This window comes from Fringilla coelebs (genome assembly GCF_963513975.1).
Source record: "Fringilla coelebs genome assembly, chromosome: 1".
In the NCBI taxonomy this organism is placed as follows: domain Eukaryota; kingdom Metazoa; phylum Chordata; class Aves; order Passeriformes; family Fringillidae; genus Fringilla; species Fringilla coelebs.
This window is the reverse complement of record NC_140028.1, coordinates 54,083,519-54,227,697: the sequence shown is the minus strand read 5'-3', so window position 1 is coordinate 54,227,697 and position 144,179 is coordinate 54,083,519. Positions and strand designations below refer to the sequence as shown.

General features: G+C 38.9%; 2 protein-coding genes across 3 annotated transcripts; both read right to left on the bottom strand.

The window, feature by feature from the left end:
• Positions 1-72,312: 72,312 nt before the first annotated feature.
• Positions 72,313-128,390, bottom strand: CEP192 (centrosomal protein 192; the record flags this gene model as incomplete). The annotated part of the gene is made up of 43 exons (XM_084204697.1): positions 72,313-72,653; positions 77,134-77,192; positions 77,670-77,793; positions 78,690-78,811; positions 82,519-82,638; positions 84,096-84,191; positions 85,031-85,110; positions 86,529-86,733; positions 88,086-88,191; positions 89,957-90,080; positions 90,389-90,561; positions 91,147-91,288; positions 92,498-92,607; positions 94,657-94,766; positions 94,978-95,238; positions 95,788-95,964; positions 96,675-96,765; positions 98,530-98,706; positions 100,247-100,362; positions 101,182-101,274; positions 101,394-101,533; positions 102,195-102,258; positions 102,443-102,577; positions 103,557-103,682; positions 105,086-105,316; positions 106,959-107,107; positions 108,242-109,139; positions 110,457-110,628; positions 111,562-111,685; positions 111,805-112,822; positions 114,425-114,555; positions 114,681-114,804; positions 116,332-116,523; positions 116,605-116,669; positions 119,132-119,272; positions 119,580-119,916; positions 120,172-120,312; positions 121,412-121,560; positions 122,609-122,741; positions 124,107-124,153; positions 125,609-125,763; positions 127,309-127,431; positions 128,221-128,390. 43 exons carry the CDS (start codon positions 128,388-128,390, stop codon positions 72,515-72,517), a joined length of 7,590 nt encoding a protein of 2,529 aa, XP_084060823.1. The 3' UTR covers positions 72,313-72,514.
• A 3,640-nt stretch (positions 128,391-132,030) lies between these two features.
• Positions 132,031-143,165, bottom strand: SEH1L (SEH1 like nucleoporin). 2 transcript variants are annotated; one of them, XM_084211356.1, is made up of 9 exons: positions 142,999-143,165; positions 141,270-141,320; positions 140,116-140,262; positions 139,525-139,736; positions 138,727-138,825; positions 137,538-137,678; positions 137,108-137,265; positions 136,226-136,376; positions 132,031-132,704 (listed from the first exon to the last, which is right to left on the bottom strand). In XM_084211356.1, exons 1-9 carry the CDS (start codon positions 143,107-143,109, stop codon positions 132,515-132,517), a joined length of 1,260 nt encoding a protein of 419 aa, XP_084067482.1. In that variant the 5' UTR covers positions 143,110-143,165; the 3' UTR covers positions 132,031-132,514. The 2 variants fall into 2 exon arrangements, with proteins under 2 accessions (XP_084067482.1, XP_084067483.1); XM_084211357.1 differs by lacking the exon at positions 132,031-132,704 and adding an exon at positions 132,711-134,337.
• Positions 143,166-144,179: the final 1,014 nt, after the last annotated feature.

The window sequence follows — 144,179 nt, the reverse complement described above, 5'->3', positions numbered from 1 at the left end:
GAGAACTCCCTTTAAAACTAGTTGGAAGTGTATGAACAAATCCCTTAACAAGCTTTCAGATCTCTACCCCTGAGTTAAAAGAAAAATTAGGTTGAAAATCTTTCAAGATTTCAAGGAATCCAGAATGTCACTTGTCCAAACCTCCCCCCATAACATCTACCCTCAATTTGTGCAGCAATGCATTTCTGTTATCACCCAGAATCCAGGAGGTGAGAATGTGAGAAATAGTGAAGTTCTAATGAATTTTTAAAAATCAGTTAGGAGCTCAGCGTGGAGATTTAAATGGGTTCAGGGGTTCGTGAAGATTCCTTCCATCTCAATTGTCAACTGCCTGCTCATGCTCAATGTACTGATGAGGAAATCCTCGGAGCATGCAGCAGCAGCTCACTGCAGGGACCTACGTCATTGGAAATGTTCCAAAAAAAACTTTGGTGCCTGAAGAGTACTTTCCTTTACACAAGTTCCTTAAGATAGAAGGAAATTAATGTGGCAGGTTCTGGTAAGCACAGACAATGCCACTTTTTTGGGTGGGTATTACCTTACCCAAGAACACCCCCTTGCTAATTTTTCAGCTGACTGAAGGAATACCAGCTTCTTCTAGTACAGCTATTTCCTCCTACAGGGAACACTCATTCCCACTGTTGCTCTAACAATTAGAAGACAACACTAATCACTGCAAGTACTACAGGCCTATATACTCCATCACAAACACACAAAACACTGCTCATTTCTACCATGAATTTCCAGCTTAAAGTGGAGCAGACAGATCAGTCTTCACAAAGTCTTGAACACAGCTCTCAAAGCATATTCTTCCATAAGAGCTGGGCCAATACAAATATTATTAAAAGCAAAGGGAAGGGGCTGGATTACCCATGGAATTACATAAATGATGAAAACCATACAAGCAAATGTCAGTCTTGAAACAAAACACTAATTTAACTGTCCTCCATGTACGCAAAAAAGCAACAAGTAACACATTCCTTGAAGAAAAACACTGCTTCTAAGGCTGAAAGCAAGGCTAAACTGAAAATACACGATTAAGCACTTCACCTTGTTCTGTGGGAAGTTTCACTGAGCACAACAAGAATATTCCTGTGTGGTTTATGCAAGGGTGTTTACAGGACAAGACTGAATTGCTGAGCCATTATTTTACTTGTCGCTCAGGAATCATTCCAAAGCAAACATGAGAGAGAATGTAGCAACATATATTTCCAAAATTAATCAAATGCGTAATAAACTTTAAGCTATGAAATTTTGAATTTCGTCGAGGTTGCCAAAGTTCAGCCCTAGCCCTTCAGTTGATCATCAAGATTTGTTTACTGTCTTGCTACTAGTCAGTACTGACAGACAAGTAACCCCAAAGTCACTATCACAGAGCTCAGGAGATACATACTTCTTCCAAAAGCAAATATTTCCAGAAGGAAAACAAAATCCTGTATATTGCTGATAGTACAAATAAGCAAACAATACAGGAAGTACATGCTTCTCTGTTCTAAATACAACATTTTTCCATAAAGTGGTAGCTAACGCAGTGTATACAACAAAATGGGATCCAACAAATCTTATCTACTAAAGTGAATGTTCTGGAATCTCACACTCATTCCTCTATCTCAGGAGTCAAAATTATTTTTATCTTCTAAACAAAAAATTATTCTGTGCTTATGAGTGTGCACAACATTTAAGACTGTCTCCTCATCTTTTAAATTCTTGCTTTAAAACTACCTCTAAAAATTTTCCGTAGTATTTCTTGCTATGTAGATAAACAATTTGCCTTGTGTCAATGTCAATAGGTCAGTATTTGATACAACTTTACCCAAAAGCAAGCCAATCACAAAAAAAAAAAGGGTAATATTTAGAAGATGCATGTGTTCATGATGCTTTATCTTCTCTTCGGTTATGAGAAATTCTGAAATTTGAGCCATCCACTATAAGAAAAGAAACAACCTCTAAAAACAAGAATTTAATCTACTTAAAATCCTCCTCAAGGGTCTCCAGAGAACGAGGACAACCCAGTGTTTCATGGCACAGACTCCAAACCACTGAAGCAAGCACAGGCCAGATCGGAAGAGTTAAATAAAGCAGCTAAAATTCAGCAGCATTGTGAGCCATTCCAGACTACGGTTACTGTAACCTACACTGGGTGTCCTCTGCATAAGCACCAGTGTGACTTTGTGGACTGCTGAGACTCAGTCTGTTGCAACTGGCATAAGTTGCCACAGGCGAGTAATCACAAGAAACTGACCTTGGCAAAAGCACATTTTACACTTCACTGCTGTTCAACTGTGTTATACTAAAGAGAGAGCAAGTGAGCACAAGCAGAAGGGGGAGGGAGAGAGAACAAAGGGGATAGGCAGCATAAAAGTCAATGTAGCCATCTGCAGCTTTACCTGCTTTTAAGATTTTAAGAGAGGTACATCACACCTCCAATGCACATCACAACCTACACATAGTTACATCAATTCTGCGTGGTACCTCAAACCATCGGGGTCTGAGCAGATTTTTGGAGGGGAAGGAAAAGGAAGGAGACTAAGTAGTAAATTAGAAATTAAGATCTAAAAAAATTCTCCTAACAAGGAGAAGCGAAGTGTAGAAGACAATTACAACTTCACATTTTCTTACCACTGGATTAATGCATAAATGAAGATTTTTAAATTGTTCCTTCTGTTTGGCTACACCTGTTGAGAGTCCATTTTTAAATCAGCTGCAGCTAATAAAGCCTAAATGCAGCAAGACGTCTTCATTCTAATTTTTAATGTTTCAGCTCAATCCTAACTTCAGCTCTCAACAGCTGGGGAGCAGGATCTAGTATGGTAGAATCCCACTGCTGCACATACAGTTGTGTCTGGCTCTTCTCAACCATCTTCGGTCTCTGATGGTTTGAATCAGTTATTTCCTGCTAAATAATTTTCTTAGCTTCTGCATTACTTTTCTTTGGTATTGATTACTGCATCTCCAAAGAAACAGGACCTGGCAGAGCAAGATGGCACAGGAGCCCATCATTAGTGCTAACCCACATCCTGCCCAAATTTTACAGCAAGTTTAACACAAGGATCTAACCTTGAGGGTATGCTGGGTTTCCAGGACATTCGCTGGATGAAGCAAAACATGCAGAAGCTTTGTACGAGTTCCAAAATACCGAATCACTCTCTGCTTGGGAAGTGTACAAGGTATGCAAGTCTAGACAAAATAAAATGAGACCACGTGCATTTTGTATCTGCTTCCTTAACGCTCTTAGGTCAGTGGCCTAAGAACTTGAGGCAGCTTCTCTTCCAGATCTTCAAGTCTGCTTTTTTCCTGTGCAGACAGTTTCTCTATTCCTCATCTGGTTCCATAAATAACTCAAAACCCTGCTACAAAAGCCAGCCTTTGTTCCTCTCAAACATGCAAACCCTTCACATCTCTGTCTTCACAGTCTCCATTCCTCTATTAAAACTCCTCGTCCTCTGTCTCAGTCCTCTAAATGTCATTACTACCAGTGAGCAGAAGTGACTTGTTTTGGACACAGCCATGTTGTTACCTTAAACCATTCCCATCTGACAAGGTATAATGACCTCCCCTGTCACTGGCCAGGGAGATACAAGACTGAGCCCTGACAGCAGATGGCTGCTTCGCACACACTGACGCTCAGCGCCTCAACAATGATACCATCACGCTTAGCCTATAAATTATGAAAATGGCAATTCTATGAAGCATGACCTAAAATTCCAAGGGACTGAAGTATTTCCAAGTCTGAACTTCAGATCTGGGTCAAAAAGGTGTCAGCTGCGGATCTGCAGAATTTTAATCATCTCATCAGACTGTAGCTCTGTCTCTCACAAATACATGATGTTTGTAAGGCCCACAGGCATGCTTCCTGACACTGAGGCAGGACTGTCACAGAGGGCTGGATGGGCCACAAAAATACTCACTGCTTCTGTGAATTGTGTGAGAAAATCTTGCAGGGTCTAGACAGAGAGTAAACTGATGTCTGTCACATTTTTCTGACTGCACTTGGGCACAAAATAGAATTATTAAAATTTTTATTTACTAAATCCTATAGTAATTAGTTATAGTAGGTAGAAGAAGATAAAGTAAAAAGGGCACAGTAGTTCTGCAACAATTTCTGTGATCCCTCAGGCTGGGCTGCCTAAGGTCAGCATTTCTCACAATGACACACAGCAAAAGACAGAAAAGGGTAATGAAAAAAAATACCTGATGGGTACCCATATCCACAGAAAGAACAAATCTTTGCTTATACTAGGCCAAAAATTAGCAGATATTTGTATTACACAAGAGCACCCTCAGCTGAATGTAAGGATTTGACATTTCTTACTTCTTCCATGCATATCCTAAACAACAGGTTATTGAATTAGTCTCTCTCTTTGCAGCTCCCTCTGGGTGTCCCAAACCACACCATATTTTAAATGTATGTGTCAATCAGTACTGCTTGAGTCATTTGACTTTATAGTTCACTAGCTAGGATCTCATTTTCAAGTAATTTTACTCATTAGGCAGAACAGAAACATTAACTGGGTCTTCCCCATCCATACAAGTAACTACCAATAGGCTGGCTACTGCAGGCATCTCCCTTCTCTTTCCTCTTCCTTCACCGCCTCTTTCATACTAGAGAATTGCTTGAAACTCATACATTTCCTCAAAATATACAAGGGCTGACAAATCAAAATCTTTTAACATCTAAAAATTACGAGGAAGGTTTAGCTATAGAAAATATATATACAGGTATGTATCTACACAAAGTATCCAAAAGATGATGATTCTGTGGTGTAGTATGGTTGAAATGTTTCTGGAATGAGATTAATTTTACCTAACTATTCCTTTACTGGAAAAAGATTACGTTTGTTTGAATTACATTTACCTTTCTTGAAGTGTTTGAGAAAGAAGTCTTGTCTAGTTTAAACTCATCCAATATAACATAATGATATCCTTGAAGTCCAGAGAGTCAGGAGAGTCTTGCTTTTTCTTCTAGTTGTGAATACTGAGTGTGATCTACAAGAAAAAGAAAGTGGGGGGGGAAAAAGTTTGGCAGGCAATCCTTTATCTTTTCAATGGGTCAGTATTTTCAAAATCCTTACAGAAAATGGCCCTGACTCCAGAAGTTCAATCAATCAATCAATCAATCAAACAAACAAACAAACAAACAATCACTGCTTGGTTTCCAGAAAGAATTCAAAGCAGATTTATTTTTCCATGTCAAATATTCTCTCTCTCTTCACTGTCTTCATTATGAAGATATTAGAATGCAAGGTGTGATTTCCTCTCCTTATTTAAAAAAAAAAAAAAAAAAAAAAGGTAGAACTTGGAATTCTTTGCATATTCTGCTGTAAAATTAAAATTACTATCAGGTAATTTATAACTTTTGTAGGAACCTACAGAAGAGAAAGGCTACAGTTTCTCTGATGTGAAATGCTAATACACTTCACAAAGCCAGTAGCAACTCTTGAAACAGAACTAAAACTATGAAAAACATAAACCACCCTTTTCTCCTACTAGACAATTCAATTAATCAACAGCTATTGGTGAATAAATTAAGTACTCAGCAGCTTTGTTGAATAAGCATGTTTTAGTCTGCAAACAGCTGTGAGAAGTTCACCAAATTTTATTCTCTGAATTGTCCTGCTGCTTCTGGAGTTTCCACTTTTCTAAGGAACATCACTTTTTCTGGAGAGCACACTGAGTCCATAATTTTGCAGATACTCTTGGGGTATAGTATCAGCTCAGTCTTTCTAGTTCTTTCAGTGACAGCAAGCAAACTCAAAAAAGCTTTGCCTCAGATTTCACAGGCATGTGTGTGCCTCTCTCTCAGTACCCAGGCCGATGTGCCAATATGTAGGATTAAACTTTTTCCAAGGTTGAATAAGCCACCATCTGTCTATCTTGTGTGGTGCTGTGCGCCATCCGGGAGACTTGTCCCTTAGAGCATGTTTCTACCATATGTCACTCCTGAGTGATCAGTTATGCCAAGACATTTGGGAAAAAATGACTAAGTCGAGCTGGAAAACCCTTTCCGAATTCCAGAGGAGGTTTGCCAAGCCTGTATTTGCAAATAACTTCACATCCACTGGTTTTTGCATATATTGTGCATAACAATAAATAATAACCTTTACTCAAACAGACATGAGGGATGTGCCCTCCACTGTCCAGAACTCAGGGACTTTTTAATAAGCCAAGGGATTTAAGTATGACACATCTCCATGAAAAATACAAGAAACTTTTACAGCGACTTTTATGATCGTTAACTTAATAAAGGAAAAAAAAAGGCAGATGATAAGAATATATTTCAAGAAAGATTCCGTTTGTTCCTTTAAAGCCACAACAAATCAGTAATTTCTTTCAGAATACTCAACTAAAAATATGTAAGGCAACTGAATAGAAGAACTTTTCCTAATAGTAACCATCCAACGATGACCACCTAAAGTGCTCACCCGCACGAAAAATTGATCGCCGAAACTAAACGTTAAAACTGCTGATACAGTCCATGCAATTAGAATTTGTCTAATAAAGGATATGACTCCAGCCTATTTTAGATTTAAAGAACCATTTTATGTTCCAATTCCTCAATTATTAAATTAAAACTCAAACCAACATCATTCTTATGGCCAGCTCAAGGCTGCTCATTTACATAACTGACTTTCAAGGGCACTTCCTTACACAGCAATTAATACCAGCAAAAAGCCCACCGGATCTGCTACCTAATGTTAAGGAAGACATTCTAGAGAATATTAAAAGAAGAAAGAAATTAGTAAGTCGTGATTACAGCCTCCCTGAGTAAGATTAACATTGAAAGGAAATCTACTCCTAAGGGCAACAGGAGAAATATTATATATGAGAAGACAAATTATAGGAATTATTACATTTAGTGACAACAGTGAGATAAGGAGCAGTACTAAAGTCCAAGAGAGAACATCGATGTTTCTGTTTTGCCTTTAGAATTTGGACAATCATTGAAAAAGAGGGAAGACATGAAATAAGGATTCACTATAGCCCACTGAGATTTGTAGAAAAAAACACATCAAAAAGCCAAAAAAAATCATGTTAAACAAAGAAAACAAAAACCACTACTGAAAAAAGGTTATTATTAAAGGAAAATGAGGTAAATTATCACCTTCAAATGGATTATGATTTTTTTTTGGTAATGTATCTAATTTAAGCTGTCTCCTTATGCACAAAGAGTGAAACTTGCAAAGGCAAGGATGTTGGTAACAAATTAGACTACCAAGGAAAGACAGCCCCTTACTGCAACATGGACTTGCTAAATGGAAAGAAGAGAGGAAAATAAATATAGACCAGCTAGGCAAATCTGGACTACTTGCCTACATAACACACCTAATGATACTGAAGCCAGCACATTTTTTGAAAGGCTCAGCTCCTTCCTGGCCCACTGCGACAGCCTGAGGCATTCACACTGTTGAGCCAAGAGAGACTGGAGAGGCTGGTTCCACAGCACCAACTTTCTGCTAACTCTTCTTATTCTGACAAGAAACCTTTAGGGTAACATGCACCTGCCCTAATGTCCTCCTTGCTTCTTGCATCCACCTACAGGTCTAAATAATCTTCCCTTCTAGATGAAACATGACTTGCACATAAGACTGACCAACTCAGAAAGTTGCAAATGGGGACAAGAGGGGAGGAGGGAAATTCATCGAAGCTGCCAATTAAGAAAATTCTTATTCTGGAAAAAATTTGTGCTATGAAGCCGGTCAACAGCTTCCTCACAGAAGGAGCAGCCATGCAGCTTCTGCACTGTCATCTCTTGCAAGAACTACAGCAGAAACAAGAGTTTCTCTTGAGCTTCTCAACAAGCATTGTGGAGATCCAGGTATGTCAGTAAGGAAATCTATGGAGCAATATAAAGGGAGAAAACATTGAAACATAGACAAATATTAAAATTTTTCTTTCCCTTTATTTTTGGCCAGGGGAGGCTCAGGATGCATCGCCCATTTGTGCTACGCCAATGCAGAGATCTGAACAGGAATCTTATCACTCTTTGGAAATATGATGCTTTTTAATTTGGTCCTTGGAAGTTCTTCACATACACAGGCTGTTTTCTTTTGTGTTCCATGTGTACTAAGCCTCAACTCTGTTGTTCTCACAAACTTTTTAGGGAACTCTCAAGTCTCCTGGAATTCAAAAGTTCAGGATTCCAATAATCACAAGCAAACCCATTCTTCTAGAAATAAATTCACTCTTGTGGCACAACTAAATGTTTCTGTTACATAAATGCAAAACTTAACTGAAACATCTGCTGATAAATACAAGACTGCGACACCTCAAAGGCAGCAAGAGTGAAATTTATTTCCACAGGAAACCTCATTCAGCGGGTGTGACTTCAGAGACAGTGCTTAAAGAGAAGAAGGGCTCTTCAAGCCCGAGGCCAAACCCAAAGAGTAGTTATGTCCTCTGAGCCACCCATCTGCAAGGTATTTCATATATTCCCACAATCATTCATCACAACTTGCTCCCCAGTGGAGATTCTGGCCCCAACTTGGCAAGACTATTTTATTTCACTGACCATGAAGTAATGGAGAAAATGCAGGCTGATGGGAAGCTATGAAATGTCTCTAAAAACTGCCAAGCAGCCAGTCCTCTAACATAAGGTCCATTCTGCAAGGGCTATGGTACTGCAACATAAAAAGAGTTTTTCAAAAATGTCAATGTAATATTAAAACAATACACATTCTCTTTTCTTATGAATAATCAATACTCATAAAGTAACTCGAAGAAAGACAATCTCCATGTGCCATGTGAAAGTAGCTTGGAGTCACCTTTGCTAGGGGTACAAAAAGAGGGAGAGGCAGAGATAAGGCTTGCTTTTTCCAATCACAGAGATAAAGCAGTTTTCCTCACATAGCTTTCCCCTTCCTCACTGCCCCCCTCCTCCACACAAAACCCAAGAAAAGCTGCCATTGCTTTAGGTCAAAGGAAAAACAGGCCCAGCTGCCGTGAGCCAAACAACGTACAGGTTTGCTATCTCCCCTGCTGTTTTGGCTCGAGCTCTTCAGACTGGAAAATTCAGAAGCACGATCTCCCAAGCTCTATAAATGCCAGAACCATCTAAGAGGAAAATAGGACAAGGCCACCCCCAGGCAAGTTTGTACTAAAATCTGCTGGCTGCAAGGCAAAAATACAGTAAACATCGTATAGGGACAGACTGCTCCTCAGAAAATATTCCACAAGAACAATATAGCTTCCAAAGAAAGGCTGCGCTAAGGGGACTTCTAGAGGGAAAAAAATGCAATGTTTTAAAATCCTTGTGAGGAGTTAGCAAGCTAATGGCACACTCAACGACAAATTGTTTGACAGGCAATATGCTTTTGACATTAATCCAAAGAAGAAATGTAAAAGAGACATTGAATGTTCTCTACGAAGTGGTAACAAATTTGGTATCCTAGAATAGTTCTGCAGTTCACTAAGGAAATTTTGCTATTGTCTGAACAATTGATTACATGGAATAAAACAAGTAATAAAAGCAATTAATCATCAATATCACCACCCTGTCTTTTCAGGAAGGAGAATTTTAGTTAAGTTTTCGCAGTCCTTGAGAGATGAACTTTGCAACTGATTACAGTATGTTTTAACGTGCTCTATACTGACTCAACCTTGAAAAACAAGCCAAAAACAGAAGTTGAAACATCCTTTTTCCTGTGTAGCTCCAATTTGCAGTAGCAAGAAGCTAAACAACATGCTCTCCACCAGATGGCTGAAATAAAAAGAACACTCCTTCTGATTAATTAGGAAACAAATGAATCTGCTGTTAGCACAACAAGTTACCATCAGGAAACCTGGGTTCCCATTAAACTTTGATATTTGTGCTTTCTCTGCAACTGTGTTCAAGACCAACCTCAGATTTGTCTCTTATTTCAGAAGCAAAGTGTTACACACCAGTCCATCACACACAAGTATCACACCAGCCACTGCACAACCAAAAGGGGTACTGGCCCTTTTCACAGACAACTAACACCATAGTTTTTCTAAAAGAGAATGCATCCATCACAGTAGAAACTAATTAAGGCCTCCTAGTGCTGGAGGAGAACTGATGGGTAAAACCACACATCCCTTGTCAGGGTTCAGCGAGCAGGGGAGGCTCATGCATGCACACTCAAGCTCTCCAGCCGGTCCTGGAAACGGAAATCCCCGGAGCAGATATAGTACAAGGAGCAAGGATGTGACAGCCCAAGCAGCAGAGGCCAGCCCATGGTTCCCTGCCAAGGGAGGCTGCCAAGGATGAGTGTGAACATCTCAAGTGAAGGTTCAGGATCCAGTGCAGGCACTGGGAGGAGAGGGGTGATGGCATAAAGCACATGGGACTTGCACAAAAGATGTGCGAGTGCATGCACTTAGAACGTGAATATAATGTTTGCTGCTACTGAGCTGAGTGACTCTGGGAAGAAGGAAACTGAGCTTACCTGACTCAGGAAGGCACTGATAAAAGCTCTTGGTGTTGTCATTATTCCTCTGGCTTCTTTGCATGAACAACTGCTTTATTACAACAAATCTTAAAGAAGGACCATTTCAGAAGCTGGCTATGGGGAAGAACCCACCATGTTTCAGGTATAAAGGACAAGTTTGCCTTCTTTACTGATAACATGTGTGCCTAAAGAGGCACAATGCCTTAGTGAGAATCCAGAACTGCCAACTAACCCACACCTCTATAATTTAGAGTATTTGTCCTATGTGCACAACTGAAGTTCTCAAACATGTCGAGTGTGTTATTTTCTAAGGCCAAAGGGAATGGTGGAGATATTTATTACAAACTAAATCTAAGTCTCCTTTTTAAAATCCAAGTAAAGGTACTATATCTTATTAAGGAACTGAGAAAGCTCAGAGACTTGAATAGGAAAACCCAAAAACACTTCCTCACACATTAAAGAAGGGTTTCAATAATTTTAGATATCTAGGAAAGCCATTGAATTGTGCTAAATGACTGTATCTCATTTTTCCTTATAGGCTGGTGATAGTTAGCTACTCTAGGGAATATAAGGATACACAAAAATGCAAAAGAGCATAGAAGACACTAATATTTCAAAGTGCACCTCTCCATTACATCACACATACAATTACAGGGGGGAAAATTACTATTTTTTGAACGTTTACAGTCATAAAATGGAAAACTTCAATAAATGCAATATTCTTTGGCACAGTGTTTTTAGAAGACCCACTTCTCTCCTGTTTGCTTACAATTTACTTGATGCCTACTCTAAGACTTGTGTTGGCAGAGACAGTGAACAATTAAACCTGTGTACCCTCTCCCCACCACTCACAACACTGAAGATCTCAAAAATATCTTCCAGTGTCTCTTCTTCTCAGGATAAAAAATCCCTGTTTCCTGTGGACATACGCTGTTCCATACCTCTTAAAAATGCTGCTTTTCCCAAAATTTTCTCATCCTGTTATATTGTTTCTGAGCTGAGGGACCTGAACTGCAAATGATACAAGATGCTGGTGAGCCATGAACATACAAAGTGGCAAAAAGGATGCCATCTCTTTAATTCTCTATTCCTTTATTAATATTTCCTAGTATTTGGTTTGCTTTTCTGATCAGTGTAGAGTAGTGAGCTGCAGTTTTACATTGCTGTTTATCACAACCTGGTAACTGACTCACACATGGCAACAGCTCAAAACTCACCATTATTTTTTCCCTATGCAGACCACTTTATCCACACTGAATTTCACCTGCCTTTCCACTACTCAGCCACCCAGCCATGTCAGTCAGTCCTCCAGTTCTTCATGGTCCATTCAACCTTACTACTATGAGCAAGTTACTATCATCAGCCCACTTTCTCACTTCATCAACAAGGTCCTTTCTAGTGTACAATTTATGAGCTGAATGCACCAACCAGTCCAGCTACTCTGGTGACTGAGAACCACGTATTTATTCCTACCTTATTCCTCCCATCTTCTACTGACTCTTCCCACAGAGCTTGTATTCATCTTGGTAACACGTCTGTAAATACTCCATTATGAAGCAGATAGTATCCTTGTTATTGACAAATTCTACATCTTTGCAGAGGAGATGTAGGGGAACAAAGTAATGTCATTTTCTGTCTTTTGATTAAAAAAAAAATCCCTAAGTGTTTACATATTTTGAACCCAAATATCCAGGGAATATAAAGTAACACCTCTCTCCTTTATATATGGCCATAACTAAGAAGTGGCACAAGCAAAACAATAGCAATTTCTCCTCTTGCAACTCTTCCATGAAGACAAGACTTTATTAAATCTTCTAACAATTTTTAACCTGAAAAGAAAGCAATTTTTTTTTAAATTAAATATTTTTCTGCTGTCTGCCAGCTGTGTGGGAGTGCCAGCAACTGCATAGCAACAGAAAATTTTTTGAGTCAGCAAATTACAGCTTCCCTCAAGTTTTCTCCTTGATCTTAAGCAAATAGCTACTATTCTTTACTAGATTAATTTATTAATATTCATCCCCCTAGTGGCCCATTTTTGCTGACCATTAAGTTAATGGTGCAGGGAATGATGTCTTTCCAGCCTCCTAACCTGGCTGTTTCCAACCAGCCTACCACAAAGGGCACCTGAATTCTGAAAAGAGATGACTATGATTTGTAGGAGTTAGCTGTGGGAAACTGATTCCACTTGCTCCCATGTGTTCCTGCATTAACAGTAGCCACAGCCCAACCCTTAAATTATTGTCTGAAACCTGCAATGACTCCTCTCATCAAAGTTCTCTCCTAACATTTATCCTAGCACTATTTGTAGCACTCTCAGCCTCTTTGATATCACCAATTCCAGACTCTTTGTACCTGGCTCATTAGTGTGAAGACTGGCCAGAAGCTCTGAAGAGCACAAGACACAAGATGGGTGCTGGCACCCTCACACCTAACAACTGTGTAGTCATCAAGCTAAAAAGACGAAGAAAACAGCACAATGGAAAATTTCAACAAAGTGTGACTTCATCATTAAAATCTCTGTTTGAGTTTTTTTGTTGGTTTCATTATATAGAGAGGCAGAGAGCTCTCTAAATAGATTTGCTTAGTTTCCGTGTCTGTTGCCAAATTTCCATCCTGTGGAACCAATTTTAAACAGAAAAAAGGGTCGCTTCCCATTCTCTGCTCCTCAGTGTAATTCTTATTAGGGATACAGAGTAAAAAATGAATGGAAATGAACTAGTCACCGTGGGGTTCAAATCCAAATGTTAACTTTTTTAATTGCCAAAAAAAATTCAGATCACTTTGATCCATAAGTCTGTCTTTCTTGCAGCTATGGAAAGTTTTTAAACGGAAGGCTGCCAACAATGACTTTGTTATAAACTAGAGTTCACAGTTGTTTTTATGGAATTTTGTCTCGGTAACTTTTAGCTCAGCAGTTCTCATGAAAATATTTCCAAACCACCAACTTGGCTAAATATTTCCAGTAAAGCAAAATAATCCCTAGCTCCTAAATACAACTCTACTTCTTTTTTTAACTTCACTTTATCCTTCAGAAAACTAGTACAGCTTTAAACATGGGAATGACAGAGAGGGGGAAAAGGAGACAAAAAAAATCTAAGAACTTCAAGCAGCCTCTCATATCTCTGGGGTCATAGCAGATGCAGGTCTGGAAATGGAGATGAGATTTGGGAAATAATCTCCCACATATACACAGGTATTAATAGCAATAGCGAATAAAACCAGAATGAACACTTCAATTTGAAATTGAAGTACGTGCCTAACAGAAAGCTCTCAAATAGATTTAGCCATTGTTAGCCCATGCTCACTGACAGAATTTCCACACCAACATAAAAAACATTATAAATGGGAAAGAAAATCTGATGGGCTTTGTATTGCCACTCTGTTTAGCTCTTTCAAAGAGGGAGTGTAAAGGAATCATTTATTATAACCCTTTTTGTATCCGTCAGATGTTGCATGTTTTATGTAACTATAACACATTTGGCAAACTCTTCCTACCTACCCATATGGTAAGGAAAAGCTCAAACTGTGCAAGAGAAACCTTTCTTCACAAAGTAAATTTCCTCGTAGAGAGGAACTGCGAGTTGGACCTAGGGCTCCAAGATCTCCAGGCCCTCCTCTCTCCACGAGAACTGATAATTCCACAACCTAGAACGCATGCATCTCCCTCCCTAGGAAGCAGAACTATCCATCCTGTGCTCTACACATGCCAGAACAGCAGTTGCACTGGGTCATTTCACACACCAGACCACAACACAGACGCAGTACAACCAAGGCAAGCCCTCATCTGTGCCCCTACAATGGCTCTTTCAGAATGCAAGTGCCAGATGTGCTGGCCAGTGCCCTCCTTCACCAGGGTCCAGGCCCATTCCCCAAAGCACAATAAAAGGACCCTGACATCCACGACTCCACCACAGACTCCAGAGCAGCTGGGCATGAGAGTTGACCCCAGGGGCCAGTCTACATGGGATGCACAGCTCTTCATGCAACAACACTTGGTCTTTCACCTGAAGCACAAGAGGCCTCTGATGTTGAACTCAAACCTCATTCATCGTATGTATGAGACCAGAATTTGCAAGTTCCACGGGTAGTCCTGAAACTTCTATCTTCCAGCTTTTCCCTATGGTACATAGGGAAAATGGCAGCAGCTGTGATGAGTGGGAGCTGCCACCAGAATACCCCAGCAGAGAAAGGAGAGGAGTGTATGGAGAACACGTAGGAAGCTATGGAGAAACAGAAGAGGGTATGCCACAAAGCACTTACAGCCCTTGAGAAAAAAACTTGAGAGAAAAACAAACCACCCTCAAACAATGGGGCTAAAAAAGAAATGGCAGTGAGGAAGATGATGAGAAGAGTCCAGGTGCAGAAGAATGGGGGAGGCTGTTCCAGGCAACCAATAAGGATATTCCTTCTTGGTTCATCCTTAAAACACATTTAAAATTTAGAATTTTAGAAACAGATTTGCAGAGCAAACTGATAATGCATTTCATTCACCAGAGCTTTCACCTGCAACCTATTTATGTATGCAATTTTAAAATGCTTTCAACTAAAAAATTTGCTAATTAAATACTTCGCATAAATGTCAAACAGTTATGTTATCTTGGCAAATATGTGACAAAAAAAGCAACCTCACTATAAGATTCATATTTTTACTAGGAGACTAAGCAGGAAATACCCTTTGCCTTCAAACTTGTGTGGGACTTTTGAAACTGCAGATAGACCAATTGCTTTATCTAGCAGGATCATCCAGTCAAGTTTTGTTGCTGGCTTTGCTTGGAAAGCTGTTTCACTACCCTATAGAGACTCTTGAGTTGCAGACAAAAATGTCTGTACCTCAAGTATATGGGCACAATTTAAAACTGTGATGCACTTGTGTTAACAAGACCTCAGGCAGCCTTTGATTGCAGCAATTGTGGCAGGGTTTCTGCAGGAGAAGATCAGAGGTCACTGTTTTGAATGCAGAAAGTGAGCGGCCAAGTGACCAAAGGGGGAGGCTGAAACAGGGCTCATTGCATCTGTAGAAAATAGTGCTAAGCTCGTCCATGAAACAAGAACAGAAAAGAGATTTAAGAGATTAAAAGACACAGCACTTGTTTTTTAATCTAGGAAACAACCCTGCAAGGAAGTATGATGGAATCAGGACGGAACAGGACAGAAGTTGTCCTGACTGAAGAGATTTTGACCAGTCCTACCAGTGCTTTACATTGTCTCTACAAAGAAAATGGGAAGCAAATCCTTGTACCACCCTTCTGGCCCATCTGAATGTTGCTGCAGCATTAGATCTGAACCTGATGGGTAAAAGCCATCTTCTGTGGACAGGACAGGGAGAAATGCATTCATTTGTTAGCTCAAAGGGACTGTAACTGCCTATTACCTTGAAGTCTCATCTGTTATTTCTAAAAGGTTACCACGGCACTGGATATTTACATTTAGAAACCAAACCAGGTAGACAAGTTCACAGGAAGGAAGATTAGGTTTTCTGAGTGCTAAGAGATGTCGTACTGAAAAAGCATGGCTTTTATTTTACAAAATGTAAATTTATATATCAAATTGTTTCAAACAGCTAATAAATGCCTCCAGAATTGCAGAGTGATTTATACACCCGAAAATTTTGGAAATTAATAGACACTTCTGTATATCAATTTTCTGAGATTCCTTTTTTTTTGGCCCACTACTCTACAAACAAAATGCACATTGATAGAAATGCACAGATGGCCAAAAATACTCCTGCTTCGCAAATATACCAGTACACTAGATGGATTACATAAAATTCTTAAACTTTCTAGATCTCTCAAGTACACTGTGTGAATTATGCTTGCTTAGAATAGTGATAATGCAACAAGTAACTCCAGTGTTGTCTTATACAAGCACAGAAAACAAATGTATCAACTCACCACTGATTTTCAAACAGGCACCTATTTAATCCCTGCTAAAGTAAGCATGAAGAATATCAATTAAGGTATCCTTACACACACACTGAATCTCTTCTCCAATCAGTTTATGATCCTGTTCCCAATTAGGCTTAAAGCTACTGATGTTTTTTAAGGTGTTTTGGGTTTCTGTGGCAAGGTTTTGGTAGCAGAGAGCTACAGGGGAGGTTCCTCTGAGAAGCTGCCAGAAGCTTCCCCTGTGTCTGACAGAGCCAATGCCAGCTGGCTCCAGGTCAGACCCACCACTGGCCAAGGCTGAGCTCAGCAGTGACGGTGCAGCACCTTTGCAGTGGTGTATTCAAGAAGGGGGGAAACTGTGCAATTTCAGCCAGAGTGAGGAGTGAGAAGATGTGAGAGAAGCATCCCTGCAGACTCCAAGGTCAGTGAAGAAGGAGGGAGAGGTGCTCCAGCACAGGAGCTGAGACAAGCCAGCAGCCTGTGGTGCAGACCACGGTGAGGGAGCTGTGTCCCTGCAGCCCATGGAGGACCACGGTGGAGCAAGAGCCACCTGCAGCCCATGCTGGAACCTCAGCTCAGAGCAAGTGGGTGCCCAAAAGAATAAGGGAAGTTGTGGGAAGCCCACCCTGGAGTAGGCTCCTGGCAGGATCTGTCGATCCATGGACAGAGGAGCCTACAGTGGAGGAGCAGAAGAGTGTGAGGAGTCCTCCCAGAGGAGGAAGAAGGAGCAGAGTCAACATGCCCTAAATGGACCACAACCCCCATTCCATCTTCTGTGCCACTGAGGAGGAGGAGGTAGAGAATACAGGAGTGAAGTTGAGCCTAGAAGAAGGGAGGGGTAAGGGTGAAAGATTCCCTTTTGATTTCTCATTACCTTTCTCTGATTTGATTGGTAATGAAACACTTCCCCCAAGTCAGGTCTGTTTTGCCCATGAGGGTAGATGCTGAATCATCTCACTCCACTTTTATCTCAACCCATGAGCCTTTCACCATATTTTCTCTCCCCTCTCCAGCCAAGGAAGGGAGTTGTACAGCAGCTTTGTGAGCACCTGGCATCCAGCCAGGGACAATCCACCAAAAAAGTCCCAAATTATTTCAGAAACAAAGGTCTCAACTCTATAAACAGGTCAGCCCTGATGAGAATCACTTTCTCCTGTGTCTTGACCAGGCTGGATGATGGGATTTTGAGCAACCTGGTCTAGCAACAGGCATCCCTGCCCATAGCAGGGGGGTTGGAACTAGATGATCTTCAAGGCCCTTTCCAACCCAAACCATTCTATGATTCTATGACTTAACAAGTTTTTCTTTTAAGAGTCCTCACTGAAGATGTGTAGGAGTCTGTGCTTTGAACGCCTTCTAAAAGCAACCAACTTTACGAAAAAGAACTCAGAATACATCCAAGAGCTATGCAATGTACTCGGGGATAGAAACGCTGACAACAAATCATTTCACATGTGTATTGTACACTTCTAACTAAATACTGCTAAACAAAAAGGCAAAAGCAAAGAAAGCAAAATGCTCAATCAAAAATATTTTTAAAGAAAATTGGGGGAAAAAGAATATAGATACTTGTCAAACTGTCTGCACTAACTCTAGATTTTTCCCACATGCACCCATTATGAAAAATTTTAACACAACTGTATCTCAACACATAAAAAATACTCCCATTACACTTGACACACAATATTCGTTATTTGATGTGCAATATTCTGCATAGTACATCACATATATTGTACGCTTCCTCCTACTCTGTTCCCAAAGACCTTCTCCAATAAGGCTGTCACAGGACCATCTCATGACTTGCACATTTTATTAACCTATAGTGAAACAAGCAGAATGCAAACACAATCATTTTAACCGTCCACATTTCTACAATTTTGGCAGTGTGTATCCAAATTTGACTCCATGCATCCCTTTAAAACATCAAAAGTGTATTCATACTTCCTTATGTGTCAAATCATTTTGGTTATGGCATTCAGTATATAGGTAATGCTACACATGCATGCAGAATGTCACATATGACTTAGCAGCGACTGCCTTGTGTCACACGTTGCAACTTCCACCCTCCAAGGAAGAAAGGAACATATATTTACAGTTGCATCCAGAGCTGAACTCTTCTTTGAGACAAAGAAGAAAAATTACACAGTCTACTAAAAAAAGTAAAATAAAAGGAATTTACTAATTCTGTGCCTAATCTTCCCCTTTGTAGCTGCATTAAGGCAGTTTCAGGCACAGGGAGCACAGTGTGCTGTGAAAACCCTATCCACGATGTCACGATACTTCACCACGTTTCTAAGTTCTGCAGCTTATGCAAGCTCCCAAATCTTCCGCATAATACTTACTCATCCAGCTGGAGAAAACACAAATAATCTAAAGAACCAATAATATACATGATTTACATAACACACCCTGCAAAACAGAACTGTGGGACCAGCCTAATGAATTACAGCAAGACTGAGGCTGCGGGGGGCTCAGAGTCCCCAGCTGGCTGTGCCGGGCACTTTGCACTGCTCCTGGATCAATAGCTGCTCCAAGACACGGACAGAGCATCTGCACAGGCGGTACCTGCTCTACTTGTTAGGGCTCAGATTCAGCTAATGGCACACCATTTACACTGTTTTCTAGTATTTGCCTCACAGCAGATGCTATCAAAGGAAAAACCTACCACCCATTGCCACCGACTGCTGGGGGAATGGTAACTGCATTTGACTGAGACAGTGAGTGAACTAACTCAACAGAGTCACCTGTGCCAATGAGGGTGTCACAATCACTAGGAATAGAGGGAATCAACCACATGGGTGAAAAGAAGTAGTTTTATGTACATAGAGTGTCTTCTCGTAACCAGCTTCATCTCAAAGAGCTCCACTTTTAAAACCACCTAAACACGAAAAGTGATTCACTGGTAACCGCAACTGAGTTTTTCAGTATCTTATAAAAACCTAAACCATACATCTTCAAAGGATACCAGCTTCTAGAAGATTTGAGTTCCATTTATTTTCTCTTATCACATCATTTTCACATTTGCTTTTTCTGATGTTCATTTAACAACTTGCATTATTTTGATGTTCATTTAACAAACAGGTCCAGACAGCTACTTTCCTTTTCCTGTCACCAGGCTTCTGCTAAGCAGCAGGGGTAAAATCATTACAATACAATAAGGAAACAGAAGTTACTAGACAGATTTCAGCAGCTTTAGTATACAGAACTGCTTGCAATTTAGTCAGTAGTTAGGACTGATTATGATAATTTAACTGTTGATGTTATACAACACAACTCCCAGTGATAGAAACATCTATGACATGGAGAATCAAGTGAGGGAGAAGGGGCAAGAACAGAAGAAATGTGAAAATCCCAAGAAAAAGGGAAAATAGCAGATTCAAAAAGCTTTGGAAACTGCAAATGAAGGCAGTGAACTGAAAACGTATTTTATAAAAACACAGACTGTTTTTCCAGACAGCTAAATATTTCTGCTAATGGATAACACTTCTTTAATATGTAATTTCTACATGGTAACACTGAAAGAAGGAAATGGGGAAAAAAAAAAAGAAGCAAGCATCATATACAAAAATTGCCACTTTCTGTCCCTAGCCATCTTTTCCTTCTCTGGTCTGTTTTGGAGCAACCACAGCATTAAACAGAAAGAAGGCTGTAACTAGAAGCTTAAATATGACAGGATACAGACACTTGCCTTCCATGCACACTGTCACTGCGAATTAGGCATGAGTTGACAAGCTAAAGACCTGGCTCGCAGTCTCATCATTCAATCATACATCCAATCTCATCAATTGAGCAAGGCAGTAACACATGTCCCCTCCAGCTTAAATGACAGCAAAACTGTGGGTTGTAATCACAGGTCATCTTCAAACGACACTTAGCATTAAGGATGGCTTTGTTCCGAATCAATTTTTATTGAGAATTACTGTAATACAATACTTCTCTTTGCTTCTTCTAACTCCTGGATTTAACACTGTTTAGAAGAACATGTCAAAATGATAATTTCATCATTTTCTAGGACTAAGGTAACAGCAAATGGCATTAAGTGGAAGTAAAAATTAGGCATTTGCAATCCAAAAACGCTGACAAAAATGAGGTCACCTAGATGAACATCCACAACTGAATCTTTAGCTAGTACTAATCCATGGTGTCTTAGCTACAGTCTAGACTATTTTAACCATGTAAAAACTGTCTCAAATTACCTGGATATAAAAATTCATAAAATAAATCAAAATGTAAATGACAACATTAAGTATCCTTAAAAAAAGGTTCCACATTTACATGTAGCGTCTAATGTTTTCCCAACCCTTAAAATGAATCCTTTTTCTAAATTTGTCAGATCAATATTTTGTTCTTTATTTCTCTTCTACTGAGGAGTGTTCCTCTCTTTTTTTGGACCTTGAGCAGCAATTCTGGACTAAGTCAGCTGAGTGTGACCTGAAAGGATGCTGATGGAGCCAGTGGGAAAGCCAATGGGAAAAACAATGGGAAGAAAAGTTTTATTTCTGTATGGAGTACAGAAAGGGTAGAAGTAAAGTGAGAACCATTAATTCAGAGAGAGGATAGCCTCATCTGGAACTCATTTACCAGTTTTTAAACACCAAGAATTCCTTAATAAAAAAGGGTCAAATCCAACAGAAACCACAGCAACATTGCTGATTTTCAACTAGTCAGAGAAATATAATCAAATCTCTGTTAACCTAATTTGGCTTTGTGATAGTTTACAACAGCTGAGGATCTGCCTTGCAAATAACTGGAAATGCATTTGTTTGTTCTCTCACATCACTAGACAGGATGTGCACATTTCCCAAATTTTACCAAGCTTAAATGAAATTCTAACCACTCTCCACAGATACTTCATCACAAGTTTATTTTTCTCTATGGCACCCTCACCACCTTTCCCAGCATATCAATCTCAAACATTTGATAACAGCTACAGAAAATACAGGAATTCTGCGACAGCATATAAACACTACCAAAAATACACTTTATTATCAGAAATGTATTTTAAAATTTGCACCTAGTGAACAGTTAAACATGTAATTTTCCCATCACTCTCACAGAAATGTGTTTATCCAAGCCAAAAGTAAGGAACAGCTTTTATGATACAAGGATATATCATAGGCTCACAGAATAGCTTGTCTTGGAGGGGACCTTTAGAGGTCATCTGGTCCCATCCCCCTGCCATGGGCAGGGACATCTTCAGCCTGATAAGGTCGCTCAGAATCCCATCAAGCCTGACCTGAGATGTTTTAAGGGCTGGAGCATCCACCACCTCTTTTAGCAACCTCTGACAGTGTTTTACCACCCTCAGAAGTACAAAACTTCTTTCTTATATCTGATCTAAACTGTCCCTCCTTCCATTGAACCCTGTCCTGTCACTACAGACCCTTGTAAAATGTCCCTCTCCAACTCTCTTGCAGGCCCCCTTCAAGTACTGGAAGGCTGCTCTAAGGCCTTCCTGGAGTCTCCTCTTCCCCAGGTGGAACAGCCCCAGCCCTATCAGCCTGGCCCCATAGGAGCTCCAGCCCCCTGAGCATCATCCTGGCCTCCTCTGCACTCACTCCAACAGGTCCATGTTCCTATGTTGGGGACCCCAAAGCTGAACCCACTACTGCAGGTGGGCTCTCACAAGAGCAGAGTAGAGTACATCTATCTATGTGTATAAACACACACAGAGTTTTCCAAATAACTGCAATTTCACAAAGATTGCTATTATATTTTAAACAATTCATATTTTCACTTCAGTGATGTTATAAATGATTCTATGTTCCAAATTTCCAATTTCCCAAAAATTAGAGGACCAGAACTGATGGAGATCCTGAACTGACCATGCAATCTGGCCCCTCTGCTAGCTCTCCCATCCTGCCTGGATGCATCCTTTGCAGCAAAAAGCCTAAATTTCAAAGGATTTTCAACAAAATGTTTCTGTTGTTTCCAGAACTGAGTGTTGGGAGATGCAACATACAGGTAATTATTTACTCTCTCTAGGTTTATATCAAGTACAATTAGCTTCAGTTTGTGCAGAAAGATCAGTGGGACAAATTGTTCAGTCAAGGAAGAGTTCTTATATCAAAAATCACACTAAAAATTGTTTTAAATAATAAAAGTTAGAAGACAAGGAACAGTTTAAAGCTCAACTTCCTTTGTATTAGAAGAGTTTTAGGCTGCAACTTGATTATTCCAAAAGCTTTAAATAAAAAAAAAAGGAAAAGAGAAGAGGCTAAGTGTATACAGACCAAATCAAGTATTTTGGGATAAGCACAACAGATTTGATCATTTGTATTTATTTTTCTTCAAGCTCTATCTCATACCACATATCCTCAAAGTTACCAATTTTTTTTATCTTTGGCCAAATATACTTACTTTCCTCAAAGAGATAAAATATTTTCATTACAGTTTTCAAGTTGGGGAAAAAGAGTACTTTAACTTATTACTGATACTATCAAAAAAGGAAACTTCTAAACCAAGATTTACAAAATAACTTGGAAAATTAATCCAGATGTCTGACAAGAGCAGTAAATCTAACAAAGGGAGTGTCCATGAAAAATGAGCTATCAGAAGAATACTAGCTTTGACATATTCTTGATGACAACAAATTTCACGAAAGCCCTGAGGAATGGCAGATATTCTGTAATTTCTTTCCAGTCACTTCTTCATAATTAACTTTAAATGTAAATGGGAGGCTTCCACTGTCAGAGCTGCACTGCTTCTGTGCAAATGGCATGTATCCAACCAGGGATACCAGAAATAGTTGTGCTCCCCAAAGTTAATATAATCACCACCTCGCTACACTGGTATGGAAGCCCTCACACTGGTGGTTCTTGTGGTGTTAACACTTCTTTTAAGCAGCAAAAGATCTGCTGAGAGCCAGGTAAAAAGAAGAATGTTACCCATAACAGCTCCAGCTGTTGGGTAACACATGAGACACGGTCTCCCCATATAACAAAGCAAATCCAAAAGTCAGAAGGCACTCAAGGTATGTCAGAGGCAGGTCTTTGTATGAGCTGCCAACAAGTGAGGATCCTGTAGCGATATTAACAAAAAATGGAACTCAACTTTTGCAACTGACTAAAGAAAGAGTAACCTTGAATCTACATACCACACCTAATAACTTTTTTTTTCCGAGATAGTGCTTAGTTAGAAGGATTTCACGTTCAAGGTGACAGACTGGCAGTAATGAAATGTGAACTTTTCCACTTCTCTTCAAAATCGCAAGCAACAACACAGGGAACCTCTCACACTGTCCAGTTCAATTTCCTTCTCACTTAATTATAGATCAGGAGTAATTCCACTACAATTAATTAAGTTACATCAGAGGCTGACAAGAGAAGCAGCAGTCTGTCTACAGCATGACACAGGGGAAAGACGGCTGTTCTCCCACTACAGCCATTCATTTTTAGCCTCAAAGAACATTAGCCCTTTACAATTGCACTAATGACCAAAGCCATTCAATCAAAGAGCAATTAAAGTTCTGCAAAATGAAAGTCCTGAAGTCCAGTCTCACTTTTTAGGAAAGTACCTTAATGAACAATGTAAAGACAAGCTTCAGAGCAGAGCTCTCCAGCCTTCCTGTTGAAACTGACACAAAAGCCACAAGCAGAGGAAAGAAGGGACAGTCTGCAAGGACACTGCTGCTGGAGAAGTGTCCATCAGTATGATCCTTCTCACCAGGGCTCCTGCTTTTAGCATTCTGTTTGGCAAATACCCAACATTTGCTGAACAAAGTAAAAATACCCCTTCCCCTTTTTTTTTTAATTTGCTCCTCCACAGCCATAGTACTGACTTCATATTTAATTCCCCATTTTCATTGCGGAAGGAACAAAATGCTCTGGTGAATGCTCTTGCACACCCAGTGTACAACATCCACTCCAGAACCAAGCAAGACACCAACACAAGCGAGAGTTTTCAGGCCTGGACTGAGTGTGAATAACTACAAGTGAAAGTCACCTATAACCAAGGTTTCTTCATTTCTGAATATTTTTAATAGTATCTACACTTTTCCAGTCATTCTCCACTCCTGTCTTCAGGATTTGGTTTATCCATCAGTTTCTCCACATCCACCTCAAACCTTCAGCATTCTCTTACCTAATCATTTCCCTGCCCTGCTCATTTTCCTGTCACTGCTTCTCTTTAGTTTTTCACTAAACAGAGCAGCTCCATGGTCTCTCTCTCCACAGAGTCACCACCTTGCTCCCGTTTTACCAAGAGCAGAACAAACCTAACTCTCACCCAGCCATGGACCAGTCAGTGCAGAGTATCTCAGAGGCTGAGCCCAGTTTTACAAGCAGAGTGCAGACTGACACTAGGACAACAGACCTGGAGCACGGGAGGGGAAGAGAAGCAAGCCAAGACAAGCAGGGAGGCAGACACAACTCATATTCTTTTGGGGGCTTTCTCTGTACTGCACAGATGTTGCCTTATGCAGCTCATCATGGGAAGCAGAGTGTGAACAAGAATCCTGGTGCTACAGAGACTTCCAGGAAAAGGCTACCCAACTATAGGAATGCAGCTGAATAAAAAACCAGAATGCACAGGAAAAAACTTTCAATGGAAATATTGATTACATGTCAGAGGGCTAAGAAAATGGCATGGGCTGCATTACAGCAGACATAGTTTTAATACTTAAAAATTAGTTTACTCTCATTTGGAAAAATAAATTTGAGGCAACCAGCACATGACTGAGTATTATTAAGGACAAAAAGTTGAGCTGCACAAATCTGAACAGGCTACCTTTACAGAGTGGTGGCTGCTGCAAACCTGAGCTGCAGGGTGGGTTGGCACTTTCCAAGGAAACTCATGGACAGTCAGATCCTCCCTGCACTGCATTCACATCAAAAAGTGACAAGCTCAACACGAGACTGTATTTTAAGTCAGTACCCAAAAGACACTGTGGAACCTTCTGCTTGTACTTCAGTATTCCTTCTCCCTTTGTTACAATCACAGAAGATGGAGACACACCCCTGGATCTGATCCATCCAAAACCTCATGGATCCTCTACATTCCTAACAATGTTTATTGACATTTTGATGGGGCCACCCTTAATAAACACATGAATAAAGACAAATTATTTATTACCCCATGTGAAAAATGCACAGAAGTCTGTTTTAACCAGCCACTCCAGATCAATGTCCACTTTTTGTATGACAGCATGTGTTCTTGTTATTTACTGGGAGCAATCACACAGGTTACTGGATGATTTTACAGCAATATGTTTGCATTTTTTCTTTCTTGTTCTAACTCTCAGGGAATGTTTCTTTCTGCATTTATCCTGATGACTTGAAGTGAAATTCTACTAGCCAAACCATTTCTTTGTTAAACAGCAGAAATCCAAGTGTTTCTGGATTCAGCAAGTCTGAAAACCACAGGCACTGGCAAATCACAGTTCCCTGCAGCATAAAGTTGACAAATAGCATGGGAACAAGAGTCAGAAGCTATGTGTCGTTTCAGCTGCATCCCAAGTACCTTACATGGAAGACTGGCCTCACTGAACTCCCTGACCAGCATTTTATAGAACAACTCAAACAAAAGGGTAAGTATTTACATCTATTTTAAGCCAGTAATAAAAAAATGCCATCCATTGCTGTCAGGCAATATGGCAGGGAAAAATATTTTTCCATAGTTATTCTTCACATCACTCTTACCTCAACTTACTCCCAAACCCAGGTACTTGCAATTGTTGACACAATTAAACAACCATTTTTATAGAACTGGTCCCATAGTGAGTAATCTATAAAGGCTACTTGTTTCTAAATAGGGGTTTTTATTGTTATTTTTCTTATAAATTCCTCCTGCTACCTCCTGCAGGTTTTTTACATGCAGACAGGACCTAGGACCGTTGGAGGGACATTTTCCCCAAACAAATGCGAGCTCTGTGCTTGCATACATCTGGGGCAGATTGAGATCACAGAACACACACATAGGTGCTCCTCGAGAAACCATCCTTTAAGTACAGTTCATTCTCTTAAACAAGAGGCTTCCAAGTGAAACATACTGTGATAAGCCAGCTGGAACAAAGACTGGCTTCAGCAGCAGAGCTTGTCTGAGAGATTCCCACCCCAGCTGGCCCCTCCATTCCCAGCCCAGAGATGCTGACCATTCCTCCTCCTCCCAGTCGTGCCTCCACAACCGCTTGCAGGGCTGCAGTCAGACTGCATGGCTGGAACCATCTGCATCAGCAGTAACTCCCTTCCTATTCCCACTGGGAGGTCTCATCTAAATCCAGACCCTTTCAGTAACCCACTTTGAAGTGCAGCACTGCAACATCTGTCCTGGCACAGCCCCAGCAATGGTCAACCACCACATGTCAACCCTTCCCTCCAAGACAGTCATGAATGGGTGAGACCTCATCACTGAGACAACAGTGATCATCTTCTTTCCTAAATTCCTGCTCAGAAATACTTCCAGCTGGTTCACTATGTCTGAAAAGCCTTCCAGACCAAATAACCAGTCCAAAGCAGAAAACCAGCACAGAAAATTTCCAGTCCAATTTCCAGCTCCTACTTGAGAAAGCTACAAACAACTGAAATAGTCTTAATTAACTGAAAATCACTGAAAACCTCAGCTATGGATACTTAGTCTTTTATAATTTGAGCATATTATACTAGTTTTTATTCAACAGCATTTTACTTTTTGCACTTTTTTCCTCCTGAAGTTCACTAGAAAGTGTTTTGTGCAGGTTAATATTATAGATACCTTTTATCTAGAAAGTATTCTCTCAAACTAATTGATACCAGTCTTAAGGGCACAGAAAGTAAAGTACTAAGCATAACCAGAAGACTCAAATTCTTTTTCCACACAACCTAGTTATTTTTATTAAAGCACAAAGGTCTTATGCATCGTGACAGCCCAAAGAGTGACCTACAAAAATGAAAGATGAGAAATTCCATTTGAGAGACTAACTTGTTCTCTTGTTGAATGCATACTTTTACATCTGCTCAAACAAAAGGGAAAGCAACAGTTCAAATCTTCTTTCCTGGTTCATTTCAAATCTTTTACAGGGGATAAATAAATGAAATTATGGTTATCCTCCAGAAATATAAGAATGGAAACGCAAAACCTCCACCTCTTGCCATCAGCTTCATGGTCTTGACTACTGCCTTCCTCTCCATTACATCTCTGGATTTAAGACAGATATTTCAAGAAAACACAAGAAAATCTGTTACCTTTCATCATTAATCATCATTTAATTCATCATTACCTGATGAATTAAACATCCCCAAAGCAACCCCCGCCTCTGCAAATTTATGCAAAATAATTTCCAGGGATTACTCATGTTGCTGCACTAATATGCTTTTGGACTACTTCTCTGGACAATAGTAGTTTTGCAGAAGATTCTTCCATTGCAGGTTCAAAAGAACACACACACGAGAAGAGGGTTTATCACATTACATCCAAGCTTTCAATCAGCTCTTCAGCAAACACGGACACACGGCAAGTGGGGGTTGCCAGTTTGAGACAAATAGCAGCAGTGTCACACCACACCCCGATCACCTCCAGTGTTACATGGCAGATGAATTATGTCTTTCTGAACAAAGGCATTTTGCAATAAAAGGGACTCTCAGAGCTCATCTTTCACAGTTCCAGCAGAATAGTGATGTTTCCAGCATATATGATTTTAAATACAATGTCCATTCTTTCACAAATAGTTAAAAAAAATAGATCTCACTGTTAAATCTTCCTTTAAAACCACAGATGGAACCAGAAAAAGTGAGCTTGTCCAAACTCATTTACACTAACTCCCACTCTGCTCCAAAATGCAGCCCACAGACGATGTCTTTAATGCTGTGTAACAGCATTCTTTCTCTCCATTCCAGAAAAATTCTGCAGGTAACCAAAGAGTCTTCCTGGGTTTTTGTGTCATAACTGAATGTGACATTTACACATGATTTCTGCTACAAATTCTTCATGCCACCTCCTCTAAAGCACCCTATATGCAGAGGAACAACTTAATGCTCAGCCAGAACTGCTGTTCCTCTTCAGAATGAGGATCAGAACTTGAGTTCCACATTTCGAGACCCTGCTCTGGTAGGAAGCATTATTAGCACAGCAGAAATGCTGAGGAGTGATATGGCTCTTCTGGGAAAAAAATAGAGATAAAAACCTAATATTCTGTAAATTAAAAGTTTGTGCACTGTTCATATTGTTGTCACAATATGTCACATGTTACAGTACAAATCAAGAGTCATCTTTGCAGCAAACTAGCACAAAAAACCATGTTTTATCACAGAAAAAAGTAGCATCTAAAACAGATACAGATGAAGCCTACTATAAAACTGTTGTGCCATGGTGAAGTCTGAGCTTCTCATGCTACAGATCTACAACAAACATATTTGTGTTTGAGGTCAGCTCTCAAACTCAGAAATAAGTTTGAATTTTGTGAGAATTATTATATATTTGGACTTTTGGATTCTTTAGTTATCTATTATTAGGTGGAGCTTAGTTGTCAAGACAACAGTTTCCACTCCTACAAAATGCTTGAACTGTCAGCAAAATGTAACAGTCAATAGGTCACCAGATTGGTCATGTCTACAGCCAGGAAATAAGAATATCTCCTGAGGGTAAGGCCAGGCAGCCTCCAGAACAATGGCAATCGAACACAAGGAGACTGGATGTTTCTGAAAGATCCAACCAGCAAAAACTGAAGGATTCAAGGAGCAATCTACCCCACACAAGATCTACTGCCCTGCTGGGCTTTTGCGCAGTGCATTACTACAATGGCCACTCCAAAGCAGAGCATGGTGTGTGAAACATAACTGATGAAAGTATATGTTTCAATAGAGAAAAACTGGATTTTACATATCAGAGATATCTTAGGATACAGCAAAAAACACCCAAAAAACATCATAATGCAATGAAATCCTGTTATCCAAGAATCGACAGTCAAAGGAACACAGCAGTTAGGTACTGAACATATTCCATTGCAGAAATGTGGGGGAGAAAGGAACATGCTCCCAAAATTAGGTCAAGCCTGATATCAAGAAAGAATGGGATCAGACACTTTTTTTTTTTTACTATGATAGGTAAGCATGATAGCAATAAACATATTTCAACATGAGCCACACCCCAAAATCTATAATTCACAATGTTCCTGTATGCCCACAAATCACCACTGGTAAACCCTACCAATACGCAGTTTAGTTTTTGTAAAAACAAGTACCTTAGGATCACCTCTTTTTTCCTTTAACTTTTCCCCTCATAATAAGTATTTTGCATCAAGAGAAAAAAAAAAAAAAAAAAAACAGATACAGCAGACCAACATGATGAAACAATGTGACATCCTCCTAAAAGTCCCAGACTGGACTCTTCAGTGTGTGACTGTGTGCACACAGACTAAACAACACACGACCCCTTGGCAGGCAGGTGCAATGTGCTCCCTCTTACTACTCACCTTCAGCTTTACATGAGCCATAGGCTGAGACAACAGCAGAATTATCTTCCCAAAGCATTTTTTCCAGCCAAAAATTTTATTTTCATTCAGCACAGGGGAAAAGGACAGAGGGAAGGGTACTCAAGGGCAACTGTGCACAGAATACTCAAAAGGACTGAGAGTCAGCTAGCATTAGTCTCTTCACTTTAAAGATGCACGTGACTAATTTTTTTCTTTATATATAATGTATGTCTCCATGCACACACAGCTCCCCTACGCAGTCATCTCCTGCCTTTTATCTCCTTGTCTCTCTAAATAGACACTTGCTTTAACTTAAGAGAAAGCAACTGTACCCTCGCCCCAAACTCAGAAGCAATCCTTGCCCTCTGATGGGATGCTTCATAAATACTTGCAGTACTGAGTCAGAACATTTATTTTGTTGCAAGAACAGCTGGGAATAAACTACCTGAAAGTATATATTAGTATATATACCTGAAATTATATATTAGCTCTTGTTAACTCAGTTTGCAAGGACCCAGAATAGCTCACGGGCAGGACGCCTCAGTGGAGAGGGAAAGGCAAGGAGAGAAAGGAAGAGCAGAACATCACTATACAAATTACCTCTTCAATGTGTCATCCTGAAGGATATGTGGGGAAGTTGTCTGGCAAATTAGAAAACAGTCCTCTTGGACAACAGGCATTTTTGTCAAATTAGCATTTCCTGGGATGTGAGAGTGTTGTTGCCGCCATACCTAAGTTGGAACAGCTCCTCAGCTCAGTGAAGGCATCAGACACTCCTTTGCCAGATTTAAATCTTCTGGCCTTTCTTTTTTAGGCACTATGCATTTATTTTTATTGCACAGGTTATTTTCAACATATGGAAAAGTGACCTCTCTAATTTCTGAACCAATCATGTCTTTGCATTAAGCTGGGCTAGTGATAATCTATTCAGAAATGTTTCTTTTCCTTTAGGTTTTTATATTTTCTTCCAATCACAGGTTGAAAACTACACATCATAAGGAAGGTTACAGTCGCCTGGGTTGTTGTTGTTCTTAGTTATCATTTCATACTAAGACTTACAGGATATATTTTTCTTTTTTATTGTTGTTAATGCCATCGCTTCTTTCAATATCTTTGATAATACACTGTAAACATCATAAAAAAACTCAGCATTTCAACTTTTGACATTGGATTGTTTTTGATATCCAACAACAGAACAAGGTTCTCAGATTTCTCAGTGTATACCAATTCCTAAGTCTGAGCAATAAACAATATTGTCATGTGACACATCCCTGTGGTCCTGGTTTTAGAAGCGAAGATATTTTTTCCTTCTGAAAAGTTAATCATCTTGTTTTGTATCTGGCATAACATATAAGAAAATCAACAAGGTCTGTGAACACTGCTAAAATTACACTGCTAACATTTCCCTTTCAAATAGCCACATTCAAAAGATTACTTATATGCTAGAATCCTTCTACTAACCTTACGGTAAAGCAGATTTTTTTTTTCTTACACACACCCCAAATCCTAAAGTACCGAGATGAGCATTCCTAAAGCTTTGTACAGCACAAATCTCGATGTGTTCAATAGCTCTCCTCACATCAAGAGGACCTATATTTGCACAGACACAATATGCAGTCACTTAAAACATAAGGACATTTTCCCCCTCACAGACACGAACAGAAGTTCAAATTTGAATATATCCCACACTTTCAGTTACAAACACAGACTTGGGTATAAAAGGAGAATCCGTACTGAGAGTAGTCAACACGTTTTCTTGGTTATAATCTCACTTGAGAGCCGTTCTCTTGCCAATGAACACAGCCAGCCATCAATATCAGCACAGGGCTCCTGCAGAGTTAGTACCAGTAAATTTGCTTTCCTGAAAAATCATATCTGGGAAGTACTTAATTTAACCTCAGTCATCTGGTAAGCTAGAAAGAACTGGGAAGGGAGGAAAATCATGTTTTATAAAAAACTAAAATAAAATACATATAAAATACTGATCAGGGAAAACACTTTTCTGTGCATTTGTTAATAATCACATTTCCATCTCTCTTCTACTCTCCCTGTTTTCTTGACAACTCTTAACCTGGAGTTAGGAATAGGAAGAGGCCACTGGAGAGGTTTTTGTTCTTTTTTTAGTGCAGAATTCAAACCACAGAACTAAACCCTTCTCTTACAATGAAATAGGCACTGCCTGTTAACAATTCACGTCTGACCCCTTCTGCAGTTTTTAATGAAAACAAGTGCAAAGTTGGGGGCAAACAAATGGCAAAGTTTGCCACTTTTCTGCCGTCATGGCAAAATTTCTTGCAGTAGGAGGATGACATAAAACCTCCATCCCATACAAAGCCTAAAAATTACCTACTCAAGAAGGCTATTTAAATATTCACAAAGTCAAATTCAGATCTGTGCCCAAGCAATTCTTACTAAACTAAGATTGCCAAAGTTTGTAGAAATGGATTGAGAAATAGTCTGAATAACAATGGCAAGAAGATCTAGAAGTCATCTTAGTGATTCTGGACGACAGATGATAGTCAAGACCAGTGTGCTTGTTTGGCCTGAAGTAGAGTTAATTTTCTTCACAGTGGCTGATACGGGGCTGTGGTTTTGATTTGTGTTGAACACAGGGTTGATAATATAGAAATGTTTTTGTTATTGCTGAGCAGGGCATACACAGAGCCAAGGCCTTTTCTGCTTTTTGAACTGCCAGGCTGCTGAGAAAACTGGGGTGCTCGGGAGGTTGGGAGGAGACACAGCTGGGACTGGTGACCCAAACTGACCAAAGGGATATTCCAGCCCGTATCCCATGCTCAATATAGAAAGTGGGGGGAAAGGGGGAAGGAGAAGACATTTGCAGTGATGGTGTTTGTCTACCCCAGTCAACAGTGCTCAGGAGGGGGTCCTGCTGAGCTGGAGGTGGCTGAGCACCTGCCTGCCCATGGGAAGCAGTGAAATCATCCTGGGTTTTGCTTTGCTTGTGTGGACAGCTTTCATTTTCCCTATTAAACTGTCTTGATCTCAACCCACAAGTTCTTCAGCTTTTACTCTTCTGATTTTCTCCACAATCCCACTGGTGGGGGACTGAGTGAGGGGCTTTTTGGGGTTAAACCATGACCACCAGCCAGTTTAATTAAAAAATAAGGGAGAGGAAATTGAGTCTTATTCCTTCCTAAACTTTTGAGGTAGCATGAATCTAACAGCCGCTCATGCAAAAAGAAGAACATCAAGTAATTATTTTTTTGTAAAATTATTAGAAGCCTCTGCAATATATACTTCAGGTTAGGTTGCTTGTTGAGGTTTTTTTAAGTCCTTGCTACAGTTCATAGTGGATTTTAAATATTCATGAACTCTCACTTCAACTTTTTTGTATGCTAATTAACATAATTATATGTATCATAAGCATATTTGAGTACTGCATTATCCATATTTCTCTACCCCATTTTATCAGTAATTTTCAATTATATGGGATATTGCATTTGTACCATTTACCTTTGACAGTCTCTCTAAAAAGATGGAAAACACGAATAAAATGTTTAACTTATTTATTTGATATTAACAGACAAAATTATGTTTTCAGGCAGGTATCATCATGAATAATTGCTCAACAATTATTCTTAATTACAAAAAATGCAAAAAAATATTTAATAGCCAGCTCTTTGCAGGACTGTTTGACACTACAAAGGGAATACAGAGTTCACAGCATAGCTACAAAACCAGTACAGAGGAGACTGCACAAGGGTACTCGTTCTCCTTTAATCAAACTCTAATCTGATGGTTTTACATTCTGACATAGTTTTGGTGAACACAGACATACCTAATTAAAACATGACTTGTTTATCCAACAGCACATAAGGTTTTGACTGTAAAAGTGATGTTCACAAAACAAATGCACCCTGTAGCATGTAATTTGCTTTGATATGAAAAGCCTTGAACAAAAAAATTATACTGTGCCAGCAATCAGACAGCTAAACCGAAATGCAAAAGGTGGCTAATTGCTTCAGCAATAAATAGCAAGTACTTGAAAATAAAGTCAGTGTTTTGGTATCATCTGGCATGTCTAGTAGGCCAGACATTGATGTGATAACTCACTCCTGAAGTTAGACATTGTGTCCATCCTTAATTGTGTGTTCGAGGTTTAGCCCCTGCTGATCCCAGTTGAAACGAGCAGGGGCTCATTTCAACTTGCATTTGACAGCATTCAGGCCTGTCACATGCTCAAGCTCACCAAAGAAACTTTCCAGGCAAAAGTCAAAGTCAGTCTTTCCCATTTATTTTCTGAGTGGTTTTTTTAATGTTTTTTATTTAAGTAGCATAAAGGCTATACCACAAAACAGTGCCAAACAGAAACCACCTGGCATAAGGACTTTTAGATATCTATGTAGATCCTGGTTTTTTCTCCCTTATTCTCAATATCCAAATAAAAAGACAGGACTTAAAATTCTACCACTGTGAGATCCAAGCAACAGGCATTCCAAAAATTATTCCAGAAAGATGTACCACCATTCTACATTCCCTTTTTTATCATTATGTGTTAAAACACTGCCTTAGTATACATAAACTAAATTGGATAAGACAGTCCAATTTTATGTTAATTACTTCCATAGCTGCCAAGCACATAATCTTCTTTTGCAACACAGCACTTCTGTGTCACTGGACAAGAATATTTAACAATAAGGAAAACATACTCATCCATGTATATGAAGTGCTGGAAGAAGGAAAACACTTGGCTAATGGGACAAAGATCTGACACAGCCAGTACTATGCCCTTCAGAAGCAAAACCTCATTTGGTTTTCTGTCAGTCTCAATTCTAAGTGAAAGGAAACACAGAGCGGGTTCAAAATGATTTTGTACAAATCTCCTTCCATTAAGCTACACAGGATTAGCAGCAGGTAAATAGAACTGGGAAATCAGCAGCAGGAGATAGAAAAAAAAAATAGTCAAGGTCTTGCACATGTAAATATCTCCACATGTAAGAAATTAAGAAAAGAAGATTAATATTTCTGGCTATAGAGTCAGACAAAACATATTCAACACACAAGATAAATCAGGAAGATGCCCCGTCATTTCTATACATTAATATATTCTCTTACATGGTAAAACAAATACAAAGAGAAGTGAAGCAATGAAACAAAATGAAGCTTCAAATCAACTGAGTTTTAGTAACATCCCTAATCAAGTTCCAGATTTGCAGTGGAAATGCAAAGAAAGTTAAAGCACTTTAAAAAATTCACACCCAAAACAAATAAATGTAGTTAAGATAAAGTAAAGAATTTCTTCCCAAACAAGAAGTTATCAGTTCTTGTCAGAAATACTCCTGCAGATCTGTTTTCCTTCAGAAAATCCAATGCATCAAAACAGAAATACTTCCCTTTGATGACAACAATAATAAAATAAAAACTGAAGCAGGCACTTTTAAAGGCAGAAATTTATAACACTTCATAGCTTTATGACTTTTAATTATTTTTTAAATTTTATTATGCATGGTACCATACCAATCCAATGCAAATGTAATTTTTGTGTAACACTACAAAAATGCTTTTTTCATTTTGTTTTAATCAAGTTTTGATCCCGTAAGCTTTACAGCAAGATGTAAATTCCCCTTCTCTCCAGAAGTTTAATCAAAGTTACTCTAACCAATCAGAGCTGCCTCTGAGAGGACTTCTACATTTTCATAAGGTGATATGGAAAAGACATTTTTATCTCATCTTATTTAACAACAGATAGTAGCCCTGTGACAAAAGGAATACAAATAAGTATATGTAAGTTCATATCAGGGAAGAGTTGTCAGCTGTTTCCCTTCTCAGAAGGGAAACTACAACATTCTTTAATTATTCAGAACATCTCAAGGAAATAAAAGTGTTGCTTACTTTAAACACATGCAACAGTTTTCAGATACTCTTAACATGGTCATTCCCTCCCATCTACAGCTAGAGTTGTGTCAACTTTGCTGGTTTTGGCACTTACTTAGCATCTTTTGAAGTAAGATACTCTTTTCTCACACTTTTTTTTCTTCCACTTGACCTTTTTAGCACTTCTGCCTAAACAGAAGCAGTTCAAAACATATGAAAAAACACTGAGTTTTGAAAATTAAGATCTAAATAACAATTTCTAGATTCAAAAGCATTTCTTCAGAAAAGCCTTAGTCCTGTTACTGCATATTGGACTAGAACTCTAGAAGGTTCCTTCTGACCCTAATTATTCTACAATTCTCTTTGTAGCATTAGAGGATGAAGCAAAAGTGAGTACAGTTCACCCCTTCCATCTCAACACTCCTCCATGGAATTGTCCTGATTTCACTTTCACCTACTTTTTCAGCTTAGAACTGCTAATATGCTCACACACACACACCAAAAAAAAAGAGAGGCCTCTAGTGTGCAAGGAAGCACAGATTTTTCTGTGCCTTACTTATGATCTGTTTCTCACCTGTATTATGGACTGGCATTGACTACTGATTATTTTTTCCTTTAAGTTCACTAAGTACTTGTACCCATGTCTGCTACTTTAAACAAATCTGTCAGGTAAAATTTACCAATCTCAGTAGACAGCCCCATGTTGGCTTCAATCCATTGAATCCACTGAAATCCATGTGAAGCTGCATGAAAATTCCCTTGCAAGAAATGGATGAAGATTTGCTGGATCCAATTGTACAGTGGTCTGAATATTCATCTGTACTTTTCCATATTAAATTCACTAGATTGCCTCAACATAGATTAATATAATTGCCATTAACACAAAACATTCTTTTCATCTAAATGTGCATTTCCTCTGTTGTTTTGTCCCCTTCTCAACTTAAGTCTGACTCACAGACAGATAAGAAATTAGATCAAGCTAGAATTTGCAATGAGAGTGACTTGGCCTCTTTGGACTACAAAAAAGACCAAAACAGTGGGATAGAGTGACTGGAAAGTTAAGAAGTCAACGACAGTCAGTCCCAATTTTACCTCAGTATGAATGTGGAGTTTCTGAAGTTTAGAGAGCTGGTCTTCCCAGCACAATTCCTGGAGCTCTGACTTTTTGCAGGGCCATCTGAGATGACAAATATCTAGAACATGTATGTTGAAGACTATGAACCCCTTAGTCCCAAACAACCATTTCCACGCAAGTCACCAAGTGCAACAATACCCTGATTTATTCCGTGTAGCCGGGTAAAATGTTCACTGTTACAATTCCAGCTCTACCCACAGCAGGAGGAAATCCTCCCACAGCCCTGTGTGCTAAAATAACACCCTAAAGCAGCAGCAGCATGATTGGATTTCCCTGTGCAGCTCAGGTCAGCCGGGCCCCGTGTCTGGTCCAGGATTCCCCCGGTCCCCAGCCCTGCCCGCTCAGGGAGGCTGGAGCCGCCTCCCACCCACTCGGTACTCAGGACTGCAGCATCCCCAGGCAGATAAACAGATCAAACCCACCGAGCCACAGGCTTCCTGACGTTCTCCAGGGCGGGCAGGCTTTTCTCTTCCACAGCAGGGAGGTTTTGGTATTAATTTGAGCGGGGAGGAAAGCTGGATTCTGCAGAAACATCGAGTCAAATAAATACGTCATTAAGCTAACTAGCTACAGGATTGTCTAGCAGATGGATGACATCTTGGTTGCTAGTGGAACACTTTTCTATAGCCTTGTTTGAGGCAGACACATATGGCTCTCCCAAGCATTGATGCAAGCTCCCAGATGGACTAGATCATTGCTGACACCTTATTATAAATCCTAGAGATGAAAGAAGGGAGCACAATTTTTGAATCACAACACAGGACTCTAAAATATTCAGCCTTCCTAAAAATCAAATTTACAACAGAATATCTTAAGTTCTTTATGTTGAAAGAAGCTATTTCTAACCAGGAACAGAAAATAGGGCAAAATGCTGCATCAAGAAAGACTAGAAGAGCCTTGAGGGAGCTTAAAAGACCAGAAGATACTTAATGTAAATGTATATCATAGCTACATATATGGAGTCACAAATATTACAGTTCTAAGGATGTGAAAAATTATCTGCTGTGCAGCTGTTACTGGCACCAAAGAGCTTCCATCTGGAATTTCTTGATTGGGGTGGAAGGGGAAAGAAAGAAGAGGAAGTCACTTAGACATTACAGATGCATCTCTGAAATGTCTGTACCCTAAAGGACTACCAAGGGGAAAAAAGAGTGAGAGAGAGATGTCTAGATGGCCACAGGAGCAACAGCAGAACTACCAGAACTATGTGGGAGACTGGGAGATAACAGAACCAGCTGCACACAGCATTTGGCTTTTTGCAGGTGTCAGGGATACCTGAGAACATCTCAAGTACACAAGGGTACTACAATACATTTTACACATCAAGGTCAGAAGCAGGAAAAAATATTCTTTTGACACTTTTACACTGTGAAAAGAGACAATCCTTAGCATCCATAAGAATTTGACTATTCCACTTACCCAAACAGGAGACTCAAAGTGTGGGGAAGATGTCTTGCTACAGATTTTCCCTCTAAAGTCTGCTATACCATGTACACTAAGAAAGTTACATCTAGAGAATGTTATAACTCTGTGATGAAACTTTTTCATTTCAAAAGCAAATCAACTTTTTGACTCTGGGAATAGGTCAAGAACTCTGTACAATCATGAGAGATTCTTAAGGTGCTAAAATTTATCTGCCTCTACTGCAGTGGCCACAATCTTAATAAGCATGCAAACGTCTTGGAAAAATGAGCTAAATGTGGGACAGCTAATATAGCACAAGAGTGCCTCTTATTTTTTCAGACACACAACTGTACTTTCAGTATCTTCAACCATTAAAGAATTCCAATGTATTGAATTCAAAGTGGCTCCCAAGTTTTCCTTCCCAGCTTTTAGTGTGGCTGTTTTCTTCTTGACCAACTGAAAGTTCAGAAGATTTTTTTTTTTAAAGGGAGAATACAACAATGCTTGAATTACTTCATAAAATATAATATTTAATTTAAAAAAAAAAAGAGAGAGAGAGAGAGAGACTCAAGAGAAATGTCCAGGAAAAGTCTTGATTTTGTAAGGGTCACTTACAAAAGAATGTCCAGCTATGCACACTGTATCTGCAACTACTTCAACTGGACAGTTCCTCTTCTCTGTAGCACAGATCCTTCTGAGAGGCAAGTTCAGCTCCCTTCTTTCTCAGATCCCTGAAGAATATATGCTTCACTGTTCATTTTAATATTTTGGAATATAGAAGCTTCAGGATATTCTTTCCTGCATGTAAGTCTTCCTATGCAAAACACAGGAAACTTCAACTTCCAAACCTCTGTGGTAAAGGCTGACATGAAAAGGGGGAAATTAAAGACTTTAGGCAGCAGAGGTTTGGGTTCTCCTGAGGTGCTCTATCAGATGAACTTCAGATTGAAAAGAAAGGGGAAGAGAGATATTAATTGGCATCCACAGAAGCATGATAAAACACAGCTCCAACGAGAACCAGACAGTTTCTGGGCTCTCAAAGCAGACAAACCCCATAAAACTCCAAATTTCCCACCAGCTGAAGGCTTCAGTTTTAAAACTGTCAAATAGAACTTTTTTTTTCTTAGTTTTAACATTTAAAAGACTGACAGCTTCAAAAGACAGATACAGAGGATTACTGCAGGTCCCCAAATATGAGGCAAGTCCATGAGAGATTTCTTCAGCCCCTGACTTTGCAGCAGACTTCTCTTCCAGGCTCTCCAATGAAACCACATGTTCCTAGAAACACAGCACCCCTGGTGACAAGGTGGGACCCTTGGCAGTTTATCTCTGTGACAAGGACCATGAAAACACCAGGCCTCTGTCCAAAACAAGTTCACCAGGAATGAGAGAGAGGTTGTGTCGTTGTGTCTTATTTTGATTCGGGTCAAAGTCTGTCAGGTCTAAAATATTTGCACTGAAACTTAGCAATTTCAGTGAACTGCCATTTTCTGTGTAAATTACATCCACTTAAAAGTTTGTATCTAGGCCCATTTAAGATATCTCTAAATGGTAGCAGCATCATGAAAATTGATCAATAACAAGCAACATGGAGGAAATTTGAGATAAATGAAGCATAGCATAAAACTGAAGTTACAGCAGGGTAAATATCTATGTCAAGAGTCTCTCAGTCACACACAGATAAATCAGAGTAATTTAGCTTATGTTCTGAATTATGATCTCCATCAGATGAGAATATTAAATGACCTTTGATTGATTCAAGTTAGATATATAAGGCTGTTATGCATTCAACAGAGCATTCACACACAAGTTTAACATACTCTAACATACACATCCTGACTTGACACTTCCAGTGATTTGTTCTGGTGTCTCCATGTAGACATGATTAAGGGCTTTCATCTCCAATTGCTAACAATACAGGGAATGGGAACAGGCAAAGTCTGTTACTGGTTGCATATTCAACTGAAGAGAGAACTCAACATTTCAAAAGACACTTCCAGAATACCTTGCACACCTAACTTCCACTCTGCAATCTGAAGAGGTCCTCTTATTCCTCTCCATACTTCTTTTAATTCCTTTTGCTTTGCTCTGCTTTTAGGTAATTTCAAACAAAATTATGAGTCATTAATCAAATGCTTTTTTAACTCATTACTGTGCATTACCAGCACTAATACTTTAGCTCTGTGATATTTCTTTCTTGAACTTTACCTATCTGCCCAGCCACTCCCTATGAGAAAAAGGAGACCAGGCTACATAGGTTGTTGGAGCTTTCTGCTGTAGAAACTTTACATTATTCCAGCTGTTTTCTTCAAAAGGCTGTAAAGATCATTAGAACAGAACACTGATTTTCACCTACAGCCACAAGTTCAAATCATTATCTCTGTAGCCACTGCAGGTGACTACTTCTTGCAACTAACTGAAGAAAAATCTTTCTCCCTAATCCTTGCTAAATGAATCCCCACACTAAAAAGTTACACTACTGCTGTTACCAATCTAATAAGGCAGTGTAAGAATAAAAATATTTGTAAAATGCTCTGATGAGAAAGTTTTGCCATAAGGTGCTAAGTAGAACAGGTCAGATAAAGCACACATTTGACAAACACTGGCAGTATTTCTGTTCATCAACAGATGGTTGTTTTAAAAAAAAAATATTATTATAAGCTATGTGAAAGTAGCCACCGAACAGTACCTGTATTCAACATTATCCAAGCTGCTTTAATTGGACAGATGGATCACATGCTAGAGGCTTCCCAATTAAATAAGGATAACTCATACTTTAAGATATTCTAAGTGAAAATAGGTTACTTGCAACAAGCTAATCTCAAATGTGCTGTTTCTAAAAGCCTGCTAGAAAGGTTATTACAACAGCAAGAGGAATGTGAAAGGGTGACAAAACCCAAAAACATCTGTGTTGGAAATATCCACAGAGCTCTCTTCTACCTCACTCACTTCTAATACTTATATAAGTTTGATGAGGAATTATAGTCAACACAAACCTTTTGTAAAACAAATCATCTGCGCATTAACTGCACTGGTCAACAGATGTCATTAGTCAGCCCGAGTCTAACTTTCATATGATCAGGTGCAATATCTAATATAGGAGTACTGAACCTTATCTGCGTGCATTTCTACAAACATTCAATTTAATTTTGCTTAGCACTAGTTAAGAAAAACCTACAAAACCAGTCATCCATTGAGGTGAAACTGTAAGGGAAGAACACACAGCAACAAGGTATCTCACCAAAGGCACCAGTTCCACAGCTACGGAGATTAAGGTGGGTTATTTATAAGAGTTCCTTACATTTTCTCTCCCATATCTTCTGCTGTGTTCCTCAACTCTGACCCATGGGGCAGAAGCCAGAGAACTCACTTTTGTCTTTTGAAAATCCCAAGAAAGAAAGCAGAGATCCAGCTGACATTCTGTATAGTACAGGCCCAAATAGGCTCTATGGATTAGCATCACTCAGTCACTCACCAAGGGTTGAGCAGAAACAGAAAGTGAAGTAACACCATTTACACCCAACAGTTTAATAAATACTGTTACATCTAAGCAATTACATACACTAAGTACATCCCAACTAGATACAGGACTGCTATTAATTCTTGCTTCATGTGTCATTAACACCTAATGGAATGTTCAGAGGTGTTTACAAGTCCAAAGTAATAATGGATCACTTTTAATTATTGCACAGGAAAAATTTCATGAAAGTCTCAGTGGAAGAAGGCAGCTGTTAAAGAGATTGCTTCATATCTCAGTCACAGACTGCCCCCTCCTTTCCCTCTATAAAATGGAGAACAAGCAGGTTACAGGTGCGAGAAACCAAAATAATAGGCTCAGCCACACAACACGAAGAGGTAATTAAGAAAGTGTCACACATTTTCTCTCCTATAATTCTTTGAAAAGTTGAAGAGTGGAACTTGTGTTTAAAAAGCAGAGTACTGTACTGTTTGAAGATGCTTCAAGCACTGGTGCTGAAAATTGAAGACAAAACACAGTACTCTTATAATGGCATATGCTAGATAATATGAGTCAACGCTCAACACTTATTTTAGAACTCTAAGTACATTTTAGAGTTTATCCAGAAGAAAACAGTATTTTCCAGTCTCTTCTCAATATGAGAGAGATTCTAGATCTTGTTTTATTAAGCATTAACATTTGTTTTAACAGAAACCCTAAGAGAATTCTGTACTGTCCTCTAAAATCACAACTTAAATACACTCAATGGGTACAAGGTTATGACAGAATCATTCAGACCTCAAGGTATTTCTCATACAAACACACAAAAAAAGCACATCTTCCCCAAAGGTCAGTACATCTTTTACAATTTCAGAACATAGAAACTAAATGAAATACTGAGTTTAAAAATAATTGAAATCTCCAAACTCATCTTTTACAGACCATACAAATTCACTGTCATGACTACATTTTTTCAGAAGCAGATTTATTACCAGTTTTTAACAAAAAGGGTACCAGGGTGGTTAGCATGGAAGAACTCAAGAATACCAGCAGATGGAAAGACAAGGACATTCCAACAGACACTTCATTGACCTGCTCCATTCTCATGTGCAGCATTTCAGCTCTGTATTTTTCTAGGAAGTACTGTCCTGCCTTTTAGAAGGGCAATCCTAATCCTAAACACATGCTAGATTAAAAACGTGGGTACAATGTCCAACACTTTTTGTTTTCCCTGTCCTACAGACAGCCAGGTTAGGGTCAGGGTTAGCCAGTAATGCCTACCAACCAAATGTCTACTTATAAATTTGTCTATAGAGGACAAATGCTTTTTTGGGTAGGTAAGGGAGAGACTAAAGCCTGAGAAAAAATGCTGAAAATCTTCACACTTTAAATGTCTGAAATAATGTTCAGTTCAGATTATAACTAAGTTTGCTCAGCCAGACTTTAAGACTAAACATCTGATTCCACACAAACCAGTATTTTCAGGTTTTAATGGCACTCTTATGGAAAAATACCTCATCTTGGTGAATGACTGATTGTTTTAACAGTTATCTAGCCACCAGAGAATCTATTACACCTGCAGTTCCACCTAACGTGCAGTAAATCAGGCAGAGCCCCCACCACAGGTTTACACGGAGCAGAGGTGTCCCAGCAGCAGTAATTTATCTATCCCTGCCATGTAACTTTAAGAGCTTTTCTGTGTGGATGCTGGCAATCTCTGACTTCCATTGTCCCCCCAATTGTCTAACATTTTCAAATGCTTTTCAGTTTTAGCAGATAATAAAACATAAAATCACTATCATATCCATCCCCTTTTGGTGCTCTCCTCAAAAAACTAACCCTCCTGACTCTTAAACTGCTCTCCTAACAAAACTGTACTTCTATGAGCTCTCCCAGTCCAAAGGATCCAGACTTCTGTTCCCAGCAAGTTTTCAAAATCCTGTGGTAAGGACTTCTGATCAGTTTCTCTGCAAAACGCAGACATTAAAAATAAATTATGGGTGTGTATGTGTCGCCTTTCCAGCCCTCTCCCCACTGCATGCACTTCCACCCCCAGCTCCTTTGCTGGTTTTCATGCAGATTTGTGCCAGACATTCTGCATCCTCATTAAGTGGTGTCTGGCAACCTGCCTAAGCTTTAGAGGGTTCTGGGAATGCCAATATATTAACCAGAGGACTTTTTGCATACCCTGGAGGGATTTTTTTTCTAGAAAAGTCAACCACTTGGCATAAGAAAACTTACTTCAAATCTAGGAAAGCTCTCCATTGGCAATAAGAAGAAAAAATGCATTTACATCCCTCTTAATTTCTGTCTCCTACCTGAAAGAAAAGTTTGATGTAGAGCAAGATCATTCAAACACAGTTTAAAAGGTCGATGTGTTCTCTGAAGTAGGATTTTAGAGAAAAGAACAGCAGATACGAGCAACACAGACAGAGCACAACATCATGAAAATTACTCATTTTCAGTCCCTTGTCTCTTGAGAGCAAAATAATCTTAATCAGGAAGATTAAATTTACCAATTATTATGCTGCGTGATAATGAATGGTGATATTGGTGCTTGAAAATTTCAACTGCTTAACTAAACAATAAGAAAAAGCATTTAGTAAAATGCTTCTACATTTAGCATATTGCAAATATGCTAAATCAAAGCACACACTACAGAAATGCATATATTAAATAAATATAGATGATGAATACCAACGCATTCTGCCAGCACGAAATACAGGACACACTGTAATGTCATGCTCCTATTCACCTGCAAGCGTTCTTTCTACTGCTGTCCCCTTAGAGTTACGATTATTCAACTGACAGTCTCAGAACTGAGCAAATAAAACTCTCTAAGAGAAAAAAAAAATCACATTTCTTTTTCAAATATGAGGTTCAAAAGAACACAATGGAATAAAAGAAAGGCCCATGGCTTTCCTTCCCTTGAATATTCTGCCCATGCAGAACACAGAGAAATTTAGAGTACACTGGACAAATGCGTTATTTCAAGATCATTGCTTCAGGCTTGTGTACCCAGAGAATACAATTCATTTCAATAAGTCAAGTAATCTGCTACCAGATAGATATCACTACCCATTATTACTGTAAATTTCTTCAAACTGACATCTACTTCAAACTCATCATCTTTCTTTGTGCAAAAAACTGCCAACTGACATCAGCTCCAAAACACCACGGTCCCTTTATAATGGCCAATTAGAACCAGAGATTCAGCAAGAATCAATTAAAATCAATTCCATTTAAGTGTTTTAGTGTACTAAGATTATGTTTGGTGTGAAAGAAATTTTTAGCTATCTAGGCTGCTTTTGCTTAGATATCAACCTTCTAGGCAAGACAGCTATTCTTAAAAATAGCTGTCAACTGAGAAAAGAAAATGTATATGCATGAATCATTTCACTACAGGGTTGGATTCCCAGCAACTGATGCACCACTGTTCTGGCACCAGTGCCTTTAACGAGCAGCTGATACTAGATTGGTGCCATTGAAGAATTTCACGGTTACCACAGAACCAATCTGCAGAAAAATTCATCTCCAAACTCCTAGAAGTATTTGCATTCCGTAACTGGCAATGCACTTGCAGGGAGCAGTTTTGAACCATGAAAAACCAGACAGAAAAAAAAAAAAAATAAAAAAAAAACACTTTTCCAAGACCACTCGCAAGTTAAATGCAATAACCTTGACTCCTGATGCAAGAGTTGTTGGACAGGCAGGCACTTTTTAACACTTCATTTCTCTTAGAGACTGTGCTAAGTTAAAATACTTTTAAGGTATTTCTCTATTATTTCAATAATGATTTACTTTTTTCTGGTCCATCACATCCACATTTGGAAATTATTCCAAATTATTTCAGATAGTGTCATTGACATAAAACTAGTTTTTAGTGGAAGGGCAGCACTAGACAGGGTACCGCAGGGCAGCTGAAATAGAACTAAATTTTGGTCAAGATAATCAGAGAGAAAACTTTCAATCCTCTCTTCCCCACAATTCCCTCTTGCAAAAATGCTCCTTCAGTGCAGGTAAAAGCAACAATTCCTCATTTCAAGTCTCAGTTTAATGTTCTGTGCTAAGAAAACAGCATTTGATCTACTTAAAAATAACAAAAGGTGAGGTTAGTTCTAAATTCCCAGGTTAAGCTACTGCCCAATGGCTGTAATCTTACCACACTTACTACAACTGTGCCTCAATCTTGAATCTCAACTTCCTTCTACTTCCATAAGTTTTCTTGTAACAAGTCTAAGGTCCTGAAACTGCATCAGCCAAACGCTGCCTAGTGCCTGAAATGTTTTAGTTAACAAAAACCAATGATCTGAAATATTGTGTCTCACACTGTTAACTCATTCTGTGTTACACATTGATTGCCATTTAGGCCCACTCTGGCATCTGAATTTACTGGAGAATATTAATATGCCTTACGTGTATGCAACAGCGATCTTCACATACCTGAGCTGGAACTAACTGTGCTGGTATAAACACTAATTGTACAAAAAGATGTGCTTCTACTTCTGTACGTAACTGTAGAGTTGACACATTCCAATTGGAGTTCTCCTCATGCTGGTCACTTTGTGTGTCACAGTAACTTAACACCTGGTGCTAAAACTCCAGTACAGATATAGATGTTCAGATTATCATCTCTATCTCAGCTAATATGGACAAGGGGATGATAATTAAGGTGCTTCCCACCAGTGCACTGGTTTTCCAGTAAAACTTCCCCTTCTCTTTACAGCCACTAAGCCATAATATTTATACATTCATTAGTGGAATCAAATACGTGTGCACCATGCACAGTAATTTAATTCTGTTTAAGAATGCGTCGTATGTTAGAGAGCTCTGGATCATTGCAAAGAATAGGTTTCCCAAAACATTTTCCTAGCAATGAAACTGAAGTTCTGTAACAACATACCCAGGTGTTGAAGGACCAGTAAGAACACTGCCCCTGCTTAGGCAGCATTTATGTTCTTACCTCATCCATGACTACTGGTAATTGTCTCTTGGGCATTCTTACTGGCGAAAACTCTCTCCCCCTTTTGGCCAGCTTCAGATTTATGATGCTGGAGACACTTCACTCCTCATGCTACGTGATGCACCTTTCCAGTCCACAAATATTTTAATGCAGGATGTTTTCGGTTTGGAAGCAAAGACAAATCTCTTAAAGGAGCCTTCCATCCTGACCAGAAGATGTCTGTGGTTTTAGATGAACAAACTTTTATAACACCAAACAGTATTTTTAACACCACATTAAATTATTCACCTGATTTTTATTCTCCTGCACAACCACCATTTGCTATTCAGAAAAGGTTCTGAATCCCTCTAAAATCTGTACTAGTCTGGGCATTAAGATCGCCCAAGAAAACAGAAGTTACTTTTCATTTTTGTTTCCTGCTTGTTCTTTCCTGAACTTAAACCTACACACAACGGTGTGTATGCCTCTTCAGCAAGCATCGAACCGTAGCCTACGCATAACTACCTACCCACCTACATGATAGGAAACCTGGCACACCATTCAGAAATTTGGGATGCACATATTCACTGCAAACAACGCAGAAAGGCATCTGACACAGGCAGGCAAAGCTAGACTTCTGCTAATAAACTTTTCTCTAAGAAAAAAAAGGCACTTCATCAAATATAGGTCACTGGTGCGTGAGCCCGGCAGCCGCACTGCCGCTTTGCCTCCCTGCGAAAGTTGCCCGCCCGGCGCTGGGCACGCACCGCGGCCGGGCATCCCCGGGAGGGTCTCCCCGCGGGGCCGGGCATGTCCCCGGCAGCCGGGCTGTGACACCAGCCCTGACCGAGAGGCGGACGGAGCCGCGGTACTCACTCCGGAGCAGCCGGGGAGGACGTGCCGCGCACTCCGTGCTCCCCAGCGCCCTGCCCGCCGCCGCGGCTCCGCAGCCCCGCTCGCCTCCGCCTCCTGCGGAGCCCCGGGGCTCTCCCGTCCGGGCTGCCGCTCCGGCTGCTTCCCGGGCCAGCCGGGGCAGGACGGCGGCGGGCGGCAGCGGGGTTCCCCGGAGCCCCAGCCGGCCCCCGCTACCAGCGGTACCTGTCACGCTGCCCTAGCCGCGGCCGGCACCCCCACCTGCCCCCAGGTGCCGCGGAGGGACGCGCTCAGCGCGGTCCCGGCGGGGGCCAGGCAGTGCCCCCGCTAAGGCAGGGAGGGTGGGCGAGAGCCGCCGGAGCCCCGCGGCAGCCGCCGCCTCGTCCCCCGCACGCTCTCAGACCTTCAGCTCGGGCCTCCCGCACTTTCTCCGGCACTTCCTGACGCGGCGCCCCCCGGCCGCCCCCGGCCCCGCCGCCGCGGGCAGCACTCACCTCCCGCCGGCCCCCGCCGCTCGCCCCCGCGCCGCGCCGGCCTCCTCCGGAGCGCCTCGCCTCCTCCCCCTGCCTGTCTCCGGCAGCCGCTCTCCCTGCGCTGAGGCTATGCCTGCCTCCAACTCATCCCCAGCCTCTCCTCCTCCTCCCCCCCGCCCTGCCCGCCCCGCTGGCTGCCGCCTGTCTGCAGTGAGTCTGGCTCCGGCGGGCGGGCGGGCGCGGGGGCCGCCGGCGGGGGGGGCGGGCGGAGCGGGGGAGGGGAGGCGGCGCTCCCGCCCGGCCCCGCAGCCCACACTGACACCTGCCGGGTGGATGTGCGCGGCTCCGGCTCCGCGGGACCGGCCCCCGACAGCCCCCGAAATGCCGCCCGTGACTCGCCTTCGAGGAGAGAAACCTAATGAGGTTCAACAAGGGCAAGTGTAGGGTCCTTCGCCTGGGGAGGAACGGCCCCAGGGGCCAGCGCAGGTTGGGGCTTACCTTCCAGAGGGCAGCACTGTGGAGAAGGACCTGAGAGTCGTGGTGGATGACAAGTTGACCATGAGCCGGCAGTGCCCTTGCAGCTAGGAGAGCCAACGGGATCCTGGGGTGCATCGGGAAAAGCGTGGCCTGCAGGCTGAGGGAGGTGATCCTCCCCCACTGCTTGGCCCTAGTGAGGCCACCAGGGCAGTGCTGTGTCCAGTTCTGGGCTCCTCAGTACGAGACAGACAAGGAGCTACTGCAGAGGATCCAGCCGAGGCCACAAAGACCGAGCATCTCTGTTATGAGGAGAGGCTGAGGGAGCTGGGCCTGCTCAGTCTAGAGCAGAGAAGACTGAGAGGGGATCTCATTCATGGAGGTAAATATCTCAAAAGCAGGTACCAAGAACATGGTGCCAGCCTCTTTTCACTGGTGCCCAGCACCAGGACAAGCAGCTGAAGCCATAACCTAAAAAATAAGTTTCACTTCAACATGAGGAAGAACTTCTTGACCTTGGGGGTGGCAGAGCGCTAGAACAGGCTGCCCAGGGAAGTCATAGAGTCTCCCTCTGGAGACATTCAAACCCCACCTGGATGTGTTCCTGTGTCACCTGCTCTAGGTGACCCTGCTTGGCAGGGGGGTTGGACTAGGTGATCTCCAGAGCTCGCTTCCAACCCTAACAATTCTGTGAGCTGCTCCATTAGTGTGGGAATAGCCCTGCTCAGAAACTCATGGCAGCCCCATTTTCCACAGGGCAGCCCCGCCACACACCCACCAGCCCTCAGGCAGCACCTCTGTAAAGGTCAGGACAGGCACAGGGTGCGGGAAACAAAAAAGAGTACATTTTGTCCCATGCAGAATGAGAAATTTTTTAACTTTTCCAAAAATGTTGCAAGACAGGAAAACCCAGTTCACGTCACAGCCCAGCAGGCACGAACCCAAGGCAGCTTCTGCCTTGCCTGTGTTCACTTGCAGGTACTGTCCATTCCAGGCTCAGTAATGCAGTCCCAGAAAGAATATTCACTAGCCCTTGGCCTCCCCCTATCCCTGTTAATATCCTTTGGGATGCAGGCCTGTGGTATGGATTTTCTAGTAAAAATGCCATCTTAATCTCAGCTATGCCCAAACAACTTGGGTACAAGTATGCAACCAAAGTTGCTATTACATGTTTAAATGCAGGAATATTTATGCATGCCATTCTCACAGAAATAAAGAAATCCCTGTTTCTGGGAGCACCAGAACAGGTTACCTAGAGAGGTTGTGAAGTCTCTCTCACTGGAGATATTCACAAACCATCTGGACACAATCCTGTGCCGTGTGCTCTGGGATGACCCTGCTTAAGCAGGGAGGCTGGAACAGATGACCCACTGTGATCGCTTCCAAACTTGCCCATTCTGTGATTTCTGTTAATTTAGAGAATCAACCTCCACTCACATTCCCATCCACAATGTACTCTGAAGACTTCTCCCTTCCCAGTTATACCTGTGAGCCTAAGAACGAAGAGGATAAATAGCAGGGATGAGGTGACATAAAGAATTGTAAACGTTGCTGACCTTAAGCATGTGCACATTTGATTCAAATGTGCTTGTTTCACTTTTTGCCTCACCTCTTCCAAGTTGCAGGTTGGAAGGAAGATGTAAATCTGCTTGAAGGAGCCAGGAATCTGCCAACCCAGAACCCGGAGCACCAAGCTATGAAGATTGTGGAGGTGACGGCCTCAAGTTCTTGCCGTGGGTCACCATATGAGTGGAAAAGGGGTAATTACCAGATTACTTCCAAGACAGGGAAATAGAACAGCAGTGAAAGATTATTTTAGTAAACATAGTTTGGATTAAGCCACAAGGAGCCAAAGAAACATCAAACACTACGGAAAGGAAGAGCTTTCAGTTATAGGGATAATTATTGGGGCTACTTGTCCTGAAAGTTGTAAAAATCATCAAGAGGTCACAGGGTTAATCCATAACTGGGTAGTTATAATTCATTTATTTATAATCTAACAAATTGGAAGAAATTTGATTTTAAGTTTGCTCTGTAGTTAGCCACCAAAACTCAAGTGCTCCATTTCCAAAAGTGCCCTGTTAATCTGAATGTACTTCAAAACAAATTCGTCTGACACAGTTCAGCTGTATTCCCTTCAATGACTTCTCCAGGAATACCAGTCATTCACTTCCATCAAGAGAGTCTTCCCATGTGCAGAGGAGTATCCTAACCCATAGAAAACCTTGTAAAGCACAACAAAATCACCTACCAAGTAACAAATTATTCCTGTACAATACCTTTTGAGTGAAAAGATTTGCCTGGCAGCAATTTGGGATATTTCGGGCATGTAGGAGGAGGAGGACAGCAAAATCTGATGAAAATGCATAGACATGCTCAGAAAGCATTGTGATGGATGCTCGTCTGGAAAGTGAAATGCCAAGAACACTCTATGCTGCTGATACTCTTGTTGCTATCCAAGATGTCTCTGGAAGAGAGAACCTGCAGCCTAACATACTGGCACCTGCCAGGGGACAACACTTCCTCAGGTATATAAATTCCTTTACCTTTTCATCACCAAAATTTCCATTTGAACCTCTGTTCAGTGTCTTGCTCCACTTAAACGTGTCTGAAGAATGTCAATATTTCTAAAGTTTAGAGAGACAGTTAAAGAGGAGTGTTAACATTTTTTCCCTGACAAAGTTATAAATCATAGGAGAACTTGGAGTTGTGTAGAGGTTTCACTATAAAGAGAATACCAGGGAAAGTTTGGTTATATGAAGAAACTTATCTTTAAAAAAAAAAATTTTAAAAACTGCAACATCTCTTAAGTGAAAGCCATATTGACAGTATCATGATATTGGGTTCTCATATCCATAAGGCTGCACAGACATCCTGACTGTTTGTTTCCTGGATAAAAAAAGTGAAAATTCTTATAACTGATTTAAGGTGTAGGCAAATGTGTACGTGATTTTTTTTTTTCCCCTTTATCTTCCTCTCTAAATATAGCAATGGTACAGTTAATATTTGGACCATTGGAGGTTTTGTTGGGGTTTTTTACTACTTTATTGTTCATCTGATAGAAAAAGAGACTTCGATGTTACTGGCAGACAGCAAGGTGCTGTGTTCCTAAGGGTATGGCTTAACAACAGAAGCACCACTTACCCCTGCTGTGTCCAGAACCCCAGTGCAAGAACCAAGGAAACCTGGCAGACAGAATCTCTGCTATCCTATAATAAATACTTGGCCCAATGATGCTATTAGATATGGTAGGAGATACACAGTCTGGTGAAGCACTTAGATCTGAGTGTCCACATCCATCCCTGGTGGGCCCCTTTTCTGGGCTTGTTACACGTGCTGCAACTGCTATCACTTCTTCCTTCCCAGTCTGGCAGTCTGCTGCACTGCTAGGGAGAAGTCAGTGGGGAAAGCAAGTATTTGAACAATTATACTGAGAAGAACAAATCTGAATCCAGGGACATAAAGGCTGTTGGTTTTAGTTACTGGTGACTCATCTCGTTTCCCACCAGGAAGCCACAGATCAGTGTATTTCAAGTATTGCTGATTCCTATTATCTGTTATGCTGAGAGAACAAGAAGGAAGAAATTAAAAACACTCAAACCACAGTAAGGACACAGATAAATAACATATGGGCACGTCATAAACCAGCCTTGACAAACTACACATAAAAAGCATACTACAAATAAAATTCCTGAAACTATGTCAGATGAGTATTTGGTAGGGTTTGTTGCAGGTCATCCAGATTCCTCTCCCAGTGTCCACCATGAGCAGATAAGCACTGCTCATCATTCTAAACTTGGAGCTGTTTTTCCAAAAAAAAAAAAAAGACTGCAGCCTTATGGGAACCCTGCAGTACAGGACAGAAACACCTTCAATGTGCCGTCCTCCAAAAATCCCCACTCAATCTAGCCTCTGCAGTGGGGGGCAGGGCTTGATTTTGGTGCTTTGGTGGTTTTTTGGTGGCTCGTTATCATGGCAGAGTCTAGTGAGGGAAGCATTACAACAGAGAAAAACATGACAATTCTCTCTTACTGAAGCCAGGAAGTTATTGGATGATTCCCAAAAAGGTCATTCATTCCAAGGGCTTCCACTCTCCTTCCTGATTAGACTAACCATAGCACACCAGGGAAGAAAATTTCTATATTAGGCAATTTATGGAACTAATGGCAAGCAATCAAATCTCTTCAGAATTTTAAAAATCAGTAACATGCCAAAAAACGTCACACACTTGCCATTATGGTTTTGGCCATTTTGAAGGAAAAAGGTCTGTTAAATATTTTAGGAAAATACTTTGAAATTTTCCAAAATGGTTCAAGATCTTAAGTCAAATTTTAATGTTTCAGTTCTAGAGGGATGGAGGCCTCAGTCTGCACTGGGCTTCAGTGAGGTGCAAGGCCTTGACAGGTGCCCCAGCAGATGTGTGCAGATGGGCTTAGAGTAGAGCCCCTTGACCAGACACAGGACCCAGACTGTATGTCCAACATGTCACTGTGCTGTGAAATTGTGTCACCCCAGTGAGTGCACCTGTATGCCTTGTTAAGTAGGTGCTAGGTAGGAAAGCAGTGACAGGGGGAAAATGGATGTAAGGATGGCAGCACAAGAAATTTTACAGTTTTATTACTTATAATATTTTTGTGTTGTAGAAAATTCTCTGTTCTAGTCATTCACTGAAGTTAGATTCCAGCTCGTTTGCTGTTCCTGGGTGCGCACACACACACACAGCTCGTTCTGCAATGTGTTGTTCATATGCCAATTCCACCCACACAACTGCAGACCCCATCACTAGATGCCAATCTCAGTTTTAGATAATCCCACATATCTTAAGAGATGTTTTGGTTTTCTTATCATGATGGACATAACTAAAAAAGGTTTTCATGCTAAATAAAATGTAATGTCAGACTGTAAACTTAGTGAGCACTATCAATATCAGAAGCACCCCAGGACTCTCCAAACTGTAACAGCAGCAACGCCACCCTCTTTTTCCTAAAAGGAGGCCTAAAATTAAAAAGTTCACAATGACTGAGCACAGATCAGGTTGCCAGGTCTACCTTCAGATTGCGATAAATCAGCCAAGAAAGCTATGATGCCAAAACTCTCTGCAAGGGACCAAGAAAAAAGGGCTGGAATCAAATTGTGTCTCATAAGATAAGACCATGTACAATACCATAATAAACAGAGAAATGACACACCCTGTGTAAGAGGGGCTGGGCTACATCCTATTATACAGAGTCAATAATGTATGTAGTGATTAGACAATATTTGATCATCAAATAAGAAACTAATTCTTGTCTTAACCTGGATGTTCTACAGGATGGGCTCTGCTGCCACGAATTTACAAACAATTTACAAATAGGTATGTTTTCAGTTTTGGAAAATAAAGTCTTTGCCACATGAAAGGTACAAATTTTTTGTTTGCAATACCATTTCCCAAATATATTTTTAATATTCTTCCCAAGTCTCAGACTGATTTGTGTTGGAGGATAAGTCTCGATTTTCAGTTATATAGACACAGAATTTAAATTATAAAAGAAATATGATTTGCTTTAAGAATGTACTGTGAGAACAGGCATAATTGGGAACTGATCCAAATTCTCCTGGTTTATTCTATGGCATTCTGTCTACTGGATCACAAAGCAGCTATTCACTGCTTGTTATTCTACACTTTTTGATTTAATGTATTACCAAAACCCCCTTTTTCTCCAAAAACATTTCCAGAATTACTTTCTTAGCTACCAGTCCTACTGTATGCAACGTAAGTAATTAGTTGGCAAAGGACTTGTAAATGAGAGAATTGACAAATATAGTTGGAAAAGATCCTCTTTTCAGGTTCCTATCAGAAATCCTACTGACTTCAGTAGAATAGAAATTATCAGACTCATTTGTTACACGCACACACACACACAGAAAACTGACAGAAAAAGCATTCAATAAACAATGTGTTGTCCACCTACTACATCAAATGAAGCCATGAGTCAAAAACTCCAAAACCTTGGAAAGTCTTGCATGAAGAAAGGGATATTGTATGACAGGAATGTATTATAGACCTGATAACCAAGAACAGCATCATCATCTTATGTTTACTGTACTACAGTTTATAACCTTCTGGTTTTATGTTCACTAACATCATAACCCCTCTTCAGCTGCCCATCTTCCTACCCTTCATAACCTTCCCAATAACTGGACACATCCACATGTGTTTAACAGCTGCTCAATTCTTCTTCTTCATGTCTTTTTAGAATATTTCTATCTTTCTTTTTAAGCACTCAAAAACAAAATCCCTCATTTTTGGAAATAAGGACCATTTTTACTGTTTCCCTGGTACAGTACAGAGGCATCTGTTCAATGCTTAAACTTTAAAATACAACTACCTCCATTTTAAGAACCCTTCCCTTCCAGTAAAGTACTTTTGGTTCTGCCCTTTAACTCTACCAAAAGATAAAGCTGCAGACCTCTGAGAACTTCCCAGTGTCCACTTACTACAACTTCTCCTTTTCTTTTTCTTGGGTTTGGGGTTTTTTTTGCCTCTGCTTTTAGATTTCTTTTCAATTAAAGCCTTGGCAGCATTGAAAAATCTGAAGGTTTTACCATCAGAGAAGACAACTAAATTAAAGCAAATTATTTGGACAGAAGACACTAATTGAATTGCATATATTGTCATATAGTATAGTAGATGAGTGTTTTTCATGCCTAATAGAAACAAAACCTTCAGGGACCCCTGGCTAACACTGACCACTGAATCAGATATCCATATTGTCCATAACAAGCACAAGTGGAACCTGCTGCTGACCACGTGCCTGCTTTGCTTCATCTGCTGCTCTAAACAAATGCATTTTTTCATGTCTGGAAAAAGGTTTTCACAACAGATTACAGAAATACTGCAAATTAGAAATTCCCTTCTAGGGAACTTCTCCCAAAGGGACTTTAGGAACTGTTCTCTATGCTCTTTCTTGTTAAATGAACCTCAGTGACTTTTTTTTATCCTCCCCACTGTTTTTGCATATCACCTATAATATATTTTTAATATTGAAAACCTGCATAATATACAGTTGTTTAATGCCTTCCATTAAAAGCTCTCAAAGCATTTTGTTGTCACTAATCAGTTCAATCTCACCAAGCCAGGCATACACAAGCATTATCCCTATTCTGTAGACAAAAAAACAACTACAGAGAGGGCTGAGTGGCAGAATTCATCCCTGCATTCAAACTCCAACCACTACATCACAAACTGCTTGCAAAAAGACAAACTGTTCTCTAATGCTCAGATCTGTAAGACTTTATTAACAGGAATTCCTCCAATAACTTGCTGTGTCTTCTCTCAGATACTTCCTTAGCAACTCATTTATTGGCAGGTTACCTACAGATGCTAACATACCATACAGACACCAAGAACAGAGGCCAATACAAAATAAGCTATTAAAAGGCACTTTCACAGTTATTTTAGCATCAGTTTAACAAGTTGAAAAAGCGCAAAATACATAAAAGATTTTTACAGATTTTTACATGTTTTTCCTTTAACATACTGTTTACTCCTTGGGCCACCATCTTCAGCATTCTTCACTGTCAGCTGAATTACTTTAAACTAGACACTACTGGGAAAAAAATATTCAGAACATGTGAAAGGAAAAAAGAGTTTCTACATCTCAAAATCTTAACTTCAAAGCTCTATTTTATCTTTATATAACAGGTCATACATATATATCTCTCAAGTGAGTGTTAGAAGAACTGAGATGTCCCCTGTCATGTTGTGAAAATAATACCTCAATTCAGATGTTTAACATAATGAGATGCATGAAATCCCCGTTTTTCTCTCTCAGATCCATGGAGTGGGAAACTACCATGTTCCAGGTTAGTCTTCTGCAACTGATTAGAAATGGTATGGATTATACACTATGTAACACAGACTTTCACAAGTGAACCAGTTTTCCTAGGTTAGGAATTTATGCAATAGGCAGTGATGCCATATACTAGAGGTTTGGAGTTTTTTTTAAATGTTAAGTGACATGATGGATTGTGATCCTAACAGTGAAAAATAAAAATCCTGTTCCAGAGTAATGCAACTTTGAAAATTATTCTGATATAATAGTAACATTTGCACAAATATAAGTCAAATTACACTCTACTTTTGTTTATTTTCTGTGATTATATTACCATTTCTAGAGTAGTTTGACCTTCATTGCATAGAATGGAAGCTGCTTAAAGGATGAATCAGCAATACATTTACCAAGGTTTCCCTTGGTAAAACTTTGCCTCATTTGTGCAGATTAACATCTTGCTCTTGTTCAGTATTGTATTGACTACACCACATTCTAACAGTAGGAATTCACGAAGGAATTGACACGAGTTAATATAGGATGTCAAATGTACTATAAATCAGTTCATCTTCAGTTGTTTTCTATAAAATGTATACTATGCCCCAGCAGCGCATGCAAAAGAATTGGTCCTTAACCAAGAAAATAAACGGCTTGGAATTGGCTCATACTGACCTGACAATAACAATTTGCATGCAGGCAGTTAATGCAAAACAGCTGACTTGAAGTCATTTCCTTCGAATGAGGCGTTAGAGACCGAGCAGGTTATTGGTGTATGTGTCCTCTCGATATACATGCACTGACATTATGTCAGACAGTCTGGCAACATTTTGATAAAATACAGCTACACCTGGAGCTTATGCCAAGCTAAGTTACCTTGTTTCCAGAAAATTTCACTTCCTCCAGCCACGTGAAAATGTGTGAAATAATGTCCTCGTTCCTCAAACTTGAGACTTTTCACCATTGTGCAAACAAGAGCACATAAATACCTGCTTAAGTTTATTTGTGGCTACGCCATTCACAGTCTTGCAGCACAACTATCCTAAACTTCAAAACTCAACAACTCTAAGACAATAAAGCCTGTTCCTGCTCTCAGGTTTTAGAACTAATGTCTTAAGGTTTATTTGTTTATTCTTTATTGCTTTTACAGTGCTATTTATTTATTTCTCTGCTGTACTCCGTTTGTTACACTGAAAGCATGAAAGGTGAGCAACAACACAACTTGAATTACACCCCATGCAGCGAGGCCACGCAGAGACCTCAGAGCCTCCCCAGGCAAACAGGCACAATGTTATCTCCAAGCCCTTTCTCCCTCCAAATATCTGCCCTTCTGCTGGGGGCAAGGCAGCAGAGCAAAGAAGACATTGTTCTGTTCCACCCCATTCCTGGCACCGCAGCCCAACAGCAGCATGGAAATCTTGGCAGGAAACACTGATGCCAGGGCCACTTGAGCAGTTGCATGGGGCACACAGCCAGAGGCTGCCCAGCTGCTGCTGAAAGGGGCTCTGAGTCACCCTCTCACCTACTGGGCCTCTCTGGCTCCACACACCACTCACCCAAACGCTGAAAACTGGAGTGATATCAAGAAGACTTCTCCCCATCCACAAGCCCTTCTATTAACTGGTATAGGCTCTGCTTGGTGGGTAACTGCAGTGATCCAGGCACAGGCGAGATGCTGAACTCATTTAAAGAGGCCTCAGAATCACGTCTGCTACCAGAAATAAAACCAAAACCGCTTCAGAGTCGGTATAGCTGTGATTTGTCTGTTCCTAAAGAGAATTACATGAGCACAGGAATTTATTTGTCAGTGGGCAGTCTCAGCTTTGTACTAGACATATGATTTTATATGAAATCCAGATGTCATTTAGAACAGTGTCAAAAGTCAGACTAAAATTAGTATTCACTGAATGAGTTTTTAAAAGAAAAAATATGCCTTGCAGCTTAAAGAAGGAACTGTAAAAATATTTCAGACTCATGTATTTCTCTTAGCAATGTCAATGGAGTACAAATATATAAGTCTAAAGAAAAAAGAATGAAAATACTTTCCCTGTTTCTGTTCAGATAGATGTGGCTCATAACTTGGGATCAAATTAGGAGTCACAGTAGTTCCCCCAGAGTACAGATCTGTCTGCTGCCACTCTTTGATTTACATGCACAAAATCTACCTACCTGAAAGTCTTCAAAGGACCAAGATGGGTTCTCTACATTTATTTAGCAAACAAATGAAATTACTTTCAACGGTCTTAGGTTTACCTAGGCAATACCAGAACTCTCTGCACACTAGTCTACTAGATAGTGTAAGTAGAGAAAAAATCCCAAAACACTGCTTATTTTGTTTTGAGACAGCCACACCAAAGCTCTACCTACCACTCTACAGAGTGAGTTCACCTTCATGCCATGCTGTGCCTACCCAAATTGTAGCAGTCACCCACTTTCACTGAATAAAGTGGTGCTTTATTTGTAAAGATGTAAATAAAGCTCTCTTTGTTCATGAAAGATCCCTATTCTTTTCAGCAAAAGGCATGATCTCATCATTCTGATATAATTGTCCCATTAGTTGCATGAAAAGAAACTTTGCATTGCCACAGCATAGACAGATCACTCTAGCAGGTGAATTTGAGAGTCTAGAGGGATGTTTACAATTTACCTCATCAGCAGGAAGAAGAATATGTGTCATTTAGCTGTTCCCTAAGAGTTAGAAAGAAAGCGAAATCAGCATGGGGCTAGGCTGACATCGAGATGCCATTCAAAGAGTATCCAGACCCAACAATGTCTCAGCCTCATAATAAGCCTTTTACGATCAGTTGGCCCTCAGCTGCATTGCAAACTTCCATTTCAGAAAGGGATTAAAGATATCTTTTAGTCAGGAACATTCCATTGCACCTTCAGGAACACCCATTTACATTAATAGTTGGCTTTGATATTTTCTTCTGCATGGTCGTCTTTAAGTTCTGCAAAGACATACTTCATGTAGCTTTTTTATTAATTGCAGATTTCTGGTTAAAAAATATTTAGATTTGTGAGTCACAGCAAGGACAATTTCAGAAAAGAAATATTATTATAGTTTGGGGTTTGTTTTTTTTTAAGAAGAAAAATATTATGGTCATACAATAAATAAATTTCTCTGTTGTAATAGAGAGTACCATTCAATACAAACTTTGAGCTACACACTTTTTTCACATGACTCTTCCTTCCAAAGTTTTAAACAAAGTGAACAAAAGGTGATCAGACACAATAGCTGTATGAAAGAAAAATCCTTTCTTTCAGATACAACTCAGTAAGTAGTCTCAGCAACTTAACACTCACTCTTGAACTGACACAGTACTTGAGTAGTTTCTAAAACAAACATTAGGAGAGTCAGCTGCAATAGACACGGTGTTAGCCTTCAGTGCTTTGAGAGTTTCAATTTATTGAGACTGACAATTACAGAAGCTTGATGCTGAACTAGCAGTACTGATCCCGGGAGGTGGGGGAGTCACCATCCCTGGATGTGTTTTAAGACTGGATGTGGCACTCGATGCCATGGTTTAGTTGAGGTGTTAGGACATGGGTTGGACTCAATGATCTTGAAGGTCTCTTCCAACCTAGTAATTTGTGATTCTGTGATCTGGATGCAAGAATGCTGCATTAAGCAGCCAGCATATTCCCAAAGTCCCTCTAGGAAGACCGAAAGTCCTCATTAGAATATGCTGTTCTTGGTGATTGAAGCCAGAAATTCAGGAATGTGGAGTTACAAATTAGACCTAAGCACTACAGAAGGCAAGACCAAGTCAAACTATCTCCACAACAGGTCCTTCTACTTCTGCCAGTTGGATATAGTGGTGCACATTGACACCATGCCAGAACAGGTCAACAGACTTCACCCTTCCTCCAGCTCATCCTCTCATGGCCCTAGGATTGCAGTTCCACCCTTGCACTCACATCACTGCTACTTGGATTTCACTTCAAATATCCCGTTTGCCTTTTTTGTTTCAAAGTTTGTGTCTGACTTCACAGGTATGGCTGTTTTATTTGCTTAAGAGCATGACCTCTTGGATTTTGGGACTGAGGACAAACACATCATCATCTTCAACAGGAAGCTCCATTTGAGAGATCATATATGTCTGACCTGCTAGCGATTAGGCCTATCATATTAACATAGAAAATGGACCTCATCCTATCCCCAGAAATACAAGTAAGGGAAATTCTTGGTAAGAGGAACCATAAATTGCCTCCTTAGATATCATTATTTAGATATCATTTATTTATAAAGCTTCATATCCTGAGATATATAAACTAGGCTGAGCACTGTGGAATTCTTCCTCTGCAGAGAGGAAGTTTGGCCTCCCACACTAATAAGTCCTCAACTCATGCATCTCCATGAACAAATGCTTTAGCAACTCCCACATTACCACATTAACTCAAAAGCATCTTAGGACAACCTTCATGTTAGCATTTCAGCATATATGGATGGGATTCCTGAGAAAGCAGGTTTTCAAGAACTGCAGTATGCTCCAGGGCATTGACAGACCCCCATAGTTTCTGCTGTTGCTCCTGCAGCATTTGTTCCCCATTTTGCTGCAGTTACAGGATGAGAGCATCTGGATTTCAACCCAATTTCATCAAAGAATGGCACTACCCCTGTAGGTGGGCTGATCCTTAGTCAAGCTGACAAAGGCATTCTCATACTCAGCATCACTGTTCCAAGCTGGCCTGCTTTCCCTCCAGCATGTCTTTTTGACTTGAACAGGCTCTAAATACTGACACCCTGCTCTAAGTCACATGCCTGTAGAAGGGAGCAGATCAGCAGCATGGGTGGCTCCTGGCTGTGGAAGTGTCAGAAGCAGCTTTTGCAGGGTGAGGGGTGTCTACAAGACCCCCGCCCCTACAGCAGATATGCTTGCTTCCACCCAAGTTTTGGAATAACTAATTTATCTCAAGCAACTCCTCCAGCTCAGAAGAGGTTACAACCTCCAGCCGCCTGTCATCACCCTTCTGCTTGAGATTATCTGCTGGAGGGGCTCTTATTACAAATGTTCCACAATCTGTTGCCTTCAAAGAGAACCAAGTTAACTTAAAAAAAAAGAGTAGTATTTTCAACCTAACTCATTTTGACAGACAAGTTAGAAAATGACAATATGCACAACGAACGGATCTGAGATGATGATAATCACCAGCTGAAAAGATGGTGACAAGCAGCTGAAGGGCAGTTACCTCTTTTGAAAACATAGCAAGATCCAGGCAGTAACTTCTGCCCAAGACTTCATTAAACTACAGGTTTGTCTTCTAAAACACAGCTTATTTTCTATACATTGCTAGAATAAAGAAAAATTAGTTCTCACCTGTGTAGCTAAAGCTAAAATCTTCTACTTAATCTACCAACAACACTCCTTTTGCACAGCCAAGTGTTAAAGTATACAAGGTCTCTTCCTAAAATCTTTTTTTAATGGCCTGTCAACTTTCTTACCTTCAATGAATCAACATTTTTCTGTTTGTCTCATTCTATATTCCACCAAAAAAATAAAAGCTGTTTCATTTTTCATTTTACAAAAGCAAGTTCCATGTTAGTAATACAAATTTCTCTTTGATTCTACAGACATATATGCTTTTGCAATGACACAAAATAAATTTCATCTTTCTACAAAGGGTGGATAAGGAACTTCATGCCGTTAAAAAAACCCCACAATAACCTCCTTGCTGAAGCAGTGCAGGAGAATCTCACCTAGACCCTTCCTAAGAGGGCAACATCTTACTGCAGCATAGCTGCTTTCATGTCTGGTGATGCTAGTGATTATTCTTCTTGTGAGTAATCCTGCAGTGCTGCTGTAGTTCCAGGAAGCCTCAGCTCTTCTGGGGGAGGGTCCTGTTTGTTTGGAGTTTGGAGGGGATTTTTTTTATTCAAACATCTTTTCATGTTGGCAGCAGTACTGACAAGCCTAACAGACTAGTTCCATACAGGCCACACAGGGATGCCTGGAGCTTTGGCAGTAATTCCTCTGGAGACTCCAGGGGCGATCACAGTGGACAGAGGTACACAGAAACTATAGAGCCTATGCAAGAAATAGGTAGCATATGCAAGAGGCTTTGAAATAACTTCCTAACATACACCAGCTGCCTAACATGGATTTACTGACCCCAGAAAAAGCTATGCAGTTGTGAAGGAGCAGCAAATGAGTTTTGGGGAATCAAAAATTTGCCTGCATTAAACGGTTTATACAAACTAATGGTGAGATTAAGCACCAACTGCAACTCCAGGTACGCAAGTGCTTTCAAAATTTCATTCCATCATTTAATTTACTTGATTTCTAAAAATGCCAAACCCCTTCAATTAGTACTCAACTACACAATGGGTTGCTAGTCTGTAAGTCAGCGTTATTTCCAGATGTAAGTTTTAGGTTCATGGTTGTGTTTTCACAGTTAAAACCAGGTAAGAATCTTTATCTCATGATCTCAGGTTATGATCACATCCTGTTCACACACATCTTGCTTTCTGTTTTGTCAGAAGAAAAATTCAGCTCAGACACTTTTTACTACCGCTTCTGTTCTTTCATTTAATTCTTTTAGTTTTTTAATTCTTGTAATATTTATTCAATTTTCAGCTATTGTCAACAACCAAGGGCATCAAAATTTTCCTTTCTTCTTTTTGACTCCCTAGAGAAAAAGCTAAGGGGCTGGTGAATACATAGTTTTAAAATTTAAAACTAAAACCATTAAAAGTTAATGCTGTTAGTCCTTTTTCTGTATGGTTATTCATACCAAATATGCCACATTTACAAGGCCATGAAGTATGTAAGGCAGGCCTTCAAAAGGCAGGATTTTGTGAGTGCTTCTTAGAGGTAACATCTGTTTAAACCATTAGAAAATGAACTTAAACATGTAATTAAAGTTTGTTTGTCAAGTAATCTCTAGATTTCATTAAATGAATCTTTCCTAACAATTTCTTTCCCTAACACTCAGCAATACAATTTAGAAAGGAAAGCATATTTGTTCAAGAGCAGCTTGGAACAGAACACAAAGTCCAAATATTTTTGAATTTTGGGAGGTCTACTCCACATTATTGTCTTTATTTACACTGGAAGAGAAAGAAAACTGTGAGAAGCCATAGCAATATCAAAATGAGGAGGACATTTTAATACTTTGCCTTTGTGCCGAGTGTTTCCTGTAGAGCGAATAAATCAAGAAACCACTCCAATACTGCAATGAAAATGGAAAACCCACAATGCAATACTAAAATTTCCTACCATACAGACTGTAAACAATCCACAGAGTGACACATCATGATTTACCAGAAAGGTGGGTTAAATTACAAGCCTTCATTGTTTTGGCATTGCCCTCCCTTGCTGTGGAGGTCCTGGTCTCCAAACATTGATAGATAGCATCCACAGGAGCAAACTGAAGCTCTGAGCTGATTTTCACACAACTGCTGAAAACCTGTAAGACAAAGGTGAAGAACCACTGAAGAACAGATTACTGAGACAGAAGAAAAAAAAATGCAATATGAGGACACAAGATATTTCTTCTGAATACAGAAATTCCACTTGCCTATCTATCATCCTTTACTATGAACCACCTTTCAAAGACTTTCTCTCTCCAGTACTCATGAGTCATTTTCTAGCATCACATCTTTGGCAGCTTGAAGCATTTTGAAAGTGAAAGCAAATAAAATTGCTTTTAATGCACTCATAAGAGGGTACTTCAGGTTTTTTAAAAGCCATTTTTTCTCTATCTTTTAGCTGCTAGGAGGCTTTAAATGGGACCCCTGTAGGTTTTTGTCTGTAAACCATACGAGAGCATAAAAGCTTGGAAAACTTGCAGAGATTCTGAAGCAGGTTCACACAGCTTCATTGAAACTGTGTGTGGTTTTGAAGCTCACCAGGATTCTACTCACCAGGAGCCATTTAAAATTGCCAACTTATGAAGTAGATTTAAAACTCAAAAGATTATGATGAAAACCTAAGACTTATTTTGTAGGCTTCCAGCTTGAAAGAAAAAAAACTTTCTGTAAATAGGGAGGAATGGGTTTTCATTCTCTAAAGGTTTTGGGGTATTGTTTCTTTGAAAACACATACAGGAGCCTGAAAAGGGGATCAGAATAACCTCTGTAAACACAGCCTGAATTAACCTGCATCAAAGTAATTTACCTGTATCAAAAGAATCAAACTGATCCATCCATTATAGCCACACATGGTGGCTCAACTATCCTAAAAGCACTTGCAGGATGGTTACAAATGAAATGCTTCAAATCTTTCCGTCTTTGGAGATGACTCTGCTCAACCCACTTTACTATCAATCAGAACAGCCAGCAAGAAAAGAAGGCTTGGAAAACCACCATAAATACCATGAGAAATGAGAAGCTACTTTCATTTATATGAAGAATCAGTCAAAGAAAATTTCATGACTCATACCATTCTCTCTCGATTTTGTATTGTAAGGTTTATTAGGACTTGGTGCTGCAAAAGCAAATGGAAAAATGTTGGTTTGAATGGCAAGGAAGACATGAAAATTTACCACAATAGAGTCTAATATAGTATTTTCTTCTTTCTGTACATATACAGTCATCTTTGAAGGCTCTCTAAGTTCTGTGGGCAAAGATTGGGTTTTTACTTCAGTCAACCCAGAAACTCTAGCAAGATCCCAAAAAGTTAACGGACAGAAATTAAACTGCTTTTCATGATTTCTGATGGCAAGCAGTACAGTGGAGGATGTTTGCTACTATTTAAATTTGTTGTGTGATTTTTCCACTGGTGGTTGCTTTTGGCTTTTATATTCATTACTTATAAATTTTATATTCATTGATAATAAAGAATATTCAACAGTCCTGTTGATTTCAGATTCAACATTCAACAAAACAGCAGCTGTGCTGTGCCAAGAAATCAATGTCACTTTTCACTAGGGTCATAAAGAACATGGGGTTGGTCATAGAAGCTTATTTTTCCACAGTCACAACCAGCCATGGAATTAATTCCTAACTTGGGAAGGTCTATGTAACAACTCTACTGCTAATATATAATACACCAGAAGCTGGTATTTTCTTCCTATTTGGTTTGGAATCCATTGGCCCACACCAAATGACCAAAATCTGTAATATATGAGCCATTGCACAAGAGCAGGAAGAAGTAAGATCAGCAGTTTGTGAAGTCCTAACACTAGCTGAGGTTTTTAAGAGCTTCCAGAGGTACAAAGGCAAATGTTCAAACCTTGAAGAGGATGCCAAAACATTTATCCTTGCCTATTTGGAGGGGACAGAGGTCCTGACCTCAAATTAGGGACAGGAAGCAAAATACACTGACTAGGTGCTTAAAAGATTGGTGCCAAAGGAAGTTCCAGTGCACACCTTATGTGTACGCTTGTAGCAACCTTCAGTGCTTCAAAAGAAGGTAGAGGGGGAAACAAGGAGGGAAGGGAAGGGAAGGGAAGGGAAGGGAAGGGAAGGGAAGGGAAGGGAAGGGAAGGGAAGGGAAGGGAAGGGAAGGGAAGGGAAGGGAAGGGAAGGGAAGGGAAGGGAAGGGAAGGGAAGGGAAGGGAAGGGAAGGGAAGGGAAGGGAAGGGAAGGGAAGGGAAGGGAAGGGAAGGGAAGGGAAGGGAAGGGAAGGGAAGGGAAGGGAAGGGAAGGGAAGGGAAGGGAAGGGAAGGGAAGGGAAGGGAAGGGAAGGGAAGGGAAGGGAAGGGAAGGGAAGGGAAGGGAAGGGAAGGGAAGGGAAGGGAAGGGAAGGGAAGGGAAGGGAAGGGAAGGGAAGGGAAGGGAAGGGAAGGGAAGGGAAGGGAAATTTCTTTCTGAAGCTTAAGAGTAAGTAGCAATTCTGAAGCATGGCATCAATACAGCAAAAGTGTAATGTAAACAGATACTCAAGTAGTCTGTTTAAAAAAAAAAAAAAAACTGAGAGAGAGGAGGGGGAGAGGTACTATTCAAGTACTACTCAAAGAGAGCAAAGTCTGGAAGAGCACAGCCCATGGCTGGCATCTCGGCATTTCTTTTCCACTAGACCAATTTGAAGAAAATCCCTGCAAAGAAGCTTTCATAAGATGGCATTTTTGTGATTCAGTATAGTACCAATATTCCTTTTGAGTTTTATAACTGTTCCTAGAACATTCTTGGCAATGAATTTAAACTTTTTGAAAGAGGTCGCATTTCACTGTAAATGGTTATCTGGTATTCACAACACAAAATAAGCATTTGAATATTTATTGTGAGCACATTGCATTTTAGGGAGAACACACAAAGATTCTTACCACAATTATCTTGTTCCAGCTTTAATATATTAGCTGTCACCTCTTTAATGGATCTTGTGAGAAAGGAAAGTTTCTTTCTTTAACTCTCTTTTCCCCCTGAACGCAATTACCACCTCATTCAGAGCTCTTTGTGTCCACCTAATCTCTCTGATTATGTGTCTGACACCACCACAATACTCCATGACTGACATACCTGACAGCTGTGACTGGTGACAGAGCACTCACAATGCGAACCAGCTCTATGCAGGATGAGTATTACCTACCGCCAGCCTCCCAGAACAAACATGGAAGGAAGGTAAAAGGGGTGGGGGCATTTCACCACCAGCCTAACCCCTACCGAATTTGCCTCCTTTTAGAGCCAAACAGCATTGACAAGCAGAGCCTCTTTGTAAATACCTACCTAATGAACCAATTGTTGGATGAATACAAAAGCACACCCATTAGTATTTTAATTTTTAATTTATAGAGTGGAAAATGCATGTTTGGAGACCTGACTTACAAGCAGGACTTGATGGATCATTTTGTCTCGCTCCAGCCCTTTCATGCTTCTCCGGGTCATAACTCCCAGCTGGTGCTCAACTGTCAGAGTTGGGCAGGTGGCTATAGAGGAGAGCCTGTGAGGAAAGACATACCTGAAAATGTCATTCCCAGACAACAAACTGCCCCTGGAATCAAGGACAAACTGTCTCAGAATTCAGCATTTTGAGACATAAAGACATGAATTTGTGTTACAAATAGTTGCCAAGTACAATGGCAGTAATGAATACACTAATCAGGAAAAATATTAGAGCGCTTTATAAAGAGTCTTATACTTTAAAATTCCATGGTTTTCAGTAGTATTTATATTTTAAAAGCTTCAGCTTGTCAGCACTACCTTTTTTCCCCCATGGGAAAAAAAACCCCCAAAACTATGAGAATTTTGAGAATAGGGATAAAGCTGATTATTCAGAAAAAACCAATTTTGTTGCATCTTTCTAAGCTTTTGAGCAGCTCTAGAAATTACATAATCTTAGAATGAGAGAAAAGGTGCAAAAATTAAAAAAAAAACCAAAACATTTTCATGTAGGAAATGTCTAGAGCCAAAAAGTACCATACAAGCATTCAGTTTTCAAAGATGATCAGATAATATTTACAGAAAATTAATCCCCGTGCATTATATCAATCTAATTTTACATCTAAAAATTGCTCATGTAAGACTGTCCTCCAACAATCATACTGCAAAACTAAAACATCCAGAACTGAAGGATATGCTTAGGAAAGCTTTGTGGTCAAACAGTATGTTATTGAAAGCAGAATTTTCATTTTCTATCTTAACCTTCTTATGCTTCAAGTTAGGTGTTTATGCTATTAGTATAGATTTAGCACATTGCATTAAGGTTGAAAATATTTCAGGAGCAGTTTTAGCAAATTAATAAAATGTCTAAAGAAAATCCTCTTTTAATCCACCACGGTCCAGCCTGCAATACTTCTTTACTCTGTATTTGAAGTTACCAGTCCATAGGAACCTGTAAGGCAGATTCCACATTACTTGGTGTATCAGTGAACCAATGCAGTGCTCTAAAGGCAAAAAATCATTACTGTTATAAGAACGTTGAGGAAAATCTTTTCTACTGGTAATACCAACTCAAATTTTCCAATGGGAAGCTAGAAACAACATTCTACTTAACTAGCAAATTTGGGGAGAAAATTGGTATGATGCAAATGCTACCACTTAAAAAATGATTAACAGTCACCTTTCTTACTGAATATGAGGCATCATGGCAGGCAGGTGGATCCTTCACCCAAATACTTGATGTTTGTCATTCTGATAAAAAGATGCATATTCTTCAGTTATGCTATACAAGGAAAGCAGTAAGGCATGAACTTCTGTTACCTGGAGGTTTTTTTGAAACAAGGTAGAACAAGTTAGCTGTGACTAAAAGTCAGGATACTCAATTACAGTACCAGGGACAACTGATCTTACATCACCTGCCTACTCTCTCAGTGACTTCCAAGGACTTTTGTTCTCAGAATGCCTCTTCTCATTTCCAAAGATGCTGCAATATAGGAAGCTAACATGCATAAGATACATAACCTCAGATACAAAAGATCACGTACATAAGATACATAACCTACAAACGTCACAGTGAACTTTGTTACCCCTTAACTCCTCCACCAACCACAGAAGCAAGAATATACCAGCATCTGACCTACAGGCGTTCTGACAACAGAAATGCCCAGAGTATTTAGGATTCTATATCAGAAGGGCAGCACTGCCCTCAGTAATTTACTTTATGTACCAAAAAACACTCACAAAATTCTCTTTACCGTTTTAAGCTTTTATATAATCAAAATAATCTTCTAGACAGCCAGGCCTTGATACGCACCTATACAAGGTTTTCTGAACACTAATTAGTTTCAGATGCCAGGGCAACCATCTCCAGAACACACTGAAGCACGTGTACGGAATGTATTACAGCCCCATTTGCAGCCAATGATGTGAAAACTTTACAAAGCTCTTGAATAATGATGATTACTAATATCCCAATTAGGTTGAACAGGTACACAGACATCCTCAGTGCTAGACACTTAATGAATTTTTAAAAATAATTTATTTCTGAATTTCCTCTCTGACTGGTCTTAAAATCAACAGGTAAGATGACTGTAATTAAAAAGACATCGTTTCAGGTTTGTTTGGGACTTTTTTAAGTTAACTGCTGAGTCAATCTTGCCAATTGGAGACAAAAGATTGCAGCCAACAACATGAGAAAAATTGAAAAATGTTTCAAAGCTGTCAAAGATCAAAATGAGAAAAGAATTATATGTAAAGTTAATTCTGCTTACTTTATTTAAAGTATTACAGTTTACTTTATTAAAAGTATTACAGTTTGATTTAATCAAACCAAATTCTGGACAGAATTGTCCTATTTTTCTGCATCTCTAAAAGAAGTAGACAAAAATCAGGACTTCTTCACTGTAAGCACTGGACAAATCAAAGCAAGATCATCTTGACTACAAAAGTTTATTATATAAATAAAGCAACCATGGGGAAAGGAAGCAATCTCATTTTATGGAGTAGGAATGGAACCAGTTTGAAGTGACTGCAAAGAAAGTGAAAGACATTATTAGGAGTGAAACAAGCCCAGTGGTACCAAAACAATACACATCACCTGCAAATCAGGATTCCCCTGGATTATGAGGACAGGTCATTTGCTCATACTTCGATGTATTTCACCTGTATATATTTACATATTTATGACCACAAGCATAGTTCACCAGAGTATTCACAGCAGCACATTCTGCATCTTTTCCTCCCTTACATCCACACCAGGAGAAAACATAGGAAAAAATGCATAACCATTTTTCCCAATTCTTCTCATCTCAAGAACTGAAGAAAAGCCCATAGCAGAAACATGAACAGAGTCACAGACAGCAGGCCAGGCACAGGAAGAGAACACAAAGACAATTCTGAATTTACACCAAATACTTAATTATCCAAACTCAGGGCTTCTTATTGTAATTAAAAGGCAGCTTAGTCTTTTTTCTAGCTCTGGAAGATACTTCCAGTTGTGCTTCTAAAACTGATCAGACATAGGCTTTTGTTCACTAAGGTTTTCCCAAATGAAGCAGCCAAGCCTGTTGAGCTAAGGCAGCAGGCAGAAGATTCCCTCTATTCCAATTCTGTACTCAGAAGTACACAGGCATCACATCAATTAAGGAAACATGAAACATCTGGCAGAAAGAGGGCAAAAGGAAAATGGTCACAGTATCTCACAGACATGAACTTACATGTTGGGAGAATAAGGAGGTGACAAGACTTCTCCTCTCAAGTTTAATTTCTTTTAATAAATCTGCCCTTCCTGGTTCTGCTGAGAAACAGCAGCTTTAGTATACTTTTACTCAACTCTGACGGTGTGTACCAAAGGCAATGCAGAGGGTACTTCAAGTTTTTCCACCCTGCTTTTTCACATTTCAGTTGTTTTAAAATGCTGCTAAACCAACAACCTCCTACTGAAACAAATTTCACTCACACTCCTACCAACCTGAAGAAGGGAATAACATACATATGCTATGACAAAACAACACATAAACCTGCACTTTGATCTTAAAGCAACTTTGGCCATACATGCTACAAAAATAAAATAGAAGACAGAGCCAAAGGTTACAAACAATATGGTATTTGAAAAGTCATGATGGTGAGGTCCCAGGTGACTGAAAAAAGGCAAACATTACACCCATTTTTAAAGGTTAGAAAGGAGGAGCCCAGGAACTACTGACCCATCAGCATCACATATGTGCCTGGGAAAATCACGGAACAGCTCCTCCTAGAAGCTATGCTAAAACACATGGAGGACAGGGAGGCAACTTGAGACAGGCAGCACCCTTCACCAAAAGGAAATCCTGTCTAACCAACCTGATGGCCTTCTGCATGGAGTGACTACATCAGCGAAAACAGGAAGGGTTACAAATGTTATCTCCACTCTTTAAAGCCTCTGACATGGTCCCACACAACATCCTTCTCTCTAAACTGGAGAGAGATTGGTTTGATGGGTGGCCTGTTAACCGGCTAAGAAATCGGCTAGATGGTCACATCCAGAGGGTAGTGATCAATGGCTCAGAGTCCCAGTGGGCACCAGTGACAAGTGCTGCCCCTCAAAGGTCCATACTGGGACTAGTGTTATTGAATATCTTCATTAATGATACAGAAGAAGGGATGGAGCGCACCCTCAGCAAGTTTGCAGACACCAAGCTGAGCAGGGAAGGACACACATGAAGGATGGGATACCATCCAGAGGAACCTGGACAAGCTCAAGAAGGTGGCACTTGGGAGTCTCTTGAGGTTTAACAAGACCCAGTGCAAGGGGCTGCATCTGGGTTGGATGGGGCAAGCCCCAGCACCATTCACGGGAATGAACAGACCAAGAGCAGCCCTGCCTAGGCCAGCCTGGGGTGCCGGTGAGCGAGAGGCTGCACATGAGCTGGCAATGTGCACCTGGAGCCCAGAAGGCCAATTATACCCTGGGAACAGGTTGCCCAGAGCAGTGGAAGACATCCTATCCATGGAAGCAAAATTTCAGGTCATATTGAGTTGGGCTCTAAACAACCTGGTCTAGTTGAAGTTGCTCCTGTCCATGGCAGGGGTGGTGGACAAGAAGACCTTTAAAGTTCCCTTCCAACCCAAACTACTCTATGATTCTACAACATGGCAACAATGGATGGTGGAAATGTTGTTCAATGACTCCTACAGTATAAGAACTGGACACTACTCAATTAAATCAGAAATAATCCATTTATCACAGAAAAAAACAAATTTTATAAAAGAATAGACAGTGAACTTTTAGAGTTTGCTAACACATGGATATGTGGAAACTGTGTCAAAAGGGTTAAAAAATGTGAACAGGTGAATTCACAAACAGGCCAATAAATGCAAAGAAAAGGCATAGGTGGGATTCTACCTCCCATCCTTATTCATCTGGTGGCAGATACTGAGGAAATGGAATTGAACCACTAAGCAGCCAGGCTTACATCATTTCTCCAAGTAACATCATTTCTGTGTGACTTTCAGAGGCAGAAATACTGGGTAAGATGCATCAGTCTGGAGGGCTGAAGGCACTATTGTCGTGTCAAAATTTACATTGTTTTCCCACTGTTAAAAACAATGCTTATGCCTGCCACTGAACTGTGTAAAAAGGTGGGGGCTGATTGTCAGATGCCAGCATTACCTCATGGAAATGTGATATTAACAGGTCAGCTTCTGGACTGCAATGCCTACCCCTGTTCCCTCACAGCTCCCCCAAAAATTTAGCATTGTCTAAGAGAAGGCAGCTTGACCCCTTACCTACAGCAAAGAATCCTCTAAAACAGACAGAAATCAGGTAGAATCAACTGTTTACAAATATTTTATTTGTATTTTTGTTTCTGAATTTACAATGTTTAAAATAAAATATATCAGTATCTAGCTATTTCTAATAAATGTAAAAATACAAAACTTCCATTTCCTTTAAAAGTGCAGAAACATAAATTATAAAATGGCAACTTTACAACATACAATGTTATTTGTCAATGTTTATACTATAAAAACAGATTTGTGAAACAAGCACCATAATTTATCTTACAGAAGACTTTTCATCAAAGCAGCATCACAGGGCAAAACAAGTAGGACATTAGTATGGAAATGTAGTAGCAAATCTTTTAATATTTTAAATTATATTAACTGTTATAAATTCTTATAAACAGATAAAAAACTGTTCTATTTTTTTGCAATAGCTTTACCATATAGCCGAATATTAATTGGGCCATATTTGCTTGTCAGCACGACGAAGACATCTTCAAACATTCCTTCCACCTTTGGCTTGAACTGGACTGGCACAGCAATGTAATGACAGGATCTAAAAAGGCAATTGTGGGCATAAAAACTGTTAATAAACAAGTAAATACTACCTGACAGGCAAATTCTCGTCTAGTTTGGATTTTCACCACAATGGTAAACTGGATGTGCACCAGATCATCACGTTTAGTTTTACAGATTTGAGTATCTATTTTTCTTCTGAAGGACTTTGATCTTCAAGGTCATTTTTTCCTTCTGATTATACAAAGTAATACAGTACTTTATTGCTCCTAGTTTACCTTGGTAAGCTTGGTCTGCCTCTTGGCAGTATTGACAGTGCATAAACTTTACTTAGAGCAAAATTACTACATTTCTCCCCTTCAAACATCACACAAGTACACTAAAATTTCCAACTCTTTTCTGAAATCCATGCATCTGAAGCTACTAAATTCTATTACTTCTAATTGCCTCCACATTAAGAAATATTTTGCTGAATTATTGTAAATCAGTACGTCCGTCCTCAAACAGCATTTTAGAAATTTTACACCGTTTTTACATAATTCTTCTTCTATTTGGATTACATAAAGACATACCAAATGTAATGGTTAATTGCCAAAAGCCTAGACTGAAGTGCTTGAAAATATAAAGCTGTAAAAGCAATAGCTGAAAATTCTGAGTGGCAGTCCATTGGATTCCATGGCATCCAATAGAAACATCCAGCACTGAAACAGGTGGCAGTAACAGGCACAAACTGAAATAAGGAATTATGAACATTGCCACTTAATAGAAACAGAAAAGACAGTTTTGTTTGCTTTTACTATTCCTTCAATTTCCTTTCCTTAAGAGTGTATATTATCGTCCTAAGTCCTCTGGAATGTGCTTCTTTCTCCTACTTCTTCTCTTCTCGTACTCCTTTTCTCTACACTAATTCAAGTTATCATAATCAGTCTGTGATTTTACCCTTCTACTCTATCCTTTACCCACATCTGAAATCATAATACCTGCCTTACACACAATTCTCATTTGCTAGTATCATCCTTAGTGCTGAAGTAACCACAGCAGATTTTTTTTTCTACCAATGTCCTGGTCAGTCAAATAAGAGTACACACATTTAGAATAAAGACTGGGATGGTACTGTATTTTTTCCATCAGGTGAATACAATAATAAAGTACTAACTGTACATCCAACAGTGCACCAAAGGAATATAACTGAATCAGTTTCATGTCTCATACTCGACTGCCAAGTGTTGTATAACAAATCTGGCAGTGTCTTTTTAACCATCTATGATTTACAGGCTGAAGATATTTATTCAGCTCATTTTAAAAAAAATCAATTTTTTTAAAGTAAAGGACATCAGTATGACTATTTAATCTGTAACTTGCATTATGTTAGAAAACATAAACTATAGTAGGAATAGAGTGTGAAGCTGCATTTAACTAGGCCACCTGAGAATTTACAGAAGTAACAGTAAATTCAGTAGAAAGCCTGAAGAGATGCAGAAGTCTGTATCATCTCCAAAATAATATATGTATACTCCCTGATACATTACGTAACACTTACTCAAAAAGAACAACATTACCATACCCACACTTTATCAAAAACTTAACAATAAGTTAGGTATTGCTCTTTCAAAAAGATGGCCACATCTGGCTGTCAAATTTTAATTTCCAGAATATGTACCATATAGCCTCAATGGTACTGAGGCAGAGCAGTTTTTTAGCAAATGACAGCCATATTAAATTCCTCTTGAACTCTAAATTCAGGTGTCCATTGGGTGGCTGCTAAACACATTACTGTTCTTCCCTAAAAGCAGAGTAAGTCAGACATTATGTAGTCTGTTTTATAATTCTCACAACTGAGATAAGACTGATCACACTTGCTTCCATTTCATTTTCTCAGCTACAAGACTGGAAAGTTTAGACTCCAGATGTAACAGCTCTTTGGGCTACCCCATAACATAAATGTTCTCAGAAATTAAGCAACCTGGAAGACTTTTCTCAAGTACAGTAATCAAAAACTATAGATTCAGGACAAGTAGAATTCTGCTGCAGTTAACTCTTTTTCTCTTAAAATACCCCTTTTATTTCAAACTTTCCATTATGCCTGCACCTCAGTTAGTCTCTGAATAGTGGACGGCCTTTACAGGTTGTTGCACCAGTGTCAAGTGGTATTTCTTAAAAATCAGGCATGTCTGAAGCCTGATTCACAGACAAACTAATCCTCTAATCCTCAAAACACAACACTGCAACAAGTTGAAAAAGAAGAGTACGGGCAGTTAGCCCAGTTTAAGCCATAGTAACCAGATGGTTCATCAATGAACAGTGACCACTGACACCCAGAAGGGTGGCTACTGGAAACAACAATAATTAGTGAAGGGAACAACTCAACAAACAGCTTTACCTTTTAGCAGTATCTGGAAAATATACTATTCTGTAATCAGATGGCTTCTGAAAACAATAAAATTGGGACACTTTTGTTTTCAAGCTTTAAGTAGGCAAAAACCTACTTAAAGCTGGTAGTCCTTCCAGAAACAGAAATTTGCCACTTTTTTAATGCTTAATTCATATTTTTCTATCATTTAAGAGTCATATTGTTAAAAATATTCTCCTTGCAGTAAAAAAAATTCTAGTCTGTCAATAAATAGAACTCTTTTGGGTGTAAATTGCAGACAGAACTCCACAGCAGTGCTGTGTACTGGTACTTGGGATTCCATAACCAATTGAAGAACTGGCAAAACCACTACACCAAATTCTGAAGAGTCTTGATATTAGATACAAAGTTTCACTTTCTTTAGCTAGATTTAAAACTTGATTTCACAGGATTACTTTTAAATTTGGCCCTCAAAATTAAGAGCATCCAATAGACCATGTTTAGTACATTACAATTTTTTGGCAAAAACATCAAGGTAGATGATACTTTCTACTCTTATGCTCTTATTTACAGACTAATATTCCACATTCCTGCAAAGAATCTTCTCATCCAATTAGTTTTGAACATTACTTCCTAAAATGCCCAAGTTTAGAAGGAAACAGTTACCAGTGGCTTTATTGATATTCTCGAATAAAAGCCATTTAAAACACTTTTAACACTTTTTTAAAAAACATCTATCCAAGTCAAGCAAATCTTCTGTGCTTTATGCTCATAAATAGGAGAGCACTATGTTGACTTCAGAGAAATTTTTTTTTTTTTAAATAGGAAAAGCTGGTATTTACAACCAAAGAAAAAACTAACAAAGTAACTAGGGGGAAAAAAGCAGACTGACTTTTAAACTTGTTAAGTCTACTTTAGATAAATGCAGTAGGAGTTCATAATCTCATGCAGAAAATATACAAAATAGTTTTTACATCATTCCTCAAAAATACTTTTGAAATATCAAAGAGTCTTGCAGTGAAGTTACTATTTTTTTGTCAAGGAAGATTTTGTCTAAATCAAGTCATCCTGTCTTTTCTGTGCTGCTGTACAGCCTCAAACAGACCCAGCTAGTTGTCTTTACTTGAATAGATGTTATCCTGGTCACCACCCCAAAAAAAAAAAACCCTTCTGTGCCTTCTTATGTGAAATTTTTAATAAAAAAATGACATTTAAATTGAAGCACAAACACAAGCCTACAAGGAATTACAACACTTGGCACTGAAAAGTGGCCTTAACAATACCTTGAATACCTCTGGCTAACACCACCACAGCCCTGTCTCTGTGATAAATGTGGAGCAGATTAGGAGGCAGAATATCTAACTCCATTTACGATTTGCTCACAATTTCTGCTCTCTATAGCCTTAGCTTCCCTGTGTTTAACATGGGAACCTGTTTCAACACTGAGAATGTATGCTGTACCACTTCTAATGAAACAGTTGCATTTCTGCTTCCTGACAATCCCACTGCTGCAGATGAGCATGTGAGATGCTGCACTTCTTGAAGAGATGACTAATACTACTGGCACATACTTGTAATGAACTCCACAGATGACTGGGTTTATTTTCAGGGATTGCTATCACTAACTCAAAAAATTCTTTTATGCAGGTAAAATGCTGAAATAGTTGGTATGACCGGACAATTCCAGTGGCTGCTGAAACCTTGTGTTTGCAGAGAATCTTTGATGCAGCTCTGCAGGTTTGTCAAATTAGAAGCATGATGAAGGCAATTTGCTTGGTCTGTTGTGCAGAAAGTATAAATGGAAGGAATGACTTGATTGTGCACAGCATGCCAAATGGTTACATGAAGCATTAGGGTTAACATTAAAAGCAGCAGCACTGTTAGAAACAATTTGCAGGGAAGAAATTGGCAGATGCAGAAATAACTGTGTGGGTTCATTCTGTTTCGAACAGAGATTAGAGAGTACAGTTTAACAAGGGAAAAAAAACCCAACAACAACCAAAAAAGCCTCACAACCCAACTCTCCCCCCAACCAGTAACCATAAACAAAAGCATCCAGAATATTTATATGTATATTTTAGCACTGTACATATATAGAAGATATTTATCTTACTGAATTACTTGGTTAATTTTTTTGTTAGAAGAAAATGTTAGCATATGCATTACTCACCTTAGAGAGTATTTCAAGTGCCTGATGTAGAAAGGCTCCCTGGGACTTACAAATTTCAGCTGTAATTTAATACAAAATGCTTAAAAGTGCACTATATTTAAGCCCATCATATTCAATTTATGACATGTGTAAGATAAATCAGGTCATTTACAAATACATCTTTACACAGACCCAGGGTTTAAAAATACAGAATGCCCACATTTGTGAACAGTAAAGAAAAAAAACTTACTTCAATATTTTGAATTAATTAAAAAAATTAAAATCAGCAAATCAGAATAATAACAAACCTATACAAACAAACTATAATCTACCATACTTTACTATTAATATATTACACTCAGATACACTCAGTTATTCAGTGAGTCAAAATTTAAAAATTACACATCAAAATTCTTCAAATACTGCTTTTTGGTACTAGCAAACTAAGACATGTACTATTGCAATCTTTGTCAAGAGTAAAAGAGAAAAAACCAGTGCAGATGAGCAACCGAAAGGACTCACAAGGATCTATTTCAGATGAAGTCTGTCAGACTTACCATGTGTGTTGCACGGGAGTTATTCCGCAAGTGGACCTTTAACATGCATGTTTCCCCAACTCTGGTTAGAGGAAAAACGTAGACATCTTCTGGTGCATATACCCCTTGAATGACCTCTTTTTGTCTGATTTGAAAAAGGGATTTAAGATATTAACATTTCTGACCTGTATGATCAGTGTATATTGATTGCATACTTGAAGTAACAAGTGTATTTTCTGAGAATAAATGAGAAAAAATTGAAAGATCCAGAAAACATTGACTCTCTCACCTTAAGTTTTGTAGGCAAGATATTTTAGCCAAAAAAAATAACAAAAGCATCACTCTGGCATAAATATATAGGAATTTACTTATATGCAATTTCACAGTCTGAATTTTTCCCTCACAGGCTTTACCAGAGACCTAGAGTCTTATCAAAGATTGCAGGTTTGACCAAATGTTTTACTCTCCTGCCATATTCACATCATCCCGTAGCAAAATAACTGACAATTAACTTAAGACTGAACAGCAAGGTTAAGACATGCAGTACTGTGGTTTTCTCAGAAATTACTTCATAGTAAATTGGGGTGTCCAAAAGGCAAATATGCAAAAAGCATACACAAAATTCTACTGCCAATACCAGTTCATTCACCACAGCATATCATAGTTAGACAACTTAGAAACTCAGCTGAAAGCAAAAAGCATGGAAGATTGAACAGTACAAAGCCACTAAGAGGTTTTGGCAAGTCTGTTTTTTACAGCTGCTTACTCTAACATAGAATCATAGGATCATTCAGGTCAGAAGATACTCAGATGGTCTGTAGCTCAACCTCTTGCTCCAGTCAGGGTGAGATGTGAAGTCAGAGCAAACCGACCAGTTAAATCCCAAAACCATTTGAAGACAGAGACTGCACAGACTCTCTGTGAAGCCTGTTCCACCCCACAGATGTCCCAATGGTAAAAAAGGTTTTGGTTGTGGAATTGGGTTCTACTCCCTTTTGCCCAGCTGCATACACACTCTTGTCAGGTTTTGGCAACACATACCTTATTCTTTTTGGCAGTTCTTCAAAGTAAGCTTTCCTTTCTGGTGTAACTGCGAGCTCAGGTTTTTTAAGGGCACTTGGAGAAGATTTCACAACTGGTGTTTCATTTTCTGCTTTAGTACTCTATTGGCAAAACCAGAGAGGACTGTAAACTTCAAGTTCAAAAGTATTTAAGTATTCAGGAATGGAAGTCGTCCCCCTTACCCAATCCAAGACTTTTTACTTAAAGAATAATCTTTCAGGAGCATGAGAGTCTGGATCATTGAGATGGAAGCAATTAGTTAGGAGGACTACGTCAACAGGCTTCTGTGCTTTATGAATACTTATTTATTACAAGACAGCTCACAACAAACTAGGAGTGCAGGTGGAATCTCAAAAAGGCTGCAAGCAATCAAGACTTTACTAAAAGCCAAAAAAACCCCTCACTTCCTCAGCAGATACTATGCCCACATGCCTCAAGAACAATCAAGCTGGCTAAACAACTGCTCAGAAAGAAGGAAGACATAAATCATCATTATAATCTGAATTCTCAAAACTGCAAAAAGCTTGGTAATAATTTTGTACTATGAACAATACATCCTTCTCAAAGAAAGGCCTCTCCAGAGAGGCAGAAGCAGATAATGCACTATTTGGTATTTTCTGCATTCAGAAATTAGGCCGAAATATTCACCATCACCAAGACCCCCATTTAGGGTATTCTAACACAAGACCAGATCACCCAATGGGAATAACTGGACAAATAACCAATTTCAAATTCTGTGTTGCTTAGTGAATCTTGCCAGATATTCTTTGGAGTCCCCTTGGGTCACAACATCTTAAACAAAGTTAAAGAACCAAAAGAACCTCCTACACTTATGGTTGTACAACATTATGTCAATTTTTGAAATGGTGCTGACGTTTTAGACAAGCAGTTGATTCCCTGATGCAGGGAAGATGGAAAAATTAGATTCATCTTCAATAGAGCTGCTATGACAAACTTGTCTTTTAGACATTCATTTCTTCTATTGAAAGAGCTGCTAATCAGTCTGTCAGAAATAGCAGCAGCCATAAAAAAAAATCTTAATCTTATTTTAAAGAATATATTTTTCAGTTGCAAATAACCCATGAACCCCAGTAGAACCTAATAAAGACAAGAAGGGATTTGCACATGTGTCTTGTTTCAAGAGCTTTTATTTTTCCACATAGTGAAAAACAGTGGGCATCATGCCTCTGTTATCATTCAAATTCTAATTTATCAAAAGGCCATTTGACTGCATGAGAATAAGGTACATTTATAGAAAATGGCCAGAAGCTACCCCAGTCTTTATAAGGGCATCTTGAAATACTGCTTGCTTTACCACAGCCAGTACTGACTTCTGCTGTTTCAAATGAGAGCAGTACATTAACACTCCAAATGGTTACAATTGAGTGCTGCAGTTCCAAAGAGACCTCAGGAACACAGAAATTTCTATAGCTTGAAAATTGGAATTATTTTGCTCACAGAGTTTAAAAAGGTTTTCCCTCTTCTCACTTCTGAGATACACAAAGATGATGAAGCTCTGTGCTGCTGATACTTTCAAACTTATTTAATGTTACTTATGCACATTACTTAACTTTTTGAAGTACATAAACCATGTAAATTAAGAAATGGCATGCATTCAACATTTGTAGTATCTTCGAAAAATAGCAGGGGTTCTTTATAAAGCCCTCAACTATCTACACACTAAAGGAGCAGTCAGGACTTGGATGCTGTCTCAGCCTTGTGCCAGGTGCTTGCTAGCTCACCCAGAAGGGACCAATAGTTAGACCCAAATACCAGTCCAAAACTCCTGTGCACAATACTCATTTTCAGCTCAATGATCTTCAAAAAGCCTTCAGTAGCAACTCCCAGCAGCAGGAACAAATATTCCTCAGGAAAAGAGAAAACTAAGTTTGAATGACCAGCACTGAGAGGCTGGGGCTGCAGAGCACACAGAGAATCCCTCCTTCCTTCTGTCTCTCTGACTGGTTTTGGGGACATGATGATCTGAACTCCTGACTAGAGTTTCCAATGGTGAGGACTGCAGACACATATAGAGCATAATCAAAATTACTTTGTCAAATAATTTGTTAGGAAAAAGACTAAAGTGGTAGGTGCCACTGATTTTCCTAACTTAATGTTGCTCTTTTAGTTCCTTCCTGAGCTCTTTCAAATGTTTCATTTCTTCTGAAGTGGTGCTGTAAATAAACATCACTCAGTCACTCTGAACGACAGTCAGTTACTCTTCCCACTTCACTCTATCAAAAGTCACATTAACCACAGCTGTAGCCCCCTGCCTCAGCAAAGCCACCAGATTCCAAGTCCTTTTCAAAGTTTTAGTAACACTGCCTAACTCTTGATCCTGAGAAGGTAACAGATTATGATTCACTTGTCTTGCCTTCTCAACTACAAGCTGCAACACCCTAAATGTTCCGTGTTGATCCCTCTTCTGAACAGATGTATGGTTCCCTACCTAGTTGATAAATACAGTACTTCCTTTTCAAATCTTTCTGAAAATGATCGTGATATGCATTTCAAGTATTTTCTACAAACTTTTTTCCCATGTGCAGAAATGCTATCAAGATCTAATTGTTAACAGCTCTGAAAAAAATCAAGAACAAATCTGACACAGTAGTTCAAACACATTAATATCAAGTCATGCTGCTCAAAGATCTACACAACTCTGACAACTAGTCACGTTTTAAGAACAGACTTCCTTAAAACTCTAGAGTTCTGTTGAAGAATTAATCTTCTCCACATTTCAACTAGCTTTAAAAAGACAAATGATTTAGATGTTTTCCTCATTTTCAGGAAAATCAGACCAAAGAATTTGATGTAAACTTAATAAAAAACCCTCTAAATCCAAACATTATACAGAACAAAAATCAGAAGTTATTTAATATAAACCTTTTTACAAGTACTCTTTCAACACAATTAATTTGGAAAAAACAAGGAACCTACAAAATAAATGTAAGTACCTCAGCAAGAAGGATAAGTAAAGTTTCTACTACTGAAGCATGCTTAATACTCCAAAGAAAGTTCCCAAATCTTTGAGTGGACTTCTTAGAAGAATAAGTCAAACCTTCCGAAGGGAACAGCAAAGCATAGATAGCAATCATGCCATACTGAATGTGCAAAGCTCTTCACATTCAGCTTATTTAACTGATCATTACAATTAATTCTTGCTTATAATAATAAATCCTCTGTCCTAGGTAAATTCCTCTTGTCCAGATGGGATAAAAAGCAAGGTAAGGAGAGAGAGCACAGAAAACCAGTTGCAACTCCCAACCCACTTCTTCCAAGCCTTACCATAAAGTTTGAGCTGAGGAACAACACAAAGTTAGCAAAGGGAAGCTCAAACCAGTTGCTCCCATGTATAAATTTCACAATTATCCCCACCTACATTGTTACTCTGATAAAATACTGAAGCAGGTTTTATTAGAGACACAAACATCCATTTCCAAGATGGATATTTGAAAATTCCAAAACTGCATTGACTTATGTATTATAGCAAAGGTCAATTACTTCACTACTTATTTATAAAAATAAAGCTGGCAAGCAAAAAAACAACAAAAAAACCTGATAGAAATATCTTTGTCTACAGAAACAATTCCCCTAGAATGTAAATTTGTCTCTACTCTCTTTGAGCTAAATGAAGTTTTATATCATAAATGGCAAAAAATAATGCATTATCACATAAGGAAGAGGAACATAAAGAAAAAAATACAATTTAACCCAGCAAAAATACTAGCAGGGTAGTAGTGTATAGTAAAATCAAAATGTTATCAAAAATTTGTGCTCAAGACAGTGTTTATAGCTTTTATATACTCACATTTCCAGAAAGCTGAAATTTTAATTTGTGTTTTCTACTGGGATTTCCAACTGAGTAATACTCAAGGTCCCAGAACTGGGAGTAATCTCCTTTATCTCTAGGTGAAAAAATTACAGCAACCTGCAAAAAAATAAAAAAAAAAAAAGGAAAATTTTGCAGAATACTAATAATCTTCAGAATCTTCACAATTTTACCTGTACACAGTTATGGTTCAGCCAGCACAAAATTTACACACGACAGAACACACATGGCACACACAGGTGATCTTGCAGAAAACTATACAACTAGCTAGTCCTCCTCTGCCATAATAATGGAGATAACAGAAAAAATGGATGAAATATGTTGTGCAAGCAGTTTTGAACAAAACTTGAGTTCAGATAATCTGCTTTAAGATGGCACAATTATTTCTGTTAGTAAAATGGAGAGAAAGGGGATGAGGAAGAGAAGTATGTGCACCTGAAAAAACTTCCTTCATCTGGTAAATAAGCTGTGAACAACTCAACTCCTCCAGCTCCAAATCTGTATGTATACTGCACTACAATTATTAGAAGGCCTAAAATTTAAACCAACTTGCAACCTATGAATTTGATCATCCTTAAAGATCGCCTATGTAACAAAGGCTTATCTCCATATAGTGTTGTACCAGGTAAATTCAGGAATAAACTTTCAGAACTGAGGTTGAGGGAAGAAGAGAAAGAGAGCAGCAGATTAGAATAGACCACTACAACTATATCTAATTAGCCAATCATGATATCTACTGCAGAAAAACAGCCAGCCATGATAGCACTGTACCTTATCAGCTCTAGCCTACAGCCTGGCATGCCAGTGATGTAAATGTTATTCAAATAGGCCTGAACTAAGATTGCTAAGGTAAATACAATTGTTTAAATCGAAATAATGGCTTGCAATATTATGAAATTACTATGAAACTTGACAGGAATAGGTTTTTTATTCTTGTAAATAGATTACAAATTGCATCTCTATGGAAACAATAATTATCCATAACAATGAAAAGATAGGTGTTAATGAAGATGAAAAGATAAAACTGAAGTAGCATTGTGAGAGAACATGAGGGAGGAAAGACCCTTACTAATCCATTCAGTCTATCCTTGGATGTGCTTTATAATTGTGGTTATGAAACCCTCTACTGGCCAGGAGATAAAATTGCAAGTCCAATGAAACCAACTTTACAGCTGTCCCTGAACAAGTATATCAAGAATGCTTCAAGGAAGGGAATCAGGTGCTTACACCAGTTTTGTAACAACCCAGGATTATTTGCCATTTTCTTCTGGAATTTTACAAAACATTTAAAATAATTTTCTCTTCTAAAATAATTTGTCCTTAAAAGCCCCCAAAGAGGAACACAAACACACCACCACTTTGAAATCAAACTACTTTGATTGCATGAATTCTTAGAATCAACTCTGCTGAATTAAGCTGATGCAGAATATCTGACACACTCCAGGGCCCAGTACTGAAAACATTTTATCATTATCAAATAACATTTATTTCTCATTTAAGATCTTATTTTGCAATTGAGATACACTAATATGCCTGGAATATTTATAAATGTTTACCTTTTCTTGTCCGTGAACGTCGAGGGTACCAGAAACGTGGGAAAATCCGAAAGCAGAGTAAGGAACCCTATAAACAGAGCCACTTCCATCCACACCCTGCAAATCAACTGATGAGTCAGATTTGAAGGGAAAGGAAAAAAATAGCCTGAAACCACACAATACACCCACACACACACCCCCCCTGCAGAAGACTGAGGAAAACACACCCAATTAAGGTACTTTTAAGTAAAGAATTGAAACTGACTCCCTAAAAGCAAATTAATAAAGACTGAAACTACCAAATCCAATCACCACTACTAATGACTTACAGTTCAGAGGTGGTGCACTGGCTGGAACATGACATACTCAGTCCCACAGGTACTGGCAAGGGGGCTACACAATCATTTTTCATCATTTCACAACAACAGAGCATAATAATAATTCTAGCATAAAATCCAAAATCATCACAGCATTTCAGACTATCAAGCATTTACAAATATCAACATCTAGACACAGGCAACAGCACTGTAATTAAAATAACCTTGACCTAACTCAAATTTCTACACAGATACCACATACAGTGCAATTTCAGCAGCATAAGTCTGGAACAAGACAGGTCTGGCATTCTGCAGCCAAAAAGAGACACCTATCTTTCATTTATGCTTGATTACTTAATAGAATCTAGATGATGACACTGTATGAGCACAAGCAAACTCTGTAAAGCAGTAAGTGAAGCACAAACTGTACCACAGAGCACTGATTGATTCATAGTCAGGGAGCATATTAGGGATGAAAAAAAGGAGCAAAACATTTCCCTGATATGGACAGAGGAAAAAAACCTTTGTAACTGAGGTCATGCTCAAATATACATTCTTCCTTGAGAGGCAGCAGGGAGAGAGAAGTTAAAATAAAATCCAGGGATTTGCATAAAACTCCCAATGCAAGCATTCACTCACTTTAATATAGGGTGGTGCAAAAGATGATAATTTCCACTTCAGATTTTCATTCCCTTTATTCTCAATTTCCAGGTAATTTTCTAAAAGAGAAATAACAGACCAGCATACTAAACATCTTTGTTCAAGCATCCCTGGTGTAAAGAGTTAGCAGAAACTGTGTCTCTAGATGAACACAAGTTTAGTGGAAACAGTTTTCATTGTAACAAATCTCAAGAGCAGACCTAAACAAAGCACACTGTCATAAAATTTGTAGAAGCTTATACACAAGAAATTAGACTCCATCAGTAAATCCCCAAAAGATATCCAACTCCTTCCCAAGATAATATATGATTATTCAGAGACAAAACACAGTATTCCAGTCTGGGACCAAATAAACTTGTATCAAATAATGTGTTTTGTCACTCAGCATGCACATAATATGTGTCTCTTGGCAAGAAATTAATAGGACAAGATCATCTCAGTCTAGAATAGCACTTAAAAAAGTTTAAGTTGCAGACATAAATTATATAGGAAATATATAAACACCAAAGTATTATATTTCAATCCTTTAATAATTTAAGCAAAAAACCCCAAGATATAATTGATAAATTAATTCTTGAAAGTCCTCAAGTCTGCTGGAAAAAAAATTAGTGGCAATGGATCATTAAGAAAAACCTTCATTACCTAAAAAAATAAGTACTACCAAAAAAACCTGGTATGAAGATAACAGAATGAGAGTTCCATTGAGTTACTTTGAGAATTTTAAGCATTACTGGAACTAAAAGTACAGTCCAAGCATTTCAGACTCCATTATCTACCCTGTCCTCCTCAATCACTATGTACCAAGACAAGGACAGCCAACCTCATAGCTGACACTCCTATTGTCTTTAGGAAGAGCTTTTATTTCCCTGCTAAACACAGACAGATTGGCCTCATCTCTTATGGGTATAAATGCAGATGAGAAGGGATCTACTGCAAAGGTGCCTGAGCCAGAAGAGCTTCAAGTAGACACAGTAACCTTTTAACAGTCTCTTTTCCCAGGCACAGCGTAGCTGCATTCATCACAGAGGCAACTGATTTGCCTGTACACAAACCTATCTGTGGAAAAAAAGGTGTGACTATACTGTCTAAAGAGAACTGGGGGAAAAAAAAAAAACAGAAAAAAACATCCTAAAAAAAAAACAACAACACAACAACACAACTACAAAAACAAACAATCAAAAATCCCAAAACAATCAAAACAAAACAAAAACAAGAAACCCCAAACCCAACCCAACAATAACAAAAAACCTCCAAAACCCCCAAAAAACCAAAACACAGCCCAAAAAAACCCAAAAACCCGAAGACCATTTCAAACTAAAGGTAGAAGTGAGGAATTGGTCATTCACACTTATTAGTGTGAATTAAGAGAACAAAACCAAAGTCAAGGCACTAAAATTCCCAAACATGCAATATAGTACACAAAGCCTCTGATCACAAGATACTACAGACACTCTATTTAATAAATAATTCCTCTTACCTGAGCTTTGACCAGGTATTGTTTTAGGAAAAACAATGTTTCTGTTCTTTATGTCCATTTCTATTAGAGGGAACCTGGGGAGAGGCTTTGGCCTATCAACAGTGGGATTTTCAGACTGTGGAGCAATTATGTCATGTCTTCTACATGGAAAGTCTGATCCAGACATGCTCTGTGTGACAGCCTCTTGAATAAGCACTTTAATAAACTATTACACAATTGGAAGAAAAACAAAGTTTGAAACAGTGAATACTGATATATCAGTAAGTCAAACTATTTAGCTTACACATGAGAGCTTATGTTCAGCTTTACATTTCAACAAAGGAAAGCTCTCATACATTACATCACCAGATCTTCTCCAACCTCAAAAGCTTAAAGGTTCTAGAACAAGTCTAATTTAGGAGAAAAGGAACATTCACTGAAAATTTGCTATCTAAGCATTTTAGTTCAACAGGAATAATAATTTCAACAAGTTTAACTGACAATTCCTACAACATTCTCTGTTGCAGATAATGGAAACAGAGCTGCCTCATTCAGAAGGAGCTTTGTGTTCCTTCCCTTTTGCTACATAATTAGAAATTTTAAAAGTTTCAATTAATGCTAGTAAAACCTTAGCATGCTTTTTGCTGATTTGGAGAGGTAGCAAATAAATGACAAAAGCATTATTAACTACCAGATTTCCTATAATTTGATGGGTTTTGCTACATTCTCTACACTTGTCCTTACAGATTTCTTAAATCCTTTTCTCATATTGTAGAACATAACATAGTTAATGCCTTCTCAACAGCTTTCCTGTTTATTTGGGTTTTTTGAAGGCAATTTCCAATTCTGTATCATACCTCACACTCCCCTCCATGCAAAAGCAAAGTAGATACAGTTTTACCCTTTCAGTGTCTATTTCTCTCTCCATGCATTGTTACAAGTAACTCAAAACATACATTGACTGTAAAAATAAGAAAAAAAGTCTCTTTCTTTAGTAGAAATTACCAAGGAGTCCTTCTGCTCTTACATGGAAAAAAGAAAAACTGTTGGCTTCATAAATGTTATTTCTATGCCTCAATTTTATCAGGGAAATGTCTTGGATTAAAACCCATGAAGAGGCAGAACCTGTTCTAGACATTCTTTATCACAGACCTGTCATCCAGAAGGTCAAGTTTACCTTAAGGGAGCTCAAAAGGAGCTATGGTGACTTGTCCAATACCCTCTTGTAACTTCTTTTATTTTACAATATGATACAAACTACTTTTGTGTGTGCACATCTATATATATATATATTTTTTAAGTGTTTTAGAAAATTATGCATAAGGCAGTGGTGGGTGCAAATTTGTTGGAAATTTAGTTAGTGTTCACATCATATATTTCTTCAGAGATGAATGAACCAAAAATCAGTTTAAAAAATGGCATCTTAACTAATTTTCTTTATGAGAACTTTACAAATTTTTAAGAATAATGGAAGTTGACAGAGCTGCTGACTCAAATCTACAAGCTCTTAGCAACTTTATTAGAAGTGACAAAGTAAAATAAAAAGTTGTAATCTGAAGTCTCAAGTAAACCACATACCTTTAGTCCATTATCACAATGGATATAGATTAGGCCACTCCAAGGAATTAATATGGGCCTTGTGGCAAGTGATGGATTAGGACTCACTAGAATTAGTGTACTGCCCCTGAAAAAAATTTTAAAAAAAATCAACATACATGAGTCTCATAGTAGAATCAGCATCTATAACATCTGTCACTAGCCCACCCCAAAAAATTATGCACTTTTAAGATAGCAAGTGAAGATGCTCTCCAGATAAATCTAAGGTAGTCAGATATGCCATATATTCAGCTTTAATAGTCATGATCCCAGGATCTACTTTTACCATCACTGACAAATCAGATCACCTCTTTTCATGGCCTAACTCAGTTCAAGGATTCTGCAGGCTCCAGCCCTCGCAGTGCAGAGTATAAAATATTCTGGCTGGCTCCTATTGGGACAGGTTGACTGCCCTTGGCATTGTGAGGAGATGGTCATGACAAATAGAAAGCTGGGCAAGTGTAGCGTGCTGTGCTTAAGTCAGCTGTTCCCACGGGTCTGCTTCCTACTTGCAGACCTCTGTTCTTGATCCAAACTACTTACTTGGACCCAAAACGTGAGGATTCTGCTCATTCTTTTCCAGTGAACACATTTTAGAATTCTACACTGCAAGAAAATTGCTTGCAGAAGGCCTTCAATACCCTCTTTGTAAGAAATCATACAGACCATCTTGAATTTGGTGTATGAGACACTCAGTATGCCCTTACTTTCACAGCTACTGCAAAGTCATTCATTGTTACTGCTTTTTGAGACTATTTTTCTTGGCACTGACTGAATCTGCAATGAGTGGCAGATATCCTAGCCCTTCCATGGAACTCTATTTTGTTCTCACTAGTGATGAAAGTTTCCCAGAAATTTACATCTACATGAATATGAAATTAAGTGTTTAAAATGCAATCAGCGAGGCAGGACTGAAGAGAAAGTATTTTGGGTGAATATCTTCAGAGTTAACGCAACTACTGACATATAATTGTGAAAGCAAAACCTATTTTTTGGTGGGAGACTTTTTTTTTTTGGAAGATGAGAATAGTTTAATAACAGGGTCTTGAAGCTGTTCTGAAGTGAACCTTAAATAACACCAGAAATTTAGAAGGGAGAGGTGAGCAGACCTTTCAGGCATAAATTGTGGAAGTCTTTGCTGCCATATGTGAAAAGTCTTATATACAAATACAATGATATTATGACTACTTTAATACCCTAATTAAGGCAAGGGCACCTCCCACTGGCTTGCCATTATTTTCAGACCTACAGATACTGAGAAGCCAAAAGTTAAATGGCAAAACCCAGTTTCCTCAAAATAAAAAGAATCCCAAAATCAAGTTGTGAGGAATATCAGCACATTTGCTAAAGAAAATTCCTAAGTCCCCAGAAGAGAAGCCTTCTATAAGAATTGTTATTTTCAGGGTTGCTTCTTGGTTGTGTAAGGGAAGGAAGAGTTTTTTTTGTTTTTAAATGCACAGCTAAATTTTAAACAAAAAACTACAGTGAAAACAGATTTTTAAATCTTCAGCTTCACTGGCTATTCAATTAAAAAACTATGCAATAATAATAGTACTTCCAGGCACAGAAAAATACTGGCCTCGAGGTAATTTTACTCATGACAGAAGAACATTCACATAACACACAACTGTAAAAGGATAAGGTCACAAAAAGAGCTGGATTTGCATGTTAGTTGACAAAAAGTCTATACCCTGGAACTAAAATAGTTTCAGGGTACAGTCTAAGCAAACTGAAGTAAATCCCTAAAAACCAACTAAAATTCCTAAACTAGTTGCACACTTCAACTAAAAATAAATTCCTCCAAAACCCCACCACACTTTCACCCATAAAGGAACTTATGGAAATATACTTACCCTGGTTCAACATCTCCATGTTGTGGTGTTACAGTAAGGAAGTGAGCTGGCCATGAAAGTTCAAATGCCAACATACTATTGGAATTGTTGAGAATTTGTACACGTCTAGTATCTGCTGCTTCACCTGTAACACAAAAAAAAAGTTATCACATAGAAAAATACACAAAAATGCCCAAGATACAGAGATGCAGCAATGAAAATAAAGCATTTTTGGCCCTAATGTTACCTTCACATTACTTTAAAACCTTCGTGGGTATGCAGTGCATTCTGTATCTATACACAGAGCACATAATCTCTGATGATTTATCCAAAACTGTGCTCAAATCAAGTCTGCATAAAGATTACTGGCCAATCCACACTTACAAACATCTTATGCAGTACAGTTATCTTAATACTCAAGTGGCTATTTCATTAACTTCAAAAAATACTGACCAAGAGAAGGAGATGTCAAAGTCAAATACTCAGGTGTAACAGCCCAAGTCTGTTGAGCATCTGATTTATTCTGAGTTAGATCCTTAGTTTTTGCAGATAAAGAAGTACCCTGAGGTCCTTTAACAGGAAGAACATCCAAAGTTGCAGCAGTATGTGTGCCAAAGTTCTCCAACCTGAAAATAAGACTGCATTAGGCAAAACCAGTAAAAAAAACCTCATGATGAATTATAACAGCCTACTCTTAGTACTTCTCAAAATTTTATTATTGAAGTACAAAACTTTTTACATGGACCCTCAATTTAATTCAATTCTCCATTAAGTATAAAACAATCTGGCAGCTACACCAGGACACAGCTTTTTCACAGAATGTTTGGAAATGGCAGGTACCATTTAGAATGAGAAGAACTAAAACAATTCTCTTCAGAAGATAATAATATAAAATAATTTTAAAACATATATAGAGAAAACAAGGACTGCAAAGAGAAATAAGGCAATTCAAGTTGAGTTTCACAGCATGCTATGCAACACATTGTGGGGATCAGGAGGGACCTGTGGAGACCACCCAGTCCAACATCCCTGCACAAAGGAGGGGCAGCTATACCAGGCAGTTCACAACATTGCTCAGCCAGATTTCTGATTTCTTCAGAGATGAAAACTTCACAGCCACCCTGAGCAACCTGCTCCAATGCCTAACCACCCTCACAAGAAAAAAAAAAACACAATTACATACATATAATTATTAATTATGGTTCCAATACCTGCCCAATTCCAATTGGGGTCCAGTAGACTGCTGAAAGCCATCCTGATCACAAGTGGAATATCCAACCACAGAAAGGAGAACCTTTTGCATATTTGCATAGAAAAGATGGATATCATTTGTCTCTCGTGGGACATCACATACTAAAAATGAGAGTAATAGAGAAATTCTAGTAAGAAAAATTCTATAATATTCAGAAATTACACCACAGAGATTTAAGACATAGACCTAGTTAATAATCCATCAGCTAAGAAATCCTAGATCATTCCAAAACTACTTCTTACAAGTTTAGTTATCAGGTGTAGCTCAACACTAACATCAAATACAATATATAAATCTGAATACTTTAAAACTTTTTATTATAAGATATAATAAATATGACATACAAAACAATAAATATAAAAAGGATATTATATAATTTCTACCTTTACACAAATGCTATATACTAATTTGATTCTATGCCAAATTAGAGTTGGCTTTTACTTTTTTCTCCAACACTGGCGTAACAACTTCAAAGGATACTCCAGAATCCAAATATCTAATGTTCACCAGGATTTCACCTCAACTAAAATGAATGACTAAAAAAATCTTTACTTTTCCAAGTAAAGACAATATACAATTCATAGGGAAAGAAACAGACCACATTTATTCAGGTGTAGTAGCCTTAGGACAGTAAGTAATTCCATATGTGAATATAACTAGCTCAAGAATAGGGTTTCACAGTAAATTTCTTCATGACAATTATGGGACAGAACACTTGGGGGGTGCTTTAAGGAACCCTTTACAATATACCGTATTCTTATTAATGCATTTCTTACTAACAAGCAGAAGAAAAATCTACTAAATTTAGGAAGGAAAAGAAATATATATTTTGGTATCAGCCAAGTTGCCTGCCTCTCAATCTTCAAATATATCTGTCTAAAACAAACTAAATCTTTCCCAATACTTAATAAGGCAAATACTTTCCAAATAAACAAATACTTTCCAAATAGCATTTTTAATGCTATTATATTTACAGACTGGGGTTTCATGTTCCTAGGAGAAAATTGCAAAAAATCATTTAAATAAATAGATACTGAATGAAAAAAGGCACATTCTGTTGTGATGGGTTGATCCTGGCTGGATGCCAGGTGCCCACCAAAGCCATTCTATCACACTCCTCCTCAGCTGGACTGGAGAAAGAAAATGCAACAAAGCTTTGCCCAGTACAACTGTCCAAATTCAGAATTTTTCTTCTACATTTATTTAAAAAAAAAAAAAAGTGAAAAAGTAACTAGGATTCAAGCCAAAAGCACATTTGCCACACAGAAACAAGTATTATATATTTTTTTTTTAAGCAGTCATAGTCTTACCTTCTGTCACAAGCTGCTCCCCTTGAAATTCCTCATCAAACACAGCTTTTCTCACTAAGTTGTTTTCTGGGATGATGCGTTTTTCTACCTCAGCTTTATACATCACAGCTCTGTTAGAGGTAAACAGAACTCATTAAATTAAACAAAGTACTAGAAACAACAAATTGAAAAGATTGATACGAATCCTAAGAATCCAGCATAATTTTCACTTCATCATTTCTTGACTACACCAAGCTCAAATCTGGGAGCATCCATTTAAAACTGAAGTCTTTTCACAGTCTTAAAATGGTTAAAGAAATACCTGCTCTATTGCTGCAGAGTAAAAGGAAACACTGAAATAATGGTTGCCATATGTTTGTCTTTCCATACTTGTTCCCTGCTGTCAGTCACACCTACCTAGATTTTTGATAAGTACATCAGACATCTGAGTGATGTTTCAATCACCACAGGAAGCAGGAGAATGCTATTTTGGTTACAAGTGAAAGTCTTTTGAGAGGAAAAATTGACTAGTCAATGTCAGAGTGGCAGCAGGTGCCAGCCAACAACAGGAACACAGAGCCAAGGAGCATGACTGTCAACAGAAGAGAAAAGACTGGGAGGCACAGGGATATAAATAGTCCTGGGAAAAATGGGAAGCTACAGGTCAGCAAGAGGAAATCTGGCACTCAGATAAGGTCAGGGCCATGGAGGAGGAAAGAATACCTGAGCACTACTAACTCTCAAGTCTAAGTTACTTACTGGTCTGCTGACTATATATAATTTTGGAGTAAGGAACTTGGGGAGCAAACTGGCAGATGAGGCAGAGTATTCATTTCACATTCCTGCCCCTAAGTCCCAAATCATGCTCTCATCTAGTGCATAATTACAGAACGGGGTTGGACCGGCTTGGAGAACTCAGTCATTGCAAGAAGTACACATCTCTTTCAAGTTATCAAGGGAGATTTCAGAAAAACTCCCACCAAGAACCAACCAGCTAGACCACTACTTTCAAGAACAATATGCCAGCCTACTGACTAATAAAATCAACAAGTAATTTTGCATACATAACAACATCCAGAATCTGCATTTAAAAAACAAGAAGTTTCCAATAATACCTATATAGTTGTATTCAGCTTCTAGATGGGTTTTCTGTTGATCTGTAGACCAAAACTGTTCCCTAAGTACTTCATCCCTTTAAGGAGGATTCCAAGATAAAGAGCATTGCCTCACACAAAACAATTCATATGAAAAACCAGGAACAAGCATCTTCTAAGATATCTGTCAAGGTCAGGAACTCCGCTATTCCACGAGCTTTTTATTCAAAGCCATGCAGTAAAATCCAGCCATGTTTAACACTTCATTTGGATAAGAATATACACAATGACTATCATACAGTGTCAGGCAATGGCATTTAAAAGCAATAATGAAATAACGCTGTTTTGAAGTTTTGCACTGAATTATGATTATCAGCACCTTACTGCTCTACCTAGTCTGAACATTGTGCATTACACTGAACCCCATGGACAGCACAAGTCACAAGTGCCACTTATGTCACTGAAAGCAGAATATGCCATTTCTATGTGTTTGAGTTACACAAACTAAAATGCAGAATAACATGGCCACTATTTAAGATCAGCAAGGTACTCTCAACAAGTTTCCTTTGTGTGTCATGAGCATATATGAATGTTATTTTTCTCATATACACATCTACTCAAACACATTCTTTGTCAACAGAATTCAGCAAACCAAGGCATGAACTTTGTTCGAAACTTAATACTCCTGGATTTTAGTACTATTCTCTTCATGAGCCTTTTCTTTAAAAATTAAAGTTACATACACATTAGAAAGAGAGATACCAAGATGGAACACAGATCTCTTTCAATACAAAAAAGAAAACATTTCCCCAAAACCCAACACACTTGAATTTAAGTAAGTTAAAACAGAATCAAATCCTTAACTAGGATTCTAGGTACAGTATGTAAGCAAAGCCATAAATGAACAAACCCCCATCAATAACTTACATGTGCAAGGCTTAATAGATCTCTGCATATCATCATCATCTTTGAGCTTGTTCTTGCTCTTTTTGGAAACATATTAAAACCCTACTTGTGGCAGCACATACCCCTAGCTTTAACTTCTTATTAAACATCTGTCTGTTACAACAGGAAAGCACATCTTACCTGCGATACTGCTGCCTAGAGACTTCATCTCCCCAAAAGAGACACAGTGTGGATACCACCACCCTTGGATGGAATTTCATTTCCACTGGATTCCATGTTACAGTAATCACCTGATAAAATAAATAGACAACATACTGAGGAAAAAAAATCTTATTGTTTGCATTAATGTTTGGACTATGAGTCAACAGATTACTACAATAAAAGTGAAACAGGAATAACAAAAAATAGGTGAGATTTTAATAAAGAACTAGTCAGACATTTTCACTAATGACATTTAATTTAAATTCATAACATTTGCTCAGAACAAAGCACTGTACTTACTTCATGTGCTCCTTCTCTTAGTACAAACTGCTCTGGAGACACTGTCATAACCTGAGGATCCATCACTGTTTTTGTCTGCAGGCTTCCCAAGCACAGCGCTTTAACATAGGCAGCCCGGGAACCTGTGTTTCTCACGTGGAAGGAAGCTTTCTGGGATCTTGCAGACAATGAGCCTTCCAGTGTAACCATGAAGCTACCTGACAATTTTTTAACATTTTCTAAAATTATATTGCTTGTTCCTCCATATCCAGATAACGGTATCTGGGAGAGAAAAAAAACCCACCACCAAAACAAAAAGTACTTCAAATGAAAAAAGCTTCTTAGTAAAACACATTTATGTACAACTATGGTAAACCACATAGAGTTACAGAAAAACAAATGAAAATGTTAAAAATGTGAACTGAAAAGCCCTTGCAAGAAATAGAAAAGCTAAAATTTACTCTATCATTCTCAAGTTCTACTTCCAAGTTTGTTTAAAACCTACCTATAGAACAAGACAAGGTCAGATTTTTTAACACTTCTAGAGTTAAAATCTTAGGCTACTTTTAATATAGTACATAACAGTATTATAGTACTTTTAATATAGTATATATTTCATCATTCTCAAAGGAAAGAATGGCATGTAAAATTGATATTCATGTTCAAAGCAAAAAATTTAGTGCCCATATGACTTTAACAAGTATACTGATATCCATAATACGTATCTTCAATTTTCAGGTTTTTGACAGAAACACCTATTCGATGCTAGATTTTCAATAATTATGAAAAAAGTACATTTAAAATTTTTAGAAGTTATGTTGGGATTCTTACAGTAAACTTAATTCCTGGCTTTGATTGAATCCCCAGCTGTTTGATTTCCAGCTTTGCAAAGCAGCAAGTTACTCGAGTGGGAGTAAACATCAGGTATATGTTAGTATCTTCTCTGGGACGCATTCTGAGTTCCCAGCTACTGGTCAAGCGTTGTTCTGATCCAAATATACTTTGCAGCTATAAAAACAAAGACATCAGAACTGAGTGACTATAATAGAAAAAAAAAACCATAGCAGTAAAACTTATTACACTAGGAAGGAAGAATTAACTTCTTTGAACTCTTTGACAATGGCATATTTAAAGTTGCAATGCTTCGTATGCAATGAAAAAGACAAAGTCCAAGATACTTTATATTCCTATAATGAACACTTCAATGCCTCTCAGCTTAGACAGACTTCTTTGTCCTCAATCCCCAACCTGTCAAGGCTGAACTTTACCAGCAGTACATTAATTCTCTATCACTATAAGATCTTAGATTAAAAAAATCTGAACATCTGAGGGAAAAGGGGGATATAAGTCAATGCAGGTTACATAACAAAAAGACCCATTAGCCATGGTAATTCCTAAAGACTAATTCCAGTTTTTCTATCCTTGTCTAGACTCCCTCCTTCAAGAAGGGCCACTGATGGATCACTCCACCAAGTACTGACTCTGTTGTGGAACAGCAGCTTAGAGAGCTATAAACTGAGCTCAAGTTTGCTGTAGCACTCCTATTTCAGCAGCTCCCAAGGACACCAGTGCAGCTTAAGCTCTGCTACCACACTCATCTTGGCAGTCTCAAAACAAATACAGAGCCTGCTAACACTCCAGGGCAAAAAACCATTTTCATTATAAACATAGTCTGGTAACTGTCATAAACACTACAGAGAAATTTTAATGGCAGGCACCTGAAAGGAGTCTTGATCCTGGCCTCTTATCAACAATCTTAAATGCTGGGTCACAGATGCAGAGTCATTTCTTAGAATTAACTTCTTCTGTCTGAAAAATACATTTGGTTAGATTTTACAGCAAATACAAATTAACTGCATATATTAATTCATGGAACCAATGGAACTGGGACAGTCAATTTTGAAATAATTTAATGGGAAAAAAACCTCACCTCTTGGAACAGAATATGTTAAATAAAAAGTTATTTCTGTATTATCAAACTTACACACTCTACACTGTTATACACCACAGCACACAAATACTCATAGCAAAACAATCCCCAAATATATATATCTATATAAAACTTTTCTGTAGTTCAAGTACTGTACTTAACAGACTGAACCTTCAAAGAAACCAGCAAATCAATACAAAAACCCCTAAAAATCCCCACTTCAGGACACAGTTATGATGAGATTATCCAGAGAGACTTAAGTTATGCAGAAACAAAGTCTCATGAGTAGTCCTGGCCCAGATTCACAGGAACAGTAGTAAAGAACTAAATTCAGGATAACTTTTCCTTCTCATGTACTTCTCAATGTAATAGCAACACAGAAAGTTACGGTAACGTAACAGAATCAGGGTGACTGAAATTTTTTTTTTTTCTCTCTGTGATACATCCTAGCATTGACCAGGCTTCTGGTAGGAAACATCTCTAGCAAGTGCAAGTGCCTTTGTCATTTTAACAAGTCAAAAAGCATTGACACATGAATTTGACAAGCCCTAAAACTGCTACAACATAAGAGAATATATCATGCAGTTGGAATTAAAGTGGAGGACAGAGAGAGCAAAACCTCTCTCTATCAACACTGGTAGACACTCTTTTGTACTCTGTTGAAAAAAAATTACAGAACTAATTTCAGCTTTCTAAAACCAAGGGTTCTTCAACACTGTTTTACAGGAGGAACAGAAAATAAGAAGATAGCAGCATACAGGAAAGGAGCAATAATTCCCAAACACCAAATAACCAAAACTACTGTTGGAAGCACAGTGCACCCTAACAAACCAGAAAAACAGAAATGCAGCTATCAGAAACTGTTCTTGGATACAAACATGGATTGATTTTAAACTACCACGAACATCATTAGAGTCTTCAAAAGGTTCAGTATCAACCAACAGTGGACTAGTCCTTCAAGTAATAATTTGCTAGAAGTTCAGAGATCTGCAAAACTTGCAGACTTTACATATAAAAGAAGCAAAGAATATCAAAACAATTATGAGCAGTTTCACTAAAGCATAGAATACTGAACCTGTAAACTTGAAACTAAAAAAGTGTGGAAAAGAAGTAGTCTGAAGGATAAAATAATGCATAATTAGGGCCAAAACAGATTCTTCATCACTACAAGTTTTAACCCTGAAATACATTCAAATCAATTATGGGATGTTCAACTGTTTATGCTAGTCAGATGGTCAAATTACATTACACAGACTGGATTCTGTTCATTATAAAGGATGAGAGAAGCATAATTAATCTCTAGCAAGAATAGGTATCAAAAGAACCAACAGAATTTTTCTATCAACTTAATTGAAACATACTTTTCTCATTTCTACTTACATGACACACTAAACTTATAGAACCAAATATTCTAATCGTAACTAAAGAGTCCTCCAAAATAGACAAAGTTCAAACAAGATCAGTTTGTTTTCAAAACCTTCTTCCACAAGAAAAATAATTGCAATACACTGCTTCTTTCACTTGAGGCACAGAACAAATTACTGCCAATTATCAATGTCAATGGGAAATTTTATTTCAAATAAGTGCAGTATAAAATACTTAACATGATATTCTATATGAACAGCTGCCCAACTTATACTTACACTGATGATCCAAGTGATACTGCTCCCCAGGCAATGAACTGCTTGTTGGAGAGGATGGGTGGAATGTCTGGGCACCCAGCAGGTGTAGGTACAGGTCTGTTTTTCTCAGACTCTACCTCACCTTCCATCATCACTTCAAACTGAGGCCCAGATGGCAGCACAAGGATTTTCAAGGTACTTTAAAAATAAACGCATAAATTTAAATCCCACAATAGAACAAGATTAGCTGATGAAATCAAAACATAACTGAAAAAATATTACAGATAGGCATTTTTAAAACTACCTTCTTAAGGCAAAGATACAAATACTTGTTTTTATTTTATGATAAAGGCCAGCTTTAGGTATAGCCCTACATTTACATCCTTTGTGCTGTAAGTATATGTGCCCCATGTACCTCACACAGTCTTCTGAAGTATTTCATCTGGAAATGATTCAGATAAATATTTCAGAGACTACAGCTCAAAAGTATTTTTCATCCATACTAATTTCTAATTATTTTGACAGACTAATTTTAGAAAGAAACAAAGTTCCCTGTAGATTAAAGAGATGTCTTTTGAATGCCATGAGAAACTTCATTGAATTTTTACAGCCGTGAGATATCCAGGAGGACCAAGAAAGGAAATTTAGCTTTTAAATAATAGCCTGAATCATTTGTTATAGCAGAGAGAGACTTCAAGTCAAGAAAAAAATCTCAAGAATCTCCATTCTAGCTGTCAGTGAATCCCTGCTGACAAAGCCCTGAATCCCATCAGCAGGGAACATGGATCCTGGTTACTGCCTCAGTTAGTTTGTTAGTCTTTAGGCAGCACTTGGATGTAGATTATCAAGTTTCCAATCCTCCTGAGTACTTCAAGCCTGTAAAAATCTGACCTATCCAACAGGATCATACTGTCACTAGCACAGAACTTCACTGTTTAATTTAAATGCACTGGGGAGACCTGGTTAAGCTAGCCAGTGAAGTTGAACATATTTTGAAGCTACTCCTTTGTGTATTCTTGCAGAAACTGGAAATCATGTAGCAAGAGAGGGAAAGCTGCTCTGGAGAAACTAGTCAGACCCCTGTCATTGCCAAAAACTCTCACATGACATCTTAACTGTTACTTGAACCAATGAAACCAATTTGCTTTCAGAATGAAATTCAACAGGTGCTAATGAGCAAAACTATGAATGCTTCATCAATCGGCAAAAGGAACTTGTACATTAGTGCTGTACAGAACAAACTTTTATCTGATTATAGCAGACAAATGAATACTTAGGATCCTGATCTGTTCTTGAGTTTTTTTCTAGGATCCTGATCTGTTCTTGAGTTTTTTCACATGTAAAACAGAAATAACATTTCCTTTGCCTCAGCAGGGAGAGAAAGAGGGAAACAACTGAAGAGGCTGCTGAAGGTAAGTATTTTGAAGCTTTGCTGTACTTTAGAAATAACTACCACATAAAGGGCCTCACAGATTCACTCCATTTATTTACACTAAACAAGTCTTAGAATATTTCTTGATGGGAAATATTATCTATTCATTCTGCTATACACACCTGAAGGGGCAGATATTCTATAGAGAAGGTAAACCTTAACAAAAATCCTTTTGTAATGGATGAGACTCTCATGAAAACAACTGAAGTCAAAAACTCTCACACAGATGAAACTTCCAATTTGTTCATTACCTTAAGGTCAAAAGCAGTTCAGTTTAACACATGCACACAGAATCAGTTATATTACCTTTCTGTAGTTATTGTGCTTTTTGGAAAAAACTGGACTGTCACTACTTGTTCTTCTCCAGGAGAAAGGAAAAGGTCCTCAGGTTCAACAGCAAAGCAGCTGTCCTGATCTGATGTCTGAAAGCAGGCAAGGGAAAAAGGGAGGGTTAGTTACCTATTTTAAGGGATTAAACACTTTTACAAAATGTAATACAATTTGGTTGTGCACCTGTTTTACATGCAATTCAGACAATTTGAATACACCTGGAGTCTTCAACACTTTATCAATCAGCACCCAGTATCATCACTTAATGTGGCATTTGTGATAGGGGTCATAGATCCTATTTCCATGGCCTCTGATCTTAGAAATGATGGGCTAACACATCTTTTTTCAGAAAATGGAGCCAACTGCTCCTTCTGTTGAATTTGAAATGCAAGTTTCAAATGTGGTTAGTTACCTTTCAGTCTGGAACCATACATTCCATGGATTCTCAAAAAGGTCAAGTAAAGAAACTGCATATCTGAAAAGAACTCACTTTGAGTTGGCAAGATGTACACTAAAAACTACCGCAGTTTTGTTAGAAAATACAGATGTTTCCCAATGCTAACATTCATCTTTGCCTTAAGCAGGCTTTACTCTACCAGCTAACTTAACACCTGCTGTGCATCACAGGCTTCACTACTTTTACATATAACAAATATTTTAGTTAAAATTTAGTAAAAATCATAAAGGTATGTTTGTTTTAACGAATAAAACTGAAGTTGAGCAAAAGAACACCCATATGCTTTTTCTAAAGAAGTAAGCAAATCTCTTTGCCATTTTTCATTCCCTATATGTAAACTTGTAAAGCTTTTATTAAACCACAGAGCTGAGCCAAAATCCCAAGGCTCACCTCTAGCTTCAGTACAATAAGACAGCATAAAAATCATGATTTCAAGAGGGAAAAGCCAACCTACCTTAACTTTCAAATGTACACTAATGTTTCCAGAATTTACCAATGGCAACTGCTGCTGGACTGTTGAACCCACACTAGCAGACAGACGTATTTTCTGTAAAAATAAAGTAAGTGTATGTTTGTATATATACATAATAAAACCAAACATTACAAAAGTAAGAGGCTAGGAGAGGCAAACTGTTCTTGAAACACAGTTTGTAAATACACACAAACCTCTAAGTCCTTTGGAATACGTATCCTTGCTCTTCCAGCTCTTGCTCTGAGAAAAATACTTTTAATCACAGTGCTAGGTCCTGGACTATCCACTTCCACATCCACTCTTGCCAGGAACTCCTCTGCTGGACCCAAGGAATCTAGGAACAATTTCTTGAGTAGCAAAAGCAAGTCTGCCAACAGCAAAGGCCATTCCTACGGATGCATGCCTCACTTCAGCTACTCTTCAAACTTAACATATTCATGGGGTGATAATAACAACTCTCCCATTACTCCTGCAACATTTTTTTTTCCTCTTTTAAATAAAGTCTCACAGGGCCTTATTTAAGAGTTTAACCTTTTTGTCATATGTGACTGAAATTGTCACTAATGCAAACAAAAAAACCCATCCTATCACACCAGCCAAAACAGTTGATATGTATACTATTTTCTATTCAGCAAGTCAGAACAATTCAGATATTTCTTCAAATTGATTATCTACTTTGCAATTAATGCAATATTTTCTTAAGTGATGGTTTAATTCCCTCAGTAAAAAGAGTTAACACAAATTCCAGGCATCTTGCAGTACAAACTTTGTACAGCTTCATACTTAAGTAAAAACGTCCCTGGTAATATATAAAGGATTAACACATAGAGACATTCTGCCTCCTACAGTTACTAAAAATTAGTAAGACCTCTGAAATATTAGCACACATAAACCAAACACAGTTTCAAGTTTGCAGCCTGCTCCTGCAATTCTAACACACGTATACATTAAAAGTCAAATCTGTTTCAGCTGAAATGAAAATCAAATTACTTTACCTGAAGAAGAAATTTGTTTCTTAGGTGCATGAAACAGAACCCAAACTATTAAAGCTTCAGGATCCTGAAAAAGAAATTGGCTGACTCACCTTATGGAAGGGAGAAAATTATTGAGAGGAGAAAACAAAACACCCACAAAAATTGAATATGCAAAAAGTGTGCTGCCCAAAAATCATTACTGTGAACTCAAATATTCAGAACTGTCATTTCAGACAGCAAGTAAAAAGAAGAATCGACCAACTACTCACTTGCCCATCACAGCTTGCATGTATCACATGGTTTACAACTGATGGAGCTGCTGTCTGAGAAAGTGCATCCATTTGTTCATTAGAAGTATTAACAGGTTCCTTGGAAAAGGTGAAGCACCTCCAGGCTACTGCATTCTGTCAAAAAAAAAAAAGTATTACAAGTATTGAATCTCTTATTGTCAGTAACAGCAGTGCTGACAAAGCTGAGAAATGCAAGACAAGTTTTGAGTGATCCAAGTAGTGTGGAAAAAAAAGAATCAAAAATTAGGCTGTGGTTTTGGTAAGTATATGATAGTCCAGCAAACCCTCTAAAAACAATAGGAAATCCTAGGGGACTTTTACTGAGAGTCTGGTTAGATTAAGCCCTCAAGAAGTTTGGCTATTCAAGACCAAACATCACTAGTCCCCAAGACAACCTGACCACCTTAACAAAAGGCCAGTCCTTTCTTGTTCCCCTGCATAAGGAAACAAGGCCAGCTCTCCCCACAGCACAAATCAGCAGTCAGCCCAGCCTAGACAAAAACATGAAAACTGCATTGCCAGAGATGCAGAGGACCACACTGTAACTCTCAGAAAGAGAGTGGGAAACAAAGCAGACTGAGAGAGGAGTCCTGCTCTTGCTGCTGCAGAGGAAGAGGGAGTATGTTAAACTTGCTAGCAGCAAGCCTGGCTGCTTCTTTGAACAGTCAGCTGTTCCATTTGAAGAGTGGAATATGTCTTCAGCTTCTCAGAGAGAAGAGGGAAGCTTCCAGCTTCCTCAGCTTCTCAAAGGGAAGGCTCAGGCAACAAAATCCTTTTCCTATCTGCTGCCCTGTGCTATCAAAGCAAGCAGCAGAGGTGGAATCCCATGGCTAAGCTACAAAAAGTAACCAACAGACATGAAACAAAACACCACACACCTATCCCAGAAGCATTTTTGTTGGTACCATTACAGCAGAATCAAATTACTACCCTGCAAAAACTATTTATTTCCTGACTAACATAAGATTTCTTGGGAAGTCTTACATCAAGTGTCCAAGATGTATTTCTTAATGATAAGTAACAAAGTGATTGGGCACTAAAATTCAGTATCACAAGACGTTAACTCTCACATACAGAAGTTTACTGTACTTACTGCGTTAATAATAAGTCTGATTGGCATAAAAGCATGGGTTTTGTTGATAAGTTTCAGGGGAAGAGCCTTCAAATTGCCAAAAGGCAAGTCACCAAAATCCAGGCAATTTCCTTTTCCTGTTTCCACCTGGTTTTAAAACAAAGCAGAACTTAGAAGAAAGGAAAACCTTCAAAACACACTACTCTACAAAAGTACCAGGATGCTACTCACCTATTCCACCCTCTTAACCCTATATCCACACAGAATACAAACCTGCTACCAGGGGTAGGAGGAGTCTAAGAATCATGTTTGCTTTGATATTAGAAGGGGCTACACCCAATTGGCTATCTCCCATGCATTTTACCTCAATCAATTAAGTCAATCTTAGTGCAATGTTTATCCACCAAAATCCAGCATATAATCACGTCATTTTGGATAATTCAAATAAAAAGCAAGTTTAAACCACGATTATTGCTAGCAAGTAAGAAATGTCAGTTTTAGATAGTTAAAAACACATTTCAGCAAGTTGAAAGTTAAGAAAATAAGGGACAGTTACTTTTTGCTAGCTTAAAAACATTTTAGTGTCATGATCTGCAGCAAAATACAGCTTTTATTTAGTGCTTTTTCCAATCTCAGGAATGTAACAACATGCAGAGATTGAGCACAAGGTTTAAATTTTATTTGAACATGACACAAGTTTGAATATACTATGAATAACATGGAGAATGGACTACATGTGAAAGAATAAAAAATGCATTAAAAATAAATAAAAATTTATGGAAGAAGCATTAAAAATTATATCAATTTGTGTGCATTCATTACTTCAAAACACATAATTAGCCCAAAGCAAGTTAAAAGACCACCATAAATGAAAAGAAAATGTCCACTGTGGCTGATGACTGAAATTTTTACTTTTATCAACTGTATCACAGACTACCATGTAATTTTTTCAGGCACCTCCAGAAGTACCATGAAGCCTTTTTATGCCTGTCCATACTCTTAAATCTAGAACTCTTTGAAGCCAGATTTAATTATTAATGTCACACTCTCTTCCACCTGGTTGCTCTTCATGATAAGACACAAGACAAAAGCGCTTTACACATGCACTTACTTTATATTTTTAATTAATCCAAAATAAGAAAATATTCTCTACAATCATAAACAAGCTAGTGGTAGTGAGAAACCAAGACAAAGCCTACTTGATGTAAAAAATAAATAAAGCCTTACAATTGGAAAGAAATGCTTTTTGTTACATTAAATTCCCAATCCAACAGAGCAGATACCTAGTAAGCATCTGATGTTTAAGGTCTTACCAATGAAAAAGTAATTTTTAATTTATTCTTTACACACAGAATCCTTCACTTCTAGCTAGCTGCTTTTGCACAACTGGAACTTCCCAGATAACAATATGCTTCTCAAAAATTTTCTTCAATTCCCACTCCAAACAAATGAAATTCCAGGTTTCTTTGAGGAGCAACCTTGCAATCCTATTATTTTCCACTGTCATTAAATTATTCATAAAACTGCAACAATGAAAGACCCACACTTACTTCTAAATTAGGATTTTCAGCAACTGCTGTCAGAACTACCCTGCTTGCCAAAGCTTCTGACTGAACGATTGTCTCGGCATCTGCAGAAACTGGCCAAGATGAAACATTGAGGATGCACTGGAAGATCCCCGAACGGGAAGGTAGGAAAAGTATTTTCAGGTCATTGGTAGAGTAGGGTCCTACAATGGTTTTGTTCTTGAAAACCAAACATTGATATTTCATGGGATCCATCTGAAAAACAAAATACCTGTCATTTGCAAACAGGCCTTTTACCAGAAGACATTTCCTTTTCAAATACCATGTTTATCTGGCTGCTTAACACAGACATTTTGAACCTATTTCTCTTCCATTTAATTAATGCATCTTCATATCCATGGCCCATTTGCATCCTGCTCAACTGCAGGCCTTTTCTTTTAATTTAAACAGACAAGTCAGCCTGAAAATTGCTGAGGTTTCTTTCTACCATCTAGTAAAAATTGACATTGGGAAAATTATTAAGTAAAACCCTGTCTTTTGAGAAAGAACAGCAGTGGATCTCAAAGTTTACTGAAAAAACATTGGTTTTAATCACACTGTGCAAACAATTGCATATATTTATTCATGAAAACAACTGTAAAGCAATTTCATTTTAAAAAATCACCTCTTGATCCAACAGAAGAGCTGCACGAAAGCTCTATGAAGCTGATTAGAAAATTATGCAATAAATCCTTATTCTCATACACACATACAAATATATATATATATATATATATATACACATCACATATATATACACACACATATATACACACACAAGCACACAGAATTGTGGCCCGATGTTCTTTAAAGAGGAAGCATTCTAAGAAAAGATCAAAACCAGAAATCATACTCCTGGAAAGACACATGCTGCTGGAAGAATATACCTGAGGGATGTAATCAGGATTTCTAAGACTTCTAAGATGCAATTTTTAAAGCAAATAATTGTCTGCTATTCCCCAGTAATATGGACCGAATAAAAACAGCATGAACCATTTTTTAAAAAAGAAAAAAGCAATACTTTATACAATCTACAGCTGAACTGAACTGTGGACAACACTGCATAGTTTCAACAGATTAGCTAGATAAAGAGCACTATACCAAAAACTAGTAAGAACAGAAATAACATCTAACTAAAGTTACCAGGTATCAAACTGCCAGAAGCTCAGAGTATCCTATGCTTATTCTGTTGTATATTCTTCTCTATTAAGTGTATTCATCAATAAAAGAAATTAAATCCTTCTGATGGACCTTGAATCTAACTCATTCTCAAGTTTTCAAGATATTTTTACTTCTGGAACTATTAGTATCATAACAGAATAATAGAGAATTTAACAAAACTGAAGTGCAAGACAGCCAACAAATGGCCTATAAGCTACCTACAACCCATAGAACAACCCATCTAGTTTGAAGCCTGCTCTAAAAGGCTTCTAAAAAGCCTGCTCATTTTCCATCACCCAAGATCTCCTGATTTCAAGAAAAAGAGGAGCAAACTGCCAAAAATGTTTTTGCAGTAACAGTCCTCAGAATGGATGTTTTCTGGCCTAGGGTTGACTTTTTTTGCATACACAAAGGTGGGAATGAATAACCCATAAACTCAAACCTTCCACATTTCATACACACAATATAATTCTACAGATCAATCACCTCATGTTGCATTTACCTCACAAAGTCTACTTGTTGGAGGAAGTCAGGTGGCCTGGCTAAAAAAAGTAGCATTGCTTTTGTGCATATTAACGATAAAACAGGGGAAAAAAATCACAGATCTGTAAAGAGGGCCTTGATTTTACATATGATATCTGGTAAGATTACAGTATTACTCAGTTATATGAAAAAAAACAATCTCTAAATCTCTTACCCTTTCCCCATTAACTGAAACACTGAGTATTCCAATGTTGACCTGCAACCACCGGTCAGTTGGATTATAAACACTAAGAACTGTCTGAGATGCAATTCCCACACAACAGGCATTAGGAAACTTCAGTTCTTCTGGTACTTTTATATGCCCTTTGGAAGAAAATATGCTCCTGTTAGTTACAAGTACTCAGAAACAAATCAGCACTCGGGCTGCCACCAAGTTTATGAATTCATCTGACAAATGCTTCATTATGGCAAGGAAATGTTTGACTCCTACAGTTCTCATAAGGACGTTTTCCATAAGCATGACATTTGAAATTTCGATCATTTCTAATTTGCATCTTAGAGTTCTACTGTCACACAAACAAATACTTACGGAAATGGCACATTCTGTACAGACCCACAAAGTATATTTATATATATATATCTAATATAAAACACTAAGTGGTCACAATTTAATCAGCACTAGCCCAACTCAGAAAATTTGAACATTACTATTACAAAATCTTGTTAGCATAAAAATAGGTAAGGAGTATTTCACTATTTTAAAATGCACCAAGATCAATGATTTGGAACAATCAATAAACAAGCTCTAAACTGTTACAGATTCAAATCTTCAACCCCACTAGCTTGTCATTCAGGCTGAAAGAATTAGCCAGAAAAAAAAAAGTACAGCAAGACTGTAGGTTAAAATAAGTTTTTAAAATTGAATAGTAATTAGTGTTGCTTAGGTTTAGAGCTAAGTCTAGATACCAAGTAAGAGCAGAAGGGACAGAGGACACTTGGCAGCTTGTCTTTCCCTTCATAACCAGTAAACAGTTTCAACCCTCCATGGGGTTCAAACTTCTTATGAGTTTTGGCCTTCACTGACTGCTAACACCAAATTAGGCTGGAAATAGAAATGTCCTCTACTTTCCAGATAAAATACAATGGAATTTCAAGAGCATGACTTCTCTTGCCTAGTTTGAACTGCAGCTAGGATTTCTTTTCCTCCTGTGAAAGGTAGTTCTAGATCCTTTACACAAACACAAAACTACTTAATATTGAAGAATGCTGAAATTCTGAGAAATGTTTTTTAAGACCATTAGGGGAGCTGTAAGAATAAACACTAAATTCAGAGAACAACATTAAACAAGGAAAACTAGGGTAATAGGGTTTGCATAAACATTAATTGCAGTTACACTTAGTACCATCCTAATTTTATTTACTGTAACATAAGCAACATCAATATCACCATTCCTGTCCACAGCTGTATTTCAAACACACTGTAAAAATCACACTCACCAATACCAGGTGACTTCGACAACTCCCACTCCGTTCCCCCAGCTCCAAGAGGTTGTCCAGTACATGGTTTTTTATTTAAGATATTATTATTCCATGAAGTACTGTGTGGATTATAAAGTGAAGCTGCACCCAAAAAGCCAGAACCAATATTTGGACCTAAAGGAATTCCTAACATAAGTGGATTCTCAACATGTCCTGCTGGGATACCAGAACAAGGTAGCCCTGATGGAAGGCCAAAACCTGCAGCGCTGCAGCCATGAAACTGAGACAGAACTGCATTTCCTGTAGGTTGTTTAGTTCCCAGATGCTGTTGAGCAAAGGGAGTTGTTGCAAGACAATGCCCTGTAAGTAACGCGGGGACAGAAGAAGAAATTGTTTGATTCTCAGAGGTAGTGGCATGGGATTTAACAGTTGATACATGAACATGCTGTTCACCAGATGAGTTTTGTTTGCATGGCAAACAGGTGTTTAATCCAGAATAAACAGGTAATACATTCCGAGGTGGCAATCCCTGTCTCTGTGCTTTGTTTGTCTGATCCTGACACACTTCTTGTGCATCAACATTAACAGAAAGTGGTGGAAAGGTGCAGAGTTTACTTGGTAAAGCTGATTTAACATGGTCTAGCTCTTCATGATTTGCTGGTACATTTGAAGGAATAAATGGAAGCTGATTCATCCTCAGAAAACCTTCTTTGGCCAGTTCTTGGTCCAGTACATTACGAGGTTTTCTTTGAAGACCAACAAGTTCATTTTCCTCTTGTTCCTGGTCAATACTAAGTACTGCTTTTCTTCTATTTCTTTGACATGAGCGGTCTTCTAGATTTTCTTTTCTATGTTCCTGCAGAGGAACTGGGCTGGCCTGAATTATTGTTGTGCTCAGTTCACCAGCATCTTCAGCCTAGTAAACAAATATAACATGCAGTATTACATATTTAAGAAAAGCAATAGGGTACATAAAACACACCTAATTCTGTTACTGCCTGCTCAGGAAACTTTCCTGTCTGGCTATTATTGGGAACTGCCATCCAGTATAAATAATGAAGTTTGTCTTGTCTGAAGTTTTACTTTTTTAACTGTGACTCTTCACCTTGAAAAAGAAAACCTGCAGCTTCAACCTGTCTGCTATCCTTAAGACACATTCTACTGGGTCTGGCTGTGATGCAGTTGACTTTTTTCACAGCAGTTTCTGTAGTGCTGTGTTTTCAGATTTGTGTTCAAAACAGCATTGACAACACACCAAGCATCCTAGCCAGAATAAAAAAAAAAACCCAAACTGAATGGCCTTGAATCAAATCAGTAACCGAACAGGATTTGAGATGCATGAAAATGCACTGATACAAACATTTTCTTTGTGTGCTCACACAAAGAAATCACTGAAGCCCAGAGACCTGCCATTTTGACAGGTATGGTATAGTTGGAATGAGCACTCATATTTACACAGACATGTATGTAAGTTAGAAAGGTTCTTCATGTTTTGTCTATCTGTTTTGTAAAATTCCATCCACAATTTCACACACTTTAGAAAGAGGGAGACATAGCAGATTCCAGATTCCAAGGAATGCACAAAATCAGATAAAAGATTGCCAATTATTTTAATCAGTGTAAGACTGCAAGTCTGAACAAAAATTTCACCCTCAATGTACATTCTTTTCTAAACCAGTAAAAAGTCAGAATGACTGTCAGAGGTAGAAAATTATAGTTTCAGTCCTGAAAAAAGTAGTATGAGCTACATTATGTATTTATAAACATTTCTCCAGAAAAAAAACAAACCAGGAAAATTATTCTCCTAAGGGCTGAAGCTGAACAGCAAGGGAGCCTCAGGTGTGATGAAAGCAATACAGATCTTGCAAAATACTACTGGAATACTGCAGCACATTTAAAGAACAGAATGACTTAATGAGAAACTATCAAAAAAAAAAGGAAAAAATACATCAACTCAAACTTTTTAAAAAAGTTCCTAGTTCTTGGAGTGTTTTACTATATTTCTATTTATTAGAGTTTGGTTTGTATTTATTAGAGTGTGTGCATTTAGCACAGTTGATACCAAAACTCAAATTTCCATATAACTCAGAAGCTGGAAGGAAGAATACCTTCTCCCTATGCACAGCATATCCTAAACTGTTTAAAAACCCTTAAGGCTTTTCTAATTTGGAATTAATTGCACCTATAAATTTGGTTTAGGGGCAAAGGTGAGGTGCTGGGTTTTTTTTCTTACCCAGGATGCCCCTGGACTATGCATCACTGCTGAGTTCTTACGGGTACTGCCAGATGCAGAGACATAGGTTAGCCTGCTCAGGCTTGGACTCGAGTAAACAGACTGAGGTAGCACATTCTCTTTGCAAGGAGATGCCTGACAATCTGATGGGTAAGTAAAGTCCACTTCAGATCTGAAAAAGAGATCCAAAATATGCCAGTATTAACATATATATTTTTAATGCAGCCATCACGAAAATCAATGTTACCCATTACCTGTACTACTCTAAAAGTAAACTTAATTAGCCATTCTGTTAAATGCAGTCAGTAGAAATGAAACACCAGCTCTCAATTAACTTTTGCAAGTTCTGGCTTTGATGTACATAAAACACATTTTCATTCTATATAAATCCATATAGGTAAAGCATCAGAGTTCCAAAACTGAACTGTGATGCTAAGGCCACAGAAGCAATACAACTTATTAAAAGAGGTGAATCAATATACTTGTATCTAACTAGATTAAAAAGTCAAATGAAATCATTTGACCTCCCATCACATCATTAGTTTCCTATTCACTGCTGAGATTCTCTTAATTTCAAATAGCAGAAAACACAGGATCTCTCAGCACTTTGTTCAACAAAAAGTAGTTAAATACCAAGCAATGAAGTTGAAAGTTAAGTCAGGGAAATCAGCTGCCTCATCTTATGAGACTGCACACAAGTAGCTACTGGCCATGTTTGTGTTTAAGATTACAGAATTAATTTAGTTGTAATCTTATGACACTTACTGTTACGGGAGCTCATTTAAGAAACATTGTTCTTTCAGTTGCTAAGGAAACCCTAAACCTTGGACACAAGTATGTAACAAAATAGAAAATAGTCAAAAGCCATACAAATATTACTACCCATCCTCTCCCACAATAAGCAATGATACAAATCAGAGAACTAGATGGAGTAAAATACTTCTAAGTTTAAAAAACACATCTTCATTGGTCTATATAATGTCCTGCTTAGTGCATAATGAAATCTCAGCCTAATAAAGATCACAGTCAACATTCAAACAAACACATGATCCCTCAACAATCCTCATGAAGCACTAATTCTTATAACTTGCACCAAGAAATTTACCCTGAAAATGCTGTTCCAGAAGTGTCACTAGGAGAAGAGTGAATCAGAGGTGAAGTTGAAGGTCTGAAGCTACACTGATCACCCTCCAGATTTAAGTCACATTCAGGTAGAACAGGTTTATGTTCTGGCAAATAAACAAAATTTAAGCATCATATTAAATTATGGACAGGAAACAAGTTTACTGACAAAAAAAAAAAAAAAGCTTTTTTCAACAAATAATTGCATCTATGTAGGTTTACTTACCATTACTATTCTGGAAAGTTGGGGACAGCTTCTCAAAAGTTACATGTTTTGCATTCCCCCTACGAGGAGTACTGACATCCTTGTTTCTCTTCTCTGTATTTTGCTTCCTGTCATCACTGTTCAATTTCTGCACAGGCTTGGCTGTTGTAGGACTTACTGAGACATATTTACTAAATTGCTTGGCAGGTTTTAAGTTGTTGAGGGACACAGTATTTCCTGCACTTCCCTCCACCAAATCATTACACAGTTCAGGAACAGCATTTGCTGCTTGATCTGCTGTTTCTCTATCTTCCCCTATACTACATGCATTAGTGAGATTGCTGTTCTGGTAAGCAAGCAGATTTCGCTGTGCCACATCCATTTTTGCTGCTGAGAGAATTCCACATGTGTGGGCTTCATTTTCGTTAAGTGTCCCTGATCTAATATCAGCATCCATTGACTGTACATGTTTACGATTTACCACATCTGACAAGTTTTCTGAACATGGAACATTATCTGCAATTACATCTCCACGGCTGGAAATGCCACACAGACTAGAAAAATTCTGACTGTCACCTTCTTCATTAAGATAATCAAGCAATCGTTTCTCTGTTCCTTGCCGTTTGCTGTGATTATTCATCCAGTCTTCTGTAAAAGCATCCTTATGTTTATCTTTACCCACTAAAAAGGTATCAGATGTTAGATTTTGGACAGATGCTTCATGTTTCATGACACTCTCGTATTCACTTTCACATCTGCTCTCATCTGTTTTTTTGAGGTATTTTTCCATATCAAATGCACTATTTTCCTCATTGCTGGATAATGCGCCATTAGCAGAGAGTTCAGCCTCTTTAACAGCTCCAGGAAGGACACGTGTTCTTTTACTTTTATTGGAGAGTGCCATCATCATAGCAGCTAGCTGGGAAGGCTCAGCACTGGAGGAAGCATTAGCAATAGCATTTGCAATTGTGCTGATACTCAAGACAGAGTCACAATGATTAGACAAGCGATCCTCAAACTTGCCTTTATGAATTCCATCCTACAACAAAACAAAATGAGTTATGCACCACAGTAAGAAAATTTTTGTTCAGTGTTTTGTTTCGTGTTTGCATTTCAGGATATAGCAATATATTAACATTCTTTGTTGATGCATTTTTAAACACCTGTCTAGAAGGAACGCTGCAATAGACATTCTCATTCTCCTGATTTTTAAAGTTTACTTCACAAAGGCTTTTCTAGATTAAATAATAATAATAAATAATTCTTCCTTCTACTAGGAAGCCCTAGTTACTGTAAAAATTTTAAAATCCTAAAATGCTTTATTTAGTTCAGTTGAAAGAACTGGGAGGGAAATCCTATCAGGGACAAACAGCAGAGAAGTAACCAAACAGAGAAGTAGCTTCCAAATTGAAATTATCTGCCTCTGCAGAGAGAAGACACAGTTATTCCTACAGCTTTTTCTATTACTCAAGTCTGATTTCTTCTTTAGTCTTCTTAGCAAAGGGCACACAGTAGGTATAGGCAGTTAGGTCCAGAGCCCAGTTTCTTTCTGTCTCTCTCAGACAGACACAGACTCAGGAAGAACTGAAAACACCTGTCCTCCTGTAGGTACGCACGCATGACTTAACATCATCTTCATCAAAAGAGAGACAAAGCGCAGAGCAGAAACATACACCATGACTGGACTGAAAACAAGCTGAACTGCCAGGCTCAAAGGGAAGATCAGCAGCACCAAGTCCCTCAGGAGGCCAGTCACTCACTGGTAGAGTATCCTGGGGATCAAGACAGGGGCCAGTACTGCTCAACAACTTCCTCAATGATGTGGATGATTGGGCAGAGGGCACCTTCAGCAAGTTCCATCTTCATACAAATTTGGGAGGTGTGGCTGATACGCCAGGAGAGTCAGCTGTCATTCAGAGGGAGCTCAACAGGATGGAAAGACTGGCTGAGAATTTCAAAGGGAAATGCAAAGACCAGCACATAAGGAGGAATAACCCCAGGCCCCTGAACAGGCCCTGGGCCAACCAGCTGGAAAGTAGCTTGGCAGAAAAGGACTTGAGGGTCCTGGCAGACAGAAATTTGACCACAAGCCAGGCAAAGAAGCTCAACAGCATGTGCATTAGGAGGAGCGCTGACAGCAGGCTTAGGGAAGTTACACAGGCAGGGAAGGTAGGTATCAAGGACTACCAAACTAAAAAGACACTTTTTTCAGATGTGCACCATGCTTATATTTTAAATTCTATCAACTAAAAGATTTTATTCCAACGCTAAAGGTAAGCTGTTTCATTAAAAAAATAGAAGGGGAAGACACGGCTAAAATTCAGAAAATCACAGAACATCAACAGCCTATGAGTCTCTGAACAACTATGGGCTGACAGACTGAGCAATTCTTAAAGTGAAGTGGGAAGAAAAAGGAAAATGAGATGGTGATAGTATCACCTGACCTACTACTAATGGATCATGCCATTCTAATGAAACTATCCTTGAAATAGGGATAGGATTCAAATGATCAATATAAAAAGCAGTGAGCTGATGTGAAAGTCAAAATTTATCTGCATTCAAAGAAACAATAATAACTGGAATAATTTGAATTTTGTTTCAGTTCATAGTTGCACTTTAAAGAAAAATACAAGAGAAATACCTTTGCTTTACTTTTGGTAGCAGCTTCTGTATTAATATTTTCATGCATTCCAGCAGCAGTATCCACCCTGTGCCCTGAACCTCCAGAGCTGGTAAAATCTGCATGTTTTTTTGTTTGTGCTTCTAAGTCATCTAACAACAACAACATTAAAAAAAAGGAATTAATTTACAGTAAGGGAATTGTCTAAAAACCTGCATTCTTGGATGCACATGCTCCCTTAATGCCCCACAGAAAAAAAGAGCTGTTCCATAAGTACCTGAAAACATCTCAGACAACTGTGAAATCTCCCGGCTGATGTCACCTCCTGATGAATCAGATCTCATTAGCAAAGGAACAGGCTGCCTTTTCTTCGGGGACGTAATATAGTAACCAAAAGATGGCTATAAAAAATAAATAATATCCCAGAATACAGCATGAGTAAATTTAATAATGAACAAACAGGTTCAATACACTTCCAAAGCAGTTTTGGCCCACGGTGCTTGCTTGGTATACCTCTCCTACCACTAAGAAATAACACAGCATTGCAAAGGCCCAATCTGAACACATACACTGCACTTCCCATACATACATAAAATAAACCAATAACTGGCACGGCTGAACCCCAGCTAGGCACTAAGTACCACACATCTGTTTGCTCACTCCCCACCTCCTCCCAACAGAAAGAATTGGAAAGAACAGGCAAACCTCGTGGGCTGAGATAAGAATAGTTTAATAACTGACACAAGAATAAATTACAACTATAATACTGGTAATGAAAAGGAAGGAGAGGGGAATAACACCCAAGAGAAAAAAGTGGTGCACAACATAATTGCTCACTGGCCACAGACCAATACCCAGCCTCTCCCTGAACAGTGATCCATGGCTGCCAGCCAACTCCATCCAGTTTACAGACTGAGTAGGATGTTCTATGATACAGAATACCCCTTTGGTCAGTTTGGGTCAGCTGTCCTGGCCATGCTCCCTCCGAGCTTCTTGTGCACCTGCTTCACTGGCAGAGCATAATACACTCCCAAGACCTTGATTTAGGGTAAGCACTACTTAGCAACAACCAAAACATCAGTGTGTTATCAACATTATTCTCATACTAAATCCAAAACACAGCACTGTACTAACTGCTACAAAGAAAACTTAACTCTATCCCAAATGAAACCAGGACACAACTTACTTATACCAGTTACTCAAAATAAAGAAATAAAGTACATCACAACATCTCTGCCTGAAGGCATGGTCTGCCACTAAACCTTGGAATGCTTAGGACAGACTCTAGCTCTGCCAACTCCAAAAATTCCTCATGACACAAATGAATTACACAAGCATGTGTGACTGTTTCTTCCCGTTGCACACACTTCCCCACCTTTTTTTTTTTTTTTTTTGCATGAAACACAGGTGAGATCCTGTCTACCAACAGCAGAAGAGAGAAGTGCCAGGTATCCACCAGATGCAAGAAGTATACAGATGTTGCTAAGTCAGAATATAGATGATTAAAATTTTACTGAAGTTGGGCACTGCCCAGATAGCGCATCAACTATCAATAGCTACTCCGAGATGCCCTCACTGTTTAAATACCCTTGCCTGACCAGCATTTCACTCAGCTGTGTGGGTAATTTGCTGGGACCTCCAACATGCCTCCTGTATATGGCATACTTTTCTCCCTCTAAGCCTACACATAATTAGTTCCTGACCGAAAGGCAAAGATCAACCTTCAATAATAGCACCAGGCAGCACTTCACATCAGAAATTCTAGTAGGAAACCAGTCAACCCACGCCTGTAACACACAGAATTTCCTTCCTAAACCAACTTAGAAAATTAGATCCAATAAAGAACTGTTTACAAAATAACAAAACCAGTGCTAACTGTTGTTTGTCTTATTTTGCCTCATTTCTCAACATTAAATTTAGATACATACCCGTTTCACATCACTGCCTCCACCGAGACATCCTAGAGCTTCGGATCTCTGACCAAAGAACTCCCCCAAAGACAAACGTAAATAGCTGGCATCTTTATGAAGATCAGCTGTTCTTGGTAGAATGAAGCTATTAGCAGATCTCCACGAAGTATTTGCTAATTCAGATGCATTTGGACTGTCTACCTTTCCTGCCTGCAGACAAAGAGATTTCAGAAGTTTCAACTAGTAAATAAATTAAAAAACTATTTTGTTTACATTGAGGTCATTAGTTACCTGCATAAGCCTGTGTGCTTTCTCAAATTCTTCCTGGTCGTGTGCAATCATAGCCGCTGCTTCAGCTTAAAACCAAACAGAACATTTATTGAAATAAGGCAAAAGTTACTAAGTACCATCATTACTATTTGTCATCATTAAACTCAACTTGATGAAAAGTCATTGCACATAAAATTCTAGACCTAAGATGGTCTGGGACATACTAGGAGTTATTCAATCCCAGTTCGGTGAGAAAAGTTATATGAAACTACTTTTAAAGGAGTACTTGCTGGATCTCTAGAAGCCAAAGTAAAATCAGCATTTAGATAATTAACTTAGTGGTGAATAAAGAAAGTTTCTAACAGCCTTAGCTTCAAGATTAACTATAACTTTTTATAGGTTATGACACCCATACTAGCTAGAACCAAACATCATATGGCTAACTCAGATCAAACCCTTACTATATTTGGGGTTGAAAATTTTTTCCATCAAGGTGGTGCCTTTGAATAGGAGCAAAAGAAAGATACTGGCTTGTACCTATTAATGAAAAACCCATGCAAATTAACAGGCCAAATAACTCAATCTTACTTTTGAATTCAAATGCCTGTACTATTTTCACAATTACCATGTACAGAACAACTAACACTTTAGAATCTCCTCACCAAAATGTTGTGAAAAACTGATCAAGAGATACTACTTTACCACCTGATTGCAATGTTAATGTATCATTAAGCTCATCAAAACTTCAAAAACACATGTCCTTGTACACAGAGCATCCCTAGGCATAGAGGGCAGAGGGCAAAAGCTGAGAATGGATGCAAACTTATAAGGTGAATACAGCTGTTGTCCATAAAATTACTCATGGGAAATCACAACACATACTCTGGGGAAAAAAAAAGTTGACAAATTTGGAATACATCTTCATTGAGCTATCCAAGTTCATCTCCTAAAGGCTCTCTTAATGACATATTGTTATATTCAGTTAAACTCTCAGCCAGCAGCAGTTCTTTACCTTCTAAGTGAGCCCTACAGCCTCCAGAGACTTTCTGAAGCACCCAACACTGTCAAGGGAGCACTCCTGCACTACTCTATACAAGAACACACTGTGGCACAGTTTGCTGACAGAGAGACACGTCATAAATGAGACTTCAAAGAATCAGATGTAACATGTCCTTTCTGTCCTTACAAATAAAATTTCTTCAGCTGTCAAACACCACTGCAGACAGACAAGCAGACTAGCAGCCAGAAAAATGCCAACCACATGGAATCTGTCAGTGTGTTATCATCTACCACACAAAAAGGTAAGCTCATTGACTTGAAAGCAGAAGTATTTAAAATCTGTTAGATGGAAAAACCTAAGTAGCCTTCGAAAAATTTATAACAGTTAAATATTCTAATCACCTGACAACTCCAGCCTAAGATACAGAAGGTGTCTGAAATATAATGATTCTGAAAAATCATGGAAGAGTTCTACGTTACTGACATAGTAGATGGGAAAGTGTCTCCCAGATTATATGATATTTACTTGAACCATCAGAAAACCACTAGAGTGCTGAAAAACATTATTTCAACCAGTCAGCCCTGGTTTGATCCCTCATTCAAAATAAACATAGACATAGCATTAGACATAATTCCCTTTGAAAGAAAAAAGAACCTTGAGTGGACCATGGACATCTTGACAATACATTAGCCCACCTACACGTCAGCTTCAGAAACTAGGAGCGATTAGGAGAAATGCTGTTGCACACATTGCTTGAATCTCTTACAAAACAGATGAGCAGATGACATTTTGGTGCTAAGGAATCAATTTGCCTATGGCCCTGCATGTGTATTATATCCAAGCCTGTATGACAAATATACAGACTCTCATGAAGATCAGTCTGACATAGCTTAAGGATAACAAACAACTTTTTAAGTAAACAGAGGCACAAAAAGCCCGGAATTCAAGGGAAGATGAGAGCCCCAAAGTCCCTCAAAAAGCTCCAACATTCTTCAGTACCAGTACCATTTTTCAGCATCAAGACATTCCTAAGGGACTTCACAAACAATCAGCAGCTGGCCAATTCAACACTTTCAAGTCTTTAAAATTTTGACACTGTGGTTGCATTCTATTTGATTTAGTCGTAATTCCTATTGATAATTATTTCCTCTCTTATAAGCATCACTCAATACAAATTACTCTTCTCTTTTCCTTGCAAGAAAGGAAAACAATCATTAAAGTCCAAAGGAAAAACTGTGGAAGTGAGAGGAGTTGCCTTAGCTCATACAATAGGTACCAACGACGAATATTAGAATGCTTTCTGTTTTAAAACACACTTCATGAGAAGAGTAGGAAACACAGAAAGAAGCTATGTACTATAAATAATGATACAACATCACTACAGACTACTATCGGCATCAGCTTCCAAATAATTTGAAGTATCTAAAACCTGGAGACTTTGAAACACCAAATACTGATTTGGTGAAGTGGAAAAAAAAAAAAAAGGAAGAAAGTTTACTTACTATTATTGCAGACAACAAGAGTTAACTAAAAAAGATGATTACATACCACCAGAAATGAACTCGTCATTTATTTTATCGTCTTCAGACATATTTAAATCTTGTTCTTCATCAAATGCAGTATAATATGCAAGATCAGTCACCCATTTGCCCTCCTCATTTTGATAGACAATGCTGTGTGGTAAATCACCTAAAAGATACATCAAATGCTACATTATGGATTAAATAAAAAAGGGATATGGCAAAAGTTACTGCAAGCTTAAACTAATTTCACCAGCACATAAGTACGAGTTAAGTACAACATACAACAATCGGCGTTTCTGAAAAGAATAGCAAGTCAGAATTAATTCATGCTACATGGGTTTTTGTACACCAACTCCTCAACTAAATAAAAATGCCTAGCTTACAATATTATTTCTTTTTTCATGCAAAAAAATACAGTCACAATTGTATGGACAGGTTTAATGTAAAGATAGGTCGTATGTAAAGCATCCTACCTTTGTCTGTTGTAGCTAAACTTAAGTTCTCACAGCTGTCCCCAGCTGGAGACAGGTAAGTATCAGGAAGACCAGCTTTACATTGAGTTGCATCTGCCTGAGGTGCATTTGCACTAAGAACCTCAGGAGTGGTGTCACGTCCCAAAAATCCTCCTGCTGTGTGTAGCACTTCTGCATCAGAAGAAGCAGCCTGACAGACAGAGGACTCCACTTCTTGCTTTGGAAGGACATCTGAGACATCAGCTTTATGGCTGTCCATGCACTGGAGATACAGGGAATCTAATCGCAACTCAGCAGCTGCGCAGGAATCCAGCGCATCCCCAGCAGTCATGGAATTCTTTGAAGACAATAATCATTTGAAAAGTGTCAGAAGCACAGTTATTACATGCATGTATTAAAAGTTCCAGATACAAAACAGTCCAAGCTGACTATGTTCGAAAAACAGGCCAAGAACCAAAGTGGTATTATTAATTTTTTGTAAAGGAAGGTTGGGTGGTCAGCTAAAGATCTAACAAGTTCTCAAATGTACTGCCATCTTCTACTACAGACTTACTCTACATGAATAATAGGAATTTAAATGGTAATTTCATACCATTTGCTGCACTGCTCTGGGCAGCATTTCTCTTTGCACAGGACATCCAGTTATCCCTTCATTTTGTGAATCTTCATCACTAGCACTTCCAGAGTCTATTCCAGTCACAGCCTCATAACTGGCAGATTCCTTAAAGTTCTCCTTTAAATAAAAAAATATAAAATATATAGGTTCCACTAGAATAGATATATAAAAGAAAAAAAAATAACACTATAGGGCCTTTTAGAATGTTAAAAAAAAAATCTCCAGTAGAAAAGAGATTAATGATACTTTGTTCATTCATATGACACCACCATAGCCAGCACCTCTAGTTAGCCAAGAACAGTTCCTGGCCATGCCAATCCATACATGCGCCTGCAAGTACAGACACAGCAAGAAGATGGGAAAATATCTTCTTATTCCTGCTACATCTTTTCATTCCCTTTAACATGGGTTCTGTGTTATTCCCCTTTCCCTCCTAGCTGACCCATTGCTGGATGAGGGCTCCAAATCAGACTCAGAGCCTTCTGTACTACCCTACTGTCTATCTACAAGGCAGTGAAGCAGGGACATCTTGCAAAGAGAAGCCCTGAGAGCAGAGCTCTGCTATTCTCACTCTTAAAACCACTTATCCCTTCCTTCATGCACTGCTGTAACAAATTGCAGCCTATCCATAATACTTGTACAGGGTTAACATCACTTCCCAAACAGCTTGGAAACTCTGATGTCAGTTGGGAAATTTCTGAAATTTCAGAAGCTGCAGTTTAACTGTTTAATTCACACTTTTCCACTCTGGTCAAGCACGAGACTGCCAGGATCACATCGACTGTTGCAAAGCCAAGAAAATGGAAAGGCACTTAATCCCTGGCAACTCGTTTGGAATAGAGCTAACTGTTGCTCAAAGGCAAACCACAAACCAGCCTGTTGCTGCCCTACATTTAACTTCCACATATTTACCAATTATTTAAGAGAATTATTGACTCTCCTGGAAAGACGAGTCTCTGTGTTGCTATACACTTAATAATACCTTGGACATTGCTATACAAGATGAAAAAAAAAGTGATTAAAACGATTATTTATAAACTTGTATCATAAAAAAGAAATGCCAGCATGTTGCCTTAATACCTATAGAAAACAAAAAAATGAAACCAAAAATACTATTAAAACTAACTCTGTTTAGAAATACCAACAAATATAATCACTGAAAGTTTAACATGCTTAAGAGCCATTGGGCATGCTGAGCTTTGAACTTTAAACCTACTTGTAGTAAGACATTTTCAGAAAGCTTCAGTGCTGCACAGCATTCTGAAAGGTTTTGCAGGTTGGTGTCTCTTCTTATTTCTGGTCGTATCAGCTGCTCAAAATAGGCTTCTAGTTTGTTATCAAATTCTTCATCATCAATATCTTCACCTACGAAAAAAGAAGAAAATATCCTTTTCACTTTTAACAGACATTTTATATCACCTGACATACTATCAAAACAATTCCATAATTTTCACTGAATACTGAATTGCATGATAAAAATAAAAAGACCCAGTACTGGAACCCTGAATAGGCAAATATTTCCAGCTAACAGCTACCAACTCCTCAGAGGGCAATCAAAAGTAATTTCATCCTCCTGAGTGGGAAAAAAAACCAAAAAACAACAGTCTTTCTACTCAGCAAACTATTAACTCAATTCCTATATGCTTAACTGTCAAGTGAAGTTATGCAACAAGAAAGAAAAAACAACTTCAAAAGACAGTCATGACATACGTAGATGCCATGGGAGAAATGCATAACCCTACTTTACTGCAAGGGTACTTCATCTCACAACAGTAAACTTATTGATCACTCTGCCTTCCCCATTGGTACATCCAAGCCCTGTCATCCTTCATATTGTGGGCAAAGTCAGCTGCATTAATGAAGAAGAGCATGTTTGTCCTTCTGCAGCAGCCACTGGAAGAGCACAAAAAGTTCAAAATTTTTAGCACTTTCATGCTTGCAGGTAAACTAGACTTAAAACTCGGATGTCACCACACACATGCAGCATCTAAAGAAAGCTGAAATCAAACTCAAGTAAAAGTCCTTTTTAACTGCAGGGGTGTGCTCCTCACCACAGAATTTTATCTCTACTGAACTGAACTGAAAATGCAGGTAGAGATACCACTTTATTAAATCAAGGCTGACGTTGCCACTTATATCTTTGATTCACAGCAACTGAGGACTATTGTTTAATTTTTTAGATTAAAATTCCAATTGTGATCTTCTCTGACAAAACCCATAGCCACCTACTCCTGTTACAATTTAAAAATAGTCATTTTTCCAAGACCAGTTTTCTTTAATATTGTTATACTGCTTTTGTATCAAGCACAATCCGATATGAAATACTTAAGTAAAACAGAATCTTTCTTCTGAAGTATGCAATAACATTGAGTCAGAATTAGACTCAGCTACCAAGAGTTATAAACACACCTACCAGTGGAATCTTCATCTGTGCTTAGAAGAGATGAGAGTTTCTCATTCTCCAAAAAACTTGAAAGGCTATTACTAAGATGAACACTTGAGATAGCACCTTCCATCAGCTTTTCAGAAGGTTCAGATGGACCAACCTGTGAAAAGCACCACAAAGAAATGTTTCTAGAAATTACTATTGTATTAATTCAGTTAATAAGAAAAAATGAATGAGGTGAATAATAAAATAATTAATGAGGTGAATAATATTGCAAAACTCTGCACACTTTTTTTTTTTTTTACTTATCCCAGGAACCACTCTAGTTCCAATGGACTTTGCCTGATAGCTTCCAGAATGGATGAATGCAAGGAACATGGGAAGCATAAAAGGGGAAGAGCAAAAAAGCATCTGAAGGACACCAAACTTCAGAGATCTCAAAATAAAAATCTGAAACATTGCATTAGAATTTACACTTGAAGAAACTGTCCTCCATCATTCACTGAGCTGCAATCCCAACTTAAATATACAAAGACATCTCTCAATAGTTTCCTGTGCTGTTAAAACAGAGCCCCTTCAGAAATGGTGCACACAGATCCAACCTTTGTTGAAAATTTCTCCAATTACTGAATTACTCAAAAAGTAATTTATCAGCTGAATCTAGCTAACAGCAAATACTCTATCTTTTCTATAGCTGAATGATTTTTAAAAACAGCATGATGTAATGTCTACTATGGATTTAGAGTCATATTTTTTGTGATGAACAGATCATCTTTGACACACAGCAAAAAAAATCCAAGTTCATAAAGTAAAGACTTTGAAAAAAAAATGAATTATTTCATTTTTCAAAATGAATTATTATTATTTCAGATGATAGCCAGCAAGCATTCAACTGCAACTCACTGACCACTGTGGCCCCCACAAAAATCAAATTACAGAAAACTAAATCAAAATACTAGCTGACACATTAAGGAGTATGTATTGGACAGTATTTGGTTGCAGCACAATGTGTTTTCTAAAAGGAACAGGAGACCTCCCATTCCTGTCTGCATTGGGCCTCTGTGACCAAAACTCTTAGCATCTCTAACACAGTTGATAAAAATGGGTGAAGTATAACCCTACCTGTCAACACCAGCAGCTATTTGCTAGCTCTGGATTGTGTACTTCAATTTCCAAAAGCACTACAAAGAAATTCCTCAAAAGATGCTTCACTAAGATGGACTACAACTGGGATAAAATGCAAGGTCCTTACAGTGACAAAGAACTACAAAACAGTGGAGGCTAGGAACAAACAACAGTTTTCACAACTGAGGAAGATTAGACAGAGTCATGCTCACAGGGTACTAATTAAGTGATCTGCAAAATGAAGGCAAAGTGAGTAAAGCCAGTGCCTTTATAAACTTAAGGTATACACAATATAAGACAATAAACACAGTTCCATCCCTCCTTCCTCCTCTCACAGAATTAAATCTATTAGATTAATAGTAGAAAACATTAATTTCACTGTATTTGGAAAAGCTTTTACCTTGCTGTTCTTAACATCTGGGAGAAAACATATTCCAGTTGGCAAATCTGAAACATAAGAAAGTGGGGCAAGCAGTATTTCAGTAGTGAAACATGAGAACATAACAAGTGCTGACTATTCTCTAAGATTAAACTGAGCATCTGGAAGGTCTTGGCACACATCATAGAAATAACCCAAACATACAGATTACCACAACACTAAAACTTGTACATTCTTATGACAATGATCTTGTTAAAAAGGCAAGAGTTTCATCAGGGCTAGAACTCTAAAAATGATGAAAGATATTTACTGCCTTAAGGATTTCCACAAGGCAGCACAAGAAAGTAAGAAGTCCCAGTCTGTGCTAGCAGAAGGAGGAACAAGTGTTCTGTTCCACTGTTGCATTTCACCTACTGGACCAATTCTTGTTTTGGATAATTTTAAGCAGCTTCCATTTGTCTGTTATATCCACACATAATCCAGCTGGAAGTCCCATGTGACAGAGAACGGTTTAGACTTGCACACACAGATTTTAGCAAAAAAAATTTGTAATTCTTCAGTAATAGGTGTGAATAAAAGACAATTTCCAAACAGCAATTTCCAAGTTAAAATCAAGTAACTAAATCTGCCTGGCCACTATCGCATCCAAACACTGGGCAGTCTCAGCTTTCCAAAGCATCACCATTTTGTTGCCCTTTACTGCCACTTCCTCAAGACTACAGCAACAAATGACTGGAGCCAACACTTCCCTGTTAGAAGTGCTTTTTTATAAGGGTCTATTTATATTACAGGTCACAATACTTTCTAATTGAACATGTTATCTGTCAAAATTATTAATACTTCACAAAAACCTATACAAACACTCAAAGCCTGGAAAAGGATAATGTCTACAAGTCTACAATTACTAATTGTATTTACTGAATTTTAAGTAGAATTTATTCACAGAATAAATTAGCAAAAACACCAGACAATCTTAATATCAGTATATACTTTTGCTTCCAGTACTCTACCCAGACTTCAGAAAAAGTATAGTTTTCACAGCAAGTATTCAAAACTAATTTTTCATCACAACCTCACTGGAAGGGTATGCTTCCAACACCTACAGCAGCAATTAAAGACATCTATTACAGGTTGGAATAGGGCAAGAGAAGCAATGATAGTTAAAACATAACCTTGCAACCTTACACTTACTGAAATAGAAGGGGTAGAGAACAAGCTACATACACTTCTTCCATAAAATTCCTGAACTAAGTCAGATTACTACTGGCATTCTACTTATGGTACTATATAGCAAACACTTTTTTCACCAACTTGCTGTATAGCTTTGTACTTTGAGGAGAACTTCAAGAACATGTCAACCACAAGCTTTCTCTGTTTTCAATTTGCTCAAATCCAAAAGATTTTTTTTCAAAACCCATTTATAATCTGCCATAAAACAGTGAAAGGGTCAAAAGAAGATATCTATAGCATGAAAAGCTAATTACAGTGACAATAAGTACACAATTTTTCTCAAAATTTAATACCTTCCAATTGTTCAAGAGGCAACACTTCACGTAAGGTACTTTGACTGCGATTTGAATGTTCAATGACATTCTGAGGTTGCTCTCCATATATTGAGTGGGATTCTTTCAAAGTAACACAAGATGGCTGAGGCTCTTCAATTTGCGTAGAAATTTCCCTAGAAAGAGAATTATTTAAATGAAAAACCAGTTAGCTACACAGAACATCATCTCTTGTGATAAAGAGTTGATAAATTGTCCAATTGCTTTGTCTCAGTCTATTGTTTCCAATATAGGATATATTCTAGAGACCTGTCATTGCACAATTAAAAAAAAATGTCAAAATTACAAGGACTTCAGTTTCACAATCTAAACTGTGAAACAGTTTAGATTGTGAAAATAGTGACGTTTCATGCAAAATATGCCTCTCTACCTATTTGTTTCTCCCTTCCATTTCCATAAAAAGAGGGAAAAGTATAAGGACAAACTCTGGACAAGTCCCTTACCCATGTGAGACCAAGTCAAACATGAGAAAACATTTCAGCAAGCCCACAATATCACCAAGCCCTTCGTTACACTAAATAAGGGACCAAATTAAAAGAACATGAGTTACTGAAATTGCATATCATTAAACAACAGCTTTTGCAATTATGCAGGAAAGTTATCCTTCGCTTCTGGTTTTACAGAACATCCACATAGGATTATAAATTAATTATGCCAGACGTTAAAATTTCATACTTTTGTTTCAATATTTTAAATAAATAAATGAAACTACCATTTGAAAGTCTAAAACACAACTATTCCACGTTCTGTATTTTGTTTTCTTACTTGAGTGCAATCAAAACACTGACTTCCCTCTCAAATCATTCTGATAGGGACACACTGCCTAGGGCTCAATTTTATCAGTGAGAAAGGCACACAGTGCAGTTTCTGTCACAACAGGAGCACATCTGGCCTTGGTTAGAATAACCTATGCAACAGCTTCCAACACTTCCACCATTCAGCAATGCTTTCTCAAGTGTATCACTAACAATAACTATTTCCTAAGAAATACCAATCACTGAGGTTACAAGGAAGGCAAATTTAATAGAAACTGTTGCGACTTTCTGTATTAAAAATGCTTGATACTTACTCAAAATATATTTATATCAGTACAAAATGCTATTCATGACATGAACCAGAAACACCAGCTTAATTCTAGGTAATGTAAAGCAAAGTAGACAAAGACAGGCCAAATACAGGTAAATCAATTAAATAATCATGCTTAGGACATTTTAAATTCGTATGACAACAAAACAAAACTTCACATTCTAGGAAACATCCCTTCTGAAGATTTCATTCCTGTCACATACATGAAGTCAAATTAATCAATCAAACAGCAGAATGCTGCTGATGTAGGACTGCCCAGGGTAAGTGGCATCAATCACTGAGTGGAAGGCCACTGGGTGTTTCCATGTGGCCTAGCACTATCTCCCTTCAGAAAACATGGAGGAGCTGGTTTTGTAGGAAAAGCTGCCCAGGCTGCCAAATACCATAAGCCAGCAGGCCAATGCACAGCTGAGCTCTCCAGTTACTGCAGGCCAGTAGTAAAAGCTGCTGTTTTCAACTCTGCAACTCAATTCTGCAGTAGCCTGTAATTAGCCATATAATACATATAAATCTACATACTAACTTACTGGTATCTGCCTTTTAGGGCAGAATTAGATTTTAACTACCTCACTTACGTGTCATCACAAAAGCAGAGGGCAAATCTTTCCACTGGCTCAGGTTGTGACTGACTGCTGTGAGAAGATCCTGATAGAGGCGAATGTTTCCCTTCCAAATAGGATGCACAGTCATCAGGAAGCCTGTAAATGTGGGGCAAAAAAACACAGATCAGAGTCATTCCAATACGCACTGCTCCTGTTTTCCAAAAAATTGGGGGGGAAAAACTCGTATTTGTGACTACTTATTTCCTGTAAGTTAAGATATTTCAATATTTTAGCTAATCTGTATTTACAGATACACAAATGAATGCTCCTCTCCAGTCTTCTGTAGCTCTTTAGAGAAAAACCACGTTACAGTTTTTAGTGGCTAGTGGTGTCCTTCTGGAACACACACTTCTGCAAGGACAGGGTATTAAAGTCTCATCTTACTTGTTGTTAAGTAACAGGGCAGCAGTTAAGCACAAAGGCTTCAAATTGCTACTCTTTGCTCTACTCCTTGCTGAGGAAATTTTAGTTCTTATACATAACGGTAGCCCTTACAGTTTCTAAAAGGAGCTAAATTCAGGTAAGTTCAGTGAACAGTTAACAGAGAACACACACGTAAAAAATACATTACTCTCTACACAACTTCAAACTCGAGTCAAGTAAGCTGAAGAGACGAGTTAAAAGAGACTTGACTGTTACAGTCTAAAAATTAAATTACTTTTGAAGGGCAGCTTTTGTAAATGTTAAGTATTGTACTAGTTACAAATTAAATGCAAAGTTTACAGTGGTAATACAGACAATCCTATGTTTGCTGATTACTGAGATACTGACTGGTAAATAGTTTTATCACCGACCAAGTAATCTGCAAAATTAATTTTTGCTCTCCAGAGTTAGATGCTTCAACTGTTTTGTTATATTTCTGAATGGCATTTACTGACACCTCACCTGTTGTCGCCACCCTCTTGGCTCCTGGCAACAGTGGAGGCCGCCACAGGTAACCCCGGGTTGGAGGAGATGGTGACATTCTCAAAGACGACACTCGCGCTGCTGTCCAAGGAATGGCCCAAGTAGCTCGGGAACGTCTCGTCGGCGATATTCCTGAAGTCTTCCATCATCCTGCACACGCTGCCTGGAACAGCACTCGGCCCGGCAACACCATCAGCCCCGCTCGGGCAGCATCTGCAGGCAGGATCCAAACAGCTTCACTCTTACACACGGCAACGCACTGCACTCACACATCACTGCCAGTATTCCCGGGCAACCACCCGCTCTAGCCACAGACGTGCTCAAGAACGATTCCCAGCCCTCTCCCACCAAGACTTTAGCGGGACACACTTTCACAGCCCTCTCGGAGCGCCTAACAAGAGCGGTGCTCCGGCGAGTCACACCAGCGCCGCTGCGAGACGTGCCAGCCTATATTTAGCCTGTAAAGCCGCCCGGACCGGGGCAGTCCCAGCCTGCCTTCCTCCCTCCGCGGCCCCTCCAGGGAGCACCTGAGGCGACACCAACTCTGGGTGACCGCGGGCCGCGGCGGGAAGGCTCCCGCTGCTCACCGGCCACGCTCCGCCGCGCAGTTCGGCGACGGGGGAGCGGCTGGAAGCCGGCGACCGCCTTTTGTCCAAACAGGAGGGAGAGAAGGGCTCTGCCCCTCCCGAGAGTCCCAAGCGCAGCAGGAGCGCTGGCGGACAGACGGACCGACCGCCAAAACTCGGGATGGGATCCGCCCCGCGCCACAGCCGCAGCGCCCCCCAGCGGCCGGGCGGGCACCGCTCGCTCCCCTGGCGCGCAACGGAAACGGCCCCGCCCCCCGCGCGGCCGGCGGCGCGTGCGCAGCGGCGCCGCGCGCGCCGCCCAAACTTTGGCGCTCCCTCCGGCGCAGCCAATGGCAGCGCCCCAAGAGGAGCCGGCCATTGACGGGCAAGGCGCGCGGCGGCAGGCGGGGAGCGAGACAGTCTGGGCGGGGAGGCGGCGGCGCTGATTGGGCGATGCGCGCGCGGCACCGCCCAGCCCCGCCCCCGGCGGCCGTTAGGCGGGAACGGGGGGCGGGTGTTTCCTGAGGGAACGGGAGCGGGAATGGGCGGCGGGGCCGCGGGCAGTGTGAGGAGGGAACGGGATGATGTCATCAGTGTGTTTTGTCTCAGGTGTTTGCTTTCAGGCCGGCCGGGCTTGGATTCCCGTGCCGGTGAGTGGCTCGGGGTCTTCCAGGGAAAGGGCCGCTGAACATCCCGCCCGACCCTGCTGTCCCCCGTCCTACCTAAAAAAGTCCGTTCCGATTAACTCATGTGACGTTGTTTATATTTCCGGCTATGTTTTCTGTCCCGTTTTCTCCATCTGAATCAGTCAGATGAGGCTGAGAAGCAGAAGCGTTAGGGGTGGAAGAAAGCTCTGGAGATGGTCCAGTCCCACGCCACGCCAGGGCAGGGTCACCCCGAGCAGGTGACTCGCTCCGGCTGGGGTTTGGATGTCTCCAGTGAGGGAGGCTCCACGACCTCCCTGGGCAGCCTGGCCCAGTGCTCTGCCACCCTCAGAGTAAAGAAGTTCTTTCTCATGTTGAAGCGGAACTCCTTGTGTTCTAGTTTATGCACAGAACATGACAAATTTCATTTTCATGCTGAAGCATACGTGTCACAGGGTTTTCTTAAGTAGGGGATGTGAGCAAATGCCTTCCAAACACGTGTGTTTGTGTGTGTGTGTTTGCATGAAAACTTCTACAGATCTACATCAAATTCAGTGCTGTTCCAGAAGGTTTTTCACAATGCATTTCTACAGTTGTATTCCTGGTACGGAGAGTGCAAAAATCTACAGGAGTGAAACCACATTTGTCATAATCAGAAATTCATACTGGTTCAAATATGTTCAAACTAAAACCAAACAACAATGAAAGCAAAACCACCATGGATACAAAACACACATACACATACAAAACCAAAGAAAAACAAAGAAAACTACCAATGCCATCTCATAACTTCTACAAGACCTAAAAACGTCTAATCCCGGCAACTCAAACTAAGATGTGTTCCAAGCATAGAAGCAGCAGAAGGGCTATTGTAGGTATTCTTGCAGAAGAAGAAAAAGGAGTGTAGCATTAAAAAGTGCTGCATAAATTTAAAATATTGTGTGTACCTGCTGTAATTATCCCTTTCAAAGCCCTTCTATTATCTTCCCTCCCACAGTTCTGCTGCCTATGTCCAAGAGTCCAGATCCTGCACAGAAGTACTGTTCACAGGCTTGAGTCAAGGAAGCAGAGTCGATGAATTTGAGGAAGCAGAGGTGGGAAGTCAGGGATGTGGATCAAAGACTCCTGGTTTGGAGAGAGGTCAATACAAAATAGCAGGTAGGGGGCAAGGCAGGCATCGGCCACAAAACCAGCCTGAGTTCATTTGCTGAGGTTAAAGTACCTGGCCACTGTGTTCTAACGTGACTTGTTTGCACTGAAACTTACAGCATGTTTCCATTAGTAAGAAGTGTGACTGGAATTAGGATATCTAATAATAACACATGTTCATCACAGAGGAAAATAATGTGACCATGCTGAAAAAACTATTAACAATGCACTACTAGAAGCTGCAAAACATCGTCATTAACTGGTTTATCTGTGGCCTCCTCCAGAGTTAAGCCACAAATTCTGCAAATGGTTTAACACTTAAAAATATGTTTTGTTGCTTCCACACCAAGAAACAATTTGGTCTGGTTTAGGAGTATATCCCAGTGTGATAGTGTTGATTTTTATTTTTTCAATTATTCATTGTCCCTCAGAGGAATAGTTACTTTCCACACACCATTTAAGTATTAATCATGTAACATTTCTGTTTACCATACAAAGTTGGCATGGTTTCATGTTAACTTTTTCTAGTAAAGGTATAGAACTTTTTTTTCCCTCACTTCTGTTCCTGTTGGCTGGAAAGTATCAGCAGCCTCCCTTCTCCCTCCATTCAGCAAGCCCATTCTAATACCAATAATATTTCATGGGTTTTTAAATTCAAACTTGATTCCTCAGAGAAATAAAGAAACAAATGTGGTGAATCTGAGCAAATGAAGTTTCCAGAATACAAGTAAAGCTCACTTACCACTTTGGAAAAATACAAGTTGCCCTCTCCCTTACCTCACAGCAGTGGTCGAGTCTATTAGGAAACAGGGTAAGTCCATTTTGAAGCACATTGAAATATACAATTACACTTTCTGCCGCACAAAGGCCTCTTTCCTTCCTGCCCCCAGGACCTGCCCAAAATCCCCAGCAATCCCATCCTGCGCAGTAATGGTGCTCCTGGGCAATACCATGCATTCTTTATCCGGCATTATCTTTCCTCCTGTCGTGCACCAGTCTGAGTCAGTGCCAACACTGCCAATCCACAGCAGTGACGCTCCCGTGCTGACACAGCACCAAAGGCATTTGGCATTTTTCAAGCTAGGACTCTTACTTAAAAACGTCCTGACTCAATTATTCAATCACTGCACAAGAACTGAGAGGTAAGGTGAAACCCAACAGCTGTAGCAGTCTCCAGAGACCTCCAGCACAGCCATGGGAAAAGTCAGAGCACACCTTGTGGCACAGACCAGGAACATGCAGCTGCACATCAAGAATGGCACAAAGCACCACTAGGAGAGTGGATACCTGAATCAAAAAACCACCTTCATCAGGAACTATTAAAAAAATCATTAAAAGGAAAAACATACAAATACAGACCTTCCTAAACAAGCTTATTAGTCAACCACAATTATAAAATTTAAATATTTATACAGCAAGATGGAAAAATCTTAAGTAATCAAACACTTCAATTTATTTTGCTGCAGTATACACAGGAATGGTTTTGTTTCTTTAACAAGGTGATCCAACATTATTGTTCACTCACAAGTGTCTTGAAGGCATCTCGAATTTTGAGAATGTGTTTCACACACAAATGCAGTATACAAAAAGAAAAAGTTAAAGACCATACTAAACTGATTAAAAAAAAAAAAAAAAGAAAAAAACCCCAGGCAAATTGAAGTAATCTACTCCATAAAGAGCTCATGGCTAATACTGTTTATATATGTTGCCAAAATTCAAAGGGTACAAATTAAAACGGTCTTTGATACACAAATAACATGTTCTATATGTTTTTTGTTTTGCAAAACATGCGTGAAGTTTCCACATTTTTTAAAAAGTCTTTTGTACCAGAGAAGGAATACAAAGGCAGCCAGAAATGGAAGCATTCACAAACACCCAGAATAAGGCCCTTCAGAATTTATTTAAAGTAACACATTAAACCCCTTCATTCTCAGGTAAAAGATTAAGAGGCCGAGATACACATCGTCTGCGAGGGTGAGGATACTGGAGGTTGGCAGTGTCAGCATCACAAGACTGCTCTATCAGAGGAGGAGGAGGAAGGAGCTGGGCATGACTGGACCATCTCGATCCAGCCCGTGGGGAATCCAGAGGGGGAAAGAAATACCTGAAACAATTAAGAAAGGAACAAAACACCAAAACAAAAAAACAAACAAAAAAACAAACGAACAAAAAAAAAAAAACCAACAAAACAAGAAAAGAAGAGAAAGGTAGTAAATACAAGGAGAACCAAAGGGGAGAAAAGACATGCTGGAAAAAAAAAAGGCTTTAGTATATCCATGCCAAAACCAATAGAACATAATAGCGGAAATCAAGGCTTGTAATTCAAAACAAGACAAATCTGGAAACTCTTCTTTAAAGCAAAATAATAGTCTTTTCCACTGAAATTCATTGAAAATAATACCATAGTCATAGTCCTAGCACACATTTTTACAAAAGAATGGATTTCTTTGAAGTCAAAAAGGCGGAGTAGTACAGCTATTAACAGGCTTTCATTCTCCCAGAATCTGTGATTTGTTAACAGCTTTCAGCAATGCTTTATGACACAAAATATACATTAAATATTAGCAAAGTACACTTGCTGCATATGCATCTAATTCAGATTAACTTCACAGAATTTCTAGAAGAGACGTAAAAACACCACTTTTTACATTAATGATATACATTTACAGAGAATAACTGCTTTGAATGAAATACAGTCTTTGTATCTATTTACATATTTCTGCAAAATCCTCAGTGTAAATTCAATATTCCTGGTGAATGCAAGATTCAGAATTATGCCACTCCATGTCATTTTGCTGCTGTTTTTATTAGAACTTACCCGTAACACTTGTGCATTTTAGTATAGCTATATTATGTTTTCTGTCTTGTTTACAATTCTGTGGACTTACAACAAAGAACAGCTATCAGTTTATTAAGGAAATTATGGGACAATTAACAACAAACTGCATTTTGGTTTCTATCTCTGTATGGCTAAAGTGTTTGCATTTTTCAAGGATATTACGTTTAGAGAATTTAAGTACTCCATGTGATTATAACTATTACCACAGGAATGTACAAATAGGTAACAGAAAAAGTACTTTTCTTAGGATGAAGGAAGTATGACAGTACTTACAAAACATTTCTTTGAAGTCATACTAAAGAATATAAATGAAGCAATAACAAACCACTAAAAGCCATCATCTGTACAATTGTCGAAACAGTTTTCTCACTCCTTTAGAACTAACAATTGCATATATTACAAAGCAGTTACAACCTTGTAATGTTTAGGGAATCTTAATCAAATGCTGAACACTCTGAAATGCAAAACAAATTGGTTCTCAAAACAATTTTAATGAAAGTTATTGTTGTTTCCCTCCTCCCATCCCAATCAAGGACAAAAATTCTTGGTTTTAATCACAAACTATCTTTTAATTTTACAAGCTTTCAAAAATACGTTCTGATGGAAGTTTTAGGTGGGTTGTTTATATTTTTTTCCAAACAAGATGCCTCTCCAATTATTTTTCTACCGGGCGTTCCATCAGTATCAAACTGTGCAGGCTAGTACAAAAAATGCACACAACGTGTTTTAAAAAGGCTTTTTGAACAGTATTTAGTAGTTAGCAGGCTGCTGGTGTCTTGGGAGAGGTCAAACGGCGCTGGGGAAGGGGAAAAAGGAGTTCGTTTTCCATTCCTGTGTGCATGCAACAAGCAGCAAAACACCAAAGTTACTCCAGTTAGCTTGGTATCAGCTCTGCTTTCTGTTAAAAAGGACATAATACAAATGGAGAATGGAAATTGTATCATAAATCTAGACACACAATTACATCAACATAATAATACAGCCCTACTGGTTTATTTCCTAACAATCTATATCACATATTCTGAAATTTATTTCGAGTACAAATCCAGTTTGGCCATAGTGCTTTTATATCCTTTTCCTGTGCTATAGCTGTTCTGTTTAAACATTATAGACATGAAACACAGCATGTATAGTCAGAGACAAAATAAGTTATGTGTAGGGTAACTATTTAGTCAAATGTCAATGCATAAATCTTTATCAGCATGTTAACACTAAGACAGAAGTTAGCAACTGAGCTTACTCAACTCAGGCCAGTATCACTAAAAAAGAAAGCGTGTAGTAAAGTGTGTAAGGCTCAATCCTAGGACAAGACACCGCATGTCCTGAAATTCCACAGCCCCTGACTTAATTCTGGAAATAACATCATTGTCTTACAAATCAGAGGCAAGAATAATTTATTAAAAACCAAAACAAAATACAGAGCAATGAAGGAAATAGAAATAATGCTGGAAGCCTCAGCTGCACAATGGCTTAGCACCAAGTTCAGGGACAGGAGAAGAGCCACCAGTGGGGTGGGGATGGTTAGTCTTGGTGGCAGGGCAGTCTTAGATAAGGAGATTGTAAAACCACACCCTATGCTAAGGTGCTGTAAGACAGCCTGCATTTCCCCACAGCAGCCCAAGCAAATGCAACTACACAGCCCTGGATATACCACGTCCAAGGCAGGGCTGCATTTTATTTGCTACACTGAAAGTAGAATCTGGAATAATGACCAACAAAATTTTGCTGCCCTTTCTTGTAGGGACCCGGCCCATTACCCACTCTTGTATCTACATTGATCTTGTGAGGAAAATGTGAAACCTGTTCTCTGTTCAACAGGGCTAGGGATCTTGAACTGCCATTCAGGATTGACTGCTGAAAGGGCAAGAGGGGGCAGGCTGGTGCTACTTTCCAAAAGCCAACTTTACTGATAAGCATTCCAAACTGAAAAAAACCCTCACATGAGTAGCTGCATATGGATGGAAAAGGAAACTATCCCAAGGCATTGGAAACAAAGGTGGCCACAAAACTTGGAAATTGCTGCTATGGAATCTGGCCACATCTCATCCTTAGATAGGACTTATAATTCTGTAAAGCTGATTGTACACACTGCACCATACACATGCAAGACTCAGTGTATTTCTACATTTCAGTGTGCACAAATGAAAATGTTTTTTCAGAAGAGGCAGTAAAATTTACCCACTCTAAAGCAACTATTACAGAATAAAAACCTAACAGAGATTGAAGCAAATTATTTGCAATATGAATGCCATATAAGGAAAATTTAAAAACCACAAAACCTTTATTCAACTGATGCTACAGACCTGCAAGAAACAAGTAAACTAACATTAACATTTGATTGTTGAAACTGTTATGAAGTAACTTTTCCTTCCCTTCTGCTATATTACCCCAGAGAAAAACAGAATTTGTTGCTGGCATTTTTGCTTCACTTTTAAACGTGTATCTAAATCAAAAGGGCAGTTACACGCCAGTAGGATGAAGCTCCTCCTTTGAAAGCATTTCAGAAATGTTGTTTTTAATTATATGAAAGGACTAAAAATGAAAATAATTATTTACATTGCTTATTTATACAGACTGATTCAGTATGACTTACTGTTTTCTTCATTTTCCTCTTAACACTGGAATAACAGATGAACCACAGAGCAAAACCAGAGGAGCTTATAGAAGTACTCATGCAATAAATGACACTGCACTTTAAAAACACGTAAAACAAATATGAGAGCTAAATGAAATTAAGATTCAGAGAAAAGACTACTGAAAATCAGTCTCTCTACTACTTAACCTACCTGCTGGCAGATGATCCATTTAGTGAATTCTGCAGACTTGTATTGGCTGAACCTAGAGAGGCATTAAAAATTCCCTGCTGAGAACTACCATTCACCGGACTCCCATTACCTTTCAGTATACCAGTACACTTCCAGTTGTCCATGTAATTAGCTGCAAACACAGATATACAGACAGTGTTAGTTTCTCTTCTGAAGCTCAGTTTCTCTACAAATATGTTTCAACTGCCCCACACCTGGTGTGAATCACACCTGAACTTCAATACCTATATAGAAATTCCAAACAGCTGAGGATCTGGCCCTTTCGCTGCCTGATATTCTCTGCCTGTCCATAACTTAAAACTCAGTTTCCACTATTAAAATACTGAGGAACAAATGAGAATGTGTAAGTTAACTGTCAGTAGATTTTACTGTTGTTGTTTTGGGGTTTTTGGTTTGGTTTTTTTTGGTTGGTTGGTTGGTTGACGGAGGGGGCGCATTTATTTGTTTGTTTTCTCTTAAAAACGTAAACATAAAAAGCCCATTTGCCAGGACATTGTGACTGAACGTAGATTTTCTAGGTTTAGAGGAAAATTTTCAAGTCAGGGAAAATATCCACCTTACTTTTTAAAATGACTACTTTATGTAGCTCTAGCCTGGTGAAACAATTTCAGGGCACAGTAACAACTATTCACAGCAGCCTAAATCATGCAAGTATTTAACACAGGAAGTTATTTCTGATTTCTGTTTTTTCTGTCTTAAACACAAACAGAAATATAGAAAAAAAAAAATCCATCTTTCATAAATCTAAAATGGACACTCACTCCAAAATTATTTTTTGAGTAAAATTTCTCAAGTATATTCAGCAGACTACGAAGTTAATGTGTTTCAAGTGGGTGACCTTACCCTTCCAGAGCCTAACACAGCCATCATCACCAGAAGAGGCAAGCACTGTGCCTGTAATATTCCAGCTCACTCGCCACACCTGGGAGTTGTGATTATCAAACTGTGCCACAATATGAATTTCAAATTTTGTTAATCCTCCTGATGAAGTCAATTCTTTCCTGTTTAAGAGAAAAGTGACAGTTCTGTACAACTGTTCAAAGGTCTGGGCTTGAACATGATGTCAGAGAGAAATAAATCTTTGTAATAACAACTGTTATTAGATTAGTTATTCAGACAAAATTATAGACTTGCTCACAATCTTGTCACCTTAAAAATCAGGCTGCTAAAAACAATCCTGCATACATTATTAATTTTGCTTTGCAGAGACAATTTGAACAAGATTGTATAGTATGCATCACATCACACCAAACCATCTTCCTCTTAAGCTCACCTTAGAGGTTTTAGTGTGAAAATTCGTACGTCTTTGGTTGCTACAGCCAAGATGTGGAAGGATCTTCCCAGATTTGGAGCAAACGCAATATCATGTACAGGATCTGTGACTGTCATCAGAGCTTCTGCTTTTGCATACTTCCTGTAGAGTTCAAGAAATTAACCTTTAATGCCATGAAAATTGCCAGTGATGCAAATTATATAAAGCAGATATAGGGGAAATGGGGAAAAGGTTTAAGTATACACGATAAGACTTGCAAAAAATAATTTTTTTTTAAAACATAAATTTAGGCAATAATTTCAAGCAAATTTCTTCAGAAATTGAATCTATCAGATACAGTAGGCACTAAGTACAGTATGCTACAGTATTGTGAGTCATACAACAAAGTAAGAATTGCAGTGCAAAGGACATTTTTGTCTGCAATTGGAAAAGGGAAATAAAGATAAATATTCCATTCACAAATCTAAAGGGAATTTGCATCTCAGTAACTCACTAAATTTTCCATGCTTTTAAGCAGACCACTGTCTGCCTCCTCTGCTGTATGATAAACACATATTCCACTTTCTTAGTAAGTTCCAGTAACTTTATTGTTAATGCATAGAGAGCATTGCCTGAAGCTGGGCATAAAATCCACAGAACACTCTGGCTCCTTTCCCACATTGGTCACTCCCAATCAAACACAATTTCTCTGTTATCATTTAATTGGAAGTGCACAAACTTACTAGCCTTTTCTGGTTCTGTGAACTCTTGACTGTACAACCTGAACTATGATAGACCATGAGCAATTCACAGCGCTTTCTGTCATTGTAATAATGCCTTTAAAATCATTGTAAGATGGCTTTGAACAGAACAGTGCCTGGTGAAACACAATTCCAATTTCAACTGTTAAATCCTTGTGCAAAATTAAACACATAATTTAATTGACACAGAACAACAACTCTCCCTCTAAAATCCTGGTAAGAACACTGACATTTCTGCACTGATAGAGAATAAAATTATCAATATTATTTCTCTTAACATCAGTTACCATTCTGAGGTCTTCCTCTCTTTCCCTACCCAATGAATCAGAGACAAAATTACGGTATTTTTATTTACTACTCCACTACACATCTAATGATAGGAGTAAAAGGCCATATATTATAATCAACTTCATGATCCCACAAACATAATGTATTGTTATTTAGCATACCTGGTATTTTCATTATATTCATAAATTTGAACCTTAGCCAGTATATTTGGACTGTTGTCATCACTTCCTACAGCTATCATTGGAGAATGTGCTCGAGAGCTGAAAGGTGAAAACAAATACTGTTATATTTACATATTATACCTATAAATCTAGATACTATTTATATATAATATTTCCCATAGAAAGGACACCAATTTGTTAAATTTCAAACATGTTATTTATGGAGAAAACAAAACACCACTACAAAATACCACATGGAAAAAATCCCAAAGAAATAGGAGTTAAATGCTATTCACAGTTACCACCACCTTCACTCTGTTGTTTCGAAAGCCCAACTTATACACTCACTAAGGTGAAATCATTAGACAACATTATTTAGCAATTCAAGATGATGTTCTCAGAGAGAAGACCTGACTTTCTATAATAGACTGCATCTGCAGTCTAGTATTTGCCACAAGTTTCATGGCAGAGTCTGCATTCTTTGCAGTGCTTTTAATTATTGATTTAGTGATACTTCATTCAGGTTTCAGAAGATAAATCACATAAGCTAAATGTACATGAATTCTAGTTTTTAAATTAACTTTTATCCTCTCCCATGCATTAAAGTGAATTCCTGTATGCTGAACCTTCAGCATGGACTACTAAGGAATAGAAGAGTAACTGGATCAGCAGGACACAACACTGTGTCCACAGGGAAAGCCATTAAGTGCTTTTGAAAAAACAAATTCAAAGCAGTTCAGCTTTGGATGTTTTTCCCCTTCCTGTTACAGTAATAAAGCAAATGTTTTAGTAACATACCTTGAAGGATTCCAAGAAATACAACTGCAGCTGAGCTTACACGAGATTTCATGCTGAAGTGACCACTGGCTGAGATTCATCACATCTGGAGCTTCATAGATCCTTACAACTCCATCTGCTGAACAGGTTGCTAACATAAGACCCATGTGTTTGGGAGCGAACTTCACATCTGTAACAGATGTTCTACTGTCTACTAGAGTGGTCCTCTTGACCTGCAAAAAAATTTCCATCAAAAATTTATTCCCTAAGGAAGGCTAATCAAAGTCTGACAACACCACTTCATAGGATTGCTTACATCTTCCACCAAAAAAATTCCCCCCCCCCCAACTTATCTATTGTTTGAAAGATCAGCAAGAACAGTCAGTGTTGTTTCAAATTATCTCTTGTCAGAGAAAAACCCTACTGTAGGTGGGAACTCACGTCTGCCAGTTGTTTGCCAGGGAACATCTTATTATGAAACACTAATAATAGTGACACAAACTGGCCTGAATGCAGCCAGTTAGCTGTTTTCCTCAAATGTTTTAAATGTTGCCACAAATGAACAACATAGCCAAAATCAAAAACTTCACAACTACAGAAAAGAAGTCTCACCCAGTGACTCTGGCCTCGGAGTTTATCATTTGACTCTCCCACTATTTCTTCCCATACAGCTGCTGTTCTATCAAAGGAGCAGGAAGCCAGGACCTGCCCAAATTCAGGATGGGCCCACGTCACACGCCACACTGATCCACTATGTGTCTGCAAGAAAACATCAGAACACTGTGAAGAAGCAAATTTACTGCATTAGGCCAAGGAACCATTTATTTTCATGACTTTCTGAAGAAGAGAATTCTAGGAAGTAGTAACACTGTTCCTCCAAAACCTACGTTTTCTTATACAAAGTTACATATCAGCTGTTGCAGTTCTTTATTCTAACCAGCACTGCAAAGTTGTTGCTCTTAGTGTTTAAATGCAATTATTACAGGCACATTTCAAGGCATTATTTATTACTACCTTAAGTTCCAAACTATAATTCTGCCTGATGCAAAAAGTACAGTTTTGTTCTCAACCAAATTTCAGCCATTACCACGTTCATTTCTAGCTTGCCTGTACTTTGCAAGAGCACTTGCAAGCATTATTCATCTTCTTTTTACTATGAAGCTCCTCCTTCATACGTAGTCAACATTCCTGTCTTAGAGAGGGGGAATTCAAAAGCCTCCCTTGCGTTGCCATTTACAGGGATGAATGCATTGTGGTCCTATTAAACACAAGCACAATTCAGAAGCTGAATGCACTAACTATCCACATGAAGCAGAACCTCTATATGACACAGTTCTCAGAATGCTTTTTGTTCTTCAAAACCTGAGGTCAGATGTTGTAACATTTAATAGCCAGACATCTTCCTTTTAATTTTCCCCCCTTATGTTTTTTTTAAGTCTTACTGTATGCAAAAGGAAATAATTAATTAAAAATTAAGGTACTGTTTTCTACTCCCTGAACATCAGTCACTGATAATGTTTACTAATACTAGTCTGCCAACATGACTAGGTACTAACAAGAGCAGACTGCATGTCTGCCTCTGCTTTAAGTGAGAGGCACTAGAGATGCTTTAAAAAAGCAAAGAGAAAGTATTTTACACAAAACATACAGAATCTACATCAAACCAAAAGCATTTCTGCTCTAAAATTCTGCAGAAATTAAGCATGTTTCTCCAAAAACAAAGGAGAAATTATGATTATGTCTGTGTAATTTTTACAAATACAAACCTTCCAGCTGGCAGTGCAGTGCCAATCTCCATTTTCACTTTTGTCCCAGACCTATTGAGAAAACAAAATACAATTATACAATTTGTAAATAAACCTTACTGACTAGTACTTTAAAGACAGAACCATTCATGTATATGAATAAAAATAAACAAAACCATACACACACATCCCCACTAAACCTTTTCATCCAGGACACTGTATGGGGTCCAGTACAAAATTGCACTTTACTCCACCATGAAACTATCCCTATTACAAGTAGGGAGAAGAGGCACCACCTGCAAAACCCACTATACTTCTATCTCTTTTTAAAAAGTAAATTACATAGAAGAGAAATTACAATTCCCAATAGTTCATTTACTTTGTTCTGAGAGAATATTGTTCTGTTTCATTCTAGAGCCCCCAGCACCCTCACGTGCCTAGCTCTGCTTGTAAAACCCAAATGCAGCTCCCAGCACTCATCCCGAAAGCAGAATAGGACAGTAAAATATACATCAGGGTAGTGGGGGAACAGATCTTCTTTCTTTTTATGAGATTTCTGCCTTGATCTTTAACCACAAGTTACTGAACCTTCCCCTCTCTTGATTTTCCCATACATCTTTATACTTAGGAGATTTTTACTGAAAAATTATGTAGAAAGTCATGAATATAACCAAATGAAAGACACCACCTGACACTCCTGTTTGTCACTCATTCACTTTAAAGCTGTACTGAAAGTCACCTCGCGTCTGCCTCTCCGGCTCTCTAACACAACCTGGGTCATGCTGTCCCTCTGGCTGGAGGAAAACTTCTAAACAGTCTCATAAAGGATTCACTTATGACTGGAAAGTAACCTTACACTGCTAAAGAACAGTTTCTGTGTTCAACCCACCTCGTGGCATCTTTTTTAAGAACTGCACACTCTAGGTAGTCAGTCCAAATCAAAGATTACCATGGCTTTGGCTTACTTTTTGGGGCGGACCATTTTATTGTGGTTGGTTATTTGCTTTTTAGTCTGTGGTCAGGGAGAACAGGCTGCTTCTTTGTTTTTAAGCCTAATGTCCATATGACACAGCTTTCTACAAAAAAAAGTGACTTTTTCAACCATTCTTCTGGATTTAATAACAAACATGTCTGCTCCCTGCAAATTAAATTTCTTAAATCTATCCACGTGACTCTCAAATATTTGCCCATCTTTTCACTATGCACAAAAAAAGGAAAAAAAGCAATCAACTTTTCGTTTAAGTATATGTAAAATGCTACTTTATTTCCTCTAAAGGAACGTAAAAATGAAGGCTTCTAGTATTCCACACCTTCCCCAGTCTGCCAGGGCACATTCAGAACACTCCGGCTTTTTGCTTACTGGCACTTCACCTCCTTCCCACAATAAATACATACTATTGGCACTACATTACGAAACAATATTTTTTTTTTCGTAAGCATTCTTTAATAAACACAGATTTGCAGCTGAATAAACTCCACAAGCGGCACGGGGGCAGGCACAGCAGTCGGGAATGCCTTCCCCGCCGCAGCACTGGCTCGGAAGCGGAGTTCCCGTGTTTACACGCGTTAGCGCGCACACAAACACAACGCGCACCGTGCGCTAAAGCCTCCGCCCCCACGGCCCGACACCGCACCGGGACCGAGCGCGGACCCAGCCCTCGGCCGCGCCCCGCCCCGGCCCGCAGCCCGGTAGGCCGCGCACGCCCGGCGGACACTCGCCCAGCACCAGGCCGGGCGGCTCCCCGCTCACCTTGACGCTCTGGTCGCTGGAGCAGGTCGCCATGCGGCGCCCGTGGAAGTCGAAGGACACATCGTGGATGAGGTCGCGGTGATCCGCGGCGATGCTGCGCGCCACGAACATCCCGCCGCGGCCGCCACGCGCGCGCACGGCGCACGCCTCACGCGGCGGGGCGGGGCAGGGGGGCGGGGCCGCCGCCGCGCGCGCAGCCGCCAGAGCCCGCCCCGTGTGTAGGAGGCTGCTCCGCGCATGCGCGCTCCTTCCCACCGCCGGGAAACGCGGGGGAGGGCCGGGCAGGGACCGGACCGGGTCGGACCGGACCGGCGTCGGCCGCAGAGTCGGGCGCTAGGGGTCGGGGCGGTGCGGGAAGTTGCCCTGCTGCCGCGTCTGACTGCGACATGTATCCTCGCGAAGCGACAGGACGAGAGGACGTAACCTCAAGCTGCACCAGGGGAGGTTTAGGTTGGGCATCAGGAGGAATTTGTTCTCAGGAAAGGTGGTTAGATATTGGAATGGGCTGCCCAGAGGGGTGGTGGAGTCACCGTCCCCGGGGGTGTTGGAAGAAGGACTGGACGCGGCACTTGGTGGCATGGTGATGTTCGGCCTCGATGATCTCGGAGGTCTTGTCCAACCGAGCCGGTTCTGGGATTCTGTGTGGTTGCTGTGCCCTCAGCGCCGCAGTCGCGTTCCACAGCGCATCCGAAAAGCTCCGGAGGTCGCTGTGATAATGCAGATCAATAAACAAGCGCTCAGCGCGGCACAGTGGGATGTCCTGCGTTCGCTTCGTTAATGATTTACGGTACTAGTGAGCCCTGCCAGATGAGCCTGGTGGTGCGAAAGAATGTGAGACCTGCTTCCTTGTCGGGGAAAGATTTGGGAGGATGAAGTGCGTGACCGACAGTGCAGGCAGGGGAGGAATCCGCCAACAGGTTGAGAAACTCCTCTGAGGAAAGGCTAAGAAAATTGAGATTGTTCAGTCTGGGAAAGAGATGTCTTAGGGGTGACCTAATTGTGGCCTTCTTGTACCTGAAGGGAGCCTACAGGAAAGATGGAGAGATATTTTTTACAGGGTGTGTAGTGACAGAACAAGGGGGAATGGATTCAAACTGAGAGTAGGTTCATATTAGATAGTAGGAAAAAATTCTTTACTGTGAGGGCGGTGAAGCACCAGAACAGGTTGCCCAGGGAAGCTG

Coding starts and splice junctions, on each gene's coding strand:
- SEH1L (XM_084211356.1), bottom strand. CDS start 143,109: ATGTTCGTGGCGCGCAGCATCGCCGCGGATCACCGCGACCTCATCCAC. Junction 139,737..140,115: donor TCCGAGGCCAGAGTCACTGG/GTGAGACTTCTT, acceptor ATTTTTTTGCAG/GTCAAGAGGACCACTCTAGT. Junction 137,679..138,726: donor GAATATAATGAAAATACCAG/GTATGCTAAATA, acceptor TGAACTCTACAG/GAAGTATGCAAAAGCAGAAG.